At 40.8% G+C, this 120,173-nt stretch overlaps 1 protein-coding gene across 2 annotated transcripts; it reads right to left on the bottom strand.

Annotated features, from left to right (window-relative positions):
* Window positions 1–2,965: 2,965 nt before the first annotated feature.
* On the bottom strand, window positions 2,966–116,524 carry USP43 (ubiquitin specific peptidase 43). Of its 2 annotated transcripts, none has more exons than XM_083352330.1 (15): window positions 115,904–116,524; window positions 97,689–97,829; window positions 65,358–65,464; window positions 51,562–51,654; window positions 46,149–46,284; window positions 45,897–46,041; window positions 34,876–35,038; window positions 26,394–26,505; window positions 15,554–15,657; window positions 12,221–12,298; window positions 9,174–9,303; window positions 8,595–8,922; window positions 7,461–7,619; window positions 6,727–6,885; window positions 2,966–5,956 (listed from the first exon to the last, which is right to left on the bottom strand). In XM_083352330.1, exons 1-15 carry the CDS (start codon window positions 116,486–116,488, stop codon window positions 4,938–4,940), a joined length of 3,459 nt encoding a protein of 1,152 aa, XP_083208456.1. In that variant the 5' UTR covers window positions 116,489–116,524; the 3' UTR covers window positions 2,966–4,937. The 2 variants fall into 2 exon arrangements, with proteins under 2 accessions (XP_083208456.1, XP_083208457.1); XM_083352331.1 differs by having other exon boundaries at window positions 115,879–115,915.
* Between the last annotated feature and the right edge of the window lie 3,649 nt (window positions 116,525–120,173).

Raw genomic sequence — 120,173 nt, 5'->3', positions numbered from 1 at the left:
GATCCCTTGCCTTTCTTGTGTAAAATGATTCTCTGGATAAGGAAACACATACATATACATATTGTATATACATTATATATATGTGTGTGTGTGTGTAGTGTGTAGTGGGGTACCCCAGGGCTCTGTTCTGGGCCCAGTATTCTTCAATATCTTCATTAATGATTTGGATGAGGGGATAGATGGGGAACTCATCAAATTTGCAGACGACACCAAGCTAGCAGGAATAGCCAATACTCCAGAAGATAGGCTTAAGATACAGAAGGATCTGGACAGACTCGAACACTGGGCACTATCTAACAAAATGAAATTCAATAGTGAAAAAAGTAAGGTTCTACATTTAGGCAGGAAAAATCAAATGCATAGGTATAGTACCTTGCTCAATAGTAGTAACTGTGAGAGGGATCTCGGAGTCTTAGTAGACAATCACTTCAATATGAGCCAGCAGTGTGCTGCAGCTGCCAAAAAGCCAACACAGTGCTAGGCTGCATTAACAGAGGGATAGAATCAAGATCAAGTGAAGTACTAATACCACTTTACAATGCTTTGGTAAGGCCACACCTGGAATACTGCATCCAGTTTTGGTCACCACGATGTAAAAAAGATGTTGAGACTCTAGAAAGGGTACAGAGAAGAGCAACAAAGATGATTAGGGGGCTGGAGGCTAAAACATATAGGGAACGGTTGCTGGAATTGGGTATGTGTAGTTTAACGAAGAGAAGGGTGAGGGGTGACATGATAGCAGTGTTCCAATATCTCAGGGGCTACCACAAAGAAGAGGGAGTCAAGCTACTCTCCAAAGCACCTGAAAGCAGGACAAGAAGCAACGGATGGAAACTAGTCAAGGAGAGAAGCAACCTAGAACTAAGGAGAAACTTCCTGACAGTTAGAACAATTAACCAGTGGAACAACCTGCCTCCAGAGGTGGTGAATGCTCCAACACTGGAGGTTTTTAAGAAGAGACTGGACAGCCATTTCCCTGAAATGGTATAGGGTTTCCTGCCTGAGCAGGGGGTTGGACTAGATGACCTCCAAGGTCCATTCAAACTAATTTTATTATTATTATTATTATTATTATTATTATTATTATTATTATTATTATTATTATTATTATTTATGTATATATATGTGTGTGTATATATATATATATATATAAAATGTATATACAGTATATATATGTATGCGTGTGTGTGTGTATATAAAAATCCAAGGTCTGGCATATATATATATATATATATATATATATATATATATATATATATATATATATATATATATATATATATATATATGGATCCTTGGTTTTTCGGGTTTTTCCCCGCGTAGAATTAAAGGTGTAGGCGCAACGTTGCGCCTACACCTTTAATTCTACGCGGGGAAAAACCCGAAAAACCAAGGATCCACATACAGGCACCCGCGAAAACCTCAGAAAACATATATATAAAATCCAAGGTCTGGCTTTGCTTTTAAATACCATGCCTGAATTTTTCCTTGAGTCCGACAAAGAGCCAGTGGCGTCTGTAGCTAACTATGTTAAAAGCTTTCTCTGTGCAAAGAACCAGCCCAAGCCCCTTGCCATGCCCAAGCGAACAGAAATTAGTAACTAAAGCTCAGAAGCTGAAATCTACCATCGGGGACCAAGGCCTCATTGTATGCCTCTGATGTCTCCCACTTGCCCTGACACAAACCTTTCCATCTTTTCTCAGCCTCTCCAGCTGCAGCTCATACACAGAGCTCCTGTCTTCAAAGGTGAAGTCGTCGCTCTCGCTCTCGTAAAAAAAGCTGCTCTCTGCCTGGGAGGACGCCATGGCTTGCTGTGCTCCTGTTGCAGTTGCTAGGCAATGGCTTAACAAAAAAAAAGACCCCAAGGAGCTGGAGATTGCTTGCCCCATCCCCCATACCAACAAAGTACAGCCCGAAGGGGCCAGCTATGCGGGGAATGGCCATAGCACAATTCAGCAGCTTGCACAGGTAAGTTAATGAGTTCAAATCCATTCCTCCTTCTCCCTGTGCCTGGGAAACAAGAGGTGACAGTCTTTTCACAAAGCCTAGATTAATAGCAGTCCTCCAAGAAGAGAGGAGACAAGCCTGCAAAGGAATGCAAATTGCATCTAAATCACTCTTTCCCAGCCTGGTATCTTTCAGATGTACGTATTAGATTTCAAATTTTCTAAATTTCATGCTGGCATTATCCCTGGCTCTGCTGGATGGGATGAATGGAATTGAGGCTCAGGATCTATAGAGGGCATCAGATTGAATAAGGGGACGACAGAGAATGAGGTGGCTGGATGGAGTCACTGAAGCAGTAGGCGTGAGCTTAGATGGACTCCAGAAGATGGTAGAGGACAGGAAGGCCTGGAGGAACATTGTCCATAGGGTCGCGATGGGTCAGACACGACTTCGCAACTAACAACAACAACAATTCAAGTGCCCAAATTTTCCAGCCAGCATGACCACTGTGAGGAATAGTGGGATCTGAAGTCCTTCCACGTAGAGCAGGGGTAGGCAACCTCGGCTCTTTTATGACTCATGGACTTCAACTCCCAGAATTCCTGAGTCAGCTAGTCATAAAAGAGCCGAGGTTGCCTACCCCTGACCTAGAGAAACTGCTGTAAATGAACATTTAGATTACCATTTCTTATAAGGCTGAGCGTGCAATAACTACTCTTGAGGAATGACTTCACCTTAGACATTGGGTTCTCTAGGCCAGAGTTTCCCACCCAAACTTGGCAACATTAAGGCATGTGGACTTCAACTCCCAGATTTTCCCAGCCAGCCCTGCTGACTGGGGACTCCTGGAATCTGAAGCCCCCACGCATCTTAAATTATCAAGATTGGGAATCCCTGCTCTAGACTGTATTACTACCCTGGGTACAATGCCTCTCGAGTTTCAACATTGTCTTTCCTTTTGAGTTCCTATTCTCCATTTCTCCCCCCCCCAAGAAATAACTTCAAAAGAATTGTTGGTTTGTGAAGCTGTTTTTATTCCCGTATGTGTTTTAATGGATTCTTTTATGAAGAGATCTGTAATATAAAATGCCAATCAAGAGCTTCTTTCCTTGAGTGAGTGGCATACCGTCATAAATTACATAATGAAATGATACAAATTAACCAGAATGCTTTCGGGAATAATCAGAACCCTAATACAATGGCTGTTTTGTGGTTTTCTTGTGCTTCAATAGTTACTTAGGCTCCCTTCTTTTAATCTATTTCCCACCCATTACATTCCACTATAATTGCACTCTTCTAAATCACAGATGATCTGCACAATGTCAGAACCAAATAACTTTATCCTCATTCTCAACAATACTGTAGACTTTGCTATGTTCCATTACACATTTTCTTCTATGCCTTGAGCTTCTATAATTGTCATCTGCTACTCTTTTTAGCTAATCAGACTGTTTCTTCCTTTTCTTTCTGAACTTCTCACGTTCTTCTTCTCTACTGTCATCTTTCTAAATAAGAATAAAGTGTGCTAAGTAAAACAGTTTGCTTTCTCACTCTTACAGTAAAGGTAAAGGTAAAGGTTCCCCCGCACATGCGTGCTAGTCGTTTCCAACTCTAGGGGCCGGTGCTCATCTCCGTTTCAAAGCCGAAGAGCCAGCACTTGTCCGAGGACGTCTCCGTGGTCATGTGGCTGGCATGACTAGATGCCAAAGGCACACAGAATGCTGTTACCTTCCCACCGTAGTGGTCCCTATTTTTCTACTTGCATTTTTACGTGCTTTCGAATTGCTAGGTTGGCAGAAGCTGGGATGAGTAACAGGCGCTCACTCTGTTACGCGGCACTCAGGATTTGACCCGCCAAACTGCCAACCTTCTGATCGACAAGCTCAGCATCCTAACCCACTGAGCCACCGCGTCCCTAGTACTCTTACAGTAATCATCCCCAAATTTTCTCTTCTACATCTTCAAGTATGTCTCTCGAATTTCCAGCTGGACTTTTGTTCCTGATGTTCATTATACTTAACGGATGTCAACTGTATGAGCCATTCTATAAACGACACACGTTTTGCTTGGACCTTCCTCTATCTCCTTAGCTTTTCTTATTTAATCTAATAACAACAATGGGAAAACAGCACCATTTGTGTTTCCTGTGAAGACAACTCTAGTAATATGCAATTGGTCACATTACTATCCAACCTTACTACAACCTTGGCTGTCATCAAAAAGCTAAGCTGGATCAGACTTGGCTGGCATTTGGATAGATGACTACCAGAAAATTTGAGGTAGGTAAGCTAGACTGCAAAGAAGTTAGCTTTGATTACCACCAACAGGCAGAAGAAAATGAAGTGTTATCCAACATTTTTTTCTGTGAATATTTTTAAACTCTGGAGGAGACCGGGATGCTGCCCCAATGTTCATTTTCAGCCAACACATACAACAAGAACAAATTTATCCCAAATTTATCTCCCAGAGTACAGACAACTCCCGAATTAGCTTACCCATTTGCTTCACTGATTCCCAAAACTATTAATGCTCACCCTTCGTTTTAGGTATTTTTAATAACAAACAGATCGGTAAAACCCAAAGTTTTGCAGAAAATATAAACACTGGGATGATTGCATAGAGCAATGTTTAGATTGTCCTCTATCCTTTCTACACCTTGGTACCAAAATAAATGCTGTTACAAAGCAGCATATCCTTTCAAAAGTTGCCAGTTAAACTACAGAATAAATAATTTAACATCTTCCCCCACATTTTTCTTCTTCCCATTTCTAATATCTTGGTCTACAAGATCCCTGCTGCATCCGTACATCCAGGCTACACGTGTTCATCAGCACCACTTGGATTTAGTAACTTTTGTCTGAACAAACCATTAGAAAGCAATCAGTGTCCCAGGTTTCTAGCAATTGGCATATCTTCTTCAAAGGCCTGAGAATTTCTAAGCACCAAAGGTTGACATGATTCTGTTGTTTCAGGTAGAGCTGCAAGGCAGTTCAGAAGCTGGATTCTGGTACTATTATCCTCCTGCCCAAGGATGCTGTATGATATTTTGCCCGCTGGAAGGTGCCACAGGAAATGCCCTCTAAAGTAAGTGGGGGCATGGAGGCTTGCAAGGACCCGTTGTTTGTCTTGCAGAGAGAAGTTGATCTGCTCAGTAACCAGTCATTCCTACCCTTGCTGTTGCAGGAGCTCTGAGCACGCTTAATGTCCACTTCAGAACGGGAGATCCGCCCATTGGACAGCCCCTTTGTGGAGCTGGGGTTCAGGGTTGTGTTTGTCCTGCTGCCAGGGAAAATATTTAGCGTTCCATTGGAGAAGGATGGTTGAGAAGAGGCTATAGAAGACGGCATAGCAGCATGTCTGGGAGACTCACTGTGTCTCTTGGGGTCCTTTCGCAAAAACCCAACTCTGAAGACGGTCAACTTCCCCTCTGATTGTTTCTCAATCTCTGGCTCTTTCTCCCCAAGCCAGGGCCCGGTCCTTTGTTCTGCATCCCCCCGGCTGGAAGAGGCCACATTTGAACCCATGCACAGAGTCCCATTGATGTTAACTTTGGTCTTAAGTTCCTCATCTTTTACTGGAGGTACTGTGCTGAGAGACAGCACCAGTTTTTTGGGGGTCCGCGGTTGCTCACCTGTTTCTTCCTTTGGCTTCCCTACCCGTTTCAGAGTGTTTAAATTTTCCATGGCAATAGCTGCTTTGCCAGTGGTCTCGGTTGGACTCACGCTTGTTAGAGCAGGATTGGGCTTAGCTTTGGTGACCGTAAGCTCATCGTCCTCCCCTTCCTTAGTTATGAGAGGGACAATGGACTCATTTGTGAACCAAGGCCTGCGGCCAGACTCCAGATAATCTACGAGTTCCCTGGAGGGCTCGGCTGGCCAATCTTTGGAGGTGAAGGACCAGCGCAAGGGCAGGGTCCTGGGGATGCCCAGCTTGGCCTTATTAGAAGAAGCTTTCAGGCTGACACTTCTGCCCTGCACACCCCGAACCAAGGGACGAGACTCAAATCCTCCTAGAAAAGAACATAAGACAGTAATGGCAGCATTTCTCAGCACTTCTATGGAAATCAAATACACCGTTTCAAATGCTGAGCTCAGACTAATTTTAACAAAGCATTAACAGCAATCTTGGCAAGACAAGCTATTTCTGAACTTAAGGAAGCATTATAAACCTCCACATCTTCTACAGTTCAAATCCCTTTCTTCCACTTTTAGTCTTTTTTTTAACTACTCACATGCTATTTTCCTAGACTATAATGTAGTGGCGAAGGAGACATATCCCATCTGCTTGCTGCTAATGCCAAAGCCAAAGTATATATAAAAAAACAACAACCAAAAAAGATGAGATGGACTGATGGGAAGATTTAAAATTTGCTGAGTTATTAATTTTCATCCAGTGACTCCAGAAGGCAATGGAGACAGAGCTTCCCCATCACTCAAAAGCGTATTAGAGCGGACTAATGGGTAGACCTGAACATTATTATTAATTTTATATTCATTATAGCTGACTACTCCCATAGACCAAAAGTTTTAGATGTCTGAGAATTATTTATGAATGTAATTGGGTTAATGAAGGGTGCACTAAAAGAAAACCTAGAGAGTCTGGTTTCTGTAACTAGAACTGCATTGCTTTCTGGGGCAGGATGATACCCTGCTAAACTTTAGGAAAAGAACCAGGCGTATGATTTGGAATCTTGAAAGAGAAGAAGATTGCCCAATGATACATGAGCTTGGTTCAGGTGTGGCTTTGTGGAAAGCAAGAATAATAAGGGAGACAGGATACCTTTCTCCTGGCTGGTGCTGGCACAGATGAGTGTAGGTGAGTGAGACGATTTTGGCAGAGATGGACAGGTTGTTGAGCTCCAGGACACCAAGCTCTCTCGTTTGCTGCTTCGACTGAGCCTTGTCAGCCAATGTTCTGAAATGGAAGAGCTGGTAGATCCTGCAAGAAAAAAATATGAAAAAGTTGTGGAGAAAGACTCTTCTGCATTGTGTGCATTTAGAAAATATATACATATAGTATATCTCCTGTAATTTCTGAAAGAGAATCATTTAATATCCTTCTATCCTCCACTCCATGAACAAACATATTGCTGTGGGGAGTGAGAACCTTTCTGCTTCAAGTGCAAGACATCCTTCTGATTTTCCTTCAACAACGTTTTATTATAAACCACTACAGTCATATACGTAAGATGGGCAACTACATCAATCAAATCAAATGATTCCAGAAGGAACAAAAAAACTTCTCTTGTTCACCCAAGTCTTCTTGGAGAAGAGTTGGGAGTATATATATGTCAAACTAACCAAAAATAGTTTGGAAACCATTCCTTTGGCTCAAATACAGGCCAGGTTTGTATCAGGATGAATTTCAGGATCCATACTTTAAAAGACAAGTCAGGAATTATTTAGCATTTCTAGGTATGCCTCAATATCATCAATAAATGACATGGAATTTAATCAATGCATAGGAAATGGCGGGGGGGGGGCTGTTGAGTAGGCTAAGTAACCCTTGCCAACCTCTAACAGAGCTTCCTCCAGACCAGCTTGGAACTACATTCCGTCTCTGATAGAAGAGGATGTAGGCACCACGTGTGCTGATGTCCTCTTCCATGACTGGTTCCACGGTACTGTCATCATAGCTATACCAGCGACCATCCAAGGTGTTGTAACAATAGGCTGGAGACAGAGGGAGGACCATATTAGCCGACACATTGGAAAATGAACTGAGCTTCCAGAATTCTCACTAATTTGGCAGTGTTGGGAAATTTACAACCTCACCAGTGTATTAAATGCTTACTCCTCTGCTTCTAGACGGAAGAAAGCCACAAGGAAGCACTGATAGAAAGTAGCAATATTGTTCTGTAAAGGTCAATGTGATTAAAACAAGATATGGAAATTCTCACTCTTGCTGATGGGTTACTTGTATTTACAGGTATGCCAAATGTTTGGTATTTGAGCTGTCTTGGATCTGAAACATTCCCTATAAAGTTCAAAACAGTTTTCTGACATTTGAAACAAACTGCTGGGCATTTGAGACAGACTGTTTTGATAACTATGGGAGTGTTTTGAGCTTGATACAGAGCTGATTCAAGTTAAAAGCACTTCCAAAATGATAGAAACAACCTGTCTCAAATGGAGAACAGCTGCTTGAAACAGCTGCTTTGAATTCAATCTCAAAAAAGTTTCAAGTGGAATGTTTTGCATATGTATTTGTATTTCATATGTTTTTAAATGTCCTATACAAGCATATTTTTGCTAAGTGCACTATTCAGCAACATTTCTTGAAGTAAATGTGAAATTAAGACAGCTCAGAAATGAAAAACAGGGATGCTGAGACTTTGAACGTGCCAAATAGTTCCTTGTTCCTCTCCATCCATTCACAGAAGCAGAATATAGCATCAATTTGCAAACTTCCCCAATTTTCCTTAATCTTTCATCTTATAGAATTATTCATTTTGTCAAGCAGAATTCAGAAGTCTCATCCCTTTATGGCAGAGAATACACAGACCTGCCTGTATAAAACAACAATGCTTAAATCAAGTTAGACGGGGACACCTAAGGATATGTCGAGTGAACCCCAATGTATTACCTTTCAGCAGGAGTTGCCAGCGATATCTGAGTCACAACTCTGTCTACTTACTGAAAACCCACCTGTATAATGTCCACCATGCAGGCTCCCGTGATGATTGCAGACGGCATACAGATCATAGAGAAAATTACACTGGCCCTCTTCTGGCAGGGATTGCTTCCAGGGGCCCCACTTGCTGCCACGGCTGCGCTTGGCTACGTGGGGAGCCATATCAAGCCCTCGCAGGGGGAAGTGCACCAGAGTGGAGAGCTTGTGGCGCTGCTCCCCCACCTGCCGGAAGCGTTTCAAGTGAATGATGAGGATATCGGGGAGTGTCCACAAGCTGAGCTTGACCATGCCTTGTTGAAGGACCTGGCAGTGGGGACAGCGCCAGGCATCATCTGGAGCCAGCTGCAAAGAAGAATGCAGTACAACTACACAGGAGCTTGGGCCTGAACGCTGGGCCTGATAGGAACAGTTTATACCCACCTCTTACAGAACCCCCATTAGGTATATTGGCATTGAACAGGGAAGGAGCCAAGCAGATGGACATTCCATTGCTGCTCAGAAACACGATGCCTTGTGGCAGAGATAGTCCTGCTCTAGTAGTCTCCATAATGCCAAGTTGGTCTTAGCCCACCTTTGCCCTCATCCAGAGGTACCTGCTCCTCCTTAGTGTAGAGCTGAAAGCATTCATTCAGGGTGCAGCTATGCTGCTGTTGATGAAGTTGCTGCTTCAGTCTCACACTTTCTGCAACTTCAACAACCTCTTCCTGGATGTTGCCAAACAAGCTGCAAAAATACAAAGGGACAGGTCAGAAATATTCCAGTCTCGGCGGTGGCTGCACTTTGTGCGGGCCTTCAGTTTCATTTAAGGTAGACACATATCAAAGCAAAGTCCTGTGTTGATTTTCCAAAATTCCAATTAAAGTTACCCTAACTCTTTAATATTCAAAGGGTTGAAAAAGCATTGCGTGAATTTCACTGAACCCTAATCCCAAAGGCTCAAGCAGGAAACTGGTTTGTTAGCACAGATGAGTGCTCTTCATGAAGGAGAATTTCAATTTGTGTTAAAGACAAGGCTCTTCTGAGATGTTAGAAGTTTCTGAAAATGTCAAATGTGATGAGGCTCCAATACAGGAAATAAATTTTCATGTCCCATTCTTTGGAAGTCAGTTCAAGTTTTTGTTCTTTCTCAAGTATGCAACTCTCATGCAACCCATTGCGTGACTCTCATCTAAGGTTTGTAAACTAAGCAATTGAAGAACTCCATAGGGATAAGCCATGGAAGTCTCTCTTAGTGGTCTTGAGCAGCTCGCCCAAGCCTCAGGCCCGAAGCTGCAGCCAATATTGGGTAGTAAGGCTGGCTCTGCAACACAGCAGTATTTCTGACTGTCTTTTTAAAAATGTACTATTTTAGAAGTATTATAGTTGAGTTAAATTTCAAAGCAATGTTGCTCATATTTACCTTTTCACTGAAGTACGATTTTAATCTTAGTACTAGCTCTTTTCCCCCTTGGCTATAATCACTTCCTGGAGGGCAGTGCTACAATTCCACACAAAGCCAAGTGTCTCCTCACTTAAAAATGCTCCCTGTTCCTGCTCTAAACCAAGTGTCACTCAAAGGGGATATAGTGTTGCAACTACTCCTGGCTTATATTATTACAGTGATTCTGATTCAGTAAATGAGATATTAAGAGAAGCCATGAGTGCTTCCATTTCGTTCATATTTATCTTAGGATTTCTATCCTAAGTTTTAATTTAGCGGGATCCTGAGTGTTCATGTTCTTTCCTCCCTCCAGAAAGTCCTTTTTAGGCCACTCTAAAGATAGCAGGTGCCTCTTGGTGAGCTGTTGAGGAATTTTCTACAGTGGCATTTTTTTCAGACAACCTATGTCCTGCTTACAGCCTTCTTCCATAGTTCTGTACATGCAGGAGGAAATTATTCCCACAAACAAACAAGGAGAAAGGGGAAGCCCTAATCTAGTCTAAACTACACCACAAAACCAACCTAGAACTAAGGAGAAATTTCTTGACAGTTACAATAATTAATTAGTGGGATGAGTTGCCTCCAAAAGTTGTGGGTGCTCCAACACTGGAGATTTTTAAGAAGAGATTGGACAGCCATTTGTATGAAACGGTATAGGGTTTTCTGCTTGAGCAGGGGATTGGACTAGAAGACTTCCAAGGTCCCTTCCAACCCTGTTATTCTGCCATTTTGTGTGAGCATAACTTTTATGGGCAGTTTTGATAGGGATAACTATAAAAAAAATAACCGCTGGAAGTAATGAAGCCACCAGGAGAGGACTAGAAGCTTAGGTCTTGCCGGTTTTGTGCAATAGCGTAGCAGCCGAGGGATCACGGGGCTCTGCGCCCTACGGCCATTTGATAAGAATCTTTTGAACAGATTTAAAAGATTAGATGATTGGATTTATTAGATAGAATATTTAAAGATTAAACATTTGTTTGAATATGGTTAAAAGGAATAGAAAAATTCTGGATATAAATATATTTTAGCTTAAGAGACATGTTTTGCAAGTAGTATACTATTACCTTCTTTTTTCTTCTCTTTTTTTGCTTTTGTTTTAAGATATGAGAAATGTAAAGCTGTTGGAATGGCTTGTATGAGGAAAAAGATTTAAATACTTAAGTGTAAGAATGTTTTGAACATTGCGAAGAAATTTAAATACAATTTTAAAAACAGGATTTATGACAAGGTAATTAAGATGATCAATTAGAAAAGAAGCTTTATATTGATGTTGTTGATGTTTATATTGAGGACCCAGATTGTTGGAGGCAATTAAGCTGACTTTGTAATAATGCCGCTTGGGGTGTGTGTGAAAGCCCTAATAAGCAGGCATATACATAGAATGAAGGCTATTGCTAAGCTTGTAAGCCGCCCTGAGTCTTCAGAGAAGGGCGGGATATAAATGGAATTAAAATAAATAAATAAAATAAATGTTGTTACTTGTAGAAATATTAGAAGAATGTTTATATTCCATTGTTATCTATCAAAATACTAAGAAATGTACTAATTTAAGGTTAAAAGAGAATATTATTGGAAGAAGAGAAAATCAAGGAAAGCTACTATGTGGATTATGGAATTATAGAAATTAATTGTTATTTATTGTTTTTAAATATAAACCCACACAAGCTGTTTAACAAATATTAAGGTGATTATATTAAAAAATAAAATAAAATATATTTTTTAAAAAAGAAGCTGAGGTCTTTAAGCAAGTGCGCTGGTGGACCACATGCACTCAAACTACTAAGCTACTAATGTGAAATAAAAATGTTAATTATACTGTGGTTTTTCCTAGTTCTGTTTCATATTATCTTGAAATTAAATAAAAAATGGAGGCAACATTTTAAAAAAGCCCAGCAAGACATTATGCATGTATTAGCATATTACAAATATGCTGGGGGTGGGGTGGAGGAAGGGAAACTGGAGTAAAATAGGTTTGGTTAAATACTGGGTATACATTTTACACAGCAATTTCTCCCAACCTGGCATCTTCCAGGTAAATGGAATAAAATTTCCCATCTTTCCCTTCCCCCCCCGCCACAATCTCTCTCTCTCTTTGCATGCATGTATTTGAAGTCAGAAAGAATCATGAACAATTTAAGCTGCAATGTAAATCTTTCTGGAAGCCACATCTCTGCCTTTTGTGGATAGTCATTTACAAATGGATTTGCAACACAAACTCACCATTCTTTGGTAGTCAGATCCCATTCGACGACCAGCTTCACATGAGTGGGACCGCCAGGACCTCCAAATTGCAGCGCTCTGTAATAAAAGAAAGCTGCTAGATACATTTGGAGGGGGGGAGGGGGGAGTGGTTGTAATACTACCAGTTCTTGAAGAGCAGCCTCAAGTGATGCAGTTCAAATAAATGATTCATTAAGAGAAATGGAGAATTTCATGAGCCATAGAAGAATTGTGGGTCAGGAAGTACAATCACAGTGGAAGCTGACGGGAAGCCTCAGATACATGGGATCTCAGACATACCCATAATAAACATATTCCAGGCCTTTATATGACTTCTATAGCTCCCATTAGATTTACAAGTCAGGAAACTGTACAGTTTTTTTTCCCCCTCACTTGTTTAAATTTAAAGATTTTTTTTTAACATAAAAAGGTATACAGTCTTCACTTCGTGATTGTTGAAAGTTACGACTGACCTTCTCCAAACCACATATGAACCAACACTGGAATCTGGTGGTGGTACATAACTCCCACCAGTCACATGACCACATTTGGGTGCTTGGCAACCGGTTCACCTTTACAGCTAGTTACAGTCTTCCATGGTCATGTGACTGCAGTTTAAGATATTTTTTGCAGGTCTCCAGCCTTTTTGGCCAGTTTCTGGCAAAAAAAACACACCCATAGGAATGAATAGATTTGCTTAATGACAGCTATATTTGTTTAACAACTGACCCATTCACGAGATGACCACTATATTCACTTAGCCACCACAAAAAGAGTTTTAAAATCGAGTCGGTTATATGGTGCCTTGACTTATGACAGAAATTGTGGTCTCCATTATTGTTGTAAGTCAAGGACTACCTATAACAACTCTAAGGCATAGTCTGCTATCCTTAAACTCCACAATTAGTCTCTGACTAATATACCAAAGGCATTGGCTCCAATACTAGCACACCACGGATGAGAGTCAGTTTTGCCTGGTTGTCAGCAGGGGGCAGACTCCTCCCACAGAAGAGCTAATTCATAACCTACATTTTTAATCGTCATAATAAAAATCCCCAAGTAGTTGGATTGTGCACACACACTCATTAGAGAAATCTGGAAGCAAGGAGTCAAACAATGTCCCACATGCTGGTTTATTTTTCAGGTCCCGAATGTAAAATGCAATAGCCTTAAAAGCTTTCTCCCCCACTAAAACAAAGTAGCAAGAGAGCCAACTGGATGTAGTGGCTAAGTGCCAGGCTAGAACCCAGAAGACTGAGTTCTAATTCTGCCTTAGGCACAAAGCCAATTGAGTGATCCTAGGCCACTCATTCTTTCTCAGTTCCTGGAAGGAGGCAATGGCTACCACTTCCAAAATCTTGCCAAGAGAATTACAGGGACTTGTCCAGGCAGTCATCAGGAGTCAGCATTGATGTGAAGGCTCACACACAGACTACACTTGCACAAAGTACATCTAACTGAACTCCATACATTCATTTCTCTCATTCATTCCCAGAAGCCTCTTGGCACCATTTCCACCTTTTGGAAAAAGATTATGTTGTCATAAGCAAATGAATTGTATTTGATAGATAACACCAAGAAAATCATGCCTGACATTGTGGTATGGTTGTGGTTTGCATGCATGTGCTTGCTTGTGCATGTGTGTGTGTGCTTGTGCGTGTGTGTGTGTTGGAATTACTGGCTGAGAGGTAAATCCCATTTTATTTGTCCCTTGCACTTTCTGCTCCAATAAGCAAAAGAAACAATTCTCAAACCGTCTGCTTTTAAAACTGTTTACTCTTCAAAGCTGGGTTGTTGTCTTGTTAGTGTAAAGTGACAAACATATTAAAACTATACAGATGCTATCTGGCTACTGCTATCAGTAGGAAGAGGAAGGTAACTGTACTGGCAATAGCTGCTGAGACACGGACAGGCAGTGCAATATCGGCAGATGGCTTTGCCTGTGTCCATTAAGTCTGTTACTGACTTTGGATGCAGTTAGCAGTGATGCTAGGTAAGGTAAAGGTTCCCCCGCACATGCGTGCTAGTCGTTTCCGACTCTAGGGGCTGATGCTCATTTCCGTTTCAAAGCCGAAGAGCCAGCGCTTGTCCGAGGACGTCTCCATGGTCATGTGGCCGGCATGACTAGACGCCAAAGGCGCACGGAACACTGTTACCTTCCCACCGTAGCGGTCCCTATTTTTCTACTTGCATTTTTACATGCTTTCGAACTGCTAGGTTGGCAGAAGCTGGGACGAGTAACAGGCACTCACTCTGTTACACGGCCCTCGGGATTCGACCCGCCAAACTGCCGACCTTCTGATCGACAAGCTCAGCGTCCTAACCCACTGAGCCACCGCGTCCCTTTTAGCAGTGATGCTAACTCATCGCTAATGTTAAAAATCAAACATCTCAGCAGAGTGAGATGGAATAGATTTGGGGGGGTTACATGCAGTACCTGAGATAGAAATGAAAATCTGGGTGCTGTCTTACAACTACAGAATCCTTTGTTCCATTGGGCATAATCCTTTGGACATGCTAACAATGTTCCAATATTTTAGAGGCTGTCAAGAATAAGAAGGGGTCAACCTATTTTCCAAAGCACCAGAAGGCAGGACAAGAAACAGTGGGTGGAAATTAATCAAGGAGAAAAGCAAATTACAACCATAGGAGAAATTTCCTGACGGTGAGAACAATTAACCACTGGAATGGCTTGCCTCCAGAAGTTGTGGGTGTTTCATCACTGGAGGTTTTTAAGAGATTGGGCAGCACTTGTCTGGAATGGTATAGGGTTTCCTGCTTGAACAGAGGGTTGGCCTAGAAGACCTCCAAGGTCCTTTCCCACTCTGTTATTCTGTTATTCCCCTAATCTTGCCAATACTCAGCTGTAATATTTTTTCGTATATTACTATTTTTAGTTATTTACTTGTTTGGTTTCTACAGCCACCCATCTCAGCAAGTTACTCTGGCTGATATATATCTTGTATTCTAGTTGAACTGGTAAAAGGTGGGATTTTAACAACCCATTTTGCATATTATGCCTATGATGTATTTGAATGGAGAATTTTGGTTGTGATCTACAAACTGCGATCTACTCAAGAAGACAACATAGTTTGAAAGGGAACACGATGTAGTAATTATTTATAAACAAAATGTCTTTTCCCATAATGCAGAGGATTCTTGTTGATGCTTAGGCAGGAAGAGAAGGAAGAGGAATTGGACAATTTAAAAAAGACGTGGCTCAGAAAAAGAAGATGCTTTCTGGCAGGAAATAATTTAGCTAGGATTCTCATTCCTAATCTGTGATTACAGACTTCTTTTGGTCATTAATTTCTAGTGCTTTGCCTTTCTTACCTGTCCACAGTGGGATGATACAGCGGCCATCTGTCCTGAGGAGAGAGATAGCTGCACAGAGAAGACCCTCCAACTACTCGCACCTGGAACAGACTCCCACTAGCCTGAAAGGAAAAATGAAGCAGGAAAAGATAATGAGCCATGAAAATCCCATGTCCTTTTCTCCCTACGGAAGGCATTTCTCAAATTAGTTTAGGTCACGAACAAGAAGAACGAGGACTGTAGCATTTTGAGAAAGCTCCGGGGTTAACCTCACAGTAAGCATCTTTTAATGGGCAAATCAAGATTACTCCAGGAGATACTTAAAGACTATTATACTATGATGTAGTAAACACAGACTATTTCTCTATAAAGCTATTTTTTTACTAATGCAAGGTTCATTTTTCTAAACTAGAAATGTCTTAAGTTTATATAGCTCGTTCCCAACAAGGTAAATAGGCACCGAAATTTCCTTACAGATTATATGATTCCAAAACACATTGAAAGAACTTTTTAAAGTAGAGAACTGTGGTTTGAGCATACAAAGCAAGTGTAATACTCTTTGAAACCATGAGTCAAACTATTAGTGACTCCAAATCCAACTTTTTTGACTTGCAGCAGCCCTCTTAGGCTTTAAGCAAAAGGGGTCTTTCTCAGCTCATTTACCCAAGCTTTTTTCCCCTCAATAAGTCCTGTTGTGAAATATTGCTGAAGGGACACCCTCAAGTCAGGCCTGCATCTAAGGATCTTTAAGAACCACACAATGCTTTTCCCTACTTAGAAACAATTCCCACTTGGCATCAAAAGTAGACGGAGCATTCAATTGATCCAGAGTAAAGCAAATACAAGACAGACTCTGGCTTGCCTCCTAGTCCAATGATGTCTATCAGCACACATTTTTATTTCCTTCTAGAGCAATTCCTTTTGGTGCAGGAGGATATTGTTGGGAAATGGCCAAATACATTCCTGCCATTGGATTGACTCTTTGAACCAACCCTCACTTAAAGCCACTTTTTGCCCCATATATAACAAATAGTGTCTGCTAATTAAGAGCCCTGTGGCACAGTGGTTAAAGTGGGGTATTACAGGCAAACTCTGCCCACAGCCTGGAGTTCAATCCTTAAAGGACTCAAGGTTGACTCATCCTTCCATCCTTCCGAGGGCTGTAAAATGAGGACCCATATTGTTGGGGGCAATATGCTGACATTGTAAAGATCTCAGAGAGTGTTGTAAAGCACTATTGGACAGTATGTAAGCCTAAATGCTAATCAGTTAGAATAATAGTTTTTGATCAGTCGTGTCTGATTCTCAGAGACTACCTGGATAAGCCCCTGCAGTTTTCTTGGCAAGGTTTTTCAGAAATGGTTTGCCATTGCCTCCTTCCTAGGGCTGAAAGTGACTGGCCCAAGGTCAGCCATTTGGCTTCATGCCCAAGATAGGACTAGAACTCACAGTCTCCCAGTTTCTAGCTTGATGCCTGAACTGCTACACCAAACTGGCTCTCAAACTTTCCAAGATACTAAGCTAAGTGAAAGATATAACATAAAAGCAAGCTAAACACCAGGTCTCTGTGGATAAGACTCTCCTGAACACAAAACGTAATCAGTGGTCCCTAAACATGAATTTTAAATCATTTGTCCTTTCATACAAATAAGGTTTATTTATGTATTTATAGAATTTATTTGGCCACCTAGTTCATTTAATGATCCTAGGTGGGTCAGAATATAATCAACAGAGACAGGGAAAAAAAGCCAGCCTCAAAGATACCTTAAAAGTAGTGAAAGATTGAAACCTTTGCCACATCTTAGTGCATGTTTATTATATCCTCCATTTGTACACAAATAGAGAGGTTTGTGTAGAAGTAAAATTAATTATTTTAAAACAAAGAGGGTGAGGCTGATAATAAAGTAAATTACGTGTTTATGATAGCAAATGGATCCACCTGGCTCTGGTTCCTTCAAAAAACTGTTTTACAATTCACCCCCTTTTCCTTAGTGCAGTTGCAATTTACCCATCATCATACAAATGGACTAATTTACTCTGTCCTCTCTTCCCATAATGCTTTTTTTGCCACATCCAATTAGCCAATACATTTTGCACATCAATATGTTTTGTGTCCAGCTCCCTCATCTTCTTGATAGAGACAGTAATGTAGTCTGATGAGAAGACAAATGTGAATCCATTACCCTAACAGCATTCAGATTATAGTCCACTGTTCCTATATAGATTTCAGGAAGACTGTTAAATTCCAACACACATGCTTCACGAATTTAGGACGTGAGTAGAGGTTAGCTAGCAATCTGCTTTTTCTAGCTCTTATCCATCTCCCAATAATTCTATCTGAGATAGCTGGTTGTCACTTCAGGGACTAATTAAATTCACATTCTAGTTGGAGCTAAAGATGAAATGGTATTACCCAGTTACATATATTTTAATTAACACATTTCTATGCACAGGATGTTATTTCAAAGAACAGAATGATAGTGGAATGGATTTCTTCTGCCACTGGAGCCAAGTAATTTCAATGAGATGGGCAAAAACTAAGGAAACAGCTAAGAGATGAATGTTTCATCCCTCAAACTCACCTAGCTTTTCCCATAACATGGCTGAGTGGACCCTGGAGAAAACACTCTGATAAAAACAACTGAAATCTTGAAAGGGACCACTGGAGCCCAAAACATCCTCACAGGGCTTCTCTGAACTTAGTAATGATCCTGTTTTGTACTTTATTTTGCTGTCCTGAAGGTTTATCACTAGGTAGCCTTCTAAGAGAAGAGAATCTATTCAGGAGATTGGAAATAATGCCACCAAAGATGAAGATAGGAGTCTCTTTTAGACTCTTCTTGAATTAATAAACAAAAAAATCTTAGCATCATGGGCTGTTAGAAGCAGGAAACTACTATGAATTGCATACATACATTTGCCAAAGGCTCTCTGATGAACAGCAAATCTTTAGTATTGGCCTGTTGCATTATTATTAACCTTATTATTATTATTTCTCCCTCCTATTGGTATTATTATTATGATTATCATTTTTCTGCTGCTTTGCATGTTCGCTGAGAGCTTCTGTACCAGAGGCAAATTTCTTCTGTGTCTAATCACACTGGCCAAATAAAGCTATTCTATTCTATTCTATTCTATTCTATTCTATTCTATTCTATTCTATTCTATTCTATTCTATTCTATTCTATTCTATTCTATTCTATTCTATTCTATTCTATTCCTGCTCTGCTCTGCTCTGCTCTGCTCTGCTCTGCTCTATATAATTCTGGGGAATTCCAGACAAGGGAATGCTAATATAGACTTGCAATAGTCAATCTTGGCTATATTAAATCCAATTAACTCTTGTATCAAGGGTTTAATTTTTAAAAAAATGCAGATAATGAAAATTTCCTGTTAAGAAAAAATTAGTTTCCAGAATCTCTTTTATGTTATACAAACTGGAATATGACTGGTTAAGTTGCACATATTTTCTCTTCTTGACCCTAAAGAGATGCAAGCTTTCAGGCAAGGCATGTAAATTTTACCCCTGGCCACTAGAAATCCAGCACGTCACCCCATATTTAATTCTGCTTAAGAGATTTAATGAAACATTGTTGGCACATTGCTCTCCTCATTATAAGGATAAAAATCTTAGGCTGATATTCTCAGGAGGTTCTTTTGCCCCATTTTTATTTCATGTCCCTACTTTCAGGCATTCCTAAAGACCCCCTTATGGGATTTCTTTCCACATCCTAGATGGAGTATCAGAGAAGTCTAGGCAAACTCACTTACTACTCGCTTTCTCCAGGCTTCTCTACATTTATGCCATGGCCTCACTTTAGCCAGGCATTCCCATTCGCCTCCAAATTACCAGCTGGTATTGCTAGCTAGGCTTCTAAATATCCCTGGATAGCAATGAAAGCAGCAGAAGGCCAGAGAGTTAATTAAACACTTCCATATTTTAATTAAACCAATTTAATGAAATGCATTCTTTAGAATCACACATCCAGGAAAAAAAAATCTGTGCTGAGTTACAAAGGGGCTTCTTCAGCATCTTATGTAGACACTGGAAATACAAGCATAAGGGATGAGGGAGTGATAGAGCTGCTAAAAATCAGGGAATATCCAATACTGTTCCTACTGGGAAAAGGCTACCTCGGTGATTGAATCAGTTCTACAATGCAGCACTTGAAGAACACAGAAATTTAACAAATGCTGTGGAGGAACAGACTAGGGATCTCTCTTCTAACGCAACTTCCTGCTTATAACAGTGGCCAGAGAGTTGCTTCTCACAAGACCCAAAGAGGAACTTGACTGGAGTAGTCCACTTTCATTATCTTCTAATCTACAGCAACCAAATTTAACTGCATGCAGATTCTAAACCTTAAGTTTTTATGAAGTTATTACAACTATAGCCCTTGATATTTTCAATGATTTATCTAGATCACTTTTAAACCTTCCATTTATGGAGTAACCATCACTATATATTATAAAAGCACATTCAGCGAATTAAATTTGTACAAGGAACAAATAATTCTTTCCTCTGTTCTCAATCTACTGCCAGACATTTGCTGGTCAACTCATAAAGAAATTAACATGGACCTTGTTATAGTGACTACCTGATTTAAGGTATATTGAGAACACAACCATCTGCCTTTAATGTCAGGCAACCAATTAACATAATCTGGCCTCAAAAGGAGATTTTAAGATTCCAAAATGCTATCGGAGAGGGTTTTCCTGATTTCGCCCACAACAACCTTTTATAGTACACTGCACTGTGAGAATACGATGCCCAAGTAAAATGTCCAAGCTTTTTTGTAAGTTCTTTGGCCTCATTGGGGTCCCTGGTAACTGATACAACTGGACAAAGAGGTATGTTGGGCTTGTGTATTTTGGGGTGACAGCAGAAGCCCGGAAGGATGTGTCCACCAGGGTTCTGCTTTTGTGATTTGACCTTTCTTATTTAGGGGGTTAAGGATTCTCTTGATCAGAACAATTAAACGATTTTCACCTCATTTGTTACCAATGGTTCATCCCAAAGGGATGTCCCGGCTCCCTCCTCCCTTCCCCACCCTCCATGTCCAGTTTGAAAGCTTTCTGCTATCTTCTCTTCAGGAAGCTTTACTTGTTGGAGTCCATTCCTAAATAGCAGAGCCTCTCCTTCTGTGTCACAAATTTGCACTCCTTCTATCTATAGTGGCATCTCCCATGTACTTTAGATTCCCTTTTGCTTTGCCTGCCTAATATCCATTAGTACCTTGTAAATCTCAGAATTCCATTTTCTGTCTAGAAACCTACAATTGCCTTTCAAGTGCACATGATAGTATTTCTGTGTCATGCTGCTAACATCTATTTCCTTGACTGTTTCCTTCTCAACATTATTGACCAGACTACTTAGATGACACATGGCGAGAATCAGAGGAGCTTGAGGCAAGGTATATACAGTGCTGTGAAGAAATCACAGAAGATAAGAAAAACTATAAGCAGTTGCTTAGCCAAAGCCAGAGAGCGATAAAGATTGTAGGCGAGGGACACCAGAATAGAACAGGAGCTCAAGCAGTGTCTTTGCCCTAGGGGTTGAGGAATAAGTATTGTAATTACAGCTTTCCAGGACTAATGAATGGGGGCAGCCTTCTAGGTTTGCCAACCACAATACGTAAAATGCCCTGGTAATCTCACGGCCCCAATGAAAGCTATCAGATTTGGAGAGTGGGTTCTCGTGACAAAAAATTAGATCAGTTAAAGAAAAAGGGGCTGCATCTGCACCAGGTGGGTTATGTTTTCAGGCTTGGAATATGAGCAAAGCCCTTGTTATTTAAGGATGTCAGTTACTAAAGTCTAACTCCAGAAAGTCCCAATTAAACACACCCAAACCCAAAGCATTGTCCCTATGTTCCTTTGATTGACGGTAACCAGTATGAATTCACTTTCTTTTTAGCTCTCTTCCTAGAGTTAATAAAGACAAACAGACTGATTAAACAAAAAGCAGGCAGCATCAATGGAATAAGAAAACCAGACAGCCAGTGGTTAAGAGTGAGGAGAGCCAAATTCTAGTGCATTTTCAGCCAAAACAGCTCATCTGGTATCAGCCTCACAAGGTAGATCAGACCAGAAAATCAACTCCACAGGAAAATTAGAACAATATTGACTTAAGCTATAATAACAAATCTTGCAGAAGTGATTGTGTTTTTCCTCCCCTCCCTTCCTGGACTCATTCTGTGTCTCTTCTTACTACTGTCTCTGTTCACAGGACTTAAGGAATGCTTCTGTTCTGTTTTATTTACACACGGTTTCCCAATATTTGCCTCAAATTGGCTGGTAATTATGGACCATTTCTTTCCTCTCAGCCCAAGAACCAGTGTGTAGTGCAGTAGTGAGGGTATCATTTGAAAATTATTTAAATGTGGTTCAGAAGTTTATTCTTTATGTAGAGAAAGTAATACAGACAACCATCACAATATGTTGTGATTCAGGTGCAGGGCTAAGAGCTGGGAGACCCAGGTTCAAGTTCACAGAAGGTCACTGGGTGACCTGGAGGCTGTCACTCTCTCTTAGCCCAGCTTACCACACAGGATTGTTGTGGGGAGAAAAACAGGTGGAGGAAGCAGTATGTACATTGCCTTGAGCTCCTGTAGAAAAAAGGCGGGATATCAATCTAACACATGCGAATAAAAGCAAATATTGTTCCTGAGCCCAACTTTCTGCAGTGCATCTGAGCTTAATTTTCTTTATATTTCAAGTTGACGTCTGACAGAAGGGACCATATAGTCTGTAGGGATCTTCTTGTTCCTTTCCTGGTGGTTTGAACAAAGTTCTGCAATTGAACAGCTCATTTAGAGCCGGAAATAGGAAATCAACTTAGTTAGGTTTCACAGGCTGCCCTTATTGCCCTGGCCTACGGCGAGGAAGACGTTATGGCACTCAAAAGCCTCTTTTGAGCAAGGTGGTTCTGGTAAGGGTCTCCATCTTAGCATTTCATCTCTAGAAGCTATGGGGCAGCTCCCCTGTGGACAAAGTGTGCTGCTGGCTCCCCACTTTCTATGAGTCCTTTACTTGCTGATGCAGAACAGTTGTTCCTACAAGCCAAATGCAGAATGGCATATAAAAATATTGGAAGCTGTCACTTAATCCATTTCATTCAATGTGGTCTACAAAACAGTTTTCTGGAGTCTGAGTAGGAATCTTTTCTGATTTCCTTCCCCCCTCCCCCCGCCAACCCAAGATGCAGAAAAATAATCCTGTGTGGTATTCGGACTGAGCAGAAAAACTGAGTGGCCAAAAAATATCCAGTGTTTTTCCATGGCTAAAAGTAATCTGGATCTCTTTGGTTCTTGTTTAACAACTTCACCACCATGTTATTCCTACAAATATTTTTGTATGTTCATGTTCCTTCAAATCTTATGAAGTATCCCACATGCATGACCCACAGCACACAACAGGGCTTCCCAAATTATCTATACTTGGCAGAGTAGAGGCTCCCATGCCCCAACCCAATCTTCTCTTCACCACAAACCTTGTAGATTTGAAGCAGTGCAGTTTGTTCTGCACATGCCAGATGTATCGTATGCAGCAATGCTCAGATAATATGATTTTAAGCACCGCTTTTGAGTCTATCTAAGTAGGAATCTCCAGATGAGAAATAAATGGAGTCACTTCATTTTTACCCTGGCAGTAAGACTGAGCAAATGAAAAAAAAACCTTAATGAAACAAATCATATGGCATACTAATGTGTTAATGATGAGTTTTAATACTGTCCCCTGGAATCAAGTGATCCTACACACTGACTGACTTAAGAAGTGGCATTATTTTCTTCCAAACAGTTCACAATGGGCAACTGGTCATTGAAGCTGATAGGTCAACTGGAAATGCTGCAGTGTGGATGCATCCTTAAGAGTTTTTCTTAACTTCCAAAATATACTGACGAAAGAACAAAAGATATAATACACTGTTCATTTTTTTTTATAAAGCAGTCCTGAAGTGACTGAACTTTCAAAAGTCTTAATAAGAAAATGATGTTGTAATATTACCTCTCTATGGCTATAATGCACTCTCCTTACTCTGAAGTACATCACATCAGGGTTAGCTTTGGAGTCCTTATGCAGAACTTTATCTTTGTATGTAAAATATATGAAGTAATAAATTTGTCTTTGATCATGGGAAAAATGCTTTTCATTTATCTATGAGCAACCCCTGACAACCCATGACTTCTTAGATTTCTACAAAGAAATTAGAGGACAAGAGGTGATCTCTTTGTAGGAATGAATTCCTAAATTTATTATTATATCTCTACACTTGCCACAAGAATTATGGATGCTGAGATTTCCTGGGCCCAGAAGAGCTGCTGAGAACAAAAATCACAGCATTCTATTTTGTGCATCAGCCATATATGATGCCGTGCCTAGTGGCTTCATTGGAAGCAGAGTGAAATTTTGCATCTGCTCTGGCAACCTGAGGCCAATATTGTAAATGTAATTAACATGAATGTAGCTCCTACGGATTTTGCCACCACCCAGAGAGCTTTGGAGATCAACATGGCAAGAAAAGTTTATCGGTCTCTTGCTGTTATTCCATTCTATGCCACAGAGGTCCCCAACCCCCGGTCCGAGGACCAGTACCGGTCTGTGGTCCACCAGCAACCAGTCCATGCAAAAATGCAAAGCCCCATCCGTGGGATGCAGGCAGCATGCAAAACCACGCCCCCTCCGGTCCAGAAAAAAACCTTTCTCCATGGATCTGGTCCCTAGTGCCCGAAAGGTTGGGGGCTGATGCTATAAGATATAGTTTAGCCACAGAAATGTAAATAAAACAAAAACACAACATAATGCACCTGCTTTCAGGCAAAGTGCAAAACCCACAGATTGCAAAACAAACAAACAAAAAACAAACAAACCACCCAACAACTCCACATCCAGTTATCCACAAACAAAATCCTTGGTAAGTTTTTTTTTAAACTATCTGGAAACAAGGTAAGTGAGTACACTCAGTTCTACGTATCTTCAGGATCCGTTTAGTCCCTGGTGATTGTACCTCACTGACCCTTCTGCCTTTGAAATGAACAGTTGCCATTCACGAGAATGAGAAAAACAGCAGTGAGCTCAGCAATACACTGTAATGTGTCAAATCCTACCCACGAGAACTATACACTGCTTTGACTTCCATATTGGAAGAGAAGCTCTGGAATTGCAGGAACACGAATGGAGCCCCTGTCTAAAATTTACAGGTTGTCCTTGCTTAAGTAGACAATTGGGCTGGCAACTCAGTCACTAAGCACTGCAGAAAATCACAGTGACCATGACAGGCTTATGACCTTACTTCTCCTTTGGTCATTAAGAGATTGCCACAGCCATTAAGCAAAACATTTGGGGACTGCAATTTACAATTTTACATCCTCCTTCTCTTGGCTTGTTGCAAGCCAGTTGTGAAATGCCCGAATGGCGGTCATGTAACCACATGTGACGGTTGAAAATGCTGTTCTTTTTTAGAAAACCATCATAACTTCAAAGGATCACCAAACAAGGCAGTCAGTAAGCAAGCACTACCTTTACTAAAAGCAGCCAAATGGATATGTACAGGTTGCAAAGCATCACTTTCAAGTGAAAATGAAGTGTTACACACCCCAATAATCTACTCACAGGAGTCTCTGTAATATATATTTCCTTATCCATAAGGCTACTTCACTTGCACATTATAAAGGTATCATCTCCTATCAAACATTCAGCATGAACGTGGAAAGGAAAGGAAAGCTATAATTACAGACCCTGTGAGAATATTTGTTCAACTAAGTACATGAAACTAGTACATGAAACTCCTTCATTATTCCTGATTTTTTTATTTCCAAAAGTTTCAGTGGAAAGAGCAAAGGGGATTAATAGACTCAAAAGAAAAAAAAACGCTTTCTCCACTGAGATGCTAAAGAGCAATAATCACGTAGGAGAAATAGAACCAGCAAGCATCTAAAAGCGACTATCCTGAATCTGGATTCGATTATCAATCTTCATTTTGTACAGGAAATTAATTTTAGCTCCCTCGTGACAAATGATTATGATTTAACCAGCTGTAATTTAATTAAAACTCTACTCACTTAAAACAAGTCTGGAAGGCTAGAGACATGCAGGAAAAATATAACATTTTAAGTGACTCATTTGTCCCTAAGCAAACTCAGGAAGCGATCAGAAGTTTCTAAGTTACAAAAGTAAGAAAAACAGTTCCACCCTGCCCAGCTCTCCCTTCCCTTCCCTTTCCTCTATTGCTTCTTCGGTATCAGACTGCAGTTCATGAAGTCTCATAAGTAGGCCTGGTAACCTGACATCTGAGAAGGCATCACCAACACTAGTACAACGTTGGCATGACAATTACTCTTGTCATTATAGTTTCGAAGAATAAACATAGGCCACTCCTTAGGACAAGGGAGGCCAAAGCGAGACTTTAAGCTACTTTGGAGGTTCTAAGAGCATTTGGTGATTTTTTTACTCCAAAAATCGATGGCATGGGTTCCAGTCAATTTTTTTTTAATCCCATTCTCCAAAGACTCAGGCCGGCTTACAATCTAAGAAGCACAAATCAATGTCCTTAGCAATAGCCTTCATTCTATGTATATGCCTGCTTATTAGGGCTTTCGCCCCCCCCCCCCCAAGCGGCATTATTACAAAGTCAGCTTATTGCCCTCAACAATCTGGGTCCTCATTTTACCTACCTAATTTGAGGAAACAAGCTTGTGAAAAGTGTAAAATTGAAAACCGGCTTCATTCTGGCTTAAGCACTTATAAAGGAATGAAGAGCCGTCTCCTGCCTATGAACGCACAGAGATAGTTTTTGGTGCTCTTCTCCTTAGTAAATTGTTATAATCACAATTTGACTGAGATATCAGGACAGACTTACCTGCACGTGGGCCTCTCTTCTCATCAAATAGCGCATTTTGCCTAGGATACATTGCTGCAGCTGTTCCCAGGACATAGCTCTATCTTCTCGCATCAGTAGCGGAGGGCCAAACCTGGGGAGGGAAAAAAAAACACATTAATGACACGTGTTAAGAGGCTACATTTGTTCTATTTTATTATTTATTTATTTATTTTAATCCCATTTATATCCCGCCCTTCTCTGAAGACTCAGGGCGGCTTACAATTTAAGCACAAACCAATGTGCTTAGCAATAGCCTTCATTCTATGTATATGCCTGCTTATTAGGGCTTTCGCCCCCCCCCAGCGACATTTTTACAAAGTCAGCTTATTGCCCCCAGCAATCTGGGTCCTCATTTTACCTACCTCAGAAGGATGGAAGGCTGAGTCAACCTTGAGCCTGGTGGGACTCGAACCTGCACTAATTGCAGGCAGCTGGTGTTACTTAAGGAGGCATTAGCCCACTGCTCCACCAAAGCTCTTTTAGAAGATGTCTCTTCTAGAGACATCTGCAAGACAACAAAGCCTTAGTTATAGGTTGTCCTTGACTTACAACCACAAATGGAACCAGGATTTCTATGGCTAAGCAAGGTGGTTGTTAATTGAGTTGTCCCTCGTTTTATGACCCTTTTTGCCACAATTGTTAAGTGAATCCCTGCAGTTGTTTTATGTGAATCAGTGAATCAGTTGTTAAGTGAGCCAGCTTCCCCAATTCACATTTGCTTGCCGGAAGCTGGCTGGGAAGGTTGCAAATGGTGATGACATGATCTGGGACACTGCATCTGTCACAAATATGTATGCCGGTTGCCAAGCGCTCAAATCTTGATCGTGTCACCGTGAGGATGCTGCAATGGGCAAGAGCCTGAGGACTGGTGGTAAGCCACTTTTTTCAATGTCACCGTAACTTTGAATGGTTGCTAAACGAATTATTGTAAGTTGAGGACCTGTATCTCTAGTCACCTAAAGAGACAAACCATGCTAAATGATACCCATCCACTGAAAATAGTACCAACACAGAAAAAAGAAGTATCAAACTGACAAGTGCTAAAATTGGTATATTCATCAAAAGGCACCAAAAATTACAAGTGAAACAAGGGCTTTCCCCCCCTCTACAGGGAACTGTATCATTAAGCTATTCATATACCAGCTTGAAAACTGAAGTTTTGTTCTTATGTAACCCTGACCATATTGATGATTAAAACATTTGTTTTTCAAAACATGAAGTTCAAAGTACATTCTAAAATAATTGATTTATTATTAGGCCACCCACAAAGCTAAAAAAAAGGCAAGATAAAGACCTAAAAATATAAGGAGGAGGATAGTTTGGCATACGACAAGCATAATAAGATGCATTAATTGGACCCTTGTGGGCCCTATTCCTGACAAACCAAATCTCACAAGATATCATTTCTTCAATTCTGCATTTACAAATAAAGAAACTTCCACTAATTTAAATCCCTATGCTTTCAGATTACAGATTCTCTTTACTCATAAAATTGAAAGGATTCTTAACAAATCTGTGCCTCTTTCACCTCTTCCTTTTTGGGTGGGGTAATAATCATACCTTTCGTTTAATGCTATCTTTTAAATGGTTTCTTTTTTTACAGGTAATTTTATTAAAGATTATCATTACAATAGCAAAAACTAACAAACTAATGCAAAATTAGAAAGAAAGAGTAAAGGTGCAGAGTAGAAAAAGGTATAAAGAAAAAAAAAGTAAGTATATACCAAAGGAAACATAGTATATAAAGAAATGACTTCCAACTTTCATCACACAATTTTAATAACTTTTCATCTCCTCTTAAATTACAATACAATCTCTTCTTCCCATATCCCATCTCTTATGTTCAATAGTCTCAAGCATTATTCAGACACGAAATTATCACTAATTTCTACCCAGCCATTTTAAATTATACATACCTGTGTAATCTACATGCTGTAATAACTTTAATAAATTTGGTTTCATTATCTACATTAATTCTGTATTAATATTACTACATCAAGCATCCTTCTATTGCTTTGGAGAGATCTCAATAGATCTTAATAAATGTTTTTTTGTGCTTTGTTAGCAATACAATTTTTTTTTAAAAAAAAGCATAAGAGTTTGGTGAAATATAAGTAAACAAACAGAGTTAAGGGTGTCATTATAAAACCAAACAATACTGTATGTATAACTAGGGCTACCATAACTGGCCTGTAAAAATCCAGTGACAACCCATCAGGAGCAAAGAGCTAGGCCAGGGGTAGGCAACCTTGGCTCTTCTATGACTCATGGACTTCAACTCCCAGAATTCCTGAGCCAGCATGGCTCAGCTTGGAATCCTCTCGTTTTCCCTCAGCATGGCTGGCTCAGGAATTCTGAGAGTTGAAGTCCATGAGTCATAAAAGAGCCAAGGTTGCCTAGCCCTGAGCTAGGCTTTTCTAGGTCTCTGTATTACCACCTAGTGGTCATTTGGATATCTGCTCAAAATATGTTATGATTTGGAAGACTTAACCCTCTGAAAATGTCTTTTGTTTGGCTTACCAAAGAAATGTTTCCAAAGAAATTTAAAGGTATAGAAAACATTTCAATTCTGAAATAAAACTAGGGGCAACATGAATACATCAGATAATATTTTGATGTATCTCTTTCAATTTAAATATGTTACCTGGAACTCTTACATTTAGTTAGCATCTGATCAGAAATTTCCTTTAATTTATTCTAAATTGATAATATAAAAACTCCAGGGAAAAAGAAAGATAGGCAAAAGGGAAGGGGTTTCATAAATTTAGCCCAGGGATAGGTTTGCTTACAGGTTGTGACCATTGCCCTAATAGAAAATGAAATCATAATTTTTATTTCAAAATCAAGACGATAATTGTTTTTAGAGAAAGCCAGGCTTAGCTAGTCCATCTGCGGCAAACATTTGGAGTAGGCAAGATTTGCATTGTCAGATTTTTTTTCTTTGGCATAAAGAAAATCATATGGAGTTGGATCAATTTCTCTTGATTCTATAATTAAAAGCAAATGTAACTCACTCCATGTATCAATTTCAAGAGGAGGAAATAGCGGGTAGTTTGGTGTTGTTCTACTTACCCAATCTCTTTTGCCTTTTTGTTTTGAAGGCTATTCCTCTCCTTTTAGAGAAAGATAAGCATGTTTTACTTTGGGATTTGAGAGCCAAACAATTCCACCTTTTGACTTGAAGTGCTTGACTTCTGCCTCTGAAAAGGGCTTCAGGTTCTGTCGGAAGCTGGGCCTTAAAGACTGTGGAGGTAGCAGCAAGACTGAAACTGACAGGCTGAAACTCTTCAGGTTCCTTCCCTTTGCTTGTGCAACTCACCGAACCAACCCAGTGATGCCCTCGACGCGATGTCCCGTTGCCTTGAGGCGGTCCGGGTTTGGATGAGGAGAAACAGGCTTCGTCTCAACCCTGCCAAGACTGAGTGGCTGTACGTACCGGCATCTCGGGTTAACCAGTTTGTTCCATCATTAAGGATGGGGGGTGAGGTGTTACCCCCCCGTTGATAGGGCTCGCAACTTGGGCGTCCTCCTGGACTCACGGCTCAACTTTGAAGATCAAATAGGAGCCGTGACCAGGGGGGCTTTTGCCCAGGTTCGCCTGGTGCGCTAGTTGTGGCCCTATCTGGACCGAGATGCCCTACGCACAGTCACCCATGCGCTCGTGACCTCCCGGTTAGACTACTGCAACGCTCTCTACATGGGGCTGCCTTTGAGGACCACTCAGAGGCTTCAACTGGTGCAGAATGCAGCCACGCAAGTTGTGATGGGAGTTTCCTGATACTCCCGTGTAACACCTCTTCTCTGCGAGCTGCATTTGCTTCCGGTTGCCCTCCGAGTGAGATTCAAGGTGCTGGTGATGACCTATAAAGCCCTAAATGGCTTGGGTCTGGATTATCTGAGGGAGCACCTGCTGCCGGCATCAACTTCCCATTGTCTTGTGCGCTCCCACAGGGAGGGTCTTCTTAGGGTACTGCCAGTAAAGGATTGCCAGCGGGTGACTCCCAGAGAGAGGGCCTTCCCTGTGGGTGCGCCTGCCCTCTGGAACCAACTTCCGATGGAACTTAGGACTGCTTCCGACCTCTGCTCATTCCACCGGGACCTGAAAACTTGACTCTTTGAGCTGTCGGGCCTAGACTGAGGGGTTTTAATTGGGTTTTAATGTTTTAACTTTTTAAATTTTGGGCCCTAAATTTAATTAATTGTTTTAATTACTGTTTTAAATTTTTTAACTTTTGTATATGATTTTAATTGCCCGGTAAACTGCCCTGAGTCCTACGGGAATAGGGCGGTATATAAGTTAAATAAATAATAATAATTATACTCCACAGACATTAGAAGAAAATTAGGGACAATTTAAAGAAGCCAGGTAAATGGTCTTCCTTTACTAACACAACACTCCCCTAAACTCAAACATACCATTGCAATAAAGAAGAAATGCCCAGAAAGCTTAATTGCAGATGGCATAAACATCTAATAGATAAATAAACAAACCGACAACAGACTGAAACCTTAAAGCACATCTTCTACTTTCTTCCTCTGGCAGTAGACAAATTCTAATTTTTTGGTCTAGCTGCTATCACTATAAAACTATGAATTTTCTTTGTATTCTATATGCTGGGCTGCACTAACCCCTTTAACTAAAATAAATAAATTTTAAAAAAAGAATAGAAAGGACCAAATGTTTAAAAAGGTCTTCTTGCCCATGGAAAAGATTGGGGAAAATCGGCTGAGCTTGCCTGTAAAATACGGAAATATTGCTAGACAAATTTATCAAGCATAAAACTCAGCATCTCACAAGCTGTTTCCAGCTGATGATAGTTTATTAGCCACTGCAAGTATGCAGAGACTTACTTAATGACATTTGGGATATGCACAGTGAATTCATTATCCGCCTACAGTGCTTTGGCATTCAATCTCCCTCCCATGAGCAACTCATAGCCATGCTACGGAGTGCAGCTCCTCATTTTTAGCAAGAGGGGAAAAAGTGTTTTTGAAAAGGGGGTGGAGGGTGTGTGTGGAAGCACACGTACCCCAAATGGGTAAAACATAGTCCAGACCATGGAGCTGGCTCAGGATTCCTGCTCCAGGTCCAGCTGCATAGCAGGGATCTGGCAGAAATAACACCACTACTGTTCTAACTCAATTGCCTCAAGCTGAGTCTATTAACTTAATGCTACACTTGCTTTATCAGACCTTAACATTAACATTACAAAATCCAGGTGTTGTGCCAAATAACACAAAGGAAACTGTGCTTAACAAGCCCAGCTGCTGCTTATCTGGCTGCTAATCAGCAACCCTGCAGATCTTTGGATCCTGAGGGAAGCAAGTAGCTACCTTTCAGCATGAAGTTCTTTCCCTTTGATGTAGACTCTTCCTTCCAGTGTGGTTAGGGCACTTCTTTCTGTCAGCTTTGGGGACAGTAAGGAGGACCTGGTTTTTATCCTACAGAATAACCACCACACCCGTGAGCAGAATGGGACAACTCGCCAACAGCCAAGTCCACTGCAGCCAACTTGCCATGCGACAACTTGTCACAGCTGACTCACCACATGACAATTTGCTGTGGGCCAATTTAACAATTTTATTTAATTATTTAAAATGAATTAAAAATTACTTTTGTTTGCCATCCACATTTCATTCTGTCCCGCCTTTTGCATCCTTCCTTTAATGATTCTACCACCACTTCTTTGATTTTAGTGTAACTCTTGTTCCGCAGTGAGTTGTTCTTCAGCGACTGAGGCAAGTTGGCTTTGGTGAGTTGGCCCTGGTGAGTTGTCATAGACCTTCCCCCCCCCCAGTGAGAGGGGTCTAAAGAGGTTCTTTCACAAACACTGCAATGATTGCATAAAAACCATCGGTCACTGATTTCACATTTTCAATTCGCTATCAACTCACAGCAAAAATATTAAGATTTTCTCCAGGATAACATGTCCGTGGCCTGGCTTTTCAGGTCTTCCAACAATGCCCCAACAGACTCCCCATCTATCCTTGTGGGCGCCATCCTTTATTTTTCTTTCCTTCCAACTTTCCCAGCATTATAGATTAATGAAAAAGCAGGAGCTTCACAAAAGATGTCCAAAATATGATAATATGAAACTTGCCATTTGTTTCTCGAGTGAGAACTCTGCTATATAAACTTGTTTTCTTGGTTGATCCATAGTATACCCAGTGGTCTTTTCCAATAGTAAAGTTGAAAAGTGTCAATATTCTATCCTCTCTCATCAAACTTCAACTTTTGGAATTTCAGAGGGAGACACTGTTTGCACAATCCTGTTTTTTGTAGCTATAAACACATCACAATATCTGATATACTTTTTCAAGACCTTCACTGTTACTCTGCCAAGTACTAAACAGTGTGCTTCTTGATTCCATTACTGTTGGTATTGATTCTACAAGGCAAAGCTATCACTTCTCTATCTTAATTGTCAGTTCTAAGGTTGGTTGCCATGCCTGTTGTCATTAGTTTGTGCACTGTGTTAAGTCTCCTTTCTTGTGTACTGATATGTAGACTGACATCTTCCCAATTCGTTTGTCTCTGTGTCACTCTCCTGATTTGGTAACACAGTTTAGGGGGACTCTTTATTAAATCTCCTTGCAATATTTCTGCAGATTTTTCCACCAATTCCTGTAGTCTTCTAACATGGTAATGACTAGAATTCTGATTTAACTGCATTTTTAAGGAGCTAGAAATTTTTGTAAATAGAAAATATTTTTAAAGGTATCTTGGAAGTTGACATTTCTAGTGTTCAGAATTTTAGTATACTTATTCTACCTTTTTTGGATTTTTTTAAATGTCCTTTAGTATAGCTGTGTGAGGCTGGCCCTCTTTCTGAGTTTAGAAATCTTTTGGAAGGTTTTCCTGGTTTTTTCATGTTTCCATCTTCAGTGCCTTTACATATTTTGTTGTAATACTGCTTCTTGTCTCTTCAAACAGCTCTCTAAAATGCTTTACATTTCTTTCTGAGACCTGTCTTTCTTGGCTTCGGCTTCTTTTCTTGGCAACTTTTACCATTTATTCTGACATTCAATTTGCTTTCTTCTGTTTCTTGGAATTTGGCAGGTTCTTCTCATACTTGTTCTTAAGAAATCCTTTGATTTCATTCCACTCTTCCTCTGGTTCCCTGTCAACAAGTATGGGACTTCCTAATGTTGAAAATGGTGGGCATACGATCAAGAGTATATTGTGGAACGTGGCTGGCTTCTCTTTCACTTTTGCTTTGCTTAGAATTTACACACCAGTAATTCTAGACCTGTTCTACAGCCGGCTCCTGGTCACATCTTTACCACTATAAACGAGCTATCCTGCCTCACTGTAGTAATAATATGGTCAATTAGATTTATGTACACTGTACTCCGTTTGGTGAGGTCCACATACAGTATATAGGTTTGTTTTTGGTTGTTTGAAGAATGTATTAGGATTAAAAAAATCATTGGACTGGCAAAAACTGATACATCGTTCTTACACTTCATTTCTGTTTCCTAGGCCATACAATCAACCAGTTTTCTCCTTACTATTTCAAGCTTTTAACATCCCACTCTGTTTTTGCATGTTCCCTTTCAGATTGAACTTGATCATAAGACATATTAACCTCCTCTTCTTTTACATTATTGGTTGGAGCATAAACCTCCATGGCCATCATTATTAAACAGTTGTCCACAAAGTTTAACTGGTATTATTTGTTCATCAACTCCATTGTACTCAAGCACTGCTTTTAAATTAAAAATAAATAAATGAGTACACTGAAAGAACCTCAGGTATTCTTCAGCAGCAAGTTGAATGCCATCTGACCTAAGGGACCCATCATCTGCAATTGTATTTTTGATAACTTTATATTGTTTACCCATGTGGTTTTCCTGTGAGGGAGAATTTATTATTGTGCAATCTGAAATAACTCAAGATCTCTTGGGCAGCAGAAGTGTCAATCTTGCAGCTAATAACTGGATTTTTTCCCCCTTAATATTGCATGACCAATATCAGTCTTCTGGTAAGTATAGCCATCTGCACAGAACTCTTTATTTGGCATATGTATAACTGGCTTGCTTTTTTGCCCACATTTCATAAAAACCTCTTTTGGAGGGCATCTGACTTTGAAATATGTTAATCTTACCCAGGAAAATGTAAATAGTTTATAAGAGCAATAAATGGGTTTCTCAATTAAGTTGCAGTACCTGACTAACTTTATCTGGTACCTCCAAGGAACACAAGATCAGTGACAACCCATTTCCATATTGCTACCTTGAAAAATCTGTGCTGTGAGATGTTATCTTTTTAATGAATGGCTGGGAGGAATATAGTACAGCTTTTTTAGCTAGGACCTGCATGCAAAGTCCATTTGATTCCTTTCCCAGGAGCTCCTGATTGCAGAAAAATAGGTCAAGTGCCTGTTTTTGTTTGTTGTTGTTGTTGTTGTTGTTGTTGTACCCTGGTGTAGAAAGAGCCCTCCTGTCTACAAGGGCTTACCTCACAGCCTGTTGCCCTGTCCCGGCTAAATTACAGACAAGGAGCAGGATTCTGCCACCTCCACCATGGTGCAGGAACTCAGAAGACACGGCCCCATTATGAACCAAACGCTGCCCTTCTGGCTCTGCAGAATTGGGAGAAGATGGGAGACTCTGTGGGCAACCTGAAAAAAAGGAAAATATGTACAAATGCTTCAAATCTGGCTTAAAATACAGAGACTATGAAATTTTCAAAGAAATGTCAACAACACAAAAAACAGCCTGCCTCAAATAGGTCAATTTATTAATATGGATAAATCAGACAATGAGATCTTTCTCCCACGGGTAAGTGATTGCTTCTCACCTCTATGCATTGCTTTCTTTTCACAGAAAACGCTACATCCATTTTTTTTCTGATGGAGTAGGGGAAAAAGTGGAAAATGTGACCTGGCAATAGACCAGCCAATTAGTTTGTAATCAAGCTTGGAATCTGAACATACTTTCCCCACTCAGATCCACCATTACTGGGAAGATCACTCTAATTCTAAATAAGAGGGTCAGTCTTAGAAAGCCCATTGTATTCAGAGGTGTAAACTTTGGCATAATATCTTTGTTCTCAATTTATGATTTGGCATACTGTGGTCTCACCTTGTCAGCACTATCTGCTTTGGGACTTAATAAAGCGCTGGCTGAACTGAGGCAGAGGATTTGGGATCTAGATATCCAAAATGACAGAACCGACATTTCCCTTTTTTTTAGCACAACTGCTGCTCCTCTCTGGACTATCCCTAGGTATATTTTAACGTCTTATATGCCCTATAAAGAAAGCTATTTATGTTGGCCCAAATTGGGCACCACCTACTAAGAGCTGGAAGATATACAATTCTCCAAATGAAAGTGGAACTTGCTTTGTTTGGCAAAATCTGTCACACATGCGCTGTTCAAATGTCTGTTTGTACATCCAATAGCGATCCAACTTAATACTTCCAATTGTTAACATCTCTGCCATTGGGACTAGGAGGCCAATATTTTTGTATTGAAGTGATGGAATCTAGCACTGTGTTATAAGAGGGAGGAGCAAAAAGACATATCAGCCTTGAATTGTTGCTATGCAGAAAGGATCCTCCCTAATTTTTCACAACATTTATCAGATAGTTATGCAAGTATATGGCAAATGCTAACTATTAGGCAAAGTGCAATAAAAAAAATAATTCGAGCTATTACTCATGTTATTGTAGGTTTCCTATGCCTGACAGCTGCATCCATCCTTATCTTATTTGACCTCTCAGCAGCTGTTGATATCAACCGTGCTATTTTTCTGGATCAACCCAAAGCACAATATTGTGCTTATTCACCACCTTTCTTCAGGGTCAGTTCCAATCAGTGGTGATTGGGGAGGAGAGATCCTGCCCTGTGCCCCTACTCAGTGGAATGCCACAGGGGTTGGTGCATTCTTCTTTTCTATTCAACATCTGCATGATATTGCCGGGTGAGCTCACTCATTGCCATGGGGTGAGGGATCCTCAGATATGCTATTATCAATTGTACATCTCTGCCCCTGGTGAATTAAGTGATGCTGTTTCTTATCCTGGTATCTGGAGGCTGTGACGATCTGGGTGGGAAGCAACAGGCTTCCACTGAACTCTGGCAAAACTGAGTGGATTTGGGTTTTGAATCCCATCTTTGGTACTGGATGAGGTCACACTGCCCCAAACAGACATAATCTGAAGGTCTTCCTGGATTCACAACTCCTGTTCAAAAAGCAGGTGGCAGTCTTAGGATGGTCTTTGCACAAATGTGTCTTGCACACCAGTTGCACCCACTCATGGGCATTCATGCAGTACTGGTTAGACTGTTGCAATTCACTCTACACGGGGCTGCCCTTGAAAAGTATCTGGAAACTTCAGCTGGTGCAAAATGTAATGTTATAAGCAGTTATGTGTGTTTCTGGTAGAATGCGGTGGCTCAGTGGGTTAGGATGCTGAGCTTGTCGATCAGAAGGTCAACAGTTTGGCGGGTCGAATCCCGAGTGCCGCGTAACAGAGTGAGCGCCTGTTACTCTTCCCAGCTTCTGCCAACCTAGCAGTTCAAAAGCACATAAAAATGCAAGTAGAAAAATAGGGACCACTATGGTGGGAAGGTAACAGCGTTCCGTGCGCCTTTGGCATCTAGTCATGCCGGCCACAAGACCAAGGAGACGTCCTCGGACAAGCTCTTCGGCTTTGAAACAGAGATGAGCACCAGCCCCTAGAGTTGGAAATGACTAGCACGCATGTGCGGGGGAACCTTTACCTTTACCTTTAAGCAGTGGGCTTTTCTGCTGTGGTACCTGCACTGTGAAATCTTCTCCCATTTGAGGTGAGATTGGCCTCATCATTTCTAAAGCTTCTGGAAGTCCTTTAAGATCTGGCTATATCAGCAGGGACTCCAGGGGATGGGTGAACTAGTGAGATGGTTCTGCTATTCTTGTTTGTTTTAGCTTTGTTTTTAATAAATGCATTTAATTTATTTATTAACTGTTTTGGGCTCTCTTGCTTGTTCGTGAGTCAGGCGGCTATATAAACTGGTTTAATAAAATAAAATATTAAAACAACAAAAAGTTTTACCAGCAATAAACTCTTCAAAAAATTTTTTTAATCTTCTAGACTATGCTATAATTTTAGGATTTCCTGGTACTATCCCATGCAAATGCTAACTAAATACCATCTTGTTCAGTTTCCAAGCCCAATTGGCTGCAATTGTGACTATAAAACAATAGTTTCTGATGCAGTATATTGATTCTGGAACATTCCACAGAAAAGCCAGGACTAACCAGTCATACATTCATAGAAATACAAATATTATATTAATGTCTCCCCCTAAAACAAATGTTTGCCTAAATGATCTTATCTGATCCCTTCTACCAGGATAACTATTCCTGATCACTAGACCTAAGCTCTTTGGTCCAGCTAGCCTCATCTGTACCCCAATTTCCAGGTGGATCATTTCCTCTGTACAGATTTAGGCTGCCTAATCTATTAATGTCACCTGGCAATAGGACTGTCCCAAAAGCAGGATTTTTCGGGAAAATCCATCTCCCAGATCAGCTTACATACTGTCACCTCTCAAGTTTTTCAATTAAGGCTTCTTGTTTAGCCCAGAGAAACAATAAATCACTGACAGACTATGTCTTCAGACCCATTCTGGTTTTGCATTTACAAGCTCATTCTTTTAAAGAAATGTAGCCATCTGGACAGATGCTTGCCAGTCCCACAGCTCAGCTAAATGATTTTCCGCCTCTTCTCTTCTTCCTGAAGTTGCCCTTGTCAAAAGCTTCATCTCTGCAGATTCCTAACCCAACCAAACATCTAAGAATTCAGAGCTATAGAAATTCTCAAATGGGATAATTCCAAATATTATTTCTAAGCATTAATGTCTCTTCTGGGCTGTGTGAAGCCCGCATATTTGAATGTTCCCTACAGTTCTTACTCATACAGTGAAAAACAATGAAATCATTCCCCCCACATGATTATTTTATAACACAGAATCCTAACATTCCCTCCCCCAGGAGTCTAATGGGATCTGCAATGTCAGAGGCTATTTTGAACAAAGAGAATTCAATCGATGGCAAACCAAACATATCTGATCAATAAGCAAGACAAAGCAGATAAAAAGCAGAGGCTGGCAAGCAGAGTGCATAGCTTCCTAAGACTTCCCACTTTTTTGAGAGGTGGAAAGTCCAGCAGGTCAGCAGAATGCTTGGTTTGAGTCCTTTTTCCTTAGACAGATGGACCTTTCACCAATATGTATCTAGATGACATGACTTTTTTAAGCTACAAAAAAATAAAGTTTCAGTTACTGCTATGAAAAAGTCAGGAAGACATCTATTTAATAGCATCAGGGCTTTTTTTCTCATAGAACACTCAGAACGGCGTTCCGGCTCCCTCTATTATTGGCTTTTGAAAGCCTATTGGAGGGGTAAATCTTGGCTCTTTTTTATCACTCGTGGACTTCAACTCCCAGAAATCCTGAGCCAGCCATGCTGAGGGGAAAGAGAGAGGTTTCCAAGCTGAGCCATGCTGGCTCAGGAATTCTGGGAGTTGGTCCTTGAGTCATAAAAGAGCCAAGGTTGCCTACCCTGCACTAGAGGAGGACATTAAAATCATTTACAAGGTTACTTCTTTAGGAACTAAACTTTTAGAATTTAAAACAGCTAATTCAAAAAAGCCAACAGGAAAGAACCTCACATTTTTCATCTGCTTCTGTCTTTTGGAAGGTAAAATTAGATAACAAAATAATCTATTTCCTATGTTAACATCTCTGCAATGAAATCAATAAAGGTAACAGGAAAGAAATGAGAAACATTTTTCTCAATGAAATATGTCTAATTTAGCTGATGCTAGAAAAACAATAGTATCTTTTGTACACTCTTGAAAACTATTTTGAATCTATAACCATCTATTACAACTAAACCACTTTAAATTAAACAATTCTTAAGAATGAAATATTCTTAATTTGGACTTTACTTTTACTGTTTGGACTGTTGTGTGTTTTGAAAAATAGATTATTTAGAATCTAGTTATGTTGCGCTTCAGTCTTTAAATAATTAACCTAGTATATACATAACAATATATGATGTTTTCCATGGTGGGCTTAACATCAATAACAACATTTATTTAAAAAGCTAAAATAATTTCTGGTGGTATTATCTGTGGTATTATCTGTACATTAAAATTTTGTTTAGTCACAAGTAAGTAAGATATTATTTGCAAATAGGATGGCAATAAACAATTTAGGCTGCATTTACATTAGGGCTTTTCAACCTTTTCAGAAATTGTACCACTTTTAGGACATGACAATATTCAAGCACCACCAGTGCTTAACAAGGTGTCAAAAACTTGATGACTAAAAAAAGGGGGGGTATTTTGGGTTTCATTGGTTAGATTCATTTATTGTTATAGAAATGGCTAGTTTATAATATTATAGAAAAGCAAAAAGTTGAGGTTTAATGTCAATGCTTCCTTCTACTGCTATAACAGAGGAAGTCAGAAGTCAGTGCCTTTTCTTTTTCCCTTCTCCCCCTCACTTTCCCTTTTTCCTCTCACCCTTCGCTCGCAAAAGCCCCCCACTCACTCACACTTTGCTCACAAAAGCCTCCAGTCGCTCTCACTCACTCCTCCGTCTCTTTCAAAGGCACCTCGTTCAGTCTCTCCCCCACTCACTCCGTCTCTTTCAAAGGACTCTTGCTTGCTTGCTCACTTACTGCCCCATCGCTTCCAAATGCTTCCAAACACCACTTGCTCGCTCACTCACTTACTGCATTTGGAAGTGACAGGGCAGTAAGTGAACAAGTGCCAGTGCCGGAGGCCATCAGCTGTCTGTCACCAGAGACCACTGCCACGAGGAACACAGCTCTGGGTCGGGGTTCAGAGCAGCTCTGGGTGGGGGCTCAGCACGGGCCGTGGCATGGCAACTGTGGGGAGGGGAATCCCCATGGCATGTGGCTCCGAGCCGCAGGGGTGCAAAGGATGGGCGGCGACGCCGTAGCAAGACACCGGCATCGCTCCCAGTGACAGCACCTCTGAGTTCCAGCACCTTTTTTTTTTTTTAGAAAAAAAGCACTGAATAGCATATAGATGGGGAAGAGGAACTCTAAGAATATCTGTTGCATCATCATCATCATCATCATCATCATCATAATGGATCTGGAAGATAAGCATTAGAGAGATTTGACACAACAACACTGGGCTAAATTTTGGGGGGAGATGCATTTATGATGGGTAGGGATCAGGTGCAAAATTCAATTCCCACATTCAAGAAACAGCAGGTGTCCCTTAGTGACCATGGAACAAACAGAAAGTGAGGATCTTGTTAAAGTCAACCCTATCAAAATATTTCATTAATACCCCAACAAATTCTAGTGCAATTTAAAAGCATTCATTTATCCTGAAATCATATTGCCTCTTACAGCCTATTCCACCTCTACTTTCATGTTTCAGAAATAATCTGTACTGAACTGGTAGAAAGCTGTACTGATTTGTATGCTTAGGTTTCATTCTAAATGGGAAAGCAGATAGAAAATCTGAAATTTAAATTCTCTTTGCAGCTCTTCTATCCCTCATAGGCTCCACCCTAACTACATCCTCCCACCAATTGAGGGCTGACAACAAAATCTCACTTACACTCCTGGCATTTGCAAACTGAAAAACCAATTTATCTTGATTCAAGCCTGATCTTTGAAGCAAAAATGGCTTGGCTGCCTGCCAAGTTCAGGAAGGCTAAAAGTAACCTCTTGTATGAGTCAGAAAGCAGGAACAGATTCCCTTTTTTTGGCACATAGGAATCAATTACAAAATACTACTAGTAAGATCCTAGCTTACAACAATCATATCGAGTATATTCAGCACCCAAAAAGGTACCCATAAGCCACAATGAAATGGTGGCAGCAGTATCTCAGGTTATTGCCATATCATTCACATTTATAGCTAAGGATTTTTGTTGTTGTTTGTTTCCTCTGAATCAGGAAACTACAGACCAATCAGCCTACCTGGGAAGATACTGGAAAAGATAATCAAAAAAACAGATTTGTGAGCAACTAAAAACAAATAAAGTTATAACTAAAAGCCAGCGTGGGTTTGCTAAAAACAGAGAATGCCAAACCAATCTTATTTCATTTTTTGACAAAGTGACTAAGTTAGTAGACCAGCGAAATGTTGTGCACATAGTATACTTAGACTTTAGCAAGGCGTTCAACAAAATAGACCACAATCTACTTCTTGATAAGCTAGAAAAATATGGAATAGACAACATCACCACCAGATGGATTTGTAACTGGCTGACAAACCATACTCAACAAGTCGTCTTTAACGGTACTACATCTACATGGAGGGAAGTAAGCAGTGGAGTATCACAAGGTTCCGCCTTAGGCCCAGTACTCTTCAATATCTTCATAAATGACTTAGATGAGAGAATAGAAGGGGAACTCATCAAATTTGCAGATGACACTAAGCTGGCAGGTATAGCCAATACACCAGAAAACAAGCTCAGAATCCAAAAAGATCTTGACAGACTTCAACAATGCCCCCTATTCAACAAAATGAAATTTAATGTGGAGAAAAGCAAGGTTTTACACACAGGCAGGAAAAACCAAAGGTATGAGTACAGATTAGGCAAAACCTGGCTCAAAAACAGTAACTGTGAATGGGACCTTGGAGGTCTCTAGAGGATAGGCAGGTAGGCTACAAGGAAGTAGCACCCTGAAGTTATGCAGGTTTATGGAATAAAAATAATGCTATATGGCTCTATTGAATATAGGACCATTCTGGGCAATGAGAACTGGGAAAGTAGCTATTAATTTTGGATGAAAGATGAGTAAGATATGAGCCTGAAAGCCAAGTCATACTGTGGTCTGCATCCACATGGACTACTTCAGGAAGCATATTAGTTGACTGTAGAAAGCTTAATGATGCCTAGCCAATGCCCAGTTTTGGAAGAGTGTTGACTAATGTGAGGGTTTGAACTTTTAGCTTTCTAGAGATTTCTTAAGCCATCTGTGTCCAAGACTTCTAAACACAACATAGATACAATACTCTTTTCTTCTTTTAACAACTCACACCAAGAACAAGAATAATTACCAACAACCACATCATATTTTCATACAGGTCTCTCCAGTTTATTATGGGAAACTCTTAAGTTTTCCTTAATGGTTTTTGAAGGATTCAACAGCATCAGCAATATTAAAAATCACAATCAAGGTTAATGCCGTACAGCAAGATAAAACAGAATTTCAAATTTTGCAGTACCATACCCCCTAAAATTATATAGGTATTCTGTGTAGGAATTCAACAACATGTTTAACATTAATGGTTTCATTAGGGTTAGGTTGTATAAGAAATAAATATAAACTTACATTTAATTATTAAGGTTTAATCTATACATAATACTTGTTTAGCTTTGCAACTACTCGCTAAAGATTTGTTCAAGTGAGGAGCAAACTTGAAGCAAATTTTGGCAGCATTCCTACTTTGCATAATTCTAATCATTTTTTATAGTATGTAATCATTTTTTAAGTTGCTTGTGACCCCAGGAGAGAAGCACTTGATCCACAGTTTGAGGATTCATGCTTTACACAAAAACCCAAAATCTTAAGAAAGAAGTCATCGAAAAAGATAAGTAGGGATTTTTTCCTCTCTACTTTAGACTGCAAGCCACATCACAGAATGTTATTTTTAACAGACTCAAATACATTATAGTTAAAGAGCTTAAGACTCTTTCTTAGAAAGAAAGAATCTTAAGAAAGCTCTGAACTATTGCAATGTTATCTGGAGGGGCAAAAAATTGGAGATGCATACAAAACATGTTTAATACTATTAATATCATGCTGTCTTCACCCTGGAATTCGGTATTCATTCATAATTTGTCAGTCAAAAATACTGTGTAATTCATGTTAATTAGGAGAGAAAGATGTACTAGACTGAAATACTTTCATTAATAAAGTATGGATTGACATTTTCTATGGCAAAAAGCTTACAATATGCATGTAGAATACACATAAGATAATTTTGTTATTATTAAAAATACTAGCTCATTCTATCATATATATAATTCTCAATAGTAAAGCTCTAAGAAAGAAAGGAAAGACAGAGACTGAGCAAGTTCTTTGATAGTCTAGGACACGAGTGTCAAACTTGCCACATCATGTGATGTGTCGCGACATAGGGCGACTTTTTTTGCATTGCCGGAGCTGGGGTAGGCACAGCCTCCACATGATGCAACCAGTTCATAGGCCGGCAATTTGACACCCCTGGTCTAGGACTACCTCAGAATGTATGTGTGGCATTAACTGGTTAAAGCACTTTGCTATCAAAATCTCCCTGTATATGATATACTATTGATTGATTGACAGATTGACTGGTATGCCACCAAAACCATACAACTCATGGTGGTTTACATCAATAAAAAGATTAAAGACACTTAAAATGTCAGTAAAGAATACTACATTAGGCAATTTCAACTTTCGAAAGCCCTGCAGAATTTTGTCCTGGGCGCTTTTCAGAAAGGTGCTAGAGGTGGCATCAAGCTGACTTCTTATGGTGGAGCAGTGGGCTAATGCCTCCTTAAGTAACCCCAGCTGCCTGCAATTAGTGCAGGTTCGAGTCCCACCAGGCTCAAGGTTGACTCAGCCTTCCATCCTTCCCAGGTAGGTAAAATGAGGACCCAGATTGTTGGGGGCAATTAAGCTGACTTTGTAATAATGCCGCTTGGGGTGTGTGTGAAAGCCCTAATAAGCAGGCATATACATAGAATGAAGGCTACTGCTAAGCTTGTAAGCCGCCCTGAGTCTTCGGAGAAGGGCGGGATATAAATGGAATAAAAATAAAAAAATAAAAATAAATTATTTCCCAAAGTGGAAGCCACCCACACAAACACTGGCTTTCCTTTATGGAAGAGATTATTACCAGACATAGGTTTCTAGGCCCTGAACTTCGATTATTATTTTGTGTTTTATTTTATTATTTCATGTTCTCTCCAGAGTCACCTCACAGCCAGATGGGTGGCAAAAAAAAAAAAATAATACATAATAATGTCTGGATAGCTTTTGGAGAAAGGAGGATCTCTAACAAGTGTCACAAAAGTGAAAATCAACTTGGACATAAGCAAGAGGAAAAGGAGCAGGAAAAACATGGATTCCTGCTCCTCTTGGTTTTGGAATTCAATTTTGTGCAGAAACCTCCTTTAAAGGAAAGGTAGTTATAGGCTGAGAAAGGGTGATGATAAGAGAAAGCAATTCTTGGCTGATGAATACTTTATTTATACAATTTTCTGTAGAAGTAGTTGTTCAGTTTATTAGCACATATAACAGCTCCTCTTTATAAATAACTTGCAGTCATAACTTTCTTCAGAATCCACTCCATTTCATGTAGAGAGCTAACAGTAAATCAGGCAATTGTCAGAATAAAATAAACAGACACACAGACACAAATACAGAGGGCAATAAAGCTGACCAAGGGACAACCCAGATTGTTGGGGGCAATAAGCTGACTTTGTAATAATGCCGCTTGGGGGGGGGAAGCCCTAATAAGCAGGCATAGACATAGAATGAAGGCTACTGCTAAGCACATTGATTTGTGCTTCTTAGATTGTAAGCCGCCCTGAGTCTTCGGAGAAGGGCGGGATATAAATGGGATTTTTTTAAAAAAACCCTCTTTTTTTCCTAATAGCCTCATGATGCAATCGCCAGTCTACAAATCTTAATAAGAAGCTATTAAAGCAACAGAACTGTAATGCCCCTAAAGCCCACTTAACCAGTGGCTATCTGGCAGGACTATTATTAATCTATGCTACTCAGGCTGTGCAAAAGGAGTGTAATGGATAGACCTAGTCTTCAGTTAAAGTTATTGGTCTGGTTCTGATCTTATCAAGACAGTTAAATATTTTCACTTTACAACCATGTCATTTAGCAACAGAGTTGCCAGTCTCAATTGCAGTTGGTAAGTGAAGCCTATCTGAATAGTGCTATCTGCATTTATTATTATTATTATTATTATTATTATTATTATTATTATTATTATTATTATTATTATTATTATTATTTCTTTTCTGGCTCAGGTAGACTATGGCAAAGATAGCTGAGCATTGTTTATGATCTGCAGTGTGCATTAAGAAAGCATAATTTCATAATTTGATCTTGGCATGTATTAATTAGTCTATTAGTATAGTTGTAGACCAGGAATGACAAAACTATGGCCTATGGGTTACAGGTGGCTTATGGAAAGTGATCTATATGACCTACTAATGCTCTTGTCCAATCCCAAGCAGACCATTCATCAGTTATTCAGTTGATAGGAAGAAACTAGTATGTATTGAATATGTGCTCCTGCCAAAAAAAAGAGGCCAAAAAAAGCTGCATTTTCATTACCAACAACCACGGTAATGTATCAAAACAAAGTTTAGGAATCTGGTAAGAGCCTTGGCTTTCCACTATTGTAGACAAAAAGAGGTTATTAAATTTGTAAAATAATGGAAGAGTATTGTATTTTTTTTAACCACCACGGTAAGATGTACCTGAGATTCGGGAGGAGCTACCCCTTTTAAAAGAGAGTGGGGCCTGGAAAGCATAAATGTTGTCCCCTTCTGCAATGGTGTTCAGATCCTCATCATCCGAGAAGGAGCACTGGAATCCTGACTGGTTTAGCTCAGCCAGGATTATCTGCAAAAAGACCAGTTAAGGATATCAACCTCAAAAAAGCCAAGTTCAAATCATAAGGTATGGTATTCTCACAGAGCACAGAGTATGAGAGAAATTGTCTGGCTAACCTGATCAGGCGAAATCTTGCCCTCCTCAGCCACCATTTCCCTCAACTTTGACACAGTGCTGAAGAGAGGCACAGCTAGGCCTACACGCACAAATCGCTGGCTTTTGGATTGGAAGACAAGAGTGACATTCAAAGGCCTGGAAGAAAGAGGAACACAAGGGAATTGAGAATTGAGGAATACTAAGAATGCCCCCAATTCACAGTTAACTCACATCCAGTCTGCCCATCCGTCTGTTCATTTATTTGTTCGTTCACTCATTTATTCTCTGCCTTAACTTGGCCACATAATTTATTTAGATATATGTTATTGCTTATGAACAAAGAAGTGAATTGGAACGTTTCCTAATTTTTTATCACATATTTTAAGCATGGAAATTTGGGGCATATGTATTGTAAACATATGACTTGAGGACCAGGGATGAACAGATTGGTAGAAAACATCTCCACTTGGAGGTCTGCTCCTTTCAAAGCACTAAGAAATGACACCTTCTGTATCTTTAAGAATGTATCTGTCACCATGGATATTAAACATTACTCATTAAAAATAGTGTATAGCATAGCCTTTGAATTGTGTAGGAGCAATCTGAAATACAGCACTACACCCACAGTAGCATAATATGCAGAATAATTCCTAGATTGCTGGAAAGAGCTACGTTACAGCACTCTATCCTATAACCTGCCCACCCACTCAGCTATGTTATGGCTACAACTCTTCAAAATTCCCAAACAACCTGCCTTTCATTTTCAGTTCAGCGCCCATAAGATAAAAAGTTTGTACTGAGAAGAAATGAAAAGAGTTGAATTTAAAGCCTCACCCTGAAGGCTCAGAAGAGGGAGGCAAAAATGGGAAAGCAAGCAAGCATTCTGGAAGAAATCACGGAGTCTTCTCTCATGTTCCTACAGTTAAATAGGATGCAAAGCTAGAGAACAGGTGTTGCTTCAAGGCATCTGTCAACTCTAACAGAGGCCTAAGAAAACTAATGCTTACTTAAGGTCTAAAAACATGGGTTGTTGTTGTTGGTAATTTATTCTACTTAATGGGAGCTATGACTCATCTTTTCCTGACAGGAGCAAAACATGGATGTAACATGGTGTTGGTTGCACAGCGAAGAATTTCTCCTAAAACTTCTACATGGCAGCATTCAGTGAGTGCTTTCCTATGCCCCCTTTAAATGTGTTGCTTGAAAGGAAAGTCTGTGCCACTTTTCTCTTTTTAAGTTCAAACCTATGTGGTTCACGGGCATAATGGATAAGAAAGGTGGCTTTAACTCTTCCCTCTTCCATTCTGATCTTGAGCAATAGATCTTTTTTTAATAATATTTTTTATTAAAAGTTGAAACATAAGAGTTAAAAAGGGGATATGAATTAAGCAAAGTATGAAAGAGTAAAAAGAACCTGCGGGAGACTGCTATCTGACAGTCTTCTTGTGAGAAGCTGTTGTTATGGAGTGCATGTGGGCAATCCAGAGGCCTCTTTTTGCTGGCCCCTCATTCCCCCATGGCTGTTGGACCTGCTCTCAGCAGCCATCTTCAGTTTGCCGCTGCTTCCCCAGAAGTCTCCACATTCACTGCAGAATCAGTCTTCAGCAGAAGACTCGGGGAAACTTCAAGTGGTCAACTTGATGACAGGTTGAAAGCAGGCACTAAATAGCACTAAGCTGCACCTCTATGTTTCTCACATCAAGTTAAAATGAGTCATGGACGCTCAATGGCTCGCTAAATGGGCAAATCACTTTCTCTCGGCCCAGTCTACCTCAGAGGATTGTTACTAGAGGTAAACATTGGATAAGGGTGTACTCTGAATGCTGTTTTGAATTCCTGAAAGAAAAGTGAGATGTAAAACTAACAAATACAAAAATAAATGACACTGTTCTTAAAGATAGAGATTTGCTTCCTTATATTAGGTCAGAGGACAGGAAGGCCTGGAGGAACATTGTCCATAGGGTCGCGATGGGTCGGACACGACTTCGCAGCCAACAACAACAACAACATTAGGTCAAAGAAGGTCACCAGGATATTATCCATTGCATATTCCATAGCAGGGATGAACAACTTTTTTTGAAATTAAGAGTTACACTCCAAGAAGCAACACCAGAGCCAGGACAAAAAGCAAATTTATTTCATTTAATTTATATTTTAAAAAAAATACATTAAATGTAATTGATAATATTATTTAGCAAGTATATATTCATTTTTCCCTTTTGCCATATTTAAAAAAATACTATTTAGTAACAACTTCTAAAGTTTGTTTGGAGCAATACATTGGGCTTATACTGTAGGAGATCTCAGACTGTGTCCCTCTCTTTTAAATCTAAGTCTCAAAGGTCTGGATCAATATTAGTTTCTAATATTCAAGTGGCGATTTAAACTCCTATTTTTACAACCCTGTAATCCCTTAATTTGGGGTAGAGTCAGGGTGATTGGATGGAGCTGAGTATTTATTGGCCAGATTCCCTTCCTGACGCTGTGCAGAGTTCACAACATATTTTTTTCTTTATGCCCCAGGAGAGAAACATCTGCCAGTACTTAGGATTGAACTTTCAACCTTCTGAGTGGGAGGTGAGCATCTTCATCATTAGGCCACCACACCACTCATTCAAGTGCAGATATATTGTGCCAATTTCACCTATGGGAAGCTATCCTGCAAACATTTACAAATTCTAAACCTATCTAACCATTTAGAGGTACAACTCACAGGGGTTTCAAAGATTCATATCCATAAAATGGCAGTTTGGAGAAAACACTTTAAGAGATGTAAAAAGAAGTATGGAGATTTTGTTCTTTTTTTCTCCTCATTGATAAAGGACTCCGGTGGCTGAATCCCCACAATGGAAACAGACTCATTGTTTAGCCTTTTTGTTGCCAAGCCCAGGCAAGCATAGATAAAGCCAAGCATCTGGAGGGAGTTCTAAGGATTTAACAACTGGAAAGAGAGAGCAGAAAGCAGGTTGGAGAGAAGGTATAAAGGAGAGAGAGAGGGTCACACTGAATCTCCCCAAGCTGTTTAGAAATAGACATTAAACAGACTCCATTTGGATAAGAATAAATTCCAAACTACGTAGGCAATCCTTTAAAAAAAAATCAATTCCAAGGGAAACAAAAATCCTATGAATCTTAAAAGCTAAGGAATTAATTCTAGCATAAGCTTCTATAGAAATGATTTTGCTACATCAGGTATCTGAAGCTCTACCAACATGCTTCTAAAGTCAAAAAAAAGTCTGGTAGCATCTTTTGGGACTACAGTAAGCGTTTTATTTAAGGCATGAGCTTTCCTGAGCTGGTTGTCATAAATTAATAAGACTCTGTTCCTCCGCTGCCTATGAGCTCCTGGTGGCCTTTTTCTATTTCCTCAGAACATACATCAAGTACAATCAGAACCCTGGAACTCTTGAGAACAATGTGATGACGTGAAATGCCATAACTTTAGAGAGAAGATGGGAACAATATATAAAAGATACACTTAATCTACAGATCAGGTTCCATTTCTCAAAGTAAGGTTCTGTTTTGATAATGCCATGCACATAACTGAAGACAGTGAGATTTATTTCCAAAGAAACATGTACAGGGTAGAGCTGTCAGACACGTGCAGCCCAATCCATTACATATTTATTCATGTTCAGCTCTCAAGAGGTTGAGCACATTGCATCTTTGGAATTCAGATTTGTGTCCAACTAACACCATTATAAAACTAAAACTTTTCTAATTCAAACTAAAAAGAGGTAGGGATTTTACCTATATTTTAAAGTAGGTCCTGGGAATTCTGAAAAACCATGCTTGTAATGCTGTCATTTTCTCATTTCCCAGCTTTCTGACTTCCCTAGAGCTCATGCATACATACTTGGCTGAACCCTCAAAGCGGGGGGGGGGGGAGTTTTGCTAGTTTCAGGGTCTTGGCTCCCTGCTGTGCATAACCAGCTGCCAAAAAGTAGCAATTTCCAGCCTATGGCCTTTTTCTGTCAGTATTTCTCACTCAGCCTGTGATGCTGAAAAAAACAAGACAGTTCTAGTCCTCCTGTAAGAAATAAGATGAGATTTCTGGACAGAAAAAAAGAGAAAATACTTCAGAATCCTGCCTAGCTTCCCAAAACAAGTTTCTTCTTGCAGGAATAGAACAAAAACCACAGTTATAAAAACTGAATTCCTAATGGGGGATTGTCTAAATAGATTTCTGATCTGGCTATCCAGAAAAATTAGGCAGTTCAATAGACTTTGGAAACTTTTAGAACAGGAATGGTGAATTTTGCAGTCCTTCAGATGTTGCTGATAAATTTTGTTCTTCTTGTTGTTGTTAGTTGTGAAGTCGTGTCCGACCCATCGCGACCCCATGGACAACGTTCCTCCAGGCCTTCCTGTCCTCTACCATCTTCTGGAGTCCATTTAAGCTCACGCCTAATGCTTCAGTGACTCCATCCAGCCACCACATTCTCTGTCGTCCCTTTCTTCTCTTGCCCTCAATCTTTCCCAGCATTAGGCTCTTCTCCAGTGAGTCCTTCCTTCTCATTAGGTGGCCAAAGTATTTGAGTTTTAGCTTCAGGATCTGGCCTTCTAAAGAGCAGTCAGGGTTGATCTCCTCTAGGACTGACCGGTTTGATCGCCTTGCAGTCCAAGGGACTCGCAGGAGTCTTCTCCAGCACCATAGTTCAAAGGCTTCAATTCTTTGGCGCTCAGCCTTTCTTATGGTCCAGCTTTCACTGCCATACATTGCAACTGGGTTTTGTTCTTATTGACCTAAATAATACTTAGGCTGGTGGTTCTCCACCTTTTCTTCACCACGGACCCCTTTAAATACCTTTTGTGGCCACGGACCATGTGCATGGACTTAACTCAAGATTTAAATCATAACATTTCTTCACGCCTCTGCAGACCCTCTGGGATATCTCCACCCCCCAGGGCTCCTCAGACCACAGGTTGAGGACCACCAATTTAGGCAATAAATTGTACCAAGGCAGTTTACACACAAAATGTGGATTTGTACTGAAAGTGAACTTTTAGTAAGATAGAAAGAGAAGTAAGATTACATTACAAATGTCTTAGTGTGGAACCTAACAAAGCAATGGAAATTCTGAAATTCATTTGTGAATGCAGACCTACTGAAAATAGAAAGATGGGAATGTCTGCCTTTATCAGCTTACTACACAAGTTCCATGCGTAAAAAATTGAAAAATTGAAAATGCATATCTCAAAGAGAAAATATTTCAGAAATATACATTTTGAGAATAGTTACTCTTAAAACATGACTTTAAATTTGATTTTTTTATCTAAAAGAAAGATTGAAAAGAAAGAAGAACCCACCAATTAGTGAGAAAGATGATAAAATATGTAAACGAATGCCTGCAATGTTAAGAGAAGTAGAATTCGTAAGGTACATTCTAGTGAGAACACAGGAGAGGAACTATGACTTGTGATCAAACATACCTGGTTTGACGCAAGGGAATAGGCAAGGAGATACACAGAAAAGGATCAAAAGTATTGCTCTGTTTCCGGCAATGAGGGCAAGTCAATGAAGATCTAGGGGAAAAAATAGAGAAATTCTTCATCAGTAAAGAAACCGATATCAAGTTTAGCAATGCCAGCTTTAAAAAGGTTGGCTTCTAATTTGGTATTCTAGACACCAAAGTTTTCTTCAGCCTCTGGGCTAAAAAGAAAACTAGAGATTGCTAAAGACCTGAGAGTACCACTCCTTTCAAACTTGCAAACTGACATTTCTATGAAAATTAGTAACACTTTGATGAGACCCGCCTTGTATATTATGTAATATATAAATTAGAACTTTGATGAGACCCGCTTTGTATATATTATATTATGCCTTGTATAATACACAAAACACTGAGGTATCTCTATCAGGTAAGATCTAGATAAATGGACTTTCAGGGTCTCTCTCCTCTGAAGGGTCTGATTCTGTCTCTTAGACTCCTCATGATAAAACTATTACAATAGATATCCAAATGCAGCCTCTTTGGAATTACTATCATTACATTAAATCAACTTATGAGTAATTAAAGGTAAAGGTAAAGGTTCCTCCGCACATGCGTGCTAGTCATTTCCAACTTTAGGGGCCGGTGCTCATCTCCATTTTAAAGCCGAAGAGCCAGCGCTTGTCCGAGGACATCTCTGTGGTCACTAGACGCCAAAGGCGCACGGAACGCTGTTACCTTCCCACCATAGTGGTCCCTATTTTTCTACTTGCATTTTTACGTGCTTTAGAACTGCTAGGTTGGCAGAAGCCGGGATTCGACCCGCCAGACTGCCGACCATCTGATCGACAAGATCAGCGTCCTAACCCACTGAGCCACCGCGTCCCTTTTGAGTAATTCAGACCAGACAAATAATATATTTGTATTTTTACAAATATAAAATTGGTAAAAATAGCATACAAACACACAATACTGTAACCATTTTCTTACCATCTCCAGGATAAATTGGCAATGGGTTTCTCTATGGTATTTTAGAAGGAAGGAAGGAAGGAAGGAAGGAAGGAAGGAAGGAAGGAAGGAAGGAAGGAAGGAAGGAAGGAAGGAAGGACTTGATAATGTTAAAAGAGTAGAGTTCATGGACCTTTTCTTTGACATATACTCTTTCTTGCCTAAATTTCAGGTTTTGTTTCTTGCATGAAAAGCAGGGAGAAAAGGTTATAAGTGAAGTCTTTTCAGCTAGATATGTTAGACCTAGCCCACTATATTCTGAAATTCACTCTTTGCCTGCCACACTAACAATGGTGTGGGCAACCTTTTTTGGCCCAAATATTCTACTATGCTTTTTGCATCTGTTTAGGATCACAGAGAGTGTAACATCTGATAACATCATGATGTTGCCAGAGAGATGGAGAAATGTCTGGCTCAGGACCCCTCCCCTTTTTGGGAAAAGGAGGTTTAAAGGCAAAGTGAGCGGCTTGACCTGTCAAGTCATCCGTTCTTCCCCTTTAAAATACTTCAAAACAAGTAAAATGGCAAAAATGGGAGGCCAAAAGAATAAAAAAAGGTCTTCAATGCCTGAAGCACAATTTTTGGGCATTAACCGCCTCCCAGGAAAACAAAAGCCCAAATTTTCAACCCTGTCAAATCAATCTTATAGGCCAGAGGTCCCCAACAAGGAACCGGGCCACAGCATGCCAGCAACCAGTCCACACAAACAAGGAAAACCCTATCCACAGGATGCAGGCAGCACACAAAACCACACCCCCTTCGGTCTGCGGAAAAACCTCTCTTCACCTAACCCAGGGGTCAGCAACCTGAAACAGTGAAAGAGCCACTCAGAACCGGTTACCTCACGAAAGGAAAAACTGGGAGCCGCAAAAAATGTGTGCGCATGCACGTACATGCGTGTATGTGCAGAACAGGGTTTGACTGAAGAGTGGAGCCAAGGTGAGATATGCACCTACCCTGCATATTTGAATTGATTGGTTGAACTTTTTTAGTCCCACTTTTTTTTTTTTTGGACTGCACATGGCAGAGGACTGGGAGCCGCAAGAGACGGCTGAAAGAGCCGCGGGTTGCAGACCTGTGACCTAACCGGTCCCTGGTGCCCAAAAGGTTGGGGACCTCTGTTATAGGCAATAAACTTGCTACTCCCTGCAATAAACTTCAATAAATCAGCACCAATTTACAATCTGACACCAAGAAGTGTGGCTAAGAGGCTGCCTATGGACTGAATTTGGTGGAAGGACCTAGAAATGAAATTATAACCGGGAAGCACCCTTGTCATAAAGAGGCCATTTTCAGTTAAGATGGCCAAATGGTTTAATGTGTCTTACAAACTGCCGCATTCGGTATTCCTCTAAGGTTTATTTAATTTACACCCATCAGACTCTCACAGATAAATTGGTAACCAACACCATGAAATAAATACAATAATACATCCATAATATAACATTAAAACTGATAAAAACAAAATTAAGCAATAATTAACTAATAACATATTTTCCTTTCCCACAGGCTCTCTAAAACACTTTGGTTTTTAAAAGCTTATGGACAGCAAGTAATGTGGGTGTTATTGTGATTTCTAGTGGGAAACCAGAAACCTGTGGAAGAAAGAGGTGGCACCCGCAAACCTTAGCTCCTCTCACAAAGTGTTCTGCTTGATCAAGGCACCTTCTGGATATGTATCAGAAATAAAGCCTCAGATTCAAGGGGAAAAATAAAATATCTAAACTGTAATTCCTCACAGAGACCCTTCTTAATTTTAAATACAGGTGAAGAGAGCAGCAGCTTTGTGTTTCATCCAAATAAGGGCCCATTTCAGCCATTTTTCCTCTTCATTCCATTAGTCACCTCTCACTTCCATTCCTAGTAATACCTCACAACTATTTCAACTCAGAAAAGAACTTAAGAAATAATCACATCTGCACTATTCATTGGTTAAGTTAAATCACGTTTTGCACATTTTTACCTTAGTTTAAAATAGCAGAGTAATCTTTTCTTTCCTGAGTTTTGTTAAACCAACACTCAGACTTTTACCATCTGCTCCCTTCAAAATCATGTGGCATATTAAACGACAATCTTTGAAACTTAAACAATTAAGGCACCCACCCTCACTCCCCTTCTTGCAAATGGATTGGCAAATTGGGAGAGTATCCATAGATCTCTGGTGCACCTACATATTCAAGAATTCTCATGTAATTTACAGTTCTAGTCAAAGGAATTTAAAGAGCCTAACTTGAAAGAGGATAGCTCTAATAATCAAATTAATGAAAACTGAACTGGGTAAACTCCAAATCTGTACCAGGTGTCAATCATGCAGCACAATACATGTTTGCTATTTTATAGGGATATGTGTTACTTTACAAAACAAATTCAAGTTCTGCCAGGAAGAGATTGCCAATTAAAATAAAAAAGGGAGGCTGAAAAAAGGGAAGAGGAGAAGAAAGGAAGATACCAATGAGAAGAAACAACTTACTTTGAAATTATTAGCAAATTATGAATATCTCTGAGGTTAAGAAGGATTCAGTTCCAGCTTTCCTATCATAGCAAACAGAGCAACTCCCCTCCCCCCATTTAAAAAGGACCTGAAATTAAATTTATTCTCAGAGCCATAAGTATAGCTAATCAACTGAAAGGTCTTACTAAGACGTCATCGTTGGAAGTATTAGTTGCTTAGCAGGTTACATGAGAAATGAAACCTGCTTCCTGATATGAAAATAAAAACATTTCCAAAAAGATTAACTAAGGGAAGAAACAGTGCCAGGTGGGGAAAAGCAACATACAGGGCTGAATCTATTCCAGAAAAAGGAAGAATGACAGCACTGTAACTATACAAAGTTAGACCTCTAGCCACCATCAGAAAGCAAGATTTTTACTCCCTTCTTCAGACATGGTGTACAAATATGTAAATGTCCTTGTGAAAGAGTCACTATAGGATACAGACAATACAATTCATGTTATCTTTGTAGCTGCTTTTCTGTAACAGTTCTACTATAACATTTCTACTAGTATTCAATTAAAGTTTCAGGACAGGACTGAAATACACCAATTTACCCAATATCACAGGGGATATACAATTTTAACTAGGCTAATCAGGTTACTAAATCAAGAACAGCAGCAGTGAACATCCAGAGGGAGCATTTTACAGCTTAGATATCTCTTTTATTGACATAAATCACCATTTATTTATGCAAAGAGATCTTTGAAAATGCGAAAACTGCTCAAGTCTTCGTGTTGAAAACCTTTAGCCAGAGTTAAGAAAGGGACAAAACAAAATTGGGGGTGCCGAGAAAAAGGAAGAAAAATATAAAAAAATAACTTCCAACTTTCTTTGATGCAGATACAAATATAAAATACATTAAACTTTTGCTCTAAAATTAACCAAAATACACAGCACTTCTATAATTGTAAGCAGTTCTTGTATTTTATCTTTTGTTGAAAATTAAGTTTTTCTTTAAAAAAAAGAAGGAAAGGAATGCATTAAATGTGATTAAATGGAATGGGACAGTCAATTTCTCTTTCTCTACTTAACAATAATGGCATCTGCTTGGAAATCAGGGAAATCTAAATTAAGTCCCACTGAGTAGGCTAGTTTAATCCTCCTGTCATCATTGGAACTTCCTGATAATATCAACAAATACTATCATTCCATCTTGCTTCAATGTGATTGCATCTCAAAGCACACTCACGGAACAAGCTTTGGTAGTTTTCTGGGTAGTGTATATTAAATGTAAAGGTAAAGGTTTCCCCACACATGCGTGCTAGTCGTTTCCAACTCTAGGGGCCGGTGCTCATCTCCGTTTCAAAGCCAAAGAGCCAGCGCTTGTCCAAGGACGTCTCCGTGGTCATGTGGCCGGCATGACTAGACGCCAAAGGCGCATGGAACACTGTTACCTTCCCACTGTAGTGGTCCCTATTTTTCTACTTGCATTTTTACATGCTTTCAAACTGCTAGGTTGGCAGAAGCTGGGACGAGTAACGGGTGCTCACTCTGTTACGCAGCACTCGGGATTCGACCTGCCAAACTGCCGACCTTCTGATCGACAAGCTCAGTGTCCTAGCCCACTGAGCCACCACGTCCCTTTTAGAGTATATTATTCATCTTAATTGCAATGTGTGGCAGTGAAAGCTGGACCATAAAAAAGGCTGAGCGCCAAAGAATTGAGGCCTTTGAACTATGGTGCTGGAGAAGACTCCTGCGAGTCCCTTGGACTGCAAGGTGATCAAACTGGTCAGTCCTAGAGGAGATCAACCCTTACTGCTCTTTAAAAGGCCAGATCCTGAAGCTAAAACTCAAATACTTTGGCCACCTAATGTGAAGGAAGGACTCACTGGAGAAGAGCCTAATGCTGGGGAAGATTGAGGGCAAGAGAAGAAGGGGACGACAGAGAATGAGGTGGCTGGATAGAGTCACTGAAGCAGTAGGCGTGAGCTTAAATGGACTCGAGAAGATGGTAGAGGACAGGAAGGCCTGGAGGAACGTTGTCCATAGGGTCGCAATGAGTCGGACACGACTTCGCAGCTAACAACAAATTCATCTTAAATTTAGGGATTATCCAACTTCACTAAATTTTACACTTTACAGGCGGTCCTTGACTTACAACCCCAATTGAGCGCACATTGTGGCTAAATGAGGCATTTGTTAAGTGTGTTTTGCACATTTTACAACCTTTCTTATCACAGTTACTAAGTGAATCACTGCAGTTTTTAAGTTAGTAACATGGTTGTTAAGCGAATCTGGCTTCCCCATTGATTTTGCTTGTCAGAAGGTTGCAACAGGTGATCAACAATCATTAAATGTGGTCATAAGTCATTTTTTTCAGGTCATTGTAACTCTGATCATCCATCATCATGGACTGAGATATCATCAATATGCTAATGATACTCAGCTGTATGTCTCAGCTCATGGTGAGTTAAGCAATGGTGTGTCTCCCTCTTGCAGTGCTTGGAGGCTTTTAAGGGAGCAACAGGCTGAAACTGAATCCTGGCAAGACCAAGTAGCTGTGGGTTTGGGTTCTTTGATTCATGAAGAATTGCCATCTTAGGCCTTGGATGGGGTGGTACTGCCTCAAACAGACCCATACATAATCTGGGGGTTCTCCTAGACTCACAACACCTGCGCAAGGAGCAGGTGGCCATCCTGGCCAGAAGGGCCTTTGTGCAGCTGTTTTGTACACCAGCTACCACCCTTCCTGGGCCAACAATCTCTACTTACCTCTTGTCTTAACTATTTCAATGTACTCTATATGGAGCTGCCCTTCAAAAGCATCTGGAAGCTCCTGTTGGTTCAAAATGCAGCAGCCTGCACAGTTTTGTGCATGCCCAGATGGGCACACATGCATCAATTCTCTTGCAGGAGCTGCACTGGATGCCAATTTGCTTCCCAGGTGCAACTCAAGGTGCTAATTGTCACCTTTCAAGCCCTTCATGGCTTGGGACTGGGTTATCTGAAAGACTGTCTCTTTGTCACTCTTTTGTGACAAAGACTCTTTTGATTCCCTGAAGATTTGGTTCTGCCAACAGGCCTGAGGATTAGAGATTGCCCATTTTCCTCTAAGTGTAGATGGGAAAATGCAGAAGATGGTTAAGAAAATGAAAAAAGTGATGCAAAGCAAATCTCAATCCCTCTCCCATAATACTAGAAATCACTGCCATTGATTGGAACTAAATTCAAGACAGATAAAAGAAAGTGTTCCTTTACAAAGGGTGTAATTTACTTTTGTTATGTCAGAGAGCAGACATGTCAAACTTGCAACATCACACAACGCATCGGGACTGTCTTGCCATTGCCAGCAATGGGCTGGGCGCGGCTTCCGCATGACGCGTCCAGCCCATGGGCTGGCAGTTTGACACCCCTGTCATAGAGCAACAACAGCCATGATTCTAGATAAGTGGTTCCCAAACATGGGAAGTTTACCCCAAATTAGGCAAAAGTGGCTTTTCTTTGGGTAATGACACACAAACTCACTGCCCAGTTACAAAAGGGACATTTAAATAAGAATTTTCTGGTAAATGGTTTGGGGTTGAAGAAAAAAGTTTGGGAAGCCCTGTTCTTGGATGGTTCTCAGAAAGTATTCAATACATTCGTGGAAAAGGGGTTAGTCTACCAAAGATTTTTTTCATGATATCTAAATCGATGCTCAGAGACAGTATGTCACAGAGTAACAGCTGGATTTATGGATTTTTCCAGATGTATAATATCTTTTTGATCATTCTAAGAAATAGTTTGCCGGACTAGGAAGTACTTAGATTTGTCTTTTAATAGATAAACATTAAAACAGAAAAGTAGGTATTGAGAGTACATGGTGATTTTCCTTTAAGGATACTGAAAGGAAATCCTGATTAAATCTCCTGCAAACCACTTCCCTTTCCCAATACTATGCCATGTTTTAAAGAAACTCTCCAGTAAAGCATATCATGAATATTAAGTAGCCAGTTCACCTCCTATGCTGCTGCTTTTCTCACATCCTAAATTAAAATCTAACCAAAGTCTGAGCTTTGTTTTCCTTTGTTGTGCATCAGAGCCAGTAATCTGTGAGCAAAGCAGCATTACACATTAATAGATTGTTTGCGTAAAGGCAGGCTTTGATGCCCAGACTATAAGTTAGCTGACTGAAAAATGAAGGCAGCCTTTTTAATAAGTATTAATGAGAAAGGAATTAATTAGGGAGCTGGAGAGATCTGGCATGCTTAGCATGTCCCTTCTAACCAGTCTGGTGGGAAAGGATCCTTAAGGGGCACTCAGGGTCAGCTGGTATGTTAGTTTCTATGGCAAAGGGAGACCAAAACCTTTTGTTGGGGAAAAGGTGGAGACAGTATTGAAATCTTACATGCAAATTACAATGACCATAGAGAGGCACTATGAGTGAACAAATTAGGAACAGAATAGGAACTGTTAAGATGATTTAAGCAACAAAATGAAACAAAACAAGAAAATCCACAAAAAACCCCAAGAGCTGCTTCTTAGCTGGTGCAGAATTATATCACTTAATTAGGAAGTGCCCAACATTTCATTTAAAGAAAAGTACAAATTCCACATAGAAAAAAAATTAAGCACACAACTGCTGGAATATAAGCAAAAGGATGGCATCTGATGATCCGCAGCTAATTTTACAGGTCCTCTGCAACCAATCATTACCCCCAAGAGAGCCAATTTGGCCTAGTGGTTGAGGAACCAGTCTAGAAAATGGGAGGCTGTGAGTCTCAGTCCCTCCTTAGCCATGAAAGCCAGTTGGGTGACTTTCGGCCATTTTGACTCTCTCTCTCTCTGCCCAACTCATCTCATAGGGTTGTTGTGATGGGGACAACAGGAATAGTGAGGTGTGCTGGATGTGTTCATGGCCTTGAGTTATTTGTAAAAATACAAGTGGAATGTAATAAAATAAATAAGAGAAGAAAGGAAGCAGCATAAAAAAGAAGGGTCTTGGCACTGCCAAGTTTGGGTTCAGTTTGTCAAGAATATGCAGTAAAAGATTTCCCACACTAGTAGAGAATTGAATTAGATGACTTTGGAGTGCCTTTCAAAATTTACAATTTTACAACCCACTGAGAACTCATTAATCACAGCCCGTGTAACTTTCAAAACTATTGTTGCTCTTAAACACAGGTAACCTGGTGCTTTCCAGATGTTTTGGACTTCAATTCAATTTGCTCTCAGTCAGTATTGTGGTTGATTCCAAATTTGTGACAAGGATAGTTAGTGGGAGGTTTTTAGTCCAAAACAGTACCAAGTTCTCTATCACTGGCCTAAACAGTTTTTTCCCCCAAACAATTCTCAGTTTGCTGAATTTTATTCGCTATCAAGTGTAACTTCAAAACAAACAGCACTATTTTGAAACAGTGACTGCCCTACTACAGCAATGCCATTTTTGTCCATCTTTTGTGTGGCTCTAGGTTTCATGCTACCAAATGGCACAGATCCCCTCAAATGACTCTGATTCAATAATCAAATGGCAAAGCTGATTTGCCACCTCAGTTCATTTCAATTTCTTTCCTAAAAATATGTTTTCTTCTAAGAATATAAGTAGGAAAGCATGTGAAAGGGAATTTTTTTTTCTTTTTCGCAAACACTTCACATTGAACATGAAGTTGTTGATAAGGGGCATATTTGCGGAAAAAAAGTAAATTTCTAGTATCTACTCAAGCAAATGTTTGTGGTTGCATTCCTACGGCATAGATACGAGCCACATCAGCCGCCCTTTCAAACAGTACAATGGGTTGCCATGGAGATGGCTGCAATGTCACAGTAGAGCGAAGCAATGTGCGTTTGTGGCTTGAGAAAGAAGGCTGGAGATTGGGAGGCTCATCTGTTTTCCCATAAAGGAGGGTTAATTGGAATTCTCTGCTTGGGAGGCACAATTGCTGCAGGGAATGGTTCCCAGTATGGTATAGGCCTAGAGACAGTTTTGCTGAACTGATTGCATTTTAAGTGACCTATTATTAATAATTAGGGAAATGTCCATCATTATAAGCTGTGTGGGAAGGAAGAAAGCGATTGATTGCCTCTGGTGAATGCAATCTTCTGCAAAAGGTTTGGCTTACCACTTTGAGTATGGCAGAGACATTTTGCCTTTATAGCAACAATATAATTCTGCCGACTGTCAGCAGTTCAATCCTGACCGGCTCAAGGTTGACTCAGCCTTCCATCCTTCTGAGGTTGGTAAAATGAGGACCCAGATTGTTGGGGGCAATAGGCTGACTCTGTAAACAGCTTAGAGAGGGCTGTAAAGCACTGTGAAGCGGTATATAAGTCTAAGTGCTATTGTTAATATGTACAAATACAGGGATATATTTTCGCCACAGAGATGTGCATCTTTAAGTGCATGTGTTTTCTTTCTCAAATCACTCTTTTAAGATAATACTTCATATATCCCATACGATGGAGAATGTGTGTTAGAACGTAAAGTTTTGAAGTTTTTTGTAGCACACAATATCTACTTTTAAGGTTTCATAAGAGGCTATCTTGTTTTCACTGCAGCAGCCTTACTCAACTATCAATCTTGAAGCTACTCCCTTTTATTACATTGCATATAGAGATACCTCTATTTGTTTTATTTAAAAAAGTAAGCAGGTATATCAAAGACAAAGTCATTTATTTATTTTTATTCCACCCTTATTATTTTTATAAATAACTTATTGGCTAAAAGAGAAGAGTATTTAGTTTGTAGTCCTCCACTGCAGTCAATCAAAAGTGTAGGTTAGACTAGTATTTTTCAACCTTAGCAACTTTTAAAAAGCGTGGCCTTCAAACTTCCGGAATTGCTCAACCAGCATGCTAAACAGAAGAATAACATTTTGGCAAGATCATCCCTCAGGAATAACTGTCTAATCCTGACTGAGTCTCTCAATTCTTGATTACAGCACATCCTTCAAGTCCCGGATGCAGATGCAAGCAACAAGGGTGGTTTATCCATTAACCTATACAAACAAACTACCATAACAAACAGAACAAGAACAGCTGGAGTGGCAGACGTTTCCCAAGAAAAAATTGGCTAATGGTTTAATGAAATGGCGTTTAAAACTGCCTGTAACAATCTGCACGATTTACACTCAGATAGGGGAATTATTGATAACTTGTTATGTTTATATTGTGCTCCTACTTCAGGGGTTCAAGGTGATGTACATAGTGCTCCCTCCTGCTACTTTTCACAGTCTTGTGAAGTGAGTTGGCGTAAGAAACAGTGATGGGCCCAAAGTCACCTAATGAGCCTCCTTGGTGGAAAGCAGGCTGACACCTAGGTTCCTAGTGCCAGTCCAAATTGATATGAACTCGCCGTCTAATGTGAACCACTGAGAATTTCTCATACATTCGTTTCACTTGCTGTACTTCTCTCAGTGCCTACAGTGCTCACTCCTCTAAAGTCAAGCTGCATTCCACATGCAGTGGGATCAATTTATCCATGCAGTTTTAACTTACTTTATTGTCTCTTGCCTGGACTGCACTAGCACTTAACCATTCTTGGTGAAAATGCTCTCAAGTCTCCTTTTGGTTCCACAAGAGTACAAGCTCTATCAGCCTGTATATTGCACAGAGAGCAAATAGTTTAAATGGCATTTCTTTTGTTCTATGCAGTGACTTTGCAGCAGCTGAAATAGTCTTATTGGTCTCCAGCAAGAACACCTCAGCTGAAAGGGTTCCTAGCCTTTCCAAAACCCATATGCTACATATTATTTAAGTCACCTCTTCCCCCAAATTAAAAGCTTTTATTCACCCCTGAAAAGATTTCTCTCATTTGCAGCGTGGCTGTTCTGCTTATCTGTATAGTTCAGGGTACAGCAAAAGCATCTTAGCTAGCTCTAAGTGCATCCCTGAAGGCAAGGATGCATTATGAAGCATCCAGGCTTTTTCTAGTGTCAGAACAGCAGAATGTTGCTTGCAACATATTTAGCTTTCAAGAATGGACTGAACTGTATCACAACAGACTTTTATTTAATGTAAAAAGAAGAAAGATGTGCTTTCACAGCTAGAGTGGGAGATCTATTTATTCATTTCCCCCCCCCAGTGAAAATAACCCACAGATCATCTTCTGAATTAAATATAAAGGGAAAGACTCACGAGGAGGCAAATTTAATCTAGAAAAGCCTCCATAAATTGGACACGGTGCAAGTTTAGGATTGTATTGTTGCGCAGTTCAGTAAGCATGACTCTGTCTTTACATTTGTTCCTACTTTTTATATCTATCGGACCTTTTTTTTTAGGAAGAAAAATTACTGTTCCTGTTTCACCTACCTTCTAATGACTGGAACAAAACCCCAGGATCCTGACTGTGTACTTTTCCCCTTGCTGCCATTCTTGCTTCTCTGAAGGGCAGGACCAAAGGCTCACCTGGTTCAGAACACCCGGCTACACAGAACAGGACATAACAATGGAAAGCCCTGGCAATCAGCAGCCCTTTTTTTAAAGGAGTATCTAGAAGAACAGCCTCAAGATGGGGACTGTCTCTCAGTTCCTAATGATTTCATCTCAGTGCCGGAGACACGGATCAGCAGTGTCAACAGCAGGAATCATACGCTAATGGAAGCATTTGTCTGCTGTCTCATCCAAAAGGAGACAGCAATACCTTCCTTTCCTTTTTTCCAACATCCACTTACACGGTCACTCATGCGCTCGTGACCTCTCGTCTTGATTACTGCAACGCTCTCTACATGGGGCTACCCTTGAAGACCACTCGGAGGCTCCAGCTGGCACAGAATGCAGCCGCGAGAGTTGTGTCGGGGGTCTCCCGATACTCCCGTGTTACACCTTTGCTCCGCGAGCTGCATTGGTTGCCAGTTGTCTTCCGGGTGAGGTTCAAGGTGTTGGTAATGACCTACAAAGCCCTCCATGGCATGGGTCCAGAATACCTTGGGGAGCACCTGCAGCCGGCGTCAACTTCCCTCCGCCCAGTACGCTCCCACAGAGAGGGCCTCCTCAGGGTGCCGCCGGTCAAAGTATGCCGACTGGTGGCCCCCAGGGGGAGAGCGTTCTCTGTGGGTGCACCGGACTTATGGAACCATCTTCCGGTAGAGCTCCGGATGGCGCCCGACCTCCGCTCCTTCCGGCGCGACCTTAAAACCCATCTCTTTAAGGAAGCGGGCCTGGCCTGATGGGATGGGGTGGGTCTGTTATTATGACTTTAATTTTAAATTTGTACTATTTGTACTATGGGCATTGTTTAATCATGTTTTAATAATTTTAACTTTTGTATCTGTCTTTTACGTATTGCCCTGTTAACCGCCCTGAGTCTCTTGAGAGAAGGGCGGTATATAAATTAAATAAATAATAAATAAATAATAATAAAATATAGCAAAAATGTCAAGAGCTACAACATCCTCAAGATATTGTATACTAATCCAAGACTGCTTTGACTACACAAAGTGAGACAGAACTGAATCACATTCTATATTTCCTATCACAGGCCCTTCTCTCTCTCTCTCTCACTCAGGTAGGTCCATGAAGGAAACATGGAACAATTTTCCCAATAGGTAGTATGCAACTTGGTACTTTCCAGATGTCTTGAAATCTTACATCCAAGAATCCTAACTATATGTATTCTGGGAACTGCAGAAGAGACACATTCAGGGACTAGGTTAGAGAAGACTGGTACAGTTGGATCCTGATCTTTTATAAAATGATCCAAGCCATATGCTAATACTCCAGTTCGGTTCTCATATTTTTGCCAGCTGAGAAAGAGCAAATGAAGATAGTAAAACTACATTGGGATTAATTTAGTGTCACTTGTCCAAACACTATAGCTTATCTTGTGAAGGCAGCATTCCATTGTTGCACTGAGGGAATCAGGTTAGATTTCACAGCACTGGCAGCTGATGGAAGAGTAATCGTCAACGGCTCCAAACTGAACTACTGTTTTTCACTTTTCTGAAGCATCTTCCTACAATTTACACAGGATTACTATTTAACCAATCTAGTTGCTACATTTTTTTTTAGAACAGAGTCTCTTCGGCCACTGGTAGGTCATGCTTAGGAAGGTGAAGGGGCATCATCAAAGCCCTGCCAACAGCACCTAGTGGAACCATGGTTAGGGGCTAAACAAGGTGGGCTGCCTTCTCCTCCCTGCCTGGAAGAGTGACAGCTTTCATTCTGCCACAGGAAGCCACCCCTTAGGACCTCAATCCCTCTGTCTATCCCTGGGCATGAGTTGCTTCCTAGTGAATTGTAACACTGTGGAATTTGCACCAGGTAAGATCTTTGGCTGTATCTACTACAATCTATTTTAGGGGTGACTTCTAGATGGACAAAAAAAATATTGGTAGATCTTTAGTAGTAATATGGGAAATTCTGTGTTAGTTTCTTACCTGTACTGGGCCTGGAAGTGATTCTGCACAAAGCTTTGGCCCTTGGGAGGCTGAACAGTTGCCTGGGCACTTCCACTGTTGGAGCTCTCTTCCTGTCCAGATGGTGGCTGTGGAAGAAGCCAAAACAGACACTGAACAATAGGAAGCATGCCTATTCGCTCTGAAACTCCACTGAGTAGAAACTCTTTGTTGTCTTAACTAGGCTACCAGGTTTTGGTACCAAAAATCTGAATGACCATTAGATGTCAGAAAACAGTTAATCTTATGCTACTAGCAGGAAAGTGGATTTCTGACCTCCAGAACTGGTAGAACTACTTGTTAAATCACTGTTTAATATGGAATGGTCAGTCTCAAGAGCTTTGCTTTTTTTTTTTGACACTCCCTCTCTCTTTCCATTATTGTCTTTCATTGCGTCACACCTTTACTCTTTCAATACGAAAAATCTGCCTAAAGGAAGGGGGAGATCTAACTAAATGTCATGTTTGCAAATTGTCAATTTAAATATCCCAGTGGAGTTTTTAAAATACATATGCATAGACACACACATCCTGTTCTAGGAATTTGCCTAAATAAGTGAGTGGATACAGAAGTTTAATTACTAGTTTAAAATATTCAATGATTTATTTCTCTAAATAAAAGACATTCATAAACAAGGTGAACACTACATGCAAGACATTGACAGACTTGTGGCTAGCTAGGAGAACTGGCACACTTATTTATGTATAGCCCAATGCTAATCTTTGCTATGATTTATGGTTCTATAAATAAGCAACCTTGATATGGCCACACCCAGAGATAATCCAAAGCTATTTTTTTTAATTAATACCTTTTTAACATTCTTCTTGGATCCCCAAATGTAAGGTGTATCTTCCAAGGTATTGCAAGTCATGGAATTTATTTAAACCTGGAGACCTGAGGCCACCGTATGGAGTGAGCTCCCGTTCTTGCCCCAGTTCCAGCCAATCTAGCAGTCTGAAAGCAGGCAAATGCAAGTAGATAAATAGGTACCACTTTGGTAGGTAGGTAACAGCATTTTGTCCAGCTCGGCGTATAGTCATGCTGGCACACGTGACCACAGCAATGTCATCAGACAATGCTGGCTCCCTCGGCTACGAAACGGAGATGAACACCATCCCCTGGAGTCAGATACGACTGGAAAGGGGAAACCTTTATCTTTATCTATAATATCTATATCCTTGGTTAACTCTCATATAAACTTCTTTGCTTTCTTTTATCTACTTCTAATCTCCTTAGACATCAAATATCTCATTATTCTGCATTTCCCTCAAGTATATAGTGTGAGCATTTTCCTCTGTAAAATTAGAAGCTGCCTATTTTCTCCTATTCCCAGATTTCAATATTTTTGTTGTTGTTTTGTTTTGTTCTATATCAACCAACAGAACAGAATTTGTTGTACATACTACAAAGGAAATGTACTAAAAGAAAGTTAGTGAAAGAGACAAATTGCCCTGTGTTTCAGGAGGAAATATTTGCCTAAGTGTCCTTTTTTATTAATAGAATAAATTACATCACTAGAGCAAAAGCAATCTTTTCCATTTGTATCCAAGGCTAGTAGGGGATTTTTACATTGTCCAATTGGTATGCAGCTCCTGCTGCTCCCAAATTATTTTGACATAGTTGACCCTTCTATTTGCAGCAATAACATATGCATGCATAAGCCAGCTACCACCATTAAAATGCTGGTCCACTGGCGTAAGAATTAAGCATTCAATCCAGATATTGAATGTGGTCGCTTCCTGCTATCACTTGGGCTTTGAGATTTTTTTTTTCCCCAGACATCACCAGTACCCTAAAATAGCAACATATGAACTGGATCTTAGTGACCTCACATGCCAAGGACGGTACACTGTTCTTCCTGCTAAAACAAAGGAAAATAATCTTTTAATGGGGTTCTTAAATGTAGCAAGATGAAGAGAAAAGAATATACTGACACCATTAATCAGGCTATTTAGGCTGTCTGTAAAAGCCAAGGAGTGGATGACTCTTGACATGGAAAGAAAAACAGGCTAGAAGCATAGCAGTTTACTGGCTAGTAAATTTTGTAATATTGCTTATGCAAAAACAGGCATGTGTTAATATATTCAGAACAGTTTTTAACACTGTAAGCAAATTCTTTTTCTGCCACAGCTATATACAGTTGTGCAAAAATTTAGGCATCTCTGGCCAAACTGTATGAATCTCTGTAAGAAGAAGCTAACACAATTTCTAGCAGCCACAGAGTTATTCATAACATCTTTCCCCAAATGTCCACAACTTATGTGCTGTTGTTCACAGATTCAAAAAAGAACACTGTGAATACGGCATGTGCAGAAGTTGGAACATCATTCTAGTTCAGACATGTCAAACACAAGGCCCGGGGGCCGGATCCGGCCAGTGAAGTGGTTTCATGTGGCCCGTGAAGCCATCCTGGAAACAGTGAGGGAATGGCCCCCACTGCCTTGGCCCTGGCCCAGAGACCCTCCTTCTGCCAGAGACCCTCAGATCTGTCCCACTCCTGCCCAGGCCCCCATAGGCACCCTTGATGCGAACGATGTAGAGCTGGCCATGCCCACCCAGTAGGCCATACGCACTTTAGCCACGCCTACCCAGTAGGCCACGCCCACCCAGGCTACATCCACCCAGCCCCCTGAGGGCAACCGCAATGCTGATGCGGCCCTCAATGAAATTGAGTTTGACACCCCTGTTCTAGTTGATTCAGTGATACTTTTTTCATTGTACTGTAAAGTTGTTAATACACTCCAGAAGTTGATTGATTTATTAGGCTAGGGTACCATTAGCCTGGCAAGGACAACTTCACAAGTGAACAAATACTCTGTCCTTTCTAAATTCTCAGTCTACTTGCACAACTGCAGGCTTCTCTAAGCAGCTGTCTGAGAATTTAAAAATAAAAATAGTTCACTCTTTTTTTGGGGGAAGGCTATTAAAAACCCCTAAATGCTTTCAGCTACCAATTTCAACTTATTAAAAATGGAAATTACTCACATGGTCAAAAATATGGATACTCCTCTACTTCCCCCCACCCTAAAAGAATCCCAATTTGCTGTGAAACTGAGACAAGTAAATGGCACCCACCCTTTGTTATTCATAATCCACAGAGCAGGCACTTTGCTTTTGATATATGATTTAACATAGTCTTGCAAATAATAAAACATGAAAATGGTGTGGACATAATTATGGGTACCTCTTAGAAGTTAGAAGACATTATTGGATTTTAGTGATCCCTCAAGTAGACTATTTGCTTTAATTAGCACCACGGGTGTCTTCAATCACATAATCAGTCACTGAGCCTATGTGAATGGAGAGAAGTACTCAAGCGTTTTGGGACGCTGTGTGCAGTGAACACGGACAAGAAAAAGAAAAGCAGAGAGTAGCCTGAGGAGGATGAGAAAAAGCTAATAGCCCCTGCATGGTAAAGGCTACAAAACCTTCTCCAAAGAGTTTCATATTCTTTGCCCATGGCTGCTAATATTATCAAGAAGTTTAAGGTCCATGAGACTTCCGGTGGCTCCGCGGCGACGGAGACAGCCCTCCCGGGCTGCCCGCGGCTCAGCTGTTGTTCTTTCGCCCGAAACAGCGCCGATCAGCTGTTCGGGCGAAATTGAAGCCCCCTCCTCGGGAGAAGAGGAGGGGGTGAGCCCCCAGGTAGGGGTAGAGTTCCCCGGGGCCGCCTGAGCTTGGAGCTTGGGCGGCTGAAGGTTTGAACTCCCCCGTAGCCTGGGCTGCTCCCAGCTGACCAGCGTCTCTGCTCCGGATTTCATGGAGCAGAGCCAGTCGTCTGCGACCATCCCTGCTTGAAGGAGAGACTATGAAAGGAAAAAAGCAGGCAGAGCAGTGCAAGAAGGAAAGATAAAGAGATGAAGAGGATTATTTTGTTTTACTCTCAAGCTTGATGGACTTTGCTTAAAACTTAAAGTGAAAGTGCGTCACAATTGTAAGTAAAAGATGGCGGCTAAACCTCCCCCTAGAGCTTTTCGGAGTGCTGGAAATTCTCCGGTGCAACAACAATCATTACTGCAGGCGTTGCATTCTCCTGATGTACTGACATCGAAGGATCTGGAAAAACATACCCAGTTAATTTTGGAGTCAATAGGTGTTAAATTTCTACAGATGGAGGAGAAATTGGAGAAATTGGAGCAGAGAATGGAAGAAAGGATGGAGCAGAAACTTAGAGAGATGAAGGTAGACATTTTGTCCTCTGTGCAAAAAGTTGCTAAATGTGTGGAGATGCTGGATGATCAAGTGCAAGACTTAATTCAAAAGAATGTTTTATTAGAAGCAAAAGTATTGGAATTGGAAGATTTAAAAGACAAAATGGACAGTGAACAGAGTTTGGCCCAATTTTACCAGATGCAGTTTGCTGTGAGAATTAGAGGCCTAAAAGAGAATATTAAGGAAGATTTAAAGCAGTTGGTTTCTGAGGCTTTTGAGGGGGTATTGAACCATCCAGCATCTGAATTAAAACAAGGTATGGACAAAGTGTTTCGTGTGAATTCGTGGATTGCTAAACAGAGAAAGTTGCCTAGAGATGTGGTGGTTTATTTTGTAAAAAGGGAAATTAGAGATGAAGTTATACAAGCTGCCTATGATACCAAAGTTATGATTGCTGGCCAACAAGTTTTGGTTTTAAAAGAAATTCCTCCAAAGATTTTAAAGAGAAGGAAGGATTTTATATTCCTGGTGCAAGAGCTTAAGCAAAGAGATATAAGGTTCAGATGGGAGATTCCAGATGGGTTGAGCTTCATGTATGATGGCAAAAGGTACTGTTTGAGTAATGTGAAGCAAGCGCACGATTTCTACAATAATGTTTTGAAACTAACCCCATCAACACTTTTGGAAGCTGCAGAGGGATCTGGAGAAGGAGAATGTCAAGAGGATGAAGATGGACAGATGGACGAGAAGGGTGCAGGAGGAGATCAAGCTGCAACTCTTTTGGATGATCTTAGAGAACAGAGGGTGACGCGTGCTGCCTTAAAGCGTTCAAAAAAGACTAAAAAATAAGACCAGTAGAAATCTATGGAACTTCCACAATACATTTATAGTTAAGTGGTAGTTGTGTTTTTAAAGGTTTTGGGATACTATGTGTGGTAACAGATTTTTTTTCTAATTTGGAATTAATGGATAACTTACTATAGAGGAAGAGGAAGAAAGTTTTTTGGCTTAATGTGGGTTAATTTGGGTAAGAGCTATCTATTATAGCCTATTTTGGTTAGAGAGGTTAACAGGGATAGGTGTTTGTGATGTGTAAATGAGAGTATGTCTAGGTAATAGTGAATGGTGGAAGAACATAGATGGGAATAATGTTAGTTTTCTTTTATTTTAGTTTTTTATATATATTTAGTATTATTAAGGATTGGTTTACCTTATATAAGCTAGAGAGTGATGGATTTTAGAGTTTATAATTGTTAGTATATGATTGTTTATGATTGCCTTTTAGATATATACCTTGTATTCTGCTCTGGGAAGTCGGGGGGGGGGGGGAGGGGGGAGGAGGGGAATTAGAGGGGGGGAGGTAGGGGAGGGAGGAGGGAGAGGGGGAGGGGGGGAGGTAGGGGGGAGGTAGGGAGGGGAGGAGGGAGGGGGAAGGGGGGTTGTTAAAGGGAAAATTGTATTTTATAAAACTTTTCAATAAAAAAAAAAAAAAAAAAAAAAAAAAAAGAAGTTTAAGGTCCATGGGAACGTAGCCAACCTCTCTGAATGTGGCCACAGGAAAAGAAGCAACGGATAGAAACTAACCGAGAGAAGCAACCTAGAACTAAGGAGAAATTTCCTGACACTTAGAACAATTAACCACTGGAACCACCTGCCTCCAGAAGCTGTGAATGCAGCAACACTGGAAGTTTTTAAGAAGAGACTGGCCAGCCATTTGTCTGAAATGGTATAGGGTTTCCTGCCTGAGAAGGGGATTGGACTAGATGACCTCCAAGGTCCTTTCCAACTTCTTCTTATTGTTTATTATTATTATTATTATTATTATTATTATTATTATTATTATTATTATTATTATTATTATTATTATTATTATTATTCCCAAACTGTAAATGATAGTTCGAATGGTAGAGGAGGAACCAAGGAAAACTTCAAAAAGGATCTTGGCTGAGCCCAAGATCCAAGTACAACAATATCAAGTCACCATCTGTTGCCATCTGACTGAAAGTGGCTCCCACAGTAGAAGTTTCAAGAAGGCCCCACTCCCGAAAGACACAAAAAAGACCAGACCGGAGTTTGCTAAAGTGCATGTTGAAAAGCCACAGTCCTTCTGGGAGAATGTGCTTTGAACAAATGAAAGAAAATTAAAGCTTGCTCATGCGTCACAGAAGAACTATGTTCGCAGAAAAAATAATGCTTTTAAAGAAAAGAATTCCATCTTTACTGAGAAACACGGAAGATGCTCCACAATTTTACAGTTACTTTGCTGCCTCTAGCACTGGGTGCCTTTAAAATAACTTGTTAAAGAGTTTAGCTGGCACTGGAATACTTGTCCACAGCCCCACAGTTTAGTGGCCCCACAGTTTAGTGTTGCTTACACCATAATGATCTGCAAGAGATAAGGAAACTTTTCATCCAACCTCATCACCAAAATAATGATCTAAGTATGCAACGAAACAGAAAAACCCTGACAAGCCTGAAATGCTTTAGAACGAGAGTTTTGGACTAATAAAACAAAAATTGAATTGTTCAGCAATAATAATGCAGGGTACCTTTGGATAAAATATGCTTTGGCGCTATGTGGTGGAAGGTAGAATGGATCCAATTAAATATCATATTCTAGAAGCTTGTGTCCCATAGTCTCACAAAAATGAAGCTGAAAAAAGGCTGCATATTTCAGAAAGTCAATAATTTGAAACATGCTTACAAATCTACCATGAAATACTTACTGAAAAGAAAGATAAAGGTTGGAATGGCCTTCATATTCTCCACATTTGAATACTGCTGTTAATTTTAAAAGAGACCTCAAACTTGCAAGAAAACCAAAGAATATTTCTGAATTAGAAGAATTCTTCAAGGAAAGTAGAAAAAACAATCAAGAGCAAGAACAGTAAGACAATTATCTGACTACACATGTTATAAAGAACTGACTGAATATGTGTCCAAACTTTGGTGCCTGCTATAATCACTATTCTTTCATTATAAATTTGTAAACAAGTATATAAATAGAGGTTTAACTTTGTACTATGTAGAAATGGTGTAGGCTTCTATTCTCATAGGGCAGGGGTAGGCAACCTTGGCTCTTTTATGACTCATGGACTTCAACTCCCAGAAATTCTGAGTCAGCTGACTCAGGAATTCTGGGAGTTGAAGTCCATGAATCATAAAAGAGCTGAGGTTGCCTACGTCTGTCATAGGGAGTACATTAATACATATAATTTGATCAGGAGTGCCTAACTTTTGCTTGCATCTGTATATGAATGCAGATAGATTCCTTTCTTATACCTGCTGAATTCCAGATTGGAAAAACAAAATATATTTTTCAGTGAGATGAGAATTGATCTTTGAGGCCTGAAGTAGAGCGGGCTGGATACATGCAATTAACATAAAACAGAAGCCTATTTTAATGTAACTAAGGCTAAGGCTTATAATCTTATAAACAATCCAAATGCTCTATCTCAGGCATGTCAAACTTGCGACGTCACATGACGTATCGTGACTTTTCCCCCATTGCCGGCAATGGGGTGGGCACGGTTTCGGCGTGATGTATCCGGCCCACGGGCTGGCAGTTTGGCATGTCTGCCCTATCTTGTTTCAATTATACTAGTGTAAGTACCAGGTCACAAAAGCAGTCTTGAATTAAAATTCTATCAAGATAGTAACACATAAGAGCATTTAAATTGAGATAACATGGTTTATATGGTTAATTGTGTCACTTACGGCCAACTTACTTAAATGGCTTTCAGCCTTTTCCATACACACACAGTTCATGTATTTGCAACTATCATGAGACTCATCTAGACTGTATCGAAGACAGCAACCTTCAAAGAACATGGCATTAGCCAAGGCCAATCTGGCTGGGAATTCTGGGAGTTGTTGCCATTAAGTTGGTAAAGAGAGTTGGTGAAATAAAACTCAATAACCTATTATTATCACTAATCATAGGTTCAACTGAAATAGTAATCTTTCTCTTCCAAGATTCCAAACACTGGGAAGACAAGGAAGGCACATTCCATTCTATTTTATAAAATGCCTTAGTTTTAGAATTCCTGTACTGCAGGAATAGTCATTAAGTAACTACCGTACTTAATGAAGCAAGAAAATAAGCTACCTTTACTGATAATAGCAGTCTAAAAGGGCCTGTGGAGGTGATGATATTAGACATACTTCTATTCTAAATTCCATAGCCACAATTTGCTCTTAAGCTGAAAGCAAAAATCTACAAAGCAAACATAAACAAATGTGGTGGTCATTGAGCATATCTAATGGTCATATAATACATGGTCCCAATTCTATGATATAATATCCTGAGATATCTTATTACTCATAAAATATTTTGAGAAACTTTCTACCATGGGATTCCCCAACCTTTTGAGGATTTCAGCATATTGGAATTTTATTCTTTTGTGCTAACAAAAAGAGCACAGATAAGCAAGCAAATATTTTGCAAAAAGACAAGTGGGTGATACTAAAAATGAGAAATTTAGCCAAGAATCTAATTATAAGGCAGAGAAATGTATTATTTTATCTAATTTTATCTAACTATTCCTCCCACCAAGAACTTTGTTTTTTCATGCACTGTATCCAAAATACACAGCTGTTCCTTTTACTCGTGTGTTTCACGCAAAATATCGCACAAATATTTCACCTTCCATCATAATCCCATTTTCTCTGCAACATCCCAACTCAGCCTCAGTCTTCCCATTCCTCTTTTTATCATACTAAAGGGAGGGAGGAAGAGAGAGGGGGTGGGGAGAGAGAGAAGTTCAAATATTTAAACTTAGAACCTGTGTTAGTGAACTACAATTCCTGGTAGTTCCAACGAGCCTAGGTTTTACTGGGAGTTATAGTTCAGCAGCATCTGAAGGATCACATTTCCTGTCCTCTGATCTAACTTAAAAGTGGATGATATCAAGAATTTACTTTTGAATTTTCAGGCTATAAGGATATCCATAATACAAAAAAGAGAAGAAAAGAACAGCATGAACTCTCCTATTTCACAAAGTAAGCCATCCAAATTCATGATCCTGGAAAGCATCCGAAGACAAAACTTTTATGGACTAAGGCCAGTGTAACTGAAATTCCAGTGAGCACTGTTTTTTAAAAGAAAGAATGTGTTTTAGGGAAATCACCAAGAATCACAACATCAGCACAAAATATATTGTGTTAGCTTAGTTGATGTAGACTAAAGGATAGTGCATAATAATGTTCTTACAAGTCCACAGATACCATCTCTCAATTTCAGGATAATCTCTCTGAATAAAGCTACTTCTCACAGGGTCATAAATGAACAGCTTGATACCACAGTTGTCTATCATGAGAAGACGAAACATTAAAATTGGGTGTCATGCCCCCAGAAGACAAGTATCTAATCTGTTGCATCACTGGGGTAGTAGAAAGAAGCAGAAGATTTAAACTTTGATTTCATTATAAATGAGACTTGCATTTTATGCAAAATAATAGCTGGAATCTACAATGGTATAGTCTGATTTCCATACCATGATTTAAAATGCTTTTCATATTTATCCATGTACAAATTCATATTTTTCAGCTTTAATGTGAGGGATTTCTGCACCCGAACAATATTTCTTTCCTACAGTGAATGTATTGTTGAAGGAAAAGTCTTCATCATGGTTCAGTCCAAGCCAGCAATAAACAACATGGCGACTGCTTTAGAAAGAAGGTTACAGTTTATTGAAGAGGAGAGCCAGACAGAAAGATGTCTCTGGAAGAAAAGAGAGAGAGCACATGTAGGGAGTGGGTTTTTATACCCTCTGGGGCTCTTGAGGTTGTTTCCTGTTCCTGTTTGAGGCTTTGTATTTCCTGTGTCATGTATTTTGACCTGAGTCTGAGTGTTCCCCTTTGGCATCTGTGGTTTAATCCTATTATGTCCTGTCTTGGAGTTTGGATGGGGTGTGTAGATTTTAGGTGTCTTTGTCTTCTTAATCTTCTAGCTTCAACCTTCCTGAATGGTTTACCTCTGCATTTCTACAGAGCTGGTTTCTGCTTGGGGGAGGGAGACTTGGGGATATTAAAAAAAACCTGGGCATGCTTTTCTGCCTCTTTAAGATCCTTTGAAGAAATATATGTTTCTGCCCTTTTAATATTTCCTTCTCTGGGGGGCTGACTTCCTACAGTATCATTGACTGAATCTTGATTTATTGAAGTGAACAGTCAATGGATTGTTCATCTGACATAACTTTATTACTGTGCAGTTACATACCCATGTCAAGATAGATAGATAGATAGATAGATAGATAGATAGATAGATAGATAGATAGATGATAGATAGATAGATAGATGATAGATAGATAGATAGATAGATAGATAGACAGACAGACAGACAGACAGACAGACAGACAGACAGACAGACAGACAAGAGAAAGGACTTTTTGGATTCTAACATGTCAACTACAGAATATTCTCCATCTACACTAGAGCATAAGTTAGGATCAGTACTGGTTTTATATTTAGGCCAAAGAAAGACATGACTCTTTTTCCAAACTCTGATCTGTAAGCTGTTTTATTGCTGATTGCTCAGTATTAATTATGATGCTGTACATTAATACAGATTGGGTCATAAATATTTTAATTAATATATATCATTCTGAATTCCACGAATACAAAGGCTGATAACTATTTATGAAAATTACATCTCTATGCTTATTGAAGCCTGGCTCAATTTTCATTAAACATATAATATATATCTATAGTATACTACATATGTATTATGTTTGTGTGTATATAAAATTTGATATCTATGACAATTTAAGGGAACTTTATAAAAATTTCCACAAAGCTACACAATTACGTGAAGCCATCAGTTAATGTCCTCTTCGAGTTTGTTTCCTTTCAAACATTAGGTTGGGAAAATTTCATTTTAATCCTTTACTTGGCCATCATCTCAGTCCCAGGGTACATAAATCAGGAGAGGTTTGTCTTAGAGCAGCAGCTCCCAACTTTTTCTATACCCTGCACCCCTAGAACGCTTCTGATACAGTATATTCTCGCACCCCTTATAAAAATTTGAAATAACAGCAATGAACTTTGCATATACACTATAATTTTGAAAACCCAAGTTTTTGCACCCCCTGTAATATCATCTCGCACCCCCCGGTTGGGAACCCTTGGTTTAGAGCCTGTCTGCAGAAACATAATAATTACTTCTGGAACAAGAATGAATCTTCTTTCTTCTTCAAAGTACTCAGTGCCTTTAACTTAAGGCAGTCAGATTTTACATTTTGGGATTATGTTTGTCATTCTATTTCCAAATATGTAACTCCCTAGCTGCCTGGGGATTATAAAGTTCTTGCCCCATACTTAGAAACCTAGCACTAGTTGATGGTGCTATTATAACCTACATTATTAAAAGACTGGCAGAGAAATGTTAAAAAGGTGCTACTCAAATGCAAAGAAAAGTACTCTAGTCTCATACTCTTGTACTATCTGCAAAATAGCCCAGGTCCTTGGGATTATTATAGGATGGCAACAGCTACTTGGGCAAAGAAAAATTTTACTCACTATAGTTTGGAAACAGTAGATTGAGCCATTGCTGACCAAGAACCTACAGGCTTAATACATGTATTAAATGGAAATTGAGTAATAAAAATTTAGTGGGAGATGTTCCAGGCTCTTTCTTGGCCACAGGTCTCCAGGCCAAAGAAGACAAAATGCATTCCATCAAACCTGCACATTTTTATAGCGATAGTCTGTTTCTGAGTGTGCTGAATGCAAAAGGCATGCAATCTTAACAGTTTGAATTGAGAAGAAGTGCTTCAGAATACAAAAAAGAAAAAAGCAGCACCTGTCTTCAACTTAAGTAATTCAGCTGGACAATCCTGGAAACACATCTAGCTGCTGCAGTGAAGAGCAAACTGCTTCTGTATATATGCAATCCTATGCATTTCAAGACTGTGGAGTCAACTATTTCCAACTGGAAGTGAAATATTGTATCACCCTGACTCAGGGTAATGCAAATCACTTCTGTGCCTTGTTGTTTGGATCTGAAGAACTAAAGATTGCTTCTCCACTGAGATGATCTGATCCCCATAACGCTTGCTGGTTACTTCTGAAGCTCAGGTCAGGCACTTGAACCGACCTGCCCAAATCTGGAATTTCTACCCCTTGAAAAATTAATGCAGCATCCTATCAAGGCCAATTTATTCTAGGAGCATTTCTCCATATCTGACTCACTTGGGTGGCATATAATGCATTTCTCAATATCGCCTTCTGATACTATTTCCTCTTCAGTGCAACAGATGTCCCCCCGCCCTCTGCCCCAGACATCTTTTGTAATGAATCATTGCTGGATCCAATTTTTGCATGCAGCTGAGTTCTGGGCATTCCGAACTAGCGGAATAATTCTTATTGATGGAAGTGACTTCAAAGACCTAGAGCTGGTTTTAAAACATTTTCCCACCACCTTCAGCTTTGATCAGATTTCAAGAGAAGACGGGGGGGGGGAGGGGGGAGAGAAGGAACTTAATTTCCAGTTTCCACCTTACATAACTGCATACTTGCGAATAATGCACATGCATTTAAAAAAACACACCTGGTTTTTCCACCTGAATACAAATATCACGAATACACTTTTTTTTCTCCAAAAAAAAGAAACCCCAAACAGGTTTTATGATCTTATATCTCCTACGGCACAAGAGCAGTATTAGACTTGTGGATTTTGGCATGAATTTAAGCTATAAACTGAAATGATAAAGTACACAAACTCCTCCCATTTCCCCTGCAGCTTCATTATACAATGAGATAGAGACAGATCTTTTCCTACTATTGATTTGAAGTCCACTCTACCTATTCCCAAGTCAGCAGAAAATCTATCAATATAAAATTTGTGTTTGCATCTCTGATTCTATCTTGATTTTCTTCCTTAGTTCCCCGTTGCTGATGTAACCTGCAGTACAATATTGCACAGTATTTTTTATGCATTGGGGCGTACAAATTAACGATAGAAGAGCTAGTGGTTCTCTCCCAGATCCCATTCTCATCCTTATATTAGGTCAAAAGTGCAAAAGGAAGCAAGAGAGCACCAAGAGCTGTTTCAGTTGTGCCCTTTCCAGTATCCCCAGTTGGACTCCACCACCATCCAGAAGACTGGGAAGTTCGAGTTGCAGCCCCCAGATCTTCAGATGCTGCCACCTAACTACACCAATGATCTCAAACTGAGATTACAGCTATGTCCCTTGTGTGCTGTATCAGAAGCAGGGGCTGATACAGCAATCCAGACTGCTGAAGGGGACGCTTATTTATGTCACCCTGTACCTATGTTGAAGAAGCTGCACTCATGCTTACTCAATACTGTACTGCATCGGGGACTTGATAACCGGTGAAATAACTTGCCTCTAAACAACTGAGGATCCTGCATTGTTGCAGACCCAGTTAATCATGAAGCTATGTGGGTTTGCCAAGAAACACAAATTTCATCCGGTAAAACTTCTCTGGGGTGCTGATAGCAAAACTCACTGTAGTAGTACCCAGAAATAAAAAGCCTGAATATGCATCTGTCCATTCTTTTAGGAAACCAGTAACAATTTCCTGTTTTAATGGACTTTGGAAAAAATATATATATATTTTCTCATGTTTGGATTAGTGTTATCATCCATGCTGACGCTTTCAGTCCTTCTACCTGTTGGTAACATTTATATGAATATAAAACATGCATGCAGGCCCAATACAGAAACGTGTAATTATTCAGGGCTGCTTTGAGGATCCTTGTGGCTAAACTATGGCTTATGAATAAATAAAAAATGCAAAGACTGCAAGAAAAAAGGAAGTTCAGCTACATCCAGCAAGCTGCATTAGTCAGCTTCCCAAATTACTGTACAACCCATTCACATCCTAACAACCAGGCTGACAAGAGCAGTCATTGTAATTAACTACTACCCAGCCAGGAGGTATTTCAGCCAGTGTAGCCAAATACAGAACTCTCACATTTCATTTCTAGTGTTCATATACATTTTTCCATGGAAACTAATGGGAATAAACCTACAGGTTGATATTTGACATCAGCATTAATGACATAGTGTCATTAATATACATTAGTACAAATGTATGCAGCTTCTCTTTTAATTTAAATTGCACCCCCCACCCCAAGTCTGCTTGTTTTCACCAATTTATACATTTCAGCATTCATGGTCAAAAGGTAAATGGTAATGAAAGATGGCAGAAGGGGGAGGGAAATGGTATAACTGCCCAACCCAAATATTTGGGAATCCACTAAGAAAAACTAACAGCATCATGGAAAGCAGAAATGTTCCACTCTTAAGGAGAGCTATGCTGTTATGTTATTGATACTTAGGTGGAATAATTCATGGCACCTTTTTTGTTTTTTTGGCTGTCAGCACCTGGGAAAAAAAACCCAGGGTTCATCATCGTCTCCTCATTGTACAAGAAAGTCAAACCTTCAACCGTACACCAGGATTTTGTTCTGAACATGATTCGTGATGAAAAAGAGAAATAGAAGTATAAAGAATAAACTTTCAGAGCGAGATCTTATATGTATGTTCATATTGTTCCTTATGTTTATATTCTATGTTCGCCTTATCAATTTCTAGGCCAGTGTTCTAACCCACCACACCACAGCTCAACGATCTCAGTCTTACGTTTATATAGCTTTCTCCATAGAACTTGCAAATTTCTTGCCTAGCAAACTGCACTTATTTCCTTTTGCATGTGTAAGAAGCAACCAAACAACAATAAACATTTATGTTTAAAATATATATTAGACTAAACATCTTGAGAAATTGGCTGACACCTGAGAGTTCCCTGAGGAATGGATGAAAGGCTGACAAATGACTCAGGGAACGCTCAGGTGTCAGCCAATTTCATGGAATCATCTATGCTAGAGCACCTTAGTCTTCAAAATCTTTGGTGCCCCTCCTTACAAAATTTTCATTGATTATGGCAAAGTCAAGATGCTCTAGAACCCACTGCTAACAACAATCCCATGTTTTATTAGTGGATGGATGGTCTATACCAGACATGTCAAACTCGCGACGTCATGTGACTTCGCACAATGTATCAGGACAGTTTTGCCATCACCGGCAATGGTGTGGCCCTGGCTTCCGGATGACGCATCCAGCCCATGGGCCGGGAGTTTGACACCCCTGGTCTATACGATTTGTACATATACCCAACTCTCCCTTACCCTGCTTATATGCATCCATACTTCATCCATATGGCATGTTCCACAGTGAATATGGGAAAACCCATTTCAAAAGTTCAGATTGAAAGGGTTGAAGAAAAGTTAGTTGACCTTTCAATCTAGGCAACAGTTGGAGATATCCAAGGGCTGGAATAGTCAAACACTGATGACCCGTTTAGGAGGGAAGGTTTTCTCTCTGAGGTGAAGACGATACATCACCTTTAACTTTTGGTGTTTGTATTATCACCTCCAAGGCCAGCTAAAAACCTGCTGTGACCAAAACTCTTGGTCAGGGGTCACCAATTCCCAGCCTGTGGACTGGCACCGGCCCGCAGCATGCCAGAAACCAGTCCACACAAACAAGCAAAGCCCCATCCACAAGATGCAGGCATCACACAAAACTATGCCCCCTCCAGTCCGTGGAAAAACCTCTCTCCACAGAACCATTCCCTGGTGCCCAAAAGGTTGGGGGCCTCTGCTCTAGGTAACAGAAACTAGGGTGAAATCTAGTGCACAATGAAGCTAGGTGCAGGATACATTCTGTTTTACTTTATCGTAGAGGCTGAGGTTATGCAAACGTGTTTTACACCAGGGATGTCAAACTCGCAATGTCACGGGACATGTCGCGATGTATTGTGACTTTTTTTCCATTGATGGCAAGGGGGTGGGTGCGGTTTCAGCATGACGCATCCGGCCCGCAGGCTGGCACTTAGACACTCCTGTTTTAAACTGTGAGTGTGCATAAAAGAAAAAGACAGAGAGACACAGACAGAGACAGAGAGTCAGCTCACCAGCCAGCCTCTCAGCTCAGGAGCTTCAGAAAGAAACTGTTCATTTTTGCCCTTCTTTCCTTTTGAATTTTCTTCCATATCTCTGACCCTGCTATTTAAAACTTTTCAGGAACTAGTTGCTCTCCTGGTTCTATTCCTTAGCATGCACCTTCTTGATAGGTCAAGCCAGGAAGGAGAAGGTTTGCCATTTATATCTTATCTGGTACATCAGCAGCAGAGAGGATTTCTCTGGAGTAAATTATCTGGTAGTAGCATACTTAGTTTGCTCTCTCCGAGAATTGGAGAGGGTTTGAAAGACATTTTGAAGAGGAACATAAAAAATGCTTGGGGAAACCAGCAAAAGCCCAAGCTACCACTTACCATGCACCATTAAATCCATTACAATATCCCTGCCAAAAATCTTGCTCTTGAAGCCATCACTAACAGAGAAAGCCAATGTTATGTTCTGCTTGTGGCACTATGTTGTGTGTTAAGGTATTGTGCTTATGTTATTAAACCTAGGAAGATTCAGCCATGCAAGCTCCTCAAATGATTTGGAGTCAGTATTGTTTCTCAGCCAAAGGTACCCTGCCAGGATAAGTTGTGGAAAAATTGAAGGAGCAAGCATACTGCTAGAAATACTGGGTGTTATTTGAAGCATTTTACCTATTTTCTGCACAATATGGTAAGATTTTCAGGATGTATCCCATTCCTGAAAATAGCGTTTGATGCTTTGTATATCTTAAAGTGGTACAGGTAAAATCCCAATATAAATTGCTTTATTGTATAGTTATCACAGGGACGCGGTGGCTCAGTGGGTTAGGATGCTGAGCTTGTTGATCAGAAGATCAGCAGTTTGGCAGGTCGAATCCCAAGTGCCGCATAGCAGAGTGAGTGCCTGTTACTTGTCCCAGCTTCTGCCAACCTAGCAGTTCGAAAGCACGTAAAAATGCAAATAGAAAAATAGGGACCACTACAGTGGGAAGGTAACAGCATTCCGTTCGCCTTTGGCATCTAGTCATGCCGGCCACATGACCACGGAGACGTCCTCGGACAAGTGCTGGCTCTTCGGCTTTGAAACAGAGATGAGCACCAGCCCCTAGAGTTGGAAACAACTAGCATGCATGTGCAGGGGAACCTTTACCTTTACCTTATAGTTACCACAGTACAAAAATGGGCTATAGCCAAATCCAAGTAAACCATTTCCAATAACAGTAAATTACCCACTTGGGTTAAACATAAGAATCCTATTTCTGAATGATGGGAGGAAGGAGTTAAACCATAAGAGCCTTGCCTCTTGAACTATTTGCCTCAAACTCAACCTGCATGCACATATTCTATGATGGCCATAGGGTGAGTAGTTCTACTTCAAATCCTCTTCCACAAAAGGCTCAGCTCAAGGTGCCTCCAGCATTAATGTTCTTGCTGAATGACTCTAAAGAGTCAAAGCTTCCCTCTGAAAAATCAGAATCCAGTGAATATGAAAAGACCTGCATTTTTATCGTCCTTCAGGAGTAAATTAGCATCCTGGAGAAAGAGCCTTGAATGAGTGACCTTACCAGAATACTAATGCAATTAACTGAAGGACAGACTGGTGAACAGTAATAAATATTAGCTACCCACAGAAAGGTGACTATTTAACAGATGTGTTGAGATACTGGAACTTCTGAACTTCAACACAACTGTGCTTTCTAAACAAGGTTTGTCCCAGACTCAGCAAGAGGGCTAAAGTTACAACTGAACACATAGAGACCATTTCTATTGCCCATATCGGTCACTATATTTCTGGGAGCTGAAACCACAGATGATCTCTGTCGCATTGGTTTCAATGCTAAGTTTCAACTTTGGAAACCTCAGGATTGTATAATATGAAAAGCTTTTTTTCAACTGATCCAACTTCCTGAATGTTTATTATTGCCCTGGAATATTGCAATCTACTTTTCTGATCTGATTTGGAGATTCCACCAAAGTAATCTCCTATCTACATGCTTTGCAGCCCCCCCCCCCCAACCAAACTCTTTGTCACTTACAGTAAAAACAGACTGGCATTATTGGCAATTAGGGATATACAGAGTTTTATGTAGAAGAAATTCAGTGTCACTGCATTGCTTCGTGAAAGTCCTATTTTCACATCAAGATAAGTTAAATATTCTCCAACCTCAATTATCTTAAATAAACGCTGGGGATTTCCTTTGACTGAGTATTGAAACTGCCTGTTTGTGTACCTGCATTTGTAGGAGAGAGAGACATGAGCATGTATAAAGAAATGATATGCAAACAAACATGTGAAAAACAGAAGAAAGAATGTGGGCAAAAGTTATAAATTAAGAACGGACATACACATGCCCTATTGTGACCTTTTCAACGCTTGGCAGAAAATCATATTCCCTACACATGGAATAATCCTTTATCCAGATGTTTTTAGTTTGTTTTGAGTATGCAAGATTCAATGTCAATGGTTATCTTAAATGCAATAATGAATAACAAAATAGTGAGTTTCTGTTTGATACATATATATGTGTTCTTTTGAGAAAAAATATAGTCAACTGCAGGTATCAGGCAGGGGCACTTCAGCATTCTTCCTCCTAAAAATGAAAACAACTGCAAAAAGAGTAGGCATATGGAACTGCTCTTGTAACATAATCACCTGTCTGAATCTAGAGTTAATAGATGTGCAAGTGCTTATGCTGCACAGGCATTGCAATATTCAGGAGCAAGAGTGTTAACATGGCTCTTCAGATCTTAGAGGTGATTTGGAGGAACTTAACTGACCAGAACCTCTGAGAAGTCACCCCATCTGAAGGGGAAGACATTGCACTGTGGCAAAGTAAAGTATTACTGGTACCTGTGCTGCCCAGGATTCCCACAATTCCCCACCAGAGCAAATCACAGCCAGAGGCAGAGCAAGATATGAGAATGCACTATCAAACACGTATTTCAGCATGGTGGATTACTAAGCACTCACCCTCTGCTGGCACATTGGGGCCACTCTGGCCTTACTACTGAAGAGCAATCTATAAAGACAGAGAATCGTGCTCAAGATGTAAACAAACTGTCAAGAGGATTAGAGCAGAGATCGCCAACCTTTCCAGCCTCATGGCCCGGAGGGAAGGGGAGCAGCTTCTAAATTGGTGGCACGTGTATGCGCACGCAAACAGAGCCGTGCGCACTGGCACGGCACTAGCAGCCCATTCACGCATGCGGCATGCACTGGCACCCTGTGCATGTGCAAAGAGCCGCGCACCCCCCACAGTGGCTAGCAGCACCATTCACACATGTGCAAATGGGCCCTGCACACCCACCTGGCGCTAGTGGCGTATGCACAAACAGGCCACACAAACACACACACACAGTGCTAGCGGCCCACTCGTGCCCGCTTGCATGTGCAAATGGGGCCGCAGGCACTAGCTCTAGTGGGGGGAAGTGCGCCCACCCATGTGCGCACCAGCCAACCATTTCCACAGCCTGCTGGCCAAAAGCAAATGCAAATGGGCCGTGCACACCCACCTGGCGCTAGTGGCACTGTTCACACATGCACATACAGACCACACAAACACCCACATGGTGCTAGCGGCCCACTCGTGCCCGCTTGCATGTGCAAACAGGGCCACAGGCACTAGCACTAGTAGGGGGGAAGTGCGCCCACCCGTGTGCGCACCAGTTAACCATTTCTGTGGCCTGCTGGCCAAGAGCCCACGGCCCCAGTCCCGGGCTGCGGCCCATAGGTTGGGGAGCCCTGGATTAGAGGGCAGGAACAGGTTAGGGAGAACAGATTTTCCTCTTGCTTCTGACTTATCTCTCAAGTTACATTTGTGGGATGTTTTGGACCTCTTCTTTGTCACTATTATTTTCTTCAAGAATCTGCCTCCAGGCAGATAATATGGTTGCTATTATATCCTTAAGATTTATTTTAGTTAGAAAAAAAAGATATAAGACAAGAATTTACGTATTAAAATAATATTTTCCAGACAACCTTTTTCTAGAAATAAGGCAGAAAATGACAATATAAAAGCCTCCTCTGTTAGTATCTCTACGTAAAGACTTCCAGGTAGGAAAGTATGTAACAACTACAGTATCTCACCAGATTATATATGGATGAGTTAGCTTCCCATTAAGAGGTATTTGTTCTTAACAATAAGATCAGAGCTGAGTAAAAAGAATCTGAACATGTAATTCCTGCAGCATTAGAACTCAGAAAAAACTAATAGAACTACAAGAATTAAAGTAATAATCGCCTTCTATTAGGGCATTAAGTGGCAGCATCTAGAGTACCCCTCATATTCACTTTTTTATGCTGTCTACAAAAAATAACTCAGAATTTGAAAAGAGTAAATACACAATGGTTATGCTTTTAAAACTAAGCTTTACTAGTGCAAATATTTGTTATAAACTTATACAACCAGATAGTTACATCTATCAGCAGGCAGTGTAGCAAGCAAATTAAGAGCCATCGAGACTTTAAAAAAAATTAACATGATTTTATACCATTCCTCATATTGTAATATTAGACTTCCACATTTAATGCAAGCTAGTTTCTACTGCTGAAAAATGGAATCAATTGTTCACTGATATTTGATTTATTTGGTAGTGACAGATAAGAGCTCAGAAGAAAACGATTTTCTTGGTCCTTCCTGGAAATTAAAAAAAAACACCAAACCAGCAGCCAAACACTTTGGCAGACTAAGTTATGTTATTGTAAAACCTGTTTAAAAGTTGTGAACACTACCTGGATGGAACATTTCCTTAAGATAGGCTCCTAATATTTCAAACCTGTTTTAAATTCTAATTTTCATGCAGATACCTCATTAAAAAGGAGCAAAAATCCAACTTCATTATTCACAAAGAGATTCAGAAACATTGAGGACAATTTGGGAACAAATCCTTAAAGATTTTGCTTCTCTATCAATATATCTTGAATAGCAAAAATTTATTTTTTAAAATAATTGCTGCTTTATCATTCAAGCCTGATTTTTTTTACAGTTAATATGGTCACTAATTTGTCACTCTCAGTTACCGGCATTTGCCCCCTCTTAAAGAACGCAACAATAGCCGTGAAGATCTGCTGACACAGTTAGTGATTTCCAAGGAAAACTTTGTAAAATGAGAGACAGGATCTCAGATACCTGCCTGGGGGGGGGGGGAGGAACAAAACTTTGCCCCTGGTGCTCCCATACTTGCTAATTAGAGCTTCCTGCTAATCACATTTTGACAGCTGTCATGTACGCAGATAGGCTGTATAGACAAAAAGTGTGTGATCAGTAGGCACACCTAAACACACATGAACGAGCAGTGTAGCACATAAAGGTTAACAGGCGACTTTCTTCCTATTCATTTGTAGAACTAGGATAGGCCACAAACTGAACTTAATGGTGGGCTGAAAAGTCTAATGTTAAATTATTTAGCCCGTGTGATCTTCATAGATTCCTAGAGTTGGATGGGGTCCTGAAGGCCATCTAGTTCAATTCTTTCTACTTAAAAGGGTTTAAATGTTTCCCCTTTCCAGTCATGACTGACTCAAAGCAGCAGTGTCCATCTCCAATTCTCAGCCGAGGGAGCCTGCGTTTGACAGGCCCTTCCATTATCATGTGGCCAGCATGAAAGCACAGTATGCAGTAACTCTCTACTTAATGACTTAAGAAAACCATCATAGCACTATCACTTAGACTTATATACCACTTCACAGTCCTTTAACAGCCCTTTCTAAGCAGTTTACAGAGTCAGCAGATTGCCCCTACCAATCTGGGTCCTCATTTTACCGACTGCAGAAGGAGTCAACCTTGAGCCAGTTAGGATTGAACTCCTGGCTATGGGCAGATTTAGCCTGCAATACTGCGTTCTAACCATGGCGCCACCGCGGCACACGAATTATGTCACCAAAGCTGTCATTACAAAACAGTACTGTCACCTACACAGAAGATGAGATACTGCACAAGTGAAAAAAGCAGCAAAATCTTCATTATGCTAGTTAATGTTCCCAGAGCCCACACTTGGGGATCGTGCAGAATTTTCCTACAAACAGAGGTAGCTATAAACAATGATGTCACTGCATGTTCCAGCACCTGTTAATCATAAATTTAGAACTCTATATAGTCTCTGTCCTTAGCCATTCAAAACAATCAGCTTGGATGGCTAATCTGCATTTTTTTTTCCTACCAGCAGCGGGAAGGAAATGATTTTCTCAGTTGTTTATGTGGAAAACAGGAAAAGACATCCTCAAGTCAATCTCAACTCATAACAATGATATGGGGACATCCGCCTAGTCTTCTCGGTGACAGTGTGGTAATTATCTGCCTTTGCTTTCTTCCAGGATGTTTCCTCAATTTCCCAGTTTACTCCGTAGTGCCAGAGTTTCCTGGGAGACTCCCATCCAAGGACCAGCCTGTTTAGATCTCTTTGAGGTAACAAAGTTTATCAGCATCAGCACACTTTTTTGACATACAATCAGGGACAATAAGGAAAACGCTCTTCATTTGCTTCTCTCCAGCAAATCATGCTATTGGACTGGAGCAAGCTTGGTGAAGTCAGTAGATTTTTATGTGTTCTGCTGCGAAACAAAACTGATGGGCTTAGGAACCAATTACTTCTAAGTGAATAACCCACCAATTCCCATCAACCATCACCATTTTACACAACTTCAACTGACATACTGTAGAGTTGCCACATTAAACACAGCAAAGTGAATGTGGTACTCCTCATGTTCGCTCATATCTCCTGAAATCAACTATTATAATCAGAATTTAGCACTTTGGAGCTTCGCTGATTATTCTGAACCAATGCTATCAAACTAGGTGTAGAAGAGCATTTCTTCCACAAGAGGTAAGTAGTGATGGGATCAAACTTAGAATTCTGTACCTAGAACTTGGTATCTTAGTCATGGCTTAAGAGCATAACACAGACCTGGTTCACATCTTATCCTAAGCCATAGTCTGTTTTTTTTCTGCTTTGGGCTTTAATGCATTGTTTAAACTTAAGTCACTTTGGCTTGTAAAACAAGGTCTCTATATTAAGTGAATGAAACCAACTGTGGTTTCTGCAACAAAACATGGCTGAATAAAACATGGCCCAGTGTAATGTTGGATGTGTAACTTGTTTGGAAAACCAGCTATTTATGAATAAGTATTATTATCATCCCTTGTGGCAAAGCTGGAAGGTTTCCCAGTTTTTGTTTTTATTTTCTTAAGAGCAGCAACGCAGTTGCCGCTAGCTGTTTTTATACTATTCTGATTGTTCCTTCGTTTGTGTTGTTGACTAGTTAGCTGCTATGAAATAAATACGACGATTCTCTTCAACACTTCCTGTAATGCAGACATGTCAAACTCGCGACGTCATGTGATGTCGTGCAACATATCAGGATGGTTTTGCCATTGCCAGCAATGGGTGGGCGCAGCTTCCGGATAACGTGTCTGGCCCGCAGGCCGGCAGTTTGACACCCCTGCTGTAATGTTTCATTACTATTTCCTGGTTTGTTTGTTTTTGCAAAAACAAAAAACTGCTCTCAGTACAAATAAAACTGGTTTCAAACATATTCTGTGCAACACATTTTATCTTGTTACTGTTTCTATATACCGGTATATTACATTTTTTCTAAAAATCAAATAAAATAACTCTTTCTCCACGATTCACTTGGCTATGTCTAAAAAGAGGTAATGTAATAATATATCTAAACATCACTGGATTAATGTAAAATATGAAACCGTGAAGAGAAAGACAAATAATTGCTTACCATATGACTAATTATAGAGGTTAAAGAAACTTGAACATCTTGAAGAAAGCCTCACATTCTTAATCGTAGTGTTTTTATTTATTTATACCCTGCCTTCGTTATTTTTCCAAATAGCTCAAGGCACCAAAGATATCTAATACACCTTCCTCCTCCAATTTTCCCACAACAACACCGCGAGATAAGTGACTGGCCCAAAGTCATCCAGCTGATTTTAAATTATTTAACTCTGAATTAAATCAAAATTAAATTAATTAAAGCAGGTAAGTGATGTTCAAATTGTTTTGAATTTTGTTTATATGTTTGTTTTTTGCGAACTCCCCTGAGTCATGTAGGTGAGATGGGAGGCTATATAAATGAAAGTAAATACAGTGAATATGAGCATTTAAAACAAGTTACCATATTTAAAGTGACCAAGCTCACACATAATAAGCCACTGTGATGATACTGTGGGAAAAGCCCTGGGGACAGGAAGGAGAGCCGCAGACAGAACAACTGGCAGGTAAAAGATTTGTCAGCCCACAGAAAGGGGATGGCGTGGGAAATGCTTTAGAAGGGCCCTTCCTAGGTTTAAGGAAAATAAAAAGGAGGGGGAAGAAATACTTTCATTCTTGCAAGATTCTGTTAATGTAACTTTACAATAAAGAAAGAATTTGTACTCCTGAGTGTGCTTCTTGTCTGGACAATGTTGTTGGGTTAACAGCCAGAAATCTTGCATTATCAAGCCCCAAGATAGTCCAATAATAGTTTCTATATCAGCCTTATCACCCTTGTCTTCATTCAAGCAATTAAACAATCCAGCTGAAAATAGCTAGCACCAACCTTTGAACCCAGAATTATGATTACCATGACAAAACACCAGGAACCTTATCCAGTTTAAAACTAAGGATTTAAGGTTAGCTAACAAAACCTAACATTTGGCAAAATGATTCATAATACCAAATTTGGATGTCACAGAAAGTTATTTTTTTTTTATTCATTCATATGAAAGGAGGGAGCAAACACATTATATGAGTCAGTAAACAGTTCACAGCTTCTCCACGCTGCAGTTTATTAAGCTAGAGTTTGTAGTTTATTGCTATGGATGAATGTAATCAATACAGTTCATCAAATTAGAAACGCTTAAAACTCTGTAAAATATTGCATTTGGCCTTCTGAGGTCTGTAGCAATCCAGGGAGTAAACAACAATAAAGGGTAAAATTAGAATGCCAAGGTGTAAAATACTCATCCTGAGCTCTTATGAGAGAGAGCAAAGAATGTGGGTCTCTTCAGCCTTCTCGAACATACTAATGTGATATTTATTAACTTTTAGAACTGTGCAAAGATCTGAACTCAAAAGTGAAAATGTAATTGTGAGCATATATAATCATGAAATAACACCTGTCAGGTACATCTTAAGGGAATTGTGTCTTCTCTTGGGCTCACATAACCCTAACCTTAACCCTAACCCTGTAGATCACGGCTGTCAAACTCCATCAGGTCATGTGATGTATTGTGACATATTACAACATTTTTTGCCTTTACAGAGCCGGGGTGGGTGTGGCCTGTGCGTGACGCATCCGGCCCACGGGCCGCCAGTTTGACACCCCTGCTCTAGATCAGAGGTCCCCAACCTTTTGGGCACCAGGGACCGGTTCTGTGGAGAAAGATTTTTCCGCATCCCATGGATGGGGCTGTGCTTGTTTGTGCGGACCGGTTGCTGGCTTGCCACGGACCAGTACTGGTCCATGAACCAGGGGTTGGGAACCCCTGCTCTAGATGATACCAAGAAAAGATACATTTAGTTTAATACGCACCCATGCATGTTCCAAATCACCATTTCCCTTTAAAATCTAAATCTCTGCATGTTCCTGGTATTTATACAGTGGATTTCAATCAGTCTTCTAATTCAGCCAAGACTTTTAGGTGTCAAAATGCATAAAAAAATCAGATTGAGCTTATCCACAGACGGGCTCATCTACAGGTATATATAGTAATACTTTTAAAATGTACCCATGTTTCCTATACAAGTAATCCCTGATTTACAGCCAGTCGCTTATCAAATCAAAGGGTACAGAGAAGAGGTACAGAGAAGAAAGATGATTGGGGGACTGGAGGCTAAAACATATAGGGAACGGTTGCTGGAATTGGGTATGTGCAGTTTAACGACAGGGACGCGGTGGCTCAGTGGGTTAGGATGCTGAACTTGTCGATCAGAAGGTCGGCAGTTTGGGGGGTCGAATCCCGAGTGCCGCGTAGCACAGTGAGCACCTGTGACTCATCCCAGCTTCTGCCAACCTAGCAGTTCGAAAGCATGTAAATGCAAGTAGAAAAATAGGGACCACTACGGTGGGAAGGTAACAGCGTTCCGTGCGCCTTTGGCGTCTAGTCATGCCGGCCACATGACCACGGAGATGTCCTCGGACAAGCGCTGGCTCTTCGGCTTTGAAACGGAGATGAGCACCGGCCCCTAGAGTCGGAAACGACTAGCACGCATGTGCGGGGGAACCTTTACCTTTAGTTTAATGAAGAGAAGGGTGAGGGGGTGACATGATAGCAGTGTTCCAATATCACAGGGGCTGCCACAAAGAAGAGGGAGTCAAGCTATTCTCCAAAGTGCCCGAAGGCAGGACAAGAAGCAACGGATGGAAACTAGTCAAGGAGACAAGCAACCTAGAACTAAGGAGAAACTTCCTAACAGTTAGAACAATTAACCAGTGGAACAACCTGCCTCCAGAAGTGGTGAATGCTCCAACACTGGAAGTTTTTAAGAGGAGACTGGACAGCCATTTGCCTGAAATGGTATAGGGTTTCCTGCCTGAGCAGGGGGTTGGACTAGAGGACCTCCAAGGTCCCTTCCAACTTCTTCTTCTTCTTCTTCTTCTTCTTCTTCTTCTTTCTTCTTCTTCTTCTTCTTCTTATTATTATTATTATTATTATTATTATTATTATTATTATTATTATTATTATTATTATTATTATTATTATTATCTTTTGAAATTACAGTAGATACCAAAAAAGCTACTTATGACCTGATACATAGTTCTGACAATGCCCTCCCTCTGGTCACATGACCGCTTTGGGGGCACTCAGCAACCACCCCCCATTTACTAACAGTTGCAGTGTCCCGCAGTCACGTGACCACAATTTATGACATTTTTTCCAGAAACTGATATTTTACTCTGATTTTCGGGCAAAAGACACTCCATAACAAACAATGAGTCTGCTTAACAAATGCTTAACAACCTCCACTAAAAGGTCATATAGTCAGCCACGGTCACAAACACCAACTTAATGATTGTCTCCACTTACAATCAAAATTGCGAGCTCCATAATGGTCATACATCAAAGACTACCCTTAAATACATGCATACAACCCACTATGCAGATAAGCAAACCTTTGAATTTTTAACCAAAATACCACCCAAAAAAATGCAGGTCAGCCTATCTGTGGATGGCACATTTTTCATGATATTTGGTTAAAAATTCATGGGTCTGCTTATCCACAAACAGGTTTATTTGCAAGTATATATAGTATATTATTTCTATAATAATGAAAATGAAGAGATGAAATACACTATGGAGCATTTACAGAAAGTTACTGTAAGAATATCATTTATGCTATACAGCCTGTACCTTGAGTTATGACCGCAGTGGAGCCTAGAGTTTCAATTGTAAGTCCTTGCAATCGAGGCACCACCTGGCTGGACTCAATTTTATGACCATGTTTATGTTGGTTGTAAAGCAAGCTACCACAATTATTAAATGAATTGCATGGTTGTTAAATCATGTGGTCATTAAACAAGCCCAGCATTTCCAATGAGTGTTTTTTGGCTGGAAAACTGCAAAAATGTCACAAATCACAGTCACCTGACCACGGGACACTGCAACCATTCATAAATGTGAGCCAGTTGCCAAGTCACCAAAATGCAATCACACAACCACTGTTGTGTATGTGTGCAGCAATCATAATTTGGAAGATGAGTGGTAAGCAGCTTTTTTGATTTTTTAACTTTGAACACTCGTTAAGTAACTGGTCATAAGTGGAGGACTACCCGTAATTAACATTCATATGTGACATATTCTAGGACAGGGGTGTCAAACTCAATTTCATTGAGGGCCGCATCAGCATTGTGTTTGCCCTCAGGTGGCCGGGTGGGTTTGGCCAGGGTGGCGTGGCCTACTGGGTAGGCGTGGGTAGAGTGCATATGGCCTACTGGGTGGGCATGGCCAGCTCTACATCGTTCGCATCAAGGGTGCCTATGGGGGCCCGGGCAGAAGTGGGACAGATCTGAGGGTCTCTGGGCCAGGGCCAAGGCAGTGGGGGCCGTTCCCTCACTGTTTCCAGGATGGCTTCGCAGGCCCCATGAAACCACTTCGCGGGCCGCATCCGGCCCCCGGGCCTTGTGTTTGACATGTCTGTTCTAGGATGAGATTTTTTTAATTGTTTTTTTAAAGAGAGAACACTACTTTAAACTCATAACCATAAACAAATATTTTAAATAATATAATATAATATAATATAATATAATAATATAATATAATATAATAATATAATATATATAATATAATAAAATAATATAATATAATATAATATAATATAATATAATAATATAATATAATATAATATAATATAATATAATATAATAATATAATAATAAAAATATAATAATATAATATAAAAAAGATATTAAAAAGATATTGCTTGGAATCATGTTACAGAGAAGAATGTTTTAAATACAAAAATTTAAAGTCACTGTGAAAAGTATTGATAGCTAAATTCCCAGGCACATTTTGCAGCACATTCCATTAGTGGGAGAGAGTCTGCAAATTCTATTCTCCTCCACGTAATTCTCAAGCCAACTAGACAAATAGCCTTGATTACCAGGCAGAGCATTTACTCCATAAATCACCCTTAAAGAAGATGATTTAAACAGAAATAATAGTGCTTTACAATAACATCAGCCATTTACATAATGAACTTCACATGCATCCCCTCAGGAATAGTTATGATAACCCTGCAGGGTAGTCCATTAGTATCGTCATCTCTCCAATGATGATAATGATCGGCATCATCTCCACAATGCAGGCCAGGCTACCATTTGCATTCCAGAGGGAGGGCTATGTTAATCTCTCGAAGCATAGAAATAAAAGAACAACAATTCTGTAGTACCTTAAAAAAAGGCATTTGTATTTTTGCATAAAGTTAGGCCAGAAAAAGCTACGTGCTAAAAACAAAAAAACAAAAAACCACCTATTAGCATTTCAGGTGTCATAAAATTCTTTTATTACAACTCCCAATCCACTTCTGGAAGTTACAATGTAAAACAAATTTTTCCAGCAAGAAATGCGATTCAACGATCCTTTGCCCTTTGACCAATTCAAGCAAATATACAGACAGGTGTAGAAGTCTAGTGTTTGAACAATTTAAAACAAAAACAAAAACAAAACACCAACAAGTGTTAAATTCACACCCAAGTATGGCTCACTGGAGCGTTTTACTATTTCAGTCTCTGTGCTTATGACCTGCCTGCTGTATGTGAGACACAGAGAGTTCACTCTGTAGCATCCTTTTTTTTTTAATTACTATTTTTGCCAGCAGCAAAACATCTGCCACATCATTCCAGAAAGCTGCCTGACAGTGTAATTAGTGACAGATTAGTAGCTGTACTCGATGGGGATTCATTTACATAGTGAAAGAAAGAAGCAGAGAATGAGAGAAGACAGGTCATTCATTGCCTGCAGGATCAAACCATATAACCCCAGTGTTTCTCAACCATGGTGACTTTAAGATGTGTGGACTTCAGCTCTCAGGCTTCCCCAGCCAGCCATGCTGACAAAAAAAACCCAGTGGCATGACTTTTAAGAGCCCGGTTGTAATTCAGAGCTATGCAGAGGACAAAAATGATGTGCAAGAATTCTGGACCTTGTGCAAGTATTATTCATTAGAAGTAACACCATTCCCCCCCCCCTAAGTTTCTGAAGATCATGAAAAAAAGAAAAGTCGCTTCTGCTTTAAGGAATCCACTCAATAAAGTTATAGCAATTCTTAAAGCGGAATGTGGCTTTTAAAAAAGCTGTGTTGTTCTAATGAATAAGGTAAAGGTAAAGGTTCCCCCGCACATGCGTGCTAGTCGTTTCCGACTGTAGGGGCCGGTGCTCATCTCCGTTTCAAAGCCGAAGAGCCAGCGCTTGTCTGAGGACGTCTCCGTGGTCATGTGGCCGGCATGACTAGACGCCAAAGGCGCACGGAACACTGTTACCTTCCCACCGGAGTGGTCCCTATTTTTCTACTTGCATTTTTACGTGCTTTCAAACTGCTAGGTTGGCAGAAGCTGGGACGAGTAACAGGCGCTCACTCTGTTACGCGGCACTCAGGATTCGACCCGCCAAACTGCCGACCTTCTGATCGACAAGCTCAGCATCCTAATAGCAGGGAAGTATTGTGTTTGAGGGAAGGTAAAACAGTTTAGTTTGAATTATTGTGAAGCAAATGGATATTCCTTGAGCAATAATAAGCCATTTTTCATCCTCCTTTCGAACTCATACTAAGCCTTAAACTGCCTTTCCTAATCTAACACCCTGCAGATGTGTTGGGAGACCGCAAGTTCCACAATTCCTTGTTAAGCAAATCTACCCAAAGAGTTAATCATTAAATCCTCAGTACTTTTCAGATACATCATCTGCTTGATTGCTACAAGCACTCTATCAGTTAAGTAATATTTTGCCTTTTAATTGATTATATACAAAATGAAATGTAGAAACATGATGTAATACTATTATCTAACTCTACCACATACAGTTAAAAGGAAAAGCTGTTCCTGGTTCTAGCAAGTTAAGATGTGGTTTGTTTTTTTTGAGAGAGAGAGAGAGAGAGAGAGAGAGAGAGAGAGAGAGAGAGAGAGAGAGAGAGATGGGGAGTTGTTTTTATAAACAACTCAAGGTTGTGCCCTTCATGACAAGTGATTGGGTTATTTGAGGGGTCACCTGTCCCCAATTGCATCTATCACACAGATCCAATAGGGAGCACTTGTTATGTCATCTAGGGAGTTCTGTCATCTAGGTAGCTACTTTGGCAGCTCCTGGCTGGGTGGACCTTTTCTGCTATGGCACCTGTGTGGTGGAATCTTCTCCCCTGAGGTGAGGTTGGCCCATCTCGTCTGAGCTTCCAAAAGACCCTCAAGACCCGATTGCAACCTGGTGACCCTGGGGAATGGGTGAACTAGTGAGGGGGCTTCAGTATTATTAACACCTCCTCATGTGCTGTGTCTTTTTGCTCCGTTTTAAAGTTTTTAATGTTTAATTAATAGCAAAGACTAAAGTACACTAATGGTTTAGTAAGGAATGGCAGGGTTTGGGGGGCTTTTGCTAGATACTGTCTCTTGGTATATCTCTGTAACATGAATTATTACAGAATCATCAAGTTTTTCTAAATCATTTCTACTAACCTAATGGTCCACATAAATACACACATTTGTCTTCATTTGATTCCACTAATCAGTTGCTAATATTTGCATTTCACGATAACAAAAGACAATTCTGACAGATCTCACCAATCCCATCCTTCATGTAGGGTAGGGTAGGGTATGGTAGGGTAGGGTAGGGTAGGGTAGGGAAGGGAAGGGAAGGGAAGGGAAGGGAAGGGAAGGAAAGGGAAAGGAAAGGGAAAGGAAAGGAAAGGAAAGGAAAGGAAAGGAAAGGAAAGGAAAGGAAAGGAAAGGAAAGGAAAGGAAAGGAAAGGAAAGGAAAGGAAAGGAAAGGAAAGGAAAGGAAAGGAAAGGAAAGGAAAGGAAAGGAAAAAATGTTTTGATCTCAAACCATCAAAACACTGATTCAGTCTGAAGGCAGATATCCCATCTTAGTCAGCTGGTGCTTTCTTACCTCAGACCTGTTGTCAAGGCACTGAGTTGCTAATACATCAATTAGATATCAAATATTTCCATTATTATTTTTGTCATTGTGGTATTATGTTATAAGCTCAAGGAGGCTTAGCCCTTCATTTTGTTCCCATATACCAACCTCTGAAATAGTATACTGTAGTTGGTGCTGAGACAGAATGACTTACTCCTGTAAGTTTCCATGGCTGGAGACAGACCTCAGTCTCAAGTCCGAGTACAATATCTCAGAGGGTGGAACAATAATAGCATTTGGAAATGTGGAATTTATGCCTCAGAGCAAGCCTCTCTGAGATTTTAAGGTACTGTGGCAATATTTAGCATGCTGCATCGCAAAGGTTTTGGATGACAGCATCTATAATCTGTTAACAGTGTTCCATAGAGACACAGTAGAAATTATTATTCCTATTGGAGAACTTTTTCCGTGGAAATAAAATCTACTACAATGAAGGGAATGGGTTGATATTGGAAGTCCACCTTGGTTATAAATGTCATGTTGCCATACTCCACTGACTGACAAAGAGTTCAGCAAATTTCATGCACATTTTTATAATTCTGGGTCTATTTTGACTGAAATAATATATTAGTAATAGGTTTACTGAGCTTTCAGGGTAACACAATAAGTTTCTTTGCCAATCACTGACCTTTCCAGACGTCTTTAGTTTTTGATTAAAAGAAACAGAACACAGGTCTTCATGCATGCGATCCAACAACCAAAGAAGGAACTCCAGGGCATCATGTTGTGCATTTCCACGAAACTGTGCACCATATTTAGAGACAACATTCTGCAATGAAAGCAAGTGAAGAGACTTATTATTTTTATCTGGAATGATAAAGTTGCTCTAGTATTAAAAGACATTCTTGATCTTTTCCTTTCTCCCCCAAATTGGCTAAACTAATGATTACATGGACTATGCATGTGATTCATCAAGATCCATGTTCTGTGCCAAGAACAACCATAATGAAGATTGTAGGATTTTCTCCATGTCTATTTACTAAGAAGAAGAAAAAATCTTGTATGGAGAACAATGAGGAATTGAGGTCCAACTTGCCACAGTGTGATCAAAATTGTCAACCCAATGAAAATCAAATAATGTAGCAAATGTATATAGTTTGGAATGGCATTTTGTATTTAACATGGTTCAGTTTAAGGAATCAGCAATCAAGAAGGAAATCATCCTACAAAGGAAGCAACAGCAACCCTCTTCCATAAAACTGCAGTGAAATGTGCTCAGTTCTACTCATGTAATTAGCAGCTTGACTCAAAGATTTTACCTTAAATCCAATTTAAATCCAGATTAAGTCCAGTTAGCCAAAGACACTTAGTTTCAAACAGGAAAATTTGGAAGTGGCACCAGATCTCACTATGATTTTTAACAGTGATACCAGAGAAAATTGAGTGACAAAGAATCCTCAGGCCAGGTGGACCAATAATATCTCAGTGTTCAGATGTATGAATAGTTGTGAATCAAATAATTACAATGAAAATGCAATACAGAAAATGAGATAAATCAGTCTAGTATTACTTTCTCATCAGTTACATTTCCTAAAATATTTTCCTCCAGATATACAAGCCATAGGAAATAGACCAGACAGAAAACATGACCAAGTGAGCTAATTCTACTTTACTGTAAAGCTACATTACATTAATTCTACTTTATTGCAAAGCTAATTGTAAGCCTTGACAACAGAATATTCCAAGTTTGAAATTACATCTCTCCTCCTTTTCCTTTACAGCACAAGAATGTAGGGAGGGTCTTTTCTGAGTCTCTTGCCCCACCCACATTCCTGCTGTAGGATCACCTGCCTTGTAACTGCTTCCTTGATTGCATCTCTTAGGCCTGTCTCGTAAGGTTATTCTAACAGAACATTGCATGATGGAAGCAGGGTGACAAATACAATTCTTGTCAAAATAAGTTATTGTATTTAGCAATAGCACTTAGACTTATATACTGCTTCACAGGGCACTGTACAAAGTCAGCATATTGCCCCCAACAATCTGGGTCCTCGTTTTACCAACCTCAGAAGGATGGAAGGCTGAGTCAACCTTGACCCAGTGAGACTCAAACTGCCGACTGCTAGCAGTTTGGCAGTTTGAGTCTCTGCTGGCAGTCGGCAGTTAGCAGAATTAGCCTGCAATACTGCATTCTAACCACTGCGCCACCACCAATGCATTTAATGTAATTTCTATCTTGCAATATTTTGAAATATTTTGAAAAAACAATAAACTGCAGCAGTGGGAGATGGGGACACATGCACTGGTTTTGCCACATTGAGTCTAGCCATCCTAGATTGATGGGAAAGATATGTGCAGAAACTATTGAAAGTTACAGCGATCAGGTAAATGACAGAAGAATCATTCACTTACTACATTTAAATCCCAAATTCTCGTCAAAGAACATCAATAGCATATATGGCTTGCCCCTCCCTTTATCTAGCCATATACTACTAAAATTCTCAAACTATGAAAACTCTCATTCCTGCAACCTTTAGCTCTGGTGAAACAGTGGATTATAAGGCAACAATTTTACAAGGTACCACAAATGGGCTGATGCATCAAAAATCTAGTACCCATAGAATTTAAATTTTGCAAAATTTTATAAAACATTTTATGGCATAAACATTATCATAAAACAGTTTATGACATAACACAAAATGTTATAAAATATTTCCTGTGCTGGTGTTTGACTGTGCTATTTGTCAGGAACAAGGAATCAGAATGACACTGTGAACTGATCAGAGAAGTTTCTTTATTATGACCTTTTTACAAGAATCTCACTAGACTGATAGCATTCTCTGAGGCAAGGGTCCCCAAAGCCTGGGCATGGTCCACTGCAGTTGAGCTGTGTGCGCATGTGTGTGCATGCCAGCCTAACATTTGCACAAGTTGAGCTGCTAGCATGTACATACACGCTAGTCCGCCACTCACACTACCTGGTTCCCCTCTCCACCCCCCAGCCAGGCCAAGCCGCAAAGGTTGGGGACCACTGCTCGGGGGAACAACCAGACAAAGACCCCAGGTCGCTTCCTCTCCTGCAGGGATACCAGGCTAGCCAGTCTCTTAACTCCATTCCCCACTCTAGCTGCAGATTCTACCACAGCTATACAGTTCAATACGGGCTATTTTCAAGGCAGATATATCTCTGAATGTATCCCAACTTTTCCAGTGAACTTTAAGGCACTGAGGAATCTGGTAAGGAAATATCTCCAAAAAGATGATCCAATGGGTCATGGGTTGTCCAGTCTTTACTACAGCCCTATGAGGATAAGATATCTGGGACTTGGAAGCTCCACATTTAGCTAGCTCAGGGGTAGGCAACCTCGGCTCTTTTATGACTCATGGAGTTCAACTCCCAGCTATGCTGACTCAGGAATTCTGGGAGTTGAAGTCCATGAGTCATAAAAGAGCCGAGGTTGCCTACCCCTGAGCTAGACTAAACTTACCCAATTCAGATGAGACAGTGAGATCTAATCAAGCTCAATTCTTTATTTGCTTACATCTAATAGACAAAATCTTGCCAAGCTAAAACTATAAAGTTTTTAAGCTACTGGATATATCTGAGAAATTCTAGGGTGTTGTTACCCTGAACCTCTTCCCTGCCCCTCCGCCATCCAGCTTGGGACTATGCAGTTTCTTGATACAAGGTCTCTTTTTGGGAATGCTCTAAGGTGGCCAAATCCTTTCCCTCGACTGCTACAGATGCACATTCCATTACATGAATGTAGATTTGAATGCAGATTCCAACTTGGCCCAACCTGATATCTAATTAATGTCTATGTTGCAATTTATATGCTTCTTTATTACAATATATCATCCTGGTATCACAGAAGACCAAACGTATGATGTACAGTCCTATCATTGCAACTGCTATTTTGCACTCCTGTTGAAAAACGGAATCAATAACTTTTTAAAAAAAAAATCCAAAGGGATCCCAATCCTTAAATCATGAAATATGTCCCTTTACATCAGGGGTGTCAAACTGCCGGCCCGCAGGCCGGATGCCTCACAGCAAAACCACGCCGACCCCATTGCAAGCAATAGAAAAAAAAAGTTGCGATATGTCACGACACGTCATGTGATGGTTTGACTCCCCTGCTTTACATCTTGAGTTCCACCAAGCAACATATTTTACTACTAGCACTATAAGCAGGGATGCTAAATTGATCCCCGGTGCACTCAACAGGAGAAAACATGGGTTCTGCCTGCCACTGATTTGCCAAACAGTTGCCATGACAACTAACTCTACATTGTTAAGAAGCCAGAAGGAAGTCGCCCCCCCCCGCCCGCCCCATGTCTGTCAGGGCCACTTTACTCTTTTCTCCCAAGCAGTTACGATGACTTGGTGCTCCCGTTTCAGTCCAATGTTCTTCAGCTCCCAAGTGAAAAAACCTTCCCGAACCACAAAACTGAACAGCCACTTGCTGCTCTTTGGAAACAGAGGAGAAACCTGGAAAATCCAATTTTCTCTCCTAAAAGAGGAGGACTCTGTTCTGTTAGCTGTTTCAGTCAGCTAGACAGAAATATTTCTGAAGCACAAGGCATCTTCTTAAAGAGAAGCAGGACAGATTTTCTCCTTTCTGGCAATGTATCTCCTCTGCCTTTAACAGCGGTGTGCATGGAGAAACTCCACCAAACAAATTCTTGTACTAGGAAAGGTGACAATTTCAGACCTTCAGCCTCTCATCTAATTATTCAAAGTCATAAAAGCCCTGCTAGGAAAAGAGAAAGAGAGAAAGAGAGAGAGAGAGAAAGAGAAAGAGAGAGAGAGAGAGAGAGAAAGAGAAAGAGAGAGAGAGAGAGAGAGAGACAGAGAGAGAGACAGAGACAGAGACAGAGAGAGAGACAGAGACAGAGAGAGAGACAGAGACAGAGAGAGATGCAATTTGAAAGCCCAGTCTTCCTTAATACAGATAGTCCTCGGCTTACAACAGTTCATTTAGTGACCATTCAAAGTTACAACAGCACTGAAAAAAGTGACTTATGACCATTGTTCACACTTACACATCCTCATGGTCATGTGATCAAAATTCAGACACTTGGCAACTGATTCATATGAGTGACAGTTGCAGTGTCCCAGGGTATGTGATGATTCATGTATCAACTGTGGCAAGAAAGGTTGTAAAATGGGGCCAAATTCACTTAACAGATGTCTCTCTTGGCAACAGAAAAGTTGGGCTCAGTTGCGGTCGTAAGCCGAGGACTATCTGTATGTAGTGCTTTAAATGTGTTAAACTAAAACAACCATTGGATATCCTAATAACATCCCGTCCAACCCATCAGCAAAGTGTCAGAAGGATTATTTTAGTCCCTGTTGTCTTTTCAAACAGGTGGTCTGGCTGCACACAAGCAGAATAGAGTGGAGGCAATTCCTAGCTTCCCATCTTCTGAGATCTTCCAACACTTCTTTATACACTGAAGCATTTCCATTCTTCAAGGATGTAACTCCTGAATAAAACACTAAAGATATATTCTGCCATCTCCCCACTCCTCCACACACCAACCTCCTCCCACATGCTCTATTGTTCCCCAAATTCTGTACACTCATTTAACTGCAGTATGTAGGATGCCGAGATGGGCCTGCCAAAAATCTGCAAATACAGAAACAGGGCATGGAAAGAGATTGTGAAAAGAAAAATGCTATGCTTCTGAAAATGGAGAATTTGAAGGTTTGCTTTCAGCAGTTTTGGCAAAACTTGCACTGACTTATCAGTAACGTGAGCATGATAAAAATTAATAAATATACATATAAGTACATATAAGGACACAGTGGCTCAGTGGGTTAGGACGCTGAGCTTGTTGAGCAGAAGGTCAGCAGTTTGGCGGGTTGAATCCCGAGTGCCGCGTAACAGAGTGAGTGCCTGTTACTCGTCCCAGCTTCTGCCAACCTAGCAGTTCAAAAGCACGTAAAAATGCAAGTAGAAAAATAGGGACCACTACGGTGGGCGCCTTTGGCATCTAGTCATGCCGGCCACATGACCACGGAGACGTCCTTGGACAAGCAATGGCTCTTCGGCTTTGAAACGGAGATGAGCACCGGCCCCTAGAGTTGGAAACGACTAGCACGCATGTGCGGGGGAACCTTTACCTTTACCTATGCATGTGTACTGTATGTCTGAAGATTGTCCATCATTCTAGCTAACACCACAAATTGCTTCAGATGTGATTCAAAGGCTATCCACATTTTCTTTGTTTGATAAGTTCTTGAAATTCAAAAACTTGCACTAATTTCTTACACGTTTAAGGTGGCTTAATAAAAGTATTCTCTGTGGATTTTGTTTTTTGTTTTCCTTTTAACCAACATGGCTAGTATTGCTTTTATAAATCAAGAAACAGATGTAGTAGAGATAAATCACTTCACTCAGTTTTGATGAAGTGGGAGATAGACTCTTCTTGCAATCTGCAAAATCAGTAAGGGTAGGAAAGGAAATCACCATTTCAAAGGAGAAACGAAGAGGAGAATAATGCACTTTTCATATTGGGTAGTATAAATTAGTGAAAAGTAGCTTTTCTCACCTTCTGCATGGCTGACCATGTGAAGCAAAAGATGGTGGCAAGTTTGGAAACCAATTAAAGAACATCAAATGTTCAGTCCTGAAGTCAATAAACTCTTTTAGAGTTGTAAACTGTAAAAGAAGATTTTTTAAAAAAAGGGAAAGGGGAAGGGAATTTTCTCAGCTGGCTGGCAGAACATACTTTGGAATTTTAGCTTATATGTCTCTTTTCTGATACTTAACAGTCCAACGTTCAGCAGGAATCTTCTGATGGCTTTTCAAGAAACACAGGTAGTTCTCAGCTTAAGACGTAATGGAGCCTGCCTTTTTTTTTTTTTAATCCCATTTATATCCCGCCCTTCTCCGAAGACTCAGGGCGGCTTACAATTTAAAGCACAAACCAATGTGCTTAGCAATAGCCTTCATTCTATGTATATGCCTGCTTATTAGGGCTTTCGCCCCCACCCAAGCGGCATTATTACAAAGTCAGCTTAATTGCCCCCAACAATCTGGGTCCTCATTTTACCTACCTCGGAAGGATGGAAGGCTGAGTCAACCTTGAGCCTGGTGGGATGTGAACCTGCACTAATTGCAGGCAGCTGGTGTTACTTAAGGAGGTCATAACGATTTTAAAGTGGGTTACCCATGTGACTGACCTGATTTTATGTCCTTTTTTGTAGTCATCAAGTGAATCAATTCTTCACTATGGGCCAGTTTTGCCCCAAACAGGAAGGAAATGGTATTTTTCAGCAAAAATATAAAATGCAGTCACATAACTGTGGGATGCCACAAGCGGCTATAAATGTGAGCCGGCTGAGCACCTGAAATGTGGTCACATGACTGCTGGAGGGGGGGGTGATGGCTGTCAGAACTTCAGAACTGGGTCAACTGAAATGGTACAGGGTTTCCTGCCTGGGCAGGGAGTTAGACTAGATGACCTCCAAGGTCCCTTCCAACTTTACTACTGTTGTTGTTGTTGGTTTTACAAAAAAGAGGTGGCCCTGCAGTAATAGTCTAAAAAAGAAAGAGTAGTGATATGATCTTCATGGCCAGCCAGAGCTTTCTCTTTTCTTTTTCAGCATTTTGATTTTTCACTCCAAGCAGCAAAATATCTTGGCTCAATTCTGCTGGAGGAAGCCACAACTGCTGAAATTCTCTTTCAAAGATCTCCCAGATCTCTCATAGGTACAGATGGGAGGCCTGGATACAACCATCTAGGCCACAAATTATATATTAAAGCTTGCTTTCCAGTCCTAAATCTGGGCCACACTATGATACCCCAAAAGGCAACATACACAGTTCAGTCCCATGCTCTCCTCAAGCAAAGCTTCTCTATGGATACACTAAAGAGCAATTAAAAGCTAACAAGCACTTGGTTGTTAATACATTTACACAGCATACGGATCCCGATACTCCCATATTACACCCCTCCTGCGTGAGCTGCATTGGTTACCGGTTGTCCTCCGGGTGAGATTTAAGGTGCTGGTACTTACCTTTAAAGTCTTACATGGCCTAGGCCCGGGATATTTGCAGGACCGCCTGCTGCCGGGAACGACTTCCCATCGCCCAGTGCGCTCACACAGAGAGGGCCTCCTCAGGGTGCCGTCGGCTAGACAATGTCGGCTGGCGACCCCCAGGGGGAGGGCCTTCTCTGTGGGAGCACCAGCCCTGTGGAACCAACTTCCCCTTGAGCTTCGGACGGCCCCGGATCTCCAGTCCTTTCGCCGCGGCCTTAAAACATTCCTTTTCCATCAGGCTGACCTGGACTGACGATAGGGATTTTTAAAATGTTTTTAAATTTTAATTTATTAATTTTAATTATTTTATGGGGGCTGTTAGTTTAATTCTTTTTAACTTTTACATTGCTGTATTTTTATTGTTGTTAGCCGCCCTGAGTCCTTCGGGAGATAGGGCGGCATATAAGTCCCAAAATAAATAAAATAAATAAATAAATCTGCCCTCCAGTAATTTATCTGTTGTGTAGCCTCAGCAGGTAGCTTATCGCTGAAACCTTATGGTTACAAAAATAAGCATTCTATTAAGCAAAAAATTAAATAACAAAGTTGCCTGGGAATATTGCTATAATAAAGCATTTTTGTCAGCAATTTCCCCAGTCACTATATGTATTGCAAAATAACAGGCAATTATCAACAAAAATTGCTATTATGTACAGTTCTAAAGAACTTTAAACAATATTAGTTATTATATGAGATCAGAGCCTACTGGACTAGAGGTCCCCAAATTCCTTGCAACCTAAAACATCCTTAGTTCAGATTAATTCAGCCTAAAATACTCCCAGAGCAGAAGACTGTTGATGTTTGGGCTAGGGCAGGGGTAGGCAACCTCGGCTCTTTTATGACTCATGGACTTCAACTCCCAGAATTCCTGAGCCAGCTTGGCTGGCTCAGGAATTCTGGGAATTGAAGTCCATGAGTCATAAAAGAGCCGAGGTTGCCTACCCCTGGGCTAGGGTTAGGCTGTGCAAATACATACTTAGAGAAGGCTTTGATCAATATTCTATCAAAAATTGCTACGATACATAAAATAGTCATTTTTTCAAAAACAGGATTTCCGGTCTTTAAGAAAAAAAAATTGTTGTTTAAGTAAGATGCCAGTTTTGTTTTCTACCACTCCTGTGTCTCCTGTTAACCACAGAAAATAAACAAGGTGTGGAAATGAAATTATGGGGAAAGTGTCACCTAATGCAGGGCTTTTCAACCAGTGGTACGGGTACCACCTGTGGTACATTGGCACCTGGCAGGTGGTACACGACCATCCTAGAAAAGTGGTAGCGGGGGAGGGGAATGAGCTGAACTGGTGGCAGCACTGCACAAGCCTGAGACGGCTGGAGCTGCAGGGCTGTCAGGGCTCAGTGGAAGAGCCAGGATAAGTGCCAGGCTCTAGTTGGAGCTCGGCGCTGATCCTGGAGCTTCTGAGCCCAGAAGAAGCGCTGATCAGCTGGAATGTTGCAGCATCTCCAAGGTCTTGTGATTTACACTCAGCTGCTTGGCAACTGATTCATATTTATGATGGTCACAGTGTCCCAGGGCCATGTGAAGTGACCAAAACCTGCTGCAACCACCTAGCAGAGGGGGGGGGGAATAAAAACCAAACACCCCCACCCCACCCCCACTGCCAATTCTCAACAGAAATGCTCACAACAATGAAAACTATGGACAGGAGGAAGAGTGCCGCCGGGCAGGCAGGCAGGTGTCTTGCTCAGCTGTGGCTTGGGGGGGGACTTTTTTCAGTGCCATTTTAATTTCGAACAGTCATTGAGCGAACTGTTGTAAGTTGAGGACTATCTGTACTTCGTCACTTTCCTTTTGGGGGGGTCATCAAGTTTTTGACACCTCGCTAGGCGACTGATGGTACTCGGATGTTGCCATATCCTAAAAATGGTACAATGGGTGAAAAGGTTGAAAAGCCCTGACCTAATGCATCACCACTGAGAGAGGGATCTCTAGTTTTCCAGGTCTGTGGAGATGTGGCTGATTCAGTATAAGTTTGAACAAGCAGAATGTAAAAAAATATGGTTTGGATAACATGGGAACTTGTACATACTCTTGTCAGATTATTGGTTCACCTTAAGCCAGTATTGCAGACACTGACTGATAGTGTTTCTCAGAAACTATAAGAACTAGGATCTTCTGCCTGGGCCATACAACATAGCTTCAATCCTAAATTATGTTAAATGATATATCCAAAACACATGAACTTCTGTCCATTCTGCAATAACTAATGCCGTAATCACACAATCTCTGTATCTCTGTCTTATGGCTTCCTGGCATTATGCTGGCAAAATTCAGCAACAATCAATCAAATATCTGTGATGTAATTTCTTGCCACTTTCTAAACCAGTAGGGGTAGGGAGAAAGAGAAATAAAGTACAGGTAGACCACAAATTATAGTCATAAATCATGTCAGTCATTTAGCTAGCTACCATGTGAACATGCCCAATTTTGCAACATTTTTTGAGAAGGGGCAAAAAAGAAAGGAAAAGAAGTCAAGTTCTGTGACATTATTTGAATGCACTAAAGATTAAAATCGTTAGAAGGAATATAAAGTTAGTTTATTTGATCAAGATTAAAAGTACATATACTGTTATTTGTGGGTTCCCTTAATGGACTTCTGTTGATCCCAGGACTGAAATGATAATGTTTGTTTGTTTGTTTGTTTGTTTATACATACATACATACACACATATATACATACATAAGAGACGGGACATGGAAAGGTGATAGCACTGGTTGTAAATTAAAAGGTGAAAAGTTACTAAAATTGTTTACATTTGCTGTGATAAACGTTGGATGTCACTTTTTAATATATTTCTTAGGTATCTTAACACTTTCAGGCAGCATCTACATAGTTTTGGCAGTCCAGGGTATGCATGAGAGAGGATTAATATTTGCAGCTTGCTGCTGCTGCTATTATCATCTACTTCAGACAACCCCATGCTACAATCTAATAATGGGTTATGATCCTTAATTGTGGACAATACCAGGACAATACTAAAATAAAAGCAGCACTTGGGACAAGAAAGTACCAATATACTAGATGAAACAGAATGTTCAGTAGAATGTATTAAAATATGAATGCATTCTGCAAATAAAAACATTAGTAGTTTTAGTGTTTTTTAAAAAAATCCCACAGAATTAAGCCACAATTACTGGACTGTTGGAAAAAATCTGTTTTCTACCTTTGAGTGTAGTTAGCTAATGTGGAATTTACTTCATTTATCGCTGATAAAGGATTTTCCAGAAGTTAAAAAGGAAGGTCAGCAGCAGCAGCAGTACAATGGAAAATGAAATTACTGCCATGAACAGAGCTGAAACACGGCCAATAAATAAACATGAACCAAAGAGTCTCACAAAGGCACAATAGCTTGACATTTCTAGAGGAGTGCCAGGTTCTCAAAATCTAAAACCATCACAGTTAGTTGGGCAGGGACCAGCTGCTCATTCATCCAGTGCTTTTAGACTGGCTCTATAGTTACAATACTGGTGCAGAATGCAGCCGCGCGAGTTGTGATGGGAGTCTCCCGATACTCCCATGTAACACCTCTTCTCCGTGAGCTGTATTGGCTTCCAGTTGCCCTCCGGGTGAGATTCAAGGTGCTGGTGATGACCTATAAAGCCCTAAATGGCATGGGCCCGGATTATCTAAGGGAGCACCTGCTGCCAGCGTCAATTACCCATCGTCCTGTGCGCTCCCACAGGGAGGGCCTCCTCAGGGTACCGCCGGTCAAGGATTGTCGACGGGCGATCCCCAGGGGGAGGGCGTTCTCTGTGGGCACGCCTGCCCTATGGAATCAACTGCCAACGGAACTCCAGACTGCCCCCGACCTTCGTTCATTTCGCTGGGACCTAAAAACCTGGCTCTTTGAGCTATCTGGTCTGGACTGAGGGGTTTGATGTTTTTAAATTGTGATTTAATTTTTGTGGCTAGACTTAATTTAATTTATTTTAATTTTATATTGGATTGTTTTTAAATTTTGCCTTGTAAACCGCCCTGAGTCCTTTGGGAATAGGGCGGTATATAAACCAAATAAATAAATAAATAAATAAATAAATAAATAAATAAATAAATAAATAAATTATTTTTTTGGCATAGTGCAATCAGAATAGGCCAAACGTTCATAAAAGCCATGGTAAACAGGAGAACACCTTCAGGCTCTTATAGGAAGAAGATAAACCCGGGCACTAGGATTTTAGTATCCATGACTTTCAGGTGGATAAGGCACATGGAAAACTGTCACTTCAGAATTTATACCACTAAAGAACTATCCTAAAGCATTAGCTATCCATTAAAACAGTGATCCCCAACCTTTGCAGCTTGGCAGTCCGGCTTGTGGGGGAGGGAGAGAGGAACTGGGCTTCTTCAGCTAAAGAAACTTCTTAGATGAGAAGCGAAACGTCTTCAAAGAAAAGCAACGAAGTCCAGTTGTCTCGTGAAAAAGCACCATTGGCACATCATTTCCAAAGTTCCCTGACAGCTTCCCACTAGGAAAATCAATGGGGAAGCCAGCAGGAAGTCAGAAGTCACTTCTCTCCCATGGCTTTCCTGCCTGCATGTGGTCATTCTGTTTCTCTGTTTAGATAAGAAAATATCTCTGAAACTATCATCCAATGGGGCACGAGTTGTCTAGTATTCTATATTTCTAAGCTTTGAGCAAGAACATCAAAAGCATTTCCTTTCTCTGTTTCCTACAGCTGAGCTGAATGGACAAGTCCTGAGTAGAAGCACTAAGAACTCCTTTGACAAGCAAACTAGTGTGTGACAAAAGATTCAGCCTGACTGGTGGCACCTGTAATACATTACCTAATTTTCATAGGGAAACCTTTGGAGGAAGGATCTGATAGTGAGCGAAATTAACCCATCCAACTAAACACAAAACATGCAAATATGGATGACAAGATCTTGCTGGTAAATTTCAGAGAGCCTATGGCTACACCAACAATACTTCTCCCTCCTCCTGCTTTGTACTCAGTCTATTTTATAAGCACAAAAAGCCTGGTTAAGGCTTTTTTTAACATAAAGTTGCATATTTTAGCACCCAGTTCAACACTTCCCAGGAGTTGTGATAAGTTCCCTCCATCTTAGCATTTTTTTTCCAAAAAAAAGATCCGTCTCTTTTTGCCAGGTTTTTAATTGTTCATTCAATTTTAGAATTCATTTTGATGTTTTAAGACAGTTATAGCCATTTTGAGTACTCATTTGAGGAAAGAGGGTATAAAATGATACAAATATACTACAATAATTCAATCAAGGCACAATGTTAAAGCTCCACTGTATTGAATGGGTAGTTTTTAAGTGGCATACAAACTGAATAAATGAATAAACCAAAAACAGTAGTGAATGAACGTCCAGGACTTAGATAGTACAATGAAGTTGGATCACATAGCACCACTAAAATATGCATAGGATGAGAAAAACAAACCCTCATATTTCAAAGGAATAGTTATTCTGTGTACACAGCAAGTAGGAGAGTTCTACAGTGTCAGAGATAAAAGATATCATTTCCTTTCTTAGGCTTAAAATACCCTGACTTTTAAAATGTTGCTGTGAAGGACAAGCACTATGCACTAACAAGAGCTTCAAGTCCAATTTAGCATTTTAGGATTTAAAAAAAAAAAACTGTGGCAGAAGCAACCAAGTGAATCCATGCTGGAGACAGCGCTCAACAGGCAGGGAGCTGGTCCTGCAAACCCTGGATTCTCTTTTTTCCTACCTGCCCATTATGAATAAAAAAGAAGAGAACTAAAAAAAAAGATCATTCTACTGTTCCCAAGGTAAGAAAACTTAAGGTCCCTAAAGAGCTATTTCCCAAGTGATTAGACAATGGGGAAAGTGCCTGCGTTTGATTCAGAGCAGTTGTTGTATTGCCAAGCCCTTCATAACCCAGAAATAGATGAGAAAACTTTGATGAAATTAGAAAAGGGCAGGTTGTGTTCCACCATATAAACGTGAAATTGCCTGGGATGGCACTAGCACAGGAGAAATGCTCTCTCTCCTCCTCCTGGCTTTTCCTGCACAATCCCCTTCCCTCTGCTGTGCTGTTTTTTACAAACACAGCTCCCAGCAAATATCACTATTTAATATCACAACAAAGAAACAGAGGGTGTGCATATGCCAAAGGCCCCTCCTACCAAACACTCTAACTTGAAATATGGTGTAGAGTTGAAGAGGAGGTTATCTACCTCCAGCTTTGGGAAATGGAGATTAAGGTAATATTTTAATCTCCCATTCTCCTCCTCCCCTCCAGACTGTTTCTTGTTGTTTATTTAAGAAATTATACAGACCATGGTGTGTGTGTGGGGGGGGGGGGGAATCACATTCCAGCCATGGGGAAAATCTGACTACCTTGCATTCTTTTCTGAAGTGTGAATGTTCTATCAAGATCCTAAATTTTAAGTTCAGGTTTTATGTATTCTAATTCTTCCTCTGAACTACCAATTGATCAATTCCATAAGGAGAACACAGACTAAGAAGACACCTTTAAAAAGCTAGTTGACTATGTAGGCCAGGGGTGTCAAACTCAATTTCATTGAGGGCCGCATCAGTATTGCGGCTGCCCTCAGGGAGCCAAGTGGGTGTGGCCAGGGTGGGCGTGGCCTACTGGGTGGGCGTGGCTAGAGTGCGTATGGCCTACTGGGTGGGCATGGCCAGCTCTACATCGTTCGCATCAAGGGTGCCTATGGGGCCCTGGGCAGGAGTGGGACAGATCTGAGGGTCTCTGGCAGAAGGAGGGTCTCTGGGCCAGGGCCAAGGCAGTGGGGGCCGTTCCCTCACTGTTTCCAGGATGGCTTCGCGGGCCACATGAAACCACTTCAAGGGCCGGATCCGGCCCCCAGGCCTTGTGTTTGACATGTTTGATGTAGGCGGACAGCAAGCAGGTCATAGAATTGGCTTACATGACATATCTATCCCTATTCTGCCTGGTGAAAGAGTAAGGCAGTAGAGTTCAATGCAAACCTACAGAGAAGGTGAAAGTGATGGCAATGGAAGTCATTATTCATTTCTTTAATCTTAAATGTATGAATGAAACATTACAATTCTCTGTGAGAGTCGGTAATTATAAAAGGAGCCTAGAAAAAAAGATCCACTGTATTTAATAGGACTAAGTCATTATGCCTACGAATGCAGGTTTCACTCCCAATCCACGGCACATTCAACATTCCAACATGCATTTCATCAAGTGAAAAACACAGGAAGGCTTGCCTTCTAATCATTCTAACTAGTATATTCTGTAACTCTTAAGGACAAAATATTCTACCCCATTTTCTGTAAAAGTTGGCATATGTGGAAAATAAGTGATACTATCCTTACACACCTGCATGTTTCGCTTCTGAGGGTTGAAATCAACTGAGAAATATCAGTCTGATGCTAACCTTACAGCAATCTTACAAGATAAGTGCCATTATTATTATTTCCATATTGCAGATGATGAGGTCAGAGATTTGTCTGAGACCAGGTGGAAAAGTCACAACAGAGATGAAATTTGAATTAATAGGCTGTAGATTTCAATTTCCACACTCCAGACTGCATCAGTTTCTATATAAACAACTTAAATTCACTGACTTTGCCCACCCACCCACCCCTGTCCATCTTCAGGACGAGTGCCCCTATTAATACTACCTTTAAATTGCCTCACCAGGAATTAGCAGAGTCCCAAATATGGCAAGGTGGGGAAAAAATGGTCACATAGGTGCAACAGCCTCCTCATTTGTCAGATCACCACTATTTCCACAAATAGGCGAATAAAAATAGGAAACTTACAATTTCCCACAGAATATTCAATGTCCTGGCTGCAGCCTACACCATTAAAAACTAATACCGGTATTTGGAACTCTGGAAACATACAAGTTATTTATATCTAGAGTTAAGACCTTTAATCCCTCATTCACACATGCAAGCCATCTCTTAATCTTTGATACATGACTGGTCTTGGGCCCCAATTTCTTCTGTTTGCATCTATATAACTATTGCCTTTTCATTTGAATTTCCACCACCTTTGTATTTACCATAGATTTCCAAAGGCTGTGATTTCCCATCCTTTTGCATGTGAACTAACTTCTTTCAGATTTAAGAAAAAACACAGAAATAAATCAGCTAGGCAACATGATGCTTTGTGATATGGAATGTACAACTTGTTTACATTCTTCCCAAAGAGCATTTTAAAACTGAATATCGATATTATTCTTGCTTCTGTTTTCCCTTGAGGTGCCTCAGTCTGGAGAATCTGAAACCTGATTTTCCTATTTCTAAATCCTTGCCTGTAACCTAATATCCAACAGAGCGTTCAGACTCTTCCCAGAGCAATAAAAAAAACAGGAAGAAGTTAGAACAATTTCACCTTTGACAGAGGCTGCTGCATCAACAGGGAGAGAAAAAAACACATTATCCTATTATCAGCAGGCCTGTCAAAGAGCAGAATTAGGAACAAGAGATTTCACCAAAGCTGAAACAGCCTGTGACAGCCAGCAGCCAAACGTGAGCATCAGAGGCAGAAGAGGCTCACCTCCAAAGAATCCAATCTGCTAACATAAAGTGCCAGATAATATCTTCAGCAACTAACAAACAGAAATAGGAAGCCTTCATACCAGAGGCTCTCCTAATCCTATCACCTAGGCCCACTTTTCTAGAGAACACATTATTCCCCAAATAGGAAATTCCAGCACACCAATTGTAATTTCTTCTTTTTGAATGAGGGGTCTTTCCCACTGCTCCTCAATCACACTGCAATAGGGGTGCCTGACATCACCTTTGACTGGAGCCCACTATACCCTGTTAAAATAGATTCATCCAAACATGTTATACTTGTTGTGGGAGTGGGGCTTTGTCTTATTTTACATTTTTTTGCACGAGAGGGGCAAAATATAAAGAGTTAGGATCCATTTCCTGCTATTAAGAACTCCAGCGGATACCAGTCTCAGCCACATTTGAGATATGGTCCTTGATAAGCTGTGCAAAGCTTAGTGCTGCCCTCAAGCTGATGGACGTTGTACATTCCTTCTCTGCACTGTCACCAATCAATCCACTTATTTCCTCCACCCAGGAATTGCAGAAAATGTAAACAAACTGTGCTGGCAAACTTCTGGCTCAGGACACTTAGCTTGCTAGGGATGTTCCTGCAGAGCAGGCCTGGCATCACTTGCTTGATTAAGCACAGGAGAAAGGCCCCGAGGCAAGCAGCACACAAGATTCCCCACCCTCACCTTAAGGAAATGTGAGCATCTCTTTGTCACTCTGAGGTTTCTCAGCAACTGGTATGGACTGACTTTACTTCTCCAGTTTCCTTCTGCTTGGTTTTTCTCTCACACTTCATGAGCTCAGGTAACAGCAGAGAGCCCTGATTGTCTGTGCCTAGTTGGAAATCAGAGGAGGAGGAGGAAGAAGAGGAGGAGGAGGAGAAGGACTCGCTCACAGAGATCTGTGCTTTTGATCTAAAAGCAGCACCTGAGGGACACTGTGGTGAAAAGCCCCTCCATCCCCACTGGCTTGCGAACAGCACAGCGGGTCTGGGAGAAGAAAGCTGAAAGAAGGTGATCCAGCTTGATGCTCTTGTTCCTCTGATCTTTGTTCCCAACCCATCATCAGCCTGAGGACAGCCCCAATATCATCTGGGGTTCAGCACAGACAAGGAGTTGCAGGGCTCCTCCTACTTAGTAATGAATCTCTCCTTTTCATCTTCAAAGGTCTGTACCAAAGCTGAACACTACAAAATTCAGCAAAGCTTCTGAGACAATCAGTACTTGATATTTACCTCTCCAGCACAATGCTTTGTTACAGTCTTTGCCCAGAATGGGGAGAATAGCTTTGAAACACCCAAGCACACTTGTTTTCCCCCTAACTTGGCACTTGCTCGATAAGTTACAATCACAGCTCAGGGAGTTAGTTGATCCTGCGAGCCAAGAACTCTGGATATTGTAGGAGAGGATCAAGCATGACAGTTATCACTAGGCATCTCCTCCTTTGAGCGCCAAAGATTTTTCTATTATCCTCTGAGGTTTAAACCAACACACTTTCAAGAGACAGACTTTATTCTTTCACCTAGTTCTGACAGAGGGCAAAAACACAGACCTCTGTCTATCCCAAGCTCCACAGATACACTACATAAAACCACTGCATTTGCACAGAATAGAAAGCAGGTGAGTATCTTTAATACCTGTCTACTTTTAGCCTCCAGGCTAGACTAGTTTCCCAATAAAACAGACCTCCCTTCCCATCTTCCAATAACAGCATCACGAATCTCTCTGAGGCCGGCCCTTGATGTGCTCCTATTGTCAGTAGATCTCTCTTTCCCTCTAGTTGGCAATCATTCTGTTCTTAGTGCACCTGTGTGCATTTGCGGTGCTACTCCTCCTCCCTCTCGAAATCTGACTGCACGGGAGCGAAAGGCAGTTTACTTCAAAAAGCGAGGTGGCTGGGGAAGAGAAAAACCCGAAGGAGCGACCCTCCCAATTTTGACTAAATGGAGCCGTTTCCCGCCACCAGCAGCTTATCTCAAAGGGCGCCGCCAGAGTTGGAACGATGCCTGAAGAGAAGAACCGTTTGGTTTCCGCCTCAGATTCCGGCGGAGTTTTTACATTGACTTGATCTTATTACCCCCTCAGTGACTGCAGAAGGTTAGGCTGTTTCGGCTTTTCTAACTCTGAAGTTAACCACGAAGTCCCGAAAAGGACTTCACTGAAAAGACCTACACAGGGGGCTGGAAAGCGTTCAGACGTTAGGCACGAATGATCTCTGCACAGCTTCCCAACCGAGAGACTAACAGTCCTAACTACACACGAATACCCCAGGCTAGGTAACGAGCAAGCCAGGTGTGCTCGGAGAGCTCACCCTTCTCCTCTCTCGTGGACCCTACCTTGAAGTCTGCGGAGAGCTGCGGGGTGTACTCCAGAGTCCAGAGCGCGCGTACAAGCGCTGCCAAGTGCTGAGTGACCTCTCCAGCGGCGGCTTTCGATCCAGCTCTGGCTAGGCTCGGTCGATCGGGCAAAGCCAACAGGAGGAAGGCGGCGAGCAGCTCGGTGTGGCTCAGGCACTGCACCACGGCGTTCAGGAAACACGTGTTGCCGTGATTCTTCAGCCCCTGCGCGCCAGGGGTGAGCGGGCGCGGATCCCCGGAACTGGCCGCAGGAGGAGGTGGGCTCAGAGCGCCCAGCCACAGTCGGACGCCGCCGCCGCTGCTGCTGCCGCCACCTGCTTGACCGCGATCGGAGGAGCCGGGCGGCCGCTTAAAGCCGCCTTCGTCGTCTTCCGCCTCAGCGCTTTCCCGCCGCCGCCGCGCTCCCCGCAAAGTTTGCAGGAGCCGCCGAGCCAGTTTGCTGAGGGCGCGCGTGGCTCGGCGCCTTCGCCCTGCGCCGCTGTGCTGGGAAGCTGAGCTCCGGGCCCTCCCCAGAGGGGTCTGCGGAGCGGGCCCGAGCTTATCCTCCGCCTCGACTTCGCCCATCGGAGCTCGGCTGCAGCGGTCCGCTCCTCCGCCAAAGTGCCGCCAACAGCTTCTTCCTCCTCCCTTGCTACCTGCTCTCTCCGCCTCCCGTCAGCTCCGAGACTCTTCGCCCGGCCCCCACGGCTGCCGGCTGGGCAGGGCAGGGCAGGGCAGGGCTGGGCGGGGAGACGAGAGAGGAGCGGGTCGGGCTCATGACAGGAGCCGGCCGGCCATCCTCCTGGGCCCTGCCGCTTAGGGCACGTTGCTTTTCCCGCCTCCTGAATTCCCCGCCGGATCCAAGGCGCCTGAGGAAGTGCGAGCTAGCTAGACGAGGCTTTACTTTGAAGGAGCGAAGCCAAGCGCCTCCTTCTGCTTGGCGCTCATTCGCCGGGTTCAACGCGGGAGAGGCTACAGTTTTGCGGGCGAGGCGTAGTTGTTGTTGTTGTTGCTGCTGCTGCTGCTGCTGAGAAGTAGCATCCTGTGGATCGCGTTGACGAGCCCGGTGTTATTCTCAGAGTTAGTAGCTGGGCAGAGCGTCCTGCGCTATACACACACACACACACACACACACACAAACACACACACAGACACAGTGCTTTTTTGTAAAAGAAAAAGGTGCCGGAACTCACACATGTCATACAACCCGCTTTGATATCAATCAGATGGAGGAGATGGGCATAATTTTGGACACGAAGAGAAGCGGAGCAGGAAAGGCCCCCCTCTTTTCAAGCAACGTCTCTGCTTGGTTCGCCCAGTATGCTGGAAAGGCACAGTGCCATTATGTTAATCCATGAATATTTGTTTGGACATAGCGTATTAGCTGAACGCCTAAGCAGTCGTATTTTACCTTCCCGATAGTTTTTCCAGTTTTCTGGGCAGTGTTTCAGAAGTGGTTTATCATTGCCTGCTTCCTTGAGTGATTGGTCCAAGATCACCCAGCTGGGTTAGTGTCCGCGGTGCTATTGGAACTCACAGCCTCCCAGTTTCTAGCCAAAGGCCTTAGCCACTACACCAGGGCTTTTCAACCAGTGGTACGGGTACCACCTGTGGTACATTGGCACCTGGCAGGTGGTACGCAACCATCCTAGAAAAGTAGCAGGGGAGGGGAATGAGGTGAATCGGCGGTAGCACCGCACAAGACAAAACGAGAGATGGCTGGAGCTGCAGGGCTGTCAGGACTCAGCGAAAGCACCAGGATCAGCGCTTCTTTGGGGCTGTCAGGGCTGAGTGGAAGAGCCAGGATCCAGGTGGAGCTCGGCGCTGATCCTGGTGCTTCTGCTGAGCCCAGAAGAAGCGCTGATCAGCTGGAATGTTGCAGCATCTCCAGGGTCTTGTGATTTACATTCAGATGCTTGGCAACTGATTCATATTTATGACGGTCACAGTGTCCCATTGTCATGTGAAGTGACCAAAACCTGCTGCAACCACCTGTGGTACATTGGCACCTGGCAGGTGGTACGCAACCTGCTGCAACCACCCAGCAGAGGGGGAGGGAATAAAAACCAACCCCACTCCACCCCACCCCCACTGCCAATCCTCAATTGAAATGCTCACAACAATGAAAACTTCGGACAGGAAGAAGAGTGCCGCTGGACGGGCAGGCAGGCATCTTGCTCGGCTGTGGGTTGGGGGGCACTTTTCAGTGCCATTGTAACTTCGAACAGTCACTAAGTGAACTATTGTAAGTCGAGGACTACCTGTACTTCATCACTTTGTGTGTTTTTTGGTCATCAAGTTTTTGACACCTTGCTAGGCGACTCGGATGGTGGTACTCGGATGTTGCCATATCCTAAAAGTGGTACAATGGGTGAAAAGGTTGAAAAGCCCTGCACTACACCACACTGGCTCTCTGAACTTATTCAACCTAAATGTTTTCATTTAGTTACTTATCAGAATGAAATAAAAGCTCCTCACAATTTGGAATCCATAGCAAGACAGGGTGTGTCATTCCAGCATCTGCCTTCCAAGAACAAAATGATGGAACCATACAGTATATTAAGCTCCTGCTACCAAATCATGGCTGTATATTCATTAGGTTTTACCTATGCTAACAGTGAAAGCATGCACGCTTCCTTAAACTTATTAGGGGAGGGGGGGGGTTGAAGTCAAGGAATAGATGTTCAAAGGAGGTATCAAGGGGGCCTGTATGACTTGATGCTTGTCCTACAAAAAGCTCAAGGCACCTACATCAATTCTTGAAGCATCAGGTCAAGCCTCTGCTGAAAGCTTTTTGCATCACTGCTTAGAAGCTTTAAAATATTGATTTTCTTTGACACCAGTGAGACGCAGAATGACTGACAGGTATGTGAGAACAAGGAGAGCAACCTAGATTGAATTGCCAAGGAAGTACTACTTTAGACAGGCTGATATCTCAACCTTTGTCAATCTTATCTTAAAATAATTTTCAGGTCTCAGAGAATCCCAGCATAAAAATTATTATATCTACATTTTATGGTATTAGTTTGGTCAGTAAGGTGCAGCACATAAAACTTCCCACTCCTACAAGTGCTAGGATTGTGTGGTAAGCAAAGTTCAAAAGTGATGTTTATTTTCTGGGGTTTTTTAAATCACAATCTGTAGCAATCTTTCACAGAAACCTAGGGATCTATAGAACCTCAGTTGAAAAACTATCTTCTAATGATAATGTGTATGGATCCTTATATAGGAAGCAGGGAGCATACATACATGCATACTTCCTGGTGACAGGAAGGATAAAATTAGATAGAAGATAGAATGCAAGTAAAGTAAGACCTAAAAATGCAGGCAATCATTTCAAAACTATTCTGGGTTTTCCAGGGACGTAGGGAGTCAAGGATGGTAGTGTAATAATGTCTCAGAAGAGTAGAAGTATCATTAAGGCCTGAAAATTGTGCATCCATTTAGCCCCTGCTTTACTTACAAAAGAAAGAAATGAAGCTACCAAAAATGGGCATTTTGCTAGTAAAATTCCAGTGTTATGGTTTTGGTATGCAGGGGAGGGGCGTCATGAATGTGTAGTGACTGGATGCTCATCCCTGCTTTAATACTTAGCTGCAATTTTATATTCAAATTGTTTCATTTGAGGAAAATTTTCTAAAAATGCTTAAAAGGGAGTCACACACACGCTTAGCATCTGGTAAAGAAATTAGCAGAGGTAAAAGTTAGACATCTTGAATCATGATGGAAGCAACTAGCTTAAGGTTTGCCAAGTCCACAGCACCTCAAAACCTATGGATTTGGTGATATCATGGGGTAGAGCATAGGGTTGTTGCAGAATGTCAATTCTTTGAAGCCCCAAATGTGATAAGTGGATTAGTCTTGGGAACAGACCTCCAGAAAGATTCAACTGAGCAGAGAAGAGGAGAAGTTATATCTGAAAGGCCTCAAGATATGGCAGGAAATTGGTTAAATACTCTATTCTATTTTTTATTGCTTAAAACTAAAGATATTTTAATGAAACATGTTGTAAAGTGTTTACTCTCAATTGACACACCTCATAAAGTTAGCATTGGTAGGCCCTGTGCAATCTATTCCTATATGTCACTACTTACCCATTTATGTGATGTATCGTGTCTACATTATACTGTATTTGTTACTGCTGATAGGCACTTATCACTTCATCTGAGCATTTTGCTATGAACAAGTTGGTGAGTGTGAAACCAGTGGATGGCAACAGTTGCTGCCTCCTGCCATAGGAACAAACCGAAAACCTGAATCTGAAATGTTG

This window comes from Vipera ursinii (assembly GCF_947247035.1).
Source record: "Vipera ursinii genome assembly, chromosome: 2".
NCBI classification, from domain to species: domain Eukaryota; kingdom Metazoa; phylum Chordata; class Lepidosauria; order Squamata; family Viperidae; genus Vipera; species Vipera ursinii.
The sequence above is the reverse complement of the archived record's forward strand: the minus strand, read 5'-3'. Positions and strand labels throughout refer to the sequence as shown.

Excerpts from the sequence above, each read along its gene's own strand:
- USP43 (XM_083352330.1), bottom strand. The coding sequence starts at position 116,488 with ATGGGCGAAGTCGAGGCGGAGGATAAGCTCGGGCCCGCTCCGCAGACC. Across the intron at positions 65,465-97,688 it reads AACTAAAGACGTCTGGAAAG|CCACCATCTGGACAGGAAGA; the intron begins GTCAGTGATTGG and ends CTTCTTCCACAG. Across the intron at positions 12,299-15,553 it reads TATCATCCCACTGTGGACAG|AGCGCTGCAATTTGGAGGTC; the intron begins GTAAGAAAGGCA and ends CTTTTATTACAG.